Source organism: Indicator indicator, chromosome 26, assembly GCF_027791375.1.
Source record: "Indicator indicator isolate 239-I01 chromosome 26, UM_Iind_1.1, whole genome shotgun sequence".
Classification (NCBI taxonomy): Eukaryota; Metazoa; Chordata; class Aves; order Piciformes; family Indicatoridae; genus Indicator; species Indicator indicator.
This window is the reverse complement of record NC_072035.1, coordinates 14,849,112-14,987,044: the sequence shown is the minus strand read 5'-3', so window position 1 is coordinate 14,987,044 and position 137,933 is coordinate 14,849,112. Positions and strand designations below refer to the sequence as shown.

The 137,933-nt window shown below is 54.5% G+C and overlaps 3 protein-coding genes across 3 annotated transcripts in view; 2 read left to right on the top strand and 1 right to left on the bottom strand.

Annotated features, from left to right (window-relative positions):
• WSB2 (WD repeat and SOCS box containing 2) overlaps positions 1-4,127 on the top strand; it is a 5,728-nt gene extending 1,601 nt beyond the window's left edge. Inside the window, exons 3-9 of the mRNA XM_054392686.1 lie at positions 1-43; positions 239-370; positions 693-793; positions 1,760-1,932; positions 2,177-2,290; positions 2,765-2,872; positions 3,939-4,127. The exon at positions 1-43 is cut by the window's left edge and continues 187 nt beyond it. Coding sequence (XP_054248661.1) covers positions 1-43; positions 239-370; positions 693-793; positions 1,760-1,932; positions 2,177-2,290; positions 2,765-2,872; positions 3,939-4,101 — 834 coding nt within the window. The 3' untranslated portion in view covers positions 4,102-4,127. The remainder of the gene's footprint in view (positions 44-238; positions 371-692; positions 794-1,759; positions 1,933-2,176; positions 2,291-2,764; positions 2,873-3,938) is intronic.
• A 1,256-nt stretch (positions 4,128-5,383) lies between these two features.
• RFC5 (replication factor C subunit 5) lies at positions 5,384-8,859 on the bottom strand. The gene is made up of 11 exons (XM_054392580.1): positions 8,702-8,859; positions 8,575-8,639; positions 8,298-8,434; positions 8,127-8,206; positions 7,610-7,683; positions 7,357-7,516; positions 6,358-6,439; positions 6,122-6,251; positions 5,856-5,933; positions 5,706-5,760; positions 5,384-5,545 (listed from the first exon to the last, which is right to left on the bottom strand). Exons 1-11 carry the CDS (start codon positions 8,857-8,859, stop codon positions 5,449-5,451), a joined length of 1,116 nt encoding a protein of 371 aa, XP_054248555.1. The 3' UTR covers positions 5,384-5,448.
• Positions 8,860-17,942: 9,083 nt separating this feature from the next.
• KSR2 (kinase suppressor of ras 2) lies at positions 17,943-120,867 on the top strand. Its single transcript, XM_054392671.1, has 19 exons — positions 17,943-18,119; positions 26,307-26,447; positions 27,157-27,307; positions 32,929-33,436; positions 49,219-49,400; positions 58,366-58,435; positions 59,735-59,818; positions 63,010-63,077; positions 64,775-64,893; positions 68,048-68,216; positions 71,368-71,409; positions 72,672-72,738; positions 77,119-77,167; positions 78,926-79,293; positions 102,555-102,651; positions 109,745-109,878; positions 117,782-117,913; positions 119,844-119,973; positions 120,730-120,867. Exons 1-19 carry the CDS (start codon positions 17,943-17,945, stop codon positions 120,865-120,867), a joined length of 2,826 nt encoding a protein of 941 aa, XP_054248646.1.
• Positions 120,868-137,933: the final 17,066 nt, after the last annotated feature.

Genomic DNA, 137,933 nt, shown 5'->3' with positions numbered 1-137,933 from the left:
GGGCTCAATGATGGGCAGATCAAGGTCTGGGAGGTGCAGACAGGTGAGTGGTCATTGCTGACAGCAAGAGCAGTCAGGCTACTGTCTTTCCCCTCACTCCCTCTTGGAAGGAGGTCCTGTCTCCATCCTTCCCTAAACACTTCCCTGGGGTGCATGGGAGCCCCTGCTCTGTCCCTGTCCCAAGATCGCTCCTTGTTTCCCATGGCAGGATGGCATTCAGCATGTCCTCTCTCTGCAGGACACCTCCTCTTCAGCCTCTTGGGGCACCAGGATGTTGTTAGAGACCTGAGTTTCGCTCCCAATGGAAGCCTCATCCTTGTGTCAGCCTCGCGGGACAAGACCTTGCGTGTCTGGGACCTGAGCAGAGATGGTAAGGAGCACGTGGAGACATCCCAGGTGCTAGGTCACACCTGGCTGAGACTGGGCTTTGCTGTGGGCAGAAACTTGCTTCAGTAGGTGGGAGAAGATCTTTGGGGACAGTATTTGAGTCAGAAGGGGAGAGTCCTGCAACATAGAGCAGAACCATCCTCTCCCAGGTGGGGCCTGGGATGTGCGGGAAGAAGATGCAGGTAGGGAGGGAAAGCTGGAGGGAAAGCCCCAGCCCCATGTGTGTTCTTTCCTGAGAGGGGAGGGCAGGGCCAGGGCCCAGGGCTGTCTGTCATGCTTGCCTCTTACAACTCGTGTGTCCCCAGGGCGTCAGGTCCAGGTGCTGTCTGGCCATGTGCAGTGGGTCTACTGCTGCTCCATCTCCCCAGACTGCAGCATGCTCTGCTCTGTGGCTGGAGAGAAGTCGGTGAGTCTCTCTGGGTGGGAGCTGGCCTATGTCCCATTGAATCTAGGGCTCCCTTTCATTCTCCAAGTCCCCACCAAGAGAAGGGGACAGACCAGAGCCACCCTGACTTCTCTTCCATTCTGGTTCTGCACAGAATCATAGAATGTCAGGGGTTGGAAGGGGTGTCCAGAGATATCCAGTCCAAGCCGCCTGCCAAAGCAGGATCTCCTAGGGCAGGTCACACAGGAACACATCCAGGCATGTTGGAAAGAAGGAGACTCTACAACCTCTCTGGGCAGCCTGCTCCAGGGTTCCAGCACCCTCACACCAAAGAAGTTTCTTCTCATGCTGAGCTGGAACTTCCTGGGTTCCAGCTTATTCCCGTTGTTCCTCGTCCTATCATTGGGCACCTCCAAGAAGAGCCTGGCACCTTCATTCTGACACCCACCCCTCAGATATTTATAGACATTGATAAGGTCCCCTCTCAGTCTTCTCCTCTCCAGACTAAACAGCCCCAGCTCTCTTAGCCTTTCTCCATAGCAGAGATGTTGAAGTCCCTTCACCATCCTTATAGCCTCCATTTGACTCTCTCCAGCAGTTGCCTGTCTCACTTGAACTGGGGACCCCAAAACTGGACACAATATTCCAGGTGTGGTCTCAGCAGGGCAGAGTAGAGGGGCAGGAGAACCCCCCTAGATTTGCTGGCCACACTTTTCTTGATGCACCCCAGGTGGCCCTCTTGGCCACAAGGACACATTGCTGTCCCATGGATGATTTACTGTCCACTGGGACTCCCAAGGTCTTTCTCCATGAAGCTGCTTTCCAGCAGGATGACTCCTGGTCTGTACTGGTGCCTGGAGTTACTCCTCTCCAGATACAGGACTCTGTACTTGCATGGAGAAGCTGAGAGCAGACCCCATGTGCCTTAAACCCTAATTTCCCACCCTTGGGGTGTGCCCAGCCTCAGCTCCTGCCTGTGTCTCACAGGCACTGCTGTGGAGCATGAAGTCCTACACCCTCATCCGGAGGCTGGAGGGCCACCAGAGCAGCGTGGTGTCCTGTGACTTCTCACCAGACTCAGCCCTCCTTGTCACCGCTTCCTACGACGCCTGCGTCATCATGTGGGATCCCTACACTGGGGAGCAGCTGAGGACACTGCGGTACGGAGCTGGGGGGCTGGCGAGGGACCAGGAAAGGGAGACAGAGCAGTACTGTGGGGCTTTGTTGGGCCTGACTGTGGCCTTCTCTTCTAGTTGGGCAGAGCCACCACCTCCCTCCTGTCTCCAGCACTTGAAGGGGGGCTCAAACTTGCTGGGTTTAGTCCCCCTGCCAGCCCCAGAGCACTGGGGATGGGGCTGACAGAAGCCTGGGGCTGACCTTGGGCTTGCTCTCCTCCCTCCACAGCCATGTCCCTCTGCACTCAGCAGTGGACTACAGTGGTGAAGTCCACACCAGCTCCCTGCGCTCTGTCTGCTTCTCTCCTGAGGGCCTCTACCTGGCCACAGTGGCGGATGACAGGTGAGTGAACCTTCTTGGGGACCTCCAGCAGAAAGAAGGCCCCAGGAGGACATCTCTAAAACAAAGCAGGAGCTCAGGATGTGCCAATGGGGTGCAGATGTCACGTGCCAGGTCCCCACCAGTGTCCAGCATAAAGGGAAAAGCTGGATTGCCTGGGACATGGCAGCTTGGCTGTGATAAGGAGTAGCAAGGTCAGGGCACTGCCACCTCCCTCAGTGATGAACTGGGGCCCATGTCCTCCTCCATGCTGTGCCCCCCTCGCTGTGCCCCTTGGCACAGTCACAAGCTTTGCCTCCAGCTCAGCTCTCCAGGGAATTTGCTGCTGTGTTGGGACTCTCCTGGCACGCTCTGAGCTCATAGGATGAAAATCCTCCTCCAGAGTGCACACGTTCAGGTCAACCAAGAGGCTTTCTTCTAGCTGCAGGCACTGCCTGGGGGTGTGCCTGGCAGGGTGTCCTCTCCCTGTCTCCCCAGGCTGCTGAGGATCTGGGCCTTGGAGCTGCGCTCTCTGGTCGCCTTCGCACCCATGACCAATGGGTTGTGCTGCACCTACTTCCCACATGGCGGATTCATCGCCACGGGGTGCGTATGTGGGAAAGGAGAAGCATGGATCTGTTCCCTCCTCCTCCAGCTCTGGGTCTTCTCAGCACCTGCTGGGCTTCCCTGAGCTGCAGGGTGGTTTCCTGAGCTGGAGAATGTGTGGTTAGAATCCTGGAATCTGAGAATCGTTGGGTTTCGAAGAGACCTTTGAGATTGTCTAGTCCAACCCTTAAGCCAGCACTGCCAAGGCACCACTAAACCATGGCCCTCAGTGCCTCATCTCCATGGTTTTGAAACCCTTCCAGGGATGGGGACTCCACCAGTTGGTCTGGGCAGCCTGGGCCAGGCCTTGACAACTCTTTCAGTGAAGAAATTGTGCCTCATCTCCAACCTGAATGTCCCCTGGTGCAACTTGAGGCCATTTCCTCTTGTCCTATCGATTGTTCTCTGGGAGAAGAGACCAACCCCCACCTGGCTCCAGGCTTCTTTCAGGAGTTGTGGAGAGCAGTGAGGTTTCCCCTAAGCCTCCACACTAAACTCCAGTTCCCTCAGCTTCTCCTTGCCAGCCCTGTTCTCCAGACCCTTCACCAGGCTTTGTTGGCCTTCTTTGGACAGGCTTCAGCCCCTCAGTGTGTGAGTGAGGGCCCAGAAACTGAACCCAGTATTTGAGGTACAGCCTCACCAGTGCCCAGTACAGGAGGATAATCCCTGCCCCAGTCCTGCTGACCACAGTTTCTGATCCAAGCCAGGATGCTGTTGGCCTTCTTGGCTACCTGTGCACAAGTTGGCTCATCTTTAGCCAGCTCTTGACCAGGTCCTTTTCCATATGGCACAGCTATGGCTGACCCATGGTCACCCAAAGAACATCCCAAAGGACACTCACTGACCTGCTTCCTTGGACAGGGCCTGACAACCCTTTCAGGGAAGAAATTGTTCCTCATGTCCAACCTAAACCTCCCTTGTTGCAACTTGGTCCTCTTCTATTAGCTGTCCCTTTGGAGAAGAGACCAACCTTCAGGCTGCAAGCTGGGGATATGTGGGGGGGGGGACAGTGGAGCTTTCTTGCCTGTTTGCCCTGTGCTCACAGCTCGTTTGGGTCCCGTTGCAGGACCAGAGATGGCCACGTGCAGTTCTGGACTGCTCCGAGGGTCCTGTCGTCGCTGAAGCACTTGTGCCGCAAGGCTCTGCGCACCTTCCTCACCACCTACCAGGTCCTGGCACTCCCCATTCCCAAGAAGCTGAAGGAATTCCTCACTTACCGGACATTCTGAGGCCAGGTGGGAAGCAGAGGCTCAGAGGCCAGAAGGTCTCTGCGGAGCTTGGCCGGGCTCAAGAGGAGGCAGCTCAGCAACGCCGCCTCGCTGACAGCCGTGGAGCAGGAGGGTTGCTGTTGCCCTCATTTTGGGGCTGTGTTTGTCAATGTGGAGGGATTTGGGGGTGTATCATAGGAGAACCCAGCAAAAAAGCATGCAGAGGGCAAGGGGCATGGTTGTGGTGGCCTGACACAGGTCCCCCTGTCCCCACCTCTGTGATCTGCAAGCTTTGGGTCAGGTGCTTTTGCTTCCAAGTGCAATGTTGTGGGGTGACGGTTAGTGGCTGCAGTCCCAGCTGAGTTTGTGTCGTTGGGATGAACACACAGGGCTACAACTGTCCCCATAAAATCCTCCCTCAGTGGGACCAGCTCATCCTGGAGTTTAGTCCCCAGAGTTCAGGCCCAGCCACTCCTGGGCTGAGCAGGAGCTGGACAAACCCAAACTGGTCTCTGCAGACTAGATGACAGCGATGACAATAAAAAGTGATTCCTCATGTCTCTCCCTCTTGGTTGGTAGAGGTGACTAGGGACAGCTGGCAGGGCCTGCTCCAGCCCTCTTGCCATGGATGTCATGGTGGCAGTGAGCACTCACTGGGCAGCAGAGCAGTAAGTGCTCAGTGATGTGCTGGGGAGGATCAGTCTACCGTGAAGGTGGGACACAGGGCTTCACACAGATCCAGCTCCCATTCCTTCTACTCTGCCCTGGAGCTTGGCACTCCAGCAGCCCAGTGTCCAGCCTTCAGGGGTGATGTGAAGGTTGTCTCTCTCCAGCTTGGCTGGTGTCTGGAGTGACAGCATGTGCTTCAAGTGCCTTACATGCTCAAGTGCTCAGTCTGTGCTCAGCTGTGACCCCAGCTGATGGAGAAGACAGGGAAGGTCTCCTATGAAGCTGCTTTGAGAGCAGCTTGCTGTGCATGGCTGCATGAATGATGGAGTGGCCCAAGCCTCTAAGCACCTGGGGCAGCTCTGCCCTGCAAGGAAGGGGGGATTTGGTGACAGCAGCTGGACCTCAGACTGTGACACCACTGGGAGTCATATGAGGGCAGGGTGGGAGCCTCTACCACACCCCTTTGATCCTTGGTGTGCAGGACGGGAAAAAAAAAAGTGACAAGCGGAACCTGGTGGGCTTTAGAGGAGGCTTTATTTCTGGGTGAAGCTCAAACATGTTGCCCAACTTGTGTGCCCTGGGTGTGGGCTCAAAGCTTGTGAAAAGGCACCAGAGAGCTGCACGGAGCAGCTCTGGGCACAGGGCTGATGGTCCCTTCCCACCTCTGGGCATTGCAAGGAAGGATCCAGTCAGCAGGAATCAGGCTTCAGCCACGATCAGGTCCCTGGTGACTTGGAAAGCTGCGATGAGGGAGCTCAGCTGAATCTTCTCACTGGTGCCAGCAGCCAGCCGGTACCTGGAGCAGGGGACAAGAGCAATTTTGGGTGTTTCCATCAGGGGTTTGTGTTCCCAGGATGGGCACCAGCTGCCAGGACTCAGCACAGCGTGGCAGTGGGGTGGGCACCCACTGGGGGTGTTTTGGGGCAGCACTAGGGAGGGGCTGAGCAGATGCTTACTCAATGTCTGCCATCTTGATCAGCAGCTGGATGCGGATGGAGGGTGGGAAGTCCACTGTGGAGAGAAGGACATGGTGTGTGGTGGTGTGTTTGGGGAGATGTGCTTGGTGTCCTTAAGGTCAGCCAGAAGCCCTCCCCACAAGTCCTCACCTCTGTGCACGAAGAGGTGGATCTCAGTGAGGATGTCCTGCAGGGCCAGGCCCTTCAGTGTCTTCAGCTCTGTGATTTCTAAGGTGAGAGCGAGTGAAGGGCTTTCATCCAGGTCTTTCCAGGTGAGATCCCACTCCTCATCCCTACCACAATCCACAGGACCTTCCCTAATGACCACTCCCCACCCCATCCAGAGCTGGAGGTCACAGGATGGGGAAACCACAGCAAAAAGGATTTCTATCAGCAAGGGGGAAGGGAAAGGATACTGCGGTAGGCAGTGGAGAAGTCCTGGTTCAGCATCCAGTCGAGGATGTTGGCGATGTCAGACTTAAGGGGGTGTCCTGTGCAGGTGTAGACATTCTCCTCTGTCACCTTCCCGAAGGCCATGGTGGTGCTCTGAGGAAGAGGAGGGTGGAGGAAGAATGCAGAGTTCCTCTGCTGCCCCCTCCAGGGCAGCTGCTGGCCTACACGATGGGAGGGTGGCCAGCATCACGGTCCGTACTTGCAAGATATTGAGGGCTCTGCGCATGTCACCACTCGAGAGGGTCACCACGGCCTTCATCCCATCCTCTGTCACATCCACCCTGGAAAACAAGACCTGGGGGCTGCCAGGGGAGCCAGGGCTGCCAGAAGGAAATCAAACCATAGAAAACCAAGCCCACTGCTCCTTCCTGTGACAGGGAATGGGGTGGTGGAAGATGCCATGGAGCACCTCCAAGTCACAGTGCAGGGTCCTGTGTCTGGGTCAGGCCAACCCCAGGCACAAATCCAGGCAGGGTGCAGAGGGAGTTGAGAGCAGCCCTGAAGAAAAAGCCTTGGGGGTGTTGGTTGAGGAGAAACTCCCCTGGAGCCAGCAGTGTCCTCATGCAGCCCAGAAGGCAGCAGTGTGCTGGGCTGCAGCTAGAGGAGTGTGGGCAGCAGGGCAGCAGAGGGGATTCTGCCCTTGGCTCTGCTCTGCTGAGACCCCACCTCCAATCCTGCCTCCAGTTCTGGTGTCTCCAGCATGAGAAGGACACAGAGCTGTGGAGTGAGTCCAGAGGAGGCCACAAAGATGATCCAAGGGCTGGAGCACCTCTCCTATGAGGACAGGCTAAGGGAGCTGGGGGTGTTCAGCCTGGAGAAAAGATAACTCTGAGGGGGCCCTTAGAGCTGCCTTCCAATACCTGAAGGCATCCTGCAGGAAGGCTGCAGAGAGACTTTTCATGAGGGTGTCTAGAGACAGGACAAGGGGGAATGGGTTGAAGGTGAGGGAGAGCAGAGTTAGACTGGAGCTGAGGAAGAAGTTCTTCAGTATAAGGGTGGTGAGACTCTAGAATGGGTTGCCCAGAGAAGCTGTGTATGTCCCCTCCCTGGAAGTGTTCAAGGCCAAGCTGTATGAGGCTTTGAGCACCAAAGTCTAGTTGAGAGGCCTCCCTGGCCATGGCAGGGAGGTCAGAATAGATGATCTCTAAGGTCCCTTCCAACCTAAGCCACTGTATGTCCCATGCCAGCCCTGGCTCACCCCTCCTCCTGTATGACGTGCTGCAGCCGGGGCACCATCAGCTCCGGGGTGAGGGGCCCGAAGCGGAAGCGAGTGCAGCGGGACTGCAGGGCAGGGATGATCTTGGAGAGGTAGTTGCAGATGAGACAGAACCTTGTGTTTTCTGTGAACTTCTCGATGACTGCAAAGAGCAGCAGGGAAGTGAGGCTGGGCCTCAGGCAGGCTCCCACCCCATGCTGGTGGAGCAGCTGTGGGGTCTCCTGCAGCTCCTCACCTCGCCTCAGGGCGTTCTGAGCGTCCTGGGTCATGGCGTCAGCTTCGTCCAGGATGACCAGCTTGAAGCCTTTCCTTAGCAAGGGAGAACAGAGGGGGTGGCTTTGGTCCTGGATGGCTTGGTGCTTGAAAAGGGGGAGTCTGGGACACTTATTCCGAGCTTTACAGCCCTCTCCCTCTGCTGAGCACTCCCAAGGAGCCCTTCCTTCTTCTCCAGAGCAGCAACCATCTTAATCACTCATCCTTACCACCATCATCCTCCCTGCTCGCTGGGCACCCCTGGCTCCTTCCACAGAATCAGAATCAAATCACAGAATCAGCAACCAGGTTGGAAGAGACCTCCCAGATCATCCAAGTCCAACTGATCTCCCAACTGCTCTGGCTCACTGCCCATCCTGGCAGCACCCCCAAACCCAATTCCCAAGCTGAGTGCTGGGGCAGGTTGTAGTGGTGGTCGTGACAATGGGAGAAGGAGCTTTGAGGAACCACAGACAACCTTCCCTCCCCCCCCAGCTTACTTAAAGATGGTCCTGGTGCTGGCGAAGCTCAAGATGGGCCCCCGGACGACGTCAATGCCCCGGTCATCGGAGGCGTTGAGCTGCAGGGAGATGAGGTGGGTCCCGAGGATTCACCCAGAGGTGGGGGGCAACCCCCCCATCACCCTCCCATCCCATCCCATCCCAACTCACCTCCAGCACCATGGAGCCGAACTCCCGCTCCCGGTAGAGCTGCCTGGCACAGGCCAGGATGGTGGAAGTCTTACCAGTGCCGGGGGGGCCATAGAGCAGGAGGTGGGGCAGTCGGTCCTCGCTGATGAACCGCTGCACTGGGGGGCGGGGGACAATGAGCTTGGGGGGTGCCCGGTGCCCCCCCCCGGGGTGTCGCAAGGGGAAGGACTTGCTGAGGACGTGGTTACTTACTGGGAGGAGTGGGGAGTTACTTACTGGGGGTGAAGGCGGTACTTACCGGTGCTGAGGATATCCCGGTGGGACACCAGCTCAGACAGCGCCTGCGGCCGGTACTTCTCCACCCTGCACCGGAGAACATGGCAGAGGGGGTGAGGGGAGGTCAGCCTGGGGCAGGTTCCCGCGACTTCCACCCCCCCGTCCCGCCCCGGTTCCGGTGCCAGGGCGGGTTCCCACTCCCGACCCCGATCCCAGTCCCGGCCCCATTCTCGGCCGTCCTAGGGCAGGCTTCCCGGCCCCGGCCCCGGCCGTACCACGGCAGGTTCCCGCCGACCGCTCGCGCCATCCCCCGCCGCCTCGCGAGAGCAGCGGGACGGGGCGGAGCGAAACAGGGGGCGGGGCGAAACAGGGGGCGGGGGAAGCGGAGCGGCGGGGAACCGGAGCAGAGTTAGCGGGGAACCGGAGCTGGGGTAGGGGGGGGCTGGAGCTGGGATAGGGGGAGCTGAAGCAGGGTTAGGAGGAGCTAGAGCAGGGCTGGGGGAAACTCTGGGTGCTGTGAAGTGCTAAAGCCAGGGGGTTGTGGAGCTGCTCAGGTGCAGCTGTGGATGTGCTTTTGGGAGAGAGCAGCGGCGGGAAGTACTAAAGGAGGGTTTGGAATCATGGAATGATGGAATTCTTTTGGCTGGGAACGACCTTTAAGATCATAGTGTCCAAGCATTCTCTAACTGCCGAGGGTGGTGCTAACCCATGTCCCTCAGCACGACATCTCTGCCTCTTCTAAACCCCTCCAGGGCTGGGGACTCAACCACCTCCCTGGGCAACCTCTTCCAGTGTTTCAAAACCCTTTCAGTGAAGAAGTTTCTTCTAACATCCAAGCTAAACCTTCCCTGGTGCAATCCGAGACCGTTTCCTCTTGTCCTGTCCCTTGTTCCTTGGGAGGCCAACCCCCACCTGGCTCCAACTTCCTTTCAGGGAGTTGTAGACAGCCAGAAGGTCTCCCCTCAGCTTCCTTTTTTTCCAGGCTGAAGAACCTCAGTACCCTCATCTGGTCCTCAGCAGACCTCTTCTCCAGACCCTTCACCTGCTTCATTGCCCTTCTCTGAATATGCTCCAGCAGCTCAGTAGTAGTGAAGCTCCCAAAACTGGGTTGTGGGCATGTTTTTGGGGGATGCATTGGGCTGGCACTCACCAAAGCGAGGTCAGGTCTGTGCTTTTGAGGAGAACACAGCACTGGGAGATAGTAAAGTGAAGTTGGGGGCATGTTCTTGAGGGAAGTGCTCTGCTGGGAACTGCTGGAGCATGGTTGTAGGCATGGGTTTAGGGAGAGTGAGGTGCTGTTGTTCACCAAAGCAAGGTGGTCACTGTGCTCTTGGGGACAGCAAGGTTCCAGGAATTACTAAAGTGGTGCTGTGCTTTAGTTTGGTTTATTTTCTTTTGTTTGATTTTCCTTTATTTATCTTTATTTTGGTTTGTTTTATCTTATTTCACTTTGTTTTGATTTATTTTATCTTATTTCATTTTGGTTTAGTTTGCTTTATTTCACTTCATTTTGTTTTATTTTGTTTCACTTTATTTTGCTTTATTTAACATTGGGTTTATTTGGTTTTCTTTATTCTGCCCTCCTTTTTTCCTGTATTTCCCCTTCCCCTCCCTCTCCCTCCATTTTTTCTCCCTTTCCCCCTTACCCCTTCCCCCTTTCCCCCTTTCCCACCTTTTGCCCCCTTCTTGTCCCCTCCCCCACTTCTTCTCCTCCCTTTCCCTCCTTTTCCCCTTCCCTCTTTTTTCTCCCTTTTCCCCCTTCCCCCCCTTATCCCTTTCCTTGTCCCTTTTTTCCCCTTCCCCCCTCTTTTTTCCCCTTTCCCCCCTCTTTTTTCCCCTTTCCCCCCTCTTTTTTCCCCTTTCCCCCCTCTTTTTTCCCCTTTCCCCCCTCTTTTTTCCCCTTTCCCCCCTCTTTTTTCCCCTTTCCCCCCTCTTTTTTCCCCTTCCCCCCTCTTTTTTCCCCTTTCCCCCCTCTTTTTTCCCCTTTCCCCCCTCTTTTTTCCCCTTTCCCCCCTCTTTTTTCCCCTTCCCCCTCTTTTTTCCCTTCCCTCCTCTTTTTTCCCCTTCCCCCTCTTTTTTCCCTTTCCCCCCTCTTTTTCCCCTTTCCCCCCTCTTTTTTCCCCTTTCACCCCTCTTTTTTCCCCTCTCCCCACCACTTTTTTTCCCCTTCCGCCCCCCCCCCCCGTTTTTCCCCTTTCCCTCCTGCTCTTTTTTTCTCCTTTCCCCCTCTCTTTCCCCCCCCCCCCCTTTCCTCCCTCCCCTCCCTTCCTTAATTCCCCTTTACTTTATCTCCCTTTCCTGTACTTCCCTTTATGTCTGTATTTTGCAGTACTGGGCTGTGGGATACTTCATGCCCTGGGAGCAGCGGTGCTGGTGGTGAGGGGCAGCAGCAGCAGTACAGGCAGAAGATGCCAGGGGCCCCTGATCCACCTGCTCCCAGCATCCTGCTTTTTTTTTCCCCCCCTCTCCCCTTCAGGTGCCATCCCATGTGCCCCCTCCATTGTGCCCAGCACTGGGAAGAGCAGCCCCAGCAGTGGTAGGCTTGGAGCTGGGATGGTTGAGGGCCAGAACTGGTCTGTTGTGGTTGCCAGACTGAGCACAGAGTGCCCCAGCTCTTATCTCCCAGCTCCTTATCCAGAGGCTCCAGCAGCTAGGAGGGAATGTTCCCAGCATGGGAGGGGTGTGGGGGGTGGGTTTTTCCCATGCTCCAGTTAGCCACTGGGATTCATCATGTCCCCACCACAGGCCAAGTGGAATACGAGGTGATTGCCACCATCCCCCAGTGCCTGTTGGCCTTCCTGGAGGAAGAGGCAGTAGAGCAGGAAGATGCTTCTCCCCTGGGACCTCCCAGTGCTCACCAGTTCCTACCAGTGCAACCCAGCTGCTGCAGTGCTGCTTTCTCCCACCCACCCCATCCAAAACACCCAGTTTTGGAACATACAGATATCCATGGATATCAATGGCTATATCCTATGTATATGGATAAATCCTATAGATGTGCAACCAGAGAGACTCTGGGAACACAGCCTGGCTGCCACCAGCTCGCTGGGTGACGTGGTTGCAGCAGGTTCCCCACCAGCTGCTGCTGACCTGCTTGGTGGGGTTGGCACAACTTGGACCTGTGTGGTATGCAGAGTGTCCCACTGTGTCCCAGCCCCATCCACACAGAGAATTATAGAATAGTTTCCATTGGAAGAGACCTCTACGACCATCAAGTCCAACCATCAACCCAACCCCACCATGGCCATTAAACCATGTCCCAAAGTGCCATGGCCACACATTTCTCGAACACCTCCAGGGATGGGGACTGCACCACCTCCCCAGGCAGCCTGTTCCGGTCACTGACCACTCTTCCACTCTTGCAGCAAAGACATTTTTCCTGATCTGCAACCTAAACCTCCCCATGGCACCATTTCAGGCTGTTTCCTCTCCTTCTATCACCTGATCCTAGGGAGAATTCACCAATCCCCACCTGGCTCCAGCCTCCTTTCAGGGAGCTGTGAAGAGCCAGAAGATCTCCTCTCAGCCCCCTTTACTCCACACTAAACCACCCCAGTTCCCTCACCTGCTCCTCACCAGCGTTGCTGCTCTTCTATGGATCTGCTCCAGCCCCTCAATGTCCTTCTTGGAGTGAGTGGCCCAAAACTGAACCCAAATTCAAGCTGTGGCCTCACCCGTGCTCAGTACAGGGGCACCATCACTGCCATATTCCTGCTGGCCACCCTATTGCTGAATGCAGGCCAGGATACTGGTGGCCTTCTTGGCCACCTGTGTTGGGCAGAAGGGAACAGCTCTGGGCTGTTCCCTCTGACACCCCCTTTTTATTTCCATCCCATCCCAGTCTTTCCAATTCAGGTATGAGAGTCTGGCATCCTGTTTTTATGTATATCAGGTCATATCATTCTTCATCTTTTCAACCATCTTCTTCATCACCATCTTTTCTTCTTTCTCTTTATCATATTTTCTTCTTGATCATCTTCTTGATCTTCATTTTCTTGTTCATCTCCATCTTAATATTTTTTTAAAATCATCTTTGTCTTCATCATTTCTCTTCCACTTTCTCCTCCTTCATCATCATCTTTTCTTCTTCTTGTCCTTCATCTTCTTAATATTTTCTCCTTCTCATTCTCTTTCATCACCATCTTCTTTTCTTCTTCTTGTCCTTCTTTATCTACTTAATCTTTTCTACTTTCTTTCTCCTTTCTCCTTTCTCCTTTCTCCTTTCTCCCTTCTCCTTTCTCCCTTCTCCTTTCTCCCTTCTCCCTTCTCCTTTCTCCTTTCTCCTTTCTCCTTTCTCCTTTCTCCTTTCTCCTTTCTCCTTTCTCCACTTAATCTTTTCTGCTTTCTGCTTTCTGCTTTCTGCTTTCTCCTTTCTTCCTTTCTCTTCCCCCTTTACTGTGCCCTGCTGAAGCCACATCTGGAGTACTGTGTCCAGTTCTGGAGCCTCCAGTTCTGGAGCCCCCAGTTCAAGAAAGACAGGCACTTACTGGAGAGGGAACAGCAAAGGGCCACAAAGATGATTCCCTAATCATCTAGAACATCTCTCTTATGAACAGAGACTGAGACAGTTAGGGCTTTTTAGTCTGGAAAAGAGAAGACTGAGGGAGGATCTCATCAGTGCTGATCAATACTTAAAGGGTGGGTGTCAGGAGGATGGGACCAATCTTTTTTCAGTGGCACTCAGTGACAGGATGAGGGGTAAAGGGCACAAGGTTGAACATAAGAAGTTCCACCTAAATATGAGGGGGAACTTCCTTTAATTTAAGGGTGACAGAGCCCTGGAACAGGCTGCCCAGAAAGGTGGTGGAGCCTCCATCTCTGGTGACATTCCAAACCTGCCTGGATGTGTTCCTGTGTGAACCTGCCCTGGCAGAGGGGTTGGACTGAAGGTCCCTTACAACCTCTACCAGCCTGTGGTTCTGTAACTGGGGTGGGTATGTCAACTGGGAGTAAAATCAACTACCCCAAATCCAAGGAGGTGATGGGTAGGAGGAAGCTTTGCTCAGGGACAGTGGGACAGGCAGAGCTTCTTCCAGCATCATCCTGGCTCCATCACCCCTGAGTAGCTGCTGAGCTTGTTGGCCAAGCTTGGCTGTTGTTGACTGCTCATTTAAATGAATACATATAAAATTAGATAGAGTAAATGATTTGTAGTTATAAATTCTATAGAATAATCATCCCTGACCCCCAAAAATAGCTGAGAGGAGCAGGGGTCATCCCCTGCTTGTGGAGTTTGTGCTTCTATGGAGACTGAGTGCTGGGAAGTGGAGATCCAGGGATGGGGCTGTGGGGGTTTGTGGCTTCTACCTGGGGGTGAGCATGGGGCCATCACTGTGACCTCTGGGTGGGGGGGGGGGGAGGAGGGGTGTCTGGGTGCCCTTCTCCTCCCCTGCACCCTGGTGCTGCTTGCTGAACTGCAGCCTTGAAGCTTCAAACCCTTGGAGCAGCGCTCGGAGAGGGGAGGTTGGGGGGAGGGAAACTGGGAGAGGAGTAGGGGAAGAGGGGAGATGAGGAGAGAGAAGAGGTGGGGGAGAGGGGATTTGGGCAAGAGGGAAACTGGAAGGAGCAGAGGGAGGGGGAGAAAGGAGATTGGGGGAGAAGGGAAATGGAGGAGAAGGAATTTTGGGGAGCGAGGGGAGATGGAGGGAAAGAAGGGATGGGGGACAGGTGATTTGGGGGAGAGGGGAAGTGAAGGGGGAGGGGAGCTGTGGGGGATAGGGGAGCTAGGGGGCAGAGGGGCAGAGAGCAGGGACACATGCTGAGATGTGCAGCAGCTTGCATTTGATTTGCTTTTGCTCCTTCAGGGTCCCTCCTTTGCTTTCCCCAGAACGCACTGCAGATTCCACCCCCTGCCCTGCGGCTGTTCCCTGCTGCTGGTCCTCTTCTGCACGACTCCTGAAATCCCTGGGTGAGGCAGGATGTGGCCTGAGCAGCATCAGCATCCCCTCCGTGCTGCAGGAGGGGGGGACACAGCTCGGGGGAGGCAGCCCCTCCTGTCCTCCAGGGATGTCAGTTTTGCCCCATCCTGTCTGCAGTGGGGCTGCAGCACCCTTCCCTGCTGCACCCCAATACAACTTCCTCTGGGGGTGCAGGTCCCCTACCCACACCCAGCTGCACCCACAGCACAGCCTGGCCTGGATCTCTCGTTCCAGCTGCACAACAGTTGCACCAGGGACGCTCACTGCAGCTGGCCCCACAGTGCAGCAAGGTGTTCCCCCTACCATTACACCAGGGGCCCTACGTTTCTCTAGGGACTCCTTGTTCCCCCCATTGCCCCACTGCAGTAGGGGTCCCCATTGCCCCAGCCATCATTACCCCAGGCCCCACCACTGCCCTTGCCCCAGTGACCCCCATTTCCCATTGCCCTAAGGATCCCCACTGCACCAGCACCTGCTCCCCTCACCCCCCAAGCCTCAGAGACCCACATTGCACTAGGCCCCACTATTTCCCCAAGCCCCCCACCATTGCCCCAGGCCCCTCCACTTCAGCAGGGTGCCCCACTGCACCCTGCTCCCCACCATTGCCCCAGTCTCCTTGTTGCACCAGTTTCCTCCCTGCACCAGCTGCTCTCTGTTTCTTGTCCCAGGGTCCCCCATTGTACCAGAATCCCCCATTGCACCGGGCCCCCCTTATTGCAATCTCCTCCCCCCACATTGCCCCAGACCCCCCCACTGCACCTGGCCCCCCCCCAAACATTCCACTGACTCGCCCATCATTGCACCAGCCCCTCCTTCCCCTATTGACCTGCACCCCCTCCCCCCAATCCTCCCCCTCACCCTCCCCAAGGGACCCCTATTGCTTCAGGCCTCAAATTACACCTGGGACCCCTTATTGCCCCAGTTTCCCCCTCCCACCCAGGTCTACCCCCCCATCACTGCAGCAGCACCTCCCCTTCACACCAGCAGCCCCTTGTTGGATCATCTCCCCCCTGGGGGGGCCTGCAGCAGGGATGGTGGAGCAGGGCTGTCTGGCAGGTGGGGGAGGGGGGAAAGAGTGTGTTTTGGGGGGGGGGTGTGTTGAAGGGGTTGAGTGTGTTGGGGGGTGTGTGCTGAGGGGGGGTGTGTGTGTGTGTGTTGGGGGGAACGTTTTGGGGATGTGTGTTGGGGGGATGTTTTGGGGAGGGTGTGTGTGTTGGAGATGTTTTGGGGGGTGTGTTGGGGGGTGTTTTGGGGGGTGGTGTGGGGGTTGTTTGGGGGGGTGTGGGGTGTTTGGGGGGTGTGTGTTGTGGGGGTGGTTGTGGGGTGGGGTTTGGGGGTGGGTGTGTGTGTGGGGGGTGTTGGGGGGTGGGTGGTTGGTGGGGGGTGTGGGGGGTGGGTGGTTGGGGGGGGTGTGGGGGGGTGTGGGTGTTGGGGGGTGTGGGGGTGTGGGGGTGGGGGTGGGTGGTGTGGGGGGGGGTGTGTTGGGGGTGGGTGTGGTGGGGGGGTGTGGGGGGTGGGTGGTGTGGGGGTGGGTGGTGGGGGGTGTGGGGTGGTGTTGGGGTGGGGGGTGTGGGGGTGGTGGGGGGGGGGTGTGTGGGGGGGTGGTGGGTGGGGGGGTGTGGGGGGGGTGGGGTGGGGGGGGGGGGTGGGGTGTGGGTGGTGGGGTGGGGTGTTTGGGGGTGGGGTGGGGGGTGGTGGGGGTGGGTGTGTGGGTGGGGGTTGTGGTGGGGGTGGTGTGGGGGGGTGGGTTGTGGGGTGGGTGTGGGTGTGGGGGGTGTTGGGGGGGGTGTGGGTGGGGTGTGGGGTGGGGTGTGGGGGTGTGTGGTTGGGGGGTGTTGGGGGGGGGGTGTGGTGGGGGTGTTGGGGGGTGGTGGGTGTGGTGGGGGGGTGTGGTGGGGTGTGTGGGGGGGGTGTGGGTGGTGGGTGGTGGGGGGTGTGTTGGGGGTGGTGGTGGGGGGTGTGGGGTGGGGGGGGTGGTGGGGGTGTTGGGGGGGGTGGGGGGTGTGTGTTGGGGGGTGGTTGGGGGTGGGGGTGTTGGGGGGTGGTTGGGGGGTGTGGGTGTTGTGGGGGGTGGGGGGGGTGTGTTGGGTGGGGTGTGGGTGGTGTGGGGGTGGGGTGTGGGGGTGGTGGGGGGTTGTGGGGGTGGTGTGTGGGGGGGTGTTGGGGGGTGGTGGGGGGTGTGGGGTGGGGTGTGGGGGGTGGGTTGGGGGGTGTGTGGTTGTGGGGGTGGTGGTTGGGGGTGTGGTGTGGGGGTGGTTTGGTGTGGTGGTGTGGGGGTGGTTGGGGGTGGTGGTTGGGGGGGTGTTGTTGGGGGGGGGTGGTGTGGGGGTGTGTTGGGGGGTTGGGGTGGGTGTGGGGTGGGGGTGGTGTGTGTTGGGGGGGTGTTGGGGGGTTGGGGGGTGTTGGGGTTGGGGGGGTGTGTTGGGGGGGGGTGTGGTGGGGGGTGTGGGGGGTTGTGGTGGGTGGGTGGGGGTGGTGGGGGTGGTGTGGGGGTGGTGTTGGGGGGGTGTTGTGGGGTGGGTGTGGGGGGGGGTGGTGGTTTGGGGGGTGTTGTGGGGGGGTGGGGTGTGGGGGGGTTGGGGGGTGTGTGGGGGTGGGGTTGTGGGGTGGGGTTGGGGTGGGTGGGGGGGTTGTTGGGGGGTGTGTGTGGGGGGTGTGGTGGGGGGTGGGGTGTTGTGGTGGGTTGGGGGGGTGTGTTGGGGGTGTGGGGTTGGTGGGGTGGGGGGTGTGGGGGTGGTTGGGGGGGTGTTGTGGGGTGGTGGTGGGGGTGTGGTGTGGTGGGGGGTTGGGGGGGGTGGGTGGGGGGTGTGGTGGGGGGGGTGTTGGGGGGGTGTGTGGGGGGTGGGGTTGGGGGGATGTTTGGGGGTGGGGGGATGTGTTGGGGCGGATGTTTTGGGGGGTTGGGGAGGATGTTTTTGGGGGGTGTGTGTTGGGGGGATGTTTTGGGGGGTTGGGGAGGATGATTTGGGGGGGGGTGTTGGGGGGATGTTTTGGGGGGTTGGGGAGGATGTTTCTGGGGGGGTGTGTTGGGGGGATGTTTTGGGGGGTTGGGGAGGATGTTTTTGGGGGGGGATGTTTCGGGGGTGTGTGCGTTGATAGGGGTCTATGTGTTGGGGGGGGGCTGCATGTGCTGGGAAGGGGCTGCTTAACGAGCGGAGCGGCGCGCAGCGAGCGCGGCCCCGCGGTATCGGAGCGCGCCGCCCCCGCCCCCGCCGCGCCGCGCCCGGGGAAGGTTGAGGCGGGGGGGGGGGGGGGGGGGGTGGGTTGGGGGGGGGGGGGGGGGGGAGGCGGACGTTCGGTGGGCACGGCGGGCCCGCGATGCTGCGGGCCGCGGAGGAGAGGGGCTGAGCGGCGGCGGGGCGGGGGGGGGCGCGGCGGAGGGTGGAGGGGAGGAGGAGAAGAAGGAGGAGGAGGAGGAGGAGGACGAGGAGGAGGAGGAGGAGGAGGAGGGGAGGGGGGGGCGCGGCGAGCGATGGATGAGGACAACATGACGAGGAGCGAGGAGCAGGAGCTGAGTCTGCAGAAGGCGCTGCAGCAGTGCGAGCTGGTCCAGAACATGATCGACATCAGCATCTCCAACCTGGAGGGGCTCCGCACCAAGTGCGCCGCCTCCAACGACCTCACGCAGAAGGAGATCCGCACCCTGGAGGTAGGGGCCCACCGACACCCCCCACCCCCCCCCCTTTCCCCTTCTATAGCCACCCCACCTCCTTCCCCCCCCAGGCCGCGGCGGGTTCCCCCGCGGCGCTGCGGTGAGCCCGAGTGAGGCTGCGCGCTCTGCAGGTGGGTCCGGCCCCGACCAACCTTCCTGTGGGGGCTGCCCGAGAAGCCCTGCCCCCGCTTTGGTGTGTGTGTGTCTGTGTCTGTCCCCTGCCCGATAGTCCCCTGGCCCGGCCTCGGCCCCACAGCATCCTCCCAACTCGGCTGCATCACTCCCTCCAAGCGCCTATGGACCCACTGGGCTTCATCCTCCCAGCCTGCTGGCATCCTCCTGGCCCACCTGTATCCCTTCAACCCACCAGTATCCTCCTGGCCCACCCGCATCCTTTCAGCCTACCAGCATCCTCCTGGCCCACCTGCATCCCTTCAGCCTACCAGCATCCTCCTGGCCCACCTGCATCCTTCAGCCCACCAGCATCCTCCTGGCCCACTGGCATCCTCCTGGCCCACCTGCATCCTTCATCCCACCTGCATCCCTTCAGCCCACCAGCATCCTCCTGGCCCACCTGCATCCCTTCATCCCACCAGCATCCCCCTGGCCCACCTGCATCCTTCTGTCTCACCAGCATCACCCCTGGCTGCATCCCTTACCCGGGGCTGCATCCCTCTGGCTGAGCTGCATCCCTTCCATAGGGTCCTACTCCCTTATCAGGCTGCATCCCCCTGGCCTATCTGCGTCCCTCCCACTGGGCTTCATTCTTTTGGCCTGGCCTCACCTGTTCCATCAGGCTCCTACCTCCCCACCAAGCACCATCTTCCTGTCCCACCTCCATCCTCTGTCCCACCAGCATCCTTTCCCACTGGGCTGCATCCTTCAGGCCCACCTGCATCCCTCCCACTGGCCTTCGTCTCTCTAGCCTGGCCTCATCCCTTCCATCAGGCTCCTACCTCCCCACCAGGCTACATTCCCCCAGCCCACTGGATTCCTTCTGCTGGGCTCCATCACCCTGGCCTGACCACATCTTCCTGGCCTGACTGCATCCCTTCCACTGGGCTGCATCCCTGTGTCCTAACTATCTCTTCCAGTAGGAAACACCTCCTGCATCCCTCCCACCAGGCTCCTGCTTGGGCCAGACTACATCCCTTTCACCTGGCTGTATCTCTTCCATGGGCTCCTATCTCCCCATCAGGCTGCATCCCCCTGGCCCACCTGCATGCTCCCAGCCCAGTGGCATCTCTCCCATTGGGCTGCATGCCTCTGGCCTGGCTCCATCCCTTCCAACAGGATCATCCCTCCCCATTGGGCTGCATCCCCCTGGCCCACCTGCATGACCCCAGCCCAGCTGCATCCCTCTGGCCTGGCCATGTTGCTTCCACAGGCTCTCACCTCCCCACCAGGCAGCATTCCCTGGTTACATTCTTCCCCTGTATTCCTCCCTCTTGTGCCAGCTGCATCTCCCCAGGTGGGCTCCAGTCCCTCACTGGGAGGCAGCCCCAGCATCATCACCCCTGGTTCCTCCACCACATCCTCTGCTCAGACCCTCCATCCCTCCCTGGAAGCAGGGAGAGGCCCAAATTTTGGGTGCTGGTGAGGTGAAGGCAGCAGGGCTGTGCTGAGGGGAACACCGGATGGATCTGTTTATGCTTCAGAGATGGGAAAAACACCTCTGAGTGAAAGCTGCTATGTGGGGCCCTGTCTCTTGTGGCCTCATAGGAAGAGTTCCCCTATGGAATGTGCCAGGGGATGGATTTGGGGTTCAGCAGGAGGTTGATGGCCTGGGATGGGCAGGGAAGGTGCTGAGCTGCTCAGAGGTGAGCAGAGGCATGGCTGCAACAGTGCTGTGACCCCAGTGAGAGTGGCAGTGTGGAGGTGGCTGACGTCGAGCCAGGGCTGTGGGTGGGGGAATTTTGGAGCCTGGCCCCGCTCAGGGCTTTCATTTGGTGCTTCCAAACCTGAGAACTCCACCCTGGTGGCACTCTGGTCCCTGTACTCAGCTGCACAGGACCTTGCTGGTGTTTTGCAACCCCTCTGGGGGGTGGTTTTCATCTCTGGACCACAACCAAAACTTCCCATCCTGCTGCTTTTGCTCCTGCAGGTCCCAGGTCAGTGGGACATCACTGCTGGACCACTCATGAGCAGACCCCCAGGGCTGGGGTGCAGCTCCTGCCTCTGCATTCTGGGAGCTGATTTGCTCTGTGTTCCCACACCCCTCCCTCTGAGCTCTGAGCCCTGCCCCATCCCACCCCTCCATGCCAGGGGCTGTGGGCTCAGCCTCCAGGTGTTGGTCCATGAGTGACCCCAGAACAACCTCAGAGGAGGGAGAGGGAGGTGGAGATGATGGTTTGGGGGTGTGTAGAAAAGTTTTTTGGGGGCAAGCCGGCTTGAAGGCTCGCCAGAAGAGATGATGGCCAAAGGTGCAGGACCAGAGTCCATCCCAAGTGGAATGATGGCCTCGTTAGGCTCAGCACAGCTGATGAGCTGCCACTTGCCTCCCATGGATGGAAGCTGAAGAGCAGGGTGAAACCATCCTAGTGGGATGCTCCTTCCCTGCATCTCATGATGCCATGTGGGTGAAGTCCTGGTGTCAGCCAGAGGGTTTGGAGGTTGCTAAAGGGGATGCTGCTCTGCCAATCCCAGGTGCTTGCAGGGAAGCATCTCTCCAGCCCCTCTGAGTCGTGCTGTGCCTGCCGTGGGGACAGCTGGCATCAGCTTCCCTAGAACACCCCCAAACCAGATGTCTCAGCCATGGGCATCCCTGCTGAAGCTCACCCACTGCTTGGCAGCACAGCAAAGGGGCCATCCCCAGTTTGGGAGTGCCAACAGGTGAAGCCAGCACAGGGTCTCGATGCTGGTCTGTTGCTGTGGGTCTGAACTGGCTCCTGGTGGCATTGCCCTGGGCTGCTGCCAGTGCAGGCAGGAGCTGAGCTTGGCCCTGAGTCCCTGTCCCAAGGCCATGACGCAGGCACAGAGGCCTGCTCTGTGCTTCTGTCCTTCCCATCTGATGCCAGCAGAGCCAGGCTGGGCTGATGGCTGGTGATGGGCAGCCTGGGAGGTCATCTCCCCTCCTGGGGAGACCTTGTACAGCCCTTGCCTCAGAGTGAGCCTGGGAGCATCTGAGTGAATCCACATCTTTGGTTCATCCTCACAGGCTAAATCCTGATTTTGCTGGCTTTAGAGAAGTTTTTCCAATCTTTTGTGTTTTTAAACCACCTTAAGGGATGTGAGTCCCCATCCTGTGGTTGTGTGGGGCTGGGCGCAGCATCCTGCCATAGAACCATAGGACCATAGAATGGTTTGCCTTGGAAGGGACCTTCAGGGTCATCTGGTTACAGATCCTTGCCATGACAGGGACATCTCCTGCTAGAGCAGGCTGCTCAAGGCTCCATCCAGCTGGGCTCTGAACACTTCCAGGCTTGGAACCTCCACAACTTCTTGGGCAACCTGTTCCAGTCCCTTACCACCCTCATGGGGAAGAATTTCCTCTTAATGTCTAATCTAAATCCACCTCCTCCCAGTTTGAAGCCATTACCCCTGTCCTGTCACTCCCAGCCCATGTCAAAAGTCCCTCCCCAGCTCTCCTGTAGCCCACTTCAAATACTGGAAGGCTGCTCTAAGGTTTCCCTGGAGCCTTCTCTTCTCCAGGTTGAGCAACCCCAACTCTCTCAGCCTGGCCTCACAGCAGAGGTGCTCCAGCCCTCTGATCATCATTGTGGCCTCCTCTGGGCCCACTTCAACAGTTCCTTGTCCTTCCTGCTGCCATGCAGCACCCTTCCTTCTGGATGGCTCCCACTGTCTACAGCCTGGCTTTGGTGGCAGCCCTCATGGCTGTTTTAGGTGTTGCTTGCAACTGGGGACAGGCTCCAAGAGAAACTGAGGCAGGGGCTGGGGCCAAAACATGAGCCTAGGGCCAGTTTGCTTCCTAGGGGGTAGCAGCAGCCCTGGGCTCCTTTGCTGGAGCAGAAGGGTGGAAGCAGAGCTGCCATCCCATTATCCCTGCCTGGGCTCTGTTCCCTGCCTGAGTGTGGCAGCTGGGCTGTGCAGCAATACATTTGGGATTCAGGGTGCAATCAAGGAAGAGGGGTGCTGCTCCCCTGTGTTTGCTGGAGGCCAGAAGGAAAAGCTGCTCAGCACTGGGGGATTTTTCTGCCCATGCTGTTCTCTGTCTTACACCACTGGGGTTGGTTCTCCTCCCCATATCAAAGCCTGGGTCAGGGCTCCCAGAAACCAGTGAGTGGCTCTGAGGATGACTCCAGGACTGCTGTTTCCCTCTGCCTGGGCTCCTCTGTCCCCTCTGGGAAGGGGGAACCCTCCCAGGATGCCTTTGGCTGCTGCACAAACACATTGGTGAGGATGGGAAGAGGCACCTGGGGAAGAGCTGTGGCTGCTTCCAAACTGACAGAGGCTGTGGCCAAAGGAAATGCTGCCTCAGCACTGGGGTGGTCACTGCATGTGGGTTCTCTGGTGTCTTAACACCATGGCTGACCACAGCACACTCATCCTGGGGCTCTGCACCCTCTGTGAGAGCCAGGCACCTCCAGCAGGCTGGGTTGAGCCACTTTGGCCCCTGCAGTCCTGGAGGGAGCCCTGGGGACCATTTAGCAGTGCTTGAAATAAATGACGTGGAGAGCTGGAGATGGCAGATTAGCCTGGCAGGGCCTAGAAAGAGCCTGGGGAGGGCAACCAGAACCATGGTGAGGTATTCCCAGCCTGAGGGTGCTCCAGGTGACACTGGGATAACGAGCCCCTTGGTAGAAGCCAGGGAAGAGTCTTTCTTGTTGCAGCTACATGGTGTAGGAAAGCATCTGCTGTGACCTGCTGCTGTGCCAGGAATATTTAGAGGGAATATCCAGGAATATCCAACACAAGCATGTGCTGATCCTGCCATGCTGAGCAGGATGAGCATCCTGGCAGCCACAGGCTCACAGAGGCAGAGATTCACAGAATGGTTTGAGTTGGAAGGGACCTTCAAGATTATCTCTTTCCAATCCCCCTGTCATGGGCAGGGACACCTTCCACCAGCCCAGGTTCCTCATCCAGCCTGGCCTTGAACACCCCCATGGAGAGGGCATCCACAACCTCCTTGGGCAATCTGCTCCAGTGCCTCCTCACCCTCACTGGAAAGAATCTCTTTCCAACCTCCAGTCTCAATCTGCCCTCCTCAAACTTCAGTCCATTGCCCCTCACCCTAGCACCACAAGCCCTTGTCAAAAGTCCCTCCCTAGCCCTCCTGCAGCTCCCTGAGAGGCTGCTCTAAGGTCTTCCCAGAGACTTCTCTTCAGGCTGAACAGCCCCAGCTCTCAGCCTGTCCCCATAGGGGAGATTCTCCATTCCTCTGATCATCTTTGTGGCCTCCTCTGGACCCTCTCCAACAGTTCCATGTCCTTCTTGTGCTGGGGGCAGCAGAAGTGAATGCAGTGCTGCAGGTGGGGTCTCAGCAGAGCAGGGCAGAGCAGAGGGGCAGAATCCCCTCCCTGGTGCTGGCAGCTCAGGGCTGCCTTGCCTGTCTGAGGTTAATTAACTTTCCCCTCTTGCTCTCCCAGGTGGATTTTCCACCACCTCTTCCTGGTCTCCAGGCAGGGCTGGGTGCTGTCTCCAGCCCTGCTGACGTCAGGGTGCTGTGCTGGGGGGTTGCAGTCACCTTCCTGCTCCTTGGAGACAGCTGCTTTGCTCCCAGTGCTGCTTGTCACCGTGCTGGATTTTGGGGGGAGCACCTCACCAAGGGAAATGCTGTCTGGGGTGAAGGGAGGAGCCTGGAAATCCCCTCTCAGGGAGAGGACCCACCAGGGTTTGAGCAGTGGTGAAGAGGGCTTCAGTCCTGGGTGACCCCAGCTCCTCACCTTGCTGAGGGTACCCAAGGTCCTGGGGGAGTGATGTGCAGTGGGAACATCCTTCCTCTGCCTGCACTCATCCCTGCAGAGCAGCAGGAACCTGCTGGGGTCCTGGTTTTTAGGTCTTTGCCTTGGAGAGAAGCTGGAGGGGGGTGAGCCAAGTAGCCAAGGGGGAAGAGACTGCTTGTGGTGGAGCATCTCACCCTGCCTTACATCCTTGCAGTGCTGGAGTGGGCAAAGGTGATTCAAAGGGTGGGAAACCCAAGCCCCAGCTCTACAAGAAGCTCTCTGTGCCCCCCAGCATCCTCCCCAGTTGGACCAGCAGTGTACCCCCACAAACAGTGACCACCCTCTGTGCTGCTGGGACCCCAAACTATCTGCTTGCAGACACCAACACTCCCAGCACCCCAGGGTTTCCCCTGCCACTTCCCAGATGGGGAAACTGAGGCAGAGGGGGTTATGCTGTGGCAGGATCCAGACACTGCAGCATTTAGCATGTCTGCAAAATCCCCACCCCTTGCAGGGAGGGCTGAGGAGGTGTGGTGAAGGCATCTCCACAGCCATGGGATGGGGCTTTCCCTGTGGCACCAGCTCAGCTGCTTCCCTGTCCATCCCTTAGTGAAACAAGAGGTGGTTTTGGACTCTGCAGAGGTTTCCTGGGATTGTTTTCCCCCACCTCAAGCAGATCTGTGGCCCAGGGGTCCCATCAGAGAATCATTTTGGGTGGAAAAGGCCTCTGAGATCATTGACTCTGACCATCAACCACCATGTCCCACAGTGCCATGGCCACAGGTTTCTTGAACACCAGCAGGGATGGGGACTCCACCACCTCCCTGGGCAGCCTGTGCCAGTCCCTGACTACTCTTGCAGCAAAGAAAGTTTTCCTAATCTCCAACCTAACCCTCCCCTGGCACAACTTCAGGACATTTCCTCTTATTCTGTCACCTGTAACTAGGGAGAAGAGACCAATCCCCTCCTCACTGCAGCCTCCTTCCAGGGAGTTGTAGAGAACAATGAGGTCTCCCTCCATGCTGAACACCCCCAGCTCCCTCAGCTGCTCCTCACCAGCCCTGTTCTCCAGACCCTTCCCCAGCTTTGTTGCCCTCCTCTGGACCCACTCCAGCCCCTCAGTGTCCTTCCTGGAGTGAGGGGCCCAAAACAACCCAGGATTTGAGGTGTTGACCAGGATGATGGTAGTGGTGATGATGATGGTAACAGGGCACCATGGTGGGGACTGAGCCTATCCTGTGTCTGTGTTGCTTAGGCGCTCCCAAGCAGCAAGGAGAGAGCTGCTTTTGCCTCTTTTGCCCCTCTCTGGGTGCACCCAGCTGACCCCAGCCACAATGTCTGGGTGCAGGGGCACAAGTTTCCCCTTCTCTGCTCCAATGCATCTCCTCACACCAAGTCTGGTGGATTCCAGGGGTTGCTCTCCCAAAGCCCACCTGGAAGGGGGGTGACCTGTTAGAAAGCAGCAATGTGGGAAATGACCTGGGAGTGCTGGTGAAGGACAGGATGACTGTGAGCCAGTAATGTGCTCTCATAGCCAAGAAGGCCAACGGTCTCCTGGGTTGCATCAAGAAGAGTGTGGCCAGCGGGTCGAGGGAGGATCTAATTCCTCTCTACTCTGTCCTGGTGGGGCCTCATCTGGAGTACTGGTTGCAGTTCTGGGCTCCCCAGTTCAAGAGAGACAGGGAACTGCTGGAGAGGGTACAGCAAAGGGCTGCAAAGCTAATTAGGGGACAGCTGTCTGATGAAGAAAGACTGAGGGACTTGGGGCTGTTTAGTCTGGAGAAGAAAAGACTGAGGGGGATCTCATCAGTTGTTCATAAGTACCTAAAGAGTGGAGGTCAGGAGGATGGGACCAGTCTTTTTCCAGTGGCATCCACTGACAGGACAAGAGGTGATGGGAACAAGCTGGTTCCATCTGAACCTTTTTGTGTTGAGGGTGCTGGAGGCCTGGAGCAAGCTGCCCAGAGAGGTTGTGGAGTCTCCTTCTCTGCAGAGCTTCCAACCCCACCTGGCTGTTGTGATGCTGGGCAGGCTGCTGTGGGTGCCGTGCTTTAGCAGGGGGTTGGACTGGATGATCTCCAGGGGTCCCTTCCAACCCTCACCATGCTGGGATTTGTCCCCTCCTCTCTGTTCCAAACCATTCTGCTCAGCTATTTTTGGGGTTCACAAAGCAGGGGCTCAGCCAGTTCCAACCCCCTTGTCATGGGCAGGGACACTTCACCCTAGAGCAGGTTGGTGTGAGGTGTCCCTGCCTGCCCCTCCTGCCACGGGGTGAGCTCTGTGGGGGTGTGTGTTATGGCAGAAGGGTCTTACAGAGGTTTTCTGGCTTCTCTTCCAGAGCAAGCTGGTCAAATACTTCAGCCGGCAGCTGTCCTGCAAGCGGAAGGTGGCCCTGCAGGAGCGCAATGCCAAGCTGGAAGGCTTCCCCCAGCTCCTGCACTGGTTCCGCATTGTGGACATCCGTAAGGAGGTGATGGAGGTAAGGGCTGGGCAGCCAGTGGCGGGGGAAGGACCCTGAACCTCTCAGGCAGAGTTTTCCCCCTGATTTGAGGGCCTGGGGAGAGTGCTGGTGGTGGGGTCAGATTGGGACACCAGAGCAGAGGGACCTTACTGTTTTACTGCATGAAAAGCTGCTGCAAGTTGCTGGGGGGTGTGCTGGCCAAGGCCAACCTACAGCTCCGGTGAGGACACCCCCCCTCCACCAGAGGGACTTTGTGGGCACTGCCTACCCCTCCCAGGAGAGATCTTCCATATCCTCATCACAGCAAGATCACAGCATCCTTCTGCCACCTCCTGGGCTCCTGCAGGTGATGGGTGGCAGCCAGAGGTCCTCCTGGAAGACCCTCGACAGGGAAGAGGAAAGCCTCTGTGGGAGCTGCCCAAGCCCTGCCTGTGCTCAGGGCAGGTTTGCATGGTGCTCTGAGATGTCCCAGTGTTGAGCTGGGCCTTGGGTGTACCTAAGGCCTGTGAAAACTTGAGGTAAAGCTGAGGCTCAAGCTGAGCCCTCTGGTTTTCAGGTGTTTTGACGTGGGGAATGAAGGCTTTTGGGTCTGTGACCCAAACAGGGTAGCAGGAAGGGAACAGCTTCTCATCTGTGTGCCCCAAGGTGCTGGTTAGAAGCTGCTCTGGGCAGCTTTATTCTTCCTGTCTCACTCCTTTCCCTGTTTTTCTTTTTGATTTTCTGTTAGGAAATTGCTCCAGGGCAGCTGAGCTTGGAGGAGCTGCTGGACATGACTGATGACCAGGTCTGTGCCACCATAGAGAAGTTTGGGGCCAACAGTGAGGAGTGTGCTCGCCTGAACGCTTCCCTCTCCTGCCTCCGCAGCGTCCACAAGTCCGGTGAGTCTGGTGCCCTTCTACCCACCTGCCTTGGGTCCCCTGCAGCTGGGTGGGGTGAGTGGCATTGTCCCATTGTGGTGACACCAGAAGTGTGGCTTTAATACATTGGAGATGTTTGCTAGAGCTTTGGGCACTGGTGGTAGAGCTCTTGCATCACCAGGGCACAGCTGGCAACCCTCTGCCCATGGGGCACAACTTTGCATGCCTGTGGCTCAGGAGTGTGTGGAAGTGATGTGTTGTGAGATCTCTGCAGGGAGGCTTCCCTCAAGGCAGGTGCAGTGCTTCTTTTGGGGTTCCCCTCATCCCTCTTGCTGCAGGAGTGCAGCTGGCACGCTCAGGACAGGTTCCTGAGATTCACCAGGCTCCTACCACCACTGCTGGCTGCAGAACAAAGCCCATGAGTCCAAAACCTTCCCAGGGCACCCCAGCCCTTCCCACTGGAACAGGCTACCCAGGGAGGTGGTGGAGTCAGCATCCCTGGAGGTGTTCAGGAAACCTGTGGCCATGGCACTTGGGGCCGTGGCTTAGGGTCAATGGTTGGACTCGATCTTGGAGGTCTTTCCAGCCTTAACGATGCTGTGATTCCCTCGGCTTTCCCTGCCGCTGGGGATGGGGGAATGGGCACTGGGTGGGGGCGGGCGCTGGGGGGTGTGGGGAGATGTGGGTGCGGGGAGATGTGGGTGCAGGGGGTTGCGGGAGCTGGAGGGGGTGCGGGCACCGGGAGGATGCGGGTGCGGGGGTGCGGGTGCCGGGGGGTGCGGAGCTGGCAGGCGCCCGGGCGGTGGCAGCAGAGCTCCGCGCTGCAGAGCAGCTGCACGAAGCCGGAGCTGCTCCGACTCTGTGCGAGGCCAGCCTGGCGGCGGGGCTGAGGGCTGCGGCACTGGGGAAGGGGGGAGGGATGCAGCGTGGTGGCGGTGGGGGTACCGCGCAGGATCTGTCTCTTCTGACACCTTGTCCCAAGCCAGCTGAGCCTTGCTGGATGCTGCTGTCCTGGGACCTCCTCTCCTGGGGCTGGCCTTGGAGGGGTGTTCGGGGGGTTCTTCCCTACTCATGTGCCCCCTCAAGCAGAAGCCCAGCCTGGCCTCTCCGTGTGCAGCGAGGACCACGTTCCCATCTCATGGTTATTCTGCATGGATGGCACCACTAACCTGGTGCCTTGGTGCCAGCTTGGAGGAGCAGTGCCAGCACAGGGTGGGGTGCATATGGACAGTGCAAGGTGAGAAGGAGACTCCCTTTTGGAGGAGCTGGCAGGCATGGTGAAACCCCATTTCACAGCTTAAACCACTCCTCCTCTGTCCCCTTCCCCAGGGCTGGTCCTAGTCCTGGGTGATGGCAGAGTGCTGGTTTAGCTGAGGACCCTGCTGGGAGCCCCTTCTGTAGGAGCCTCCAGACCCTGAGGCTTGGGGTTCCCAGACCCTTCTGTCTGGCTCCTGTTCCCTCTCAAGTAGCTCCTCCAGCTTAGCTGCTTCCCAGGGCTGGGGGAATGGAGGATGAGCTTTGTTGGGGTGTAGCTGCTGGGGTTTGGCTTTGCAGGGTCAGAGCAGTCCTTGGGGACAGGAGGGGACAGGGCTGGTGGTGAGGAGGGTGCTGTGATTTGTTTCCACCAAGAAGCAGCTCTCAGGGACCAGCACTGTCCCCACAATACCATTGCTTGGCCTGCCATGTCCCAGGCAGGGGGTCCAAGCTCCTTCTCTGGAGGGGTCTCAGCCACATCCACCTGCTGTGGTTACTGCAACTCCTTTGGCCTTCCCATGTTGTGTGGCACAGAGTGGCAGTGTCTGTGCTGGGGGACAGTGGCACTGGGCTTGTGCAACATCCTCGTACAGCCCTACGCTGGAGCAGCAAGATGAGGGTAGCTGGACCCAGTCTGACATTTCCCTTGTCCCTGAATCCAGCTCCTGTGTGTGCTCCTGCCCTCCTTCCCTTTGGCATTTTCCCTAAGTCTCTCCACTATTTGAGGAAGGGCCTTGGTGCCTCCCTCAGGGCCCAGGGAAGGCTCTCAGCCTGCTCTTTGCTTAAACACCTCTGACTTTTAAAGCCTGTGGTAAACAAATCTTGCTTTATGCACTGTCCTGGCTCAGCCCTGCCCCTGCAACCCTGCTTCTGCCCCTCTGCTGGCTTGCCCAAAAGAAATGGGTAGATTCAGATTGGATTTCAGGAAGAAATTCTTCCCCATGAGGGTGGTGAGACACTGGAACAGGTTGCTCAGGGAGGTGGTAGAAGCTTCATCCCTGGAGGTTTTTAAGGCCAGGCTGGATGTGGCTCTGATCTAGTGTGAGGTGTCCCTGCCCATGGCAGGGGAGTTGGAACTGGATGATCCTTGAGGTCCCTTCCAACCCTACCAATTCTATGATTATATGATTAATTTCACATGCTGGTGTGATCCCTGCTCTGGAAAATCCACCTGAGCCTTTGGCTCAGCAGCTGCAGTGAAGATGTTCAAACATCTTCTGCCTCTCTGGTGGTTTCTGGCTGGCAAGGATGGGGTGTACTGGGGTAGGGGAAGAAGGAGAGGCTGTGAGATGCTTGCTGCTCCATTTGATTTTTAATGGGGCAAGTGATGGGGCTGGCAGCCCTCATGGCAGGATGCAGCTTGGTGGCCCATTGGGTCCCTGTGGGAGGGAGTTTGCTGCTCTCCAGGCTGGAAGTTGTGTTTGCCTTCCCCAGTGCTCCATTTAATCCCATCCATCATCATGCTACTCCCAGAGGGGGGGCTGCAGGCTGGGCTGTGTGCAGGGGGCTGCTGTTTCCCCCTCCCCAGCATTGCAGAGATGCTGTAGAGGCTGTTCCTGTTCTGCTGGGGCTGGGGGTTTGGGCTCTGCAGCACAATGGTCCCTTTGGTCATTGATGGTGGAGAAACCTCTGGGAACATTGTCCAATGGACAACACAAGTCTTGGGGACAGGCAGCCTGGGGCACTGCAGAGCCCCTGTGAGCTCCTGTGAGATGCAGGAGCTCCCCAGGTAGTAGAGGAGACCAAATCTCCCTGAATTTCTAGAAGATGTGGGTGCAGAAAGCTCCACCTGGGCTGGCAGATGGTCTCCTTGTGCCCTGCTCTGCATGGCTGCATGTCCCCTGCCTCTGCACTGGTGAGTCTGTTGTGGCAGAGCCTTTGCCTGGCCAGATGGACCGATCCCAGCAGTCCCCTGCTGGGAGAAGTCCTCCCTCTGGGAGAAGGGAAAACTGTCCCTGTCCCTCTTCTGCAAGTATGGAGATGGCCTCTGGCTGGGTCAGCATGAGATGTTCAGCAGGTGCCCCAGGTCGAGGTTGGATGGTGGGAGCTGATCTGCTCATGCATCTGCTCAGTGCTGGTTCTGAGATGTGGGCTGTAGGGGTGAGGAAGTGGCAGAAAGGTGTTTCCCCAAGCTTCAATTCATTCCCTCTCATTCTGTCACTCCAAGCTCTTGTCAAAAGTCCCTCCCCAGCTCTCCTGCAGCCCCCTGAGAGGCTGCTCTAGGGTTTCCCCAGAGCCTTCTCTTCTCCAGGATGTCTCTTCTCTCAGCCTGTCCCCATAGGGGAGGTTTTCCAGCCCTCTGATCATCTCCATGGCCTCCTCTGGACCCTCTCCACAGCTCCATGTTTTTCTTGTGCTGGGGGCACCAGAAGTGGAGGCAGTGCTGCAGGTGGGGTCTGAGCAGAGCAGAGCAGAGCAGAGGGGCAGAATCCCCTCCCTGTGCTGCTGCTCTCCCTGCTCTGGATGCAGCTCAGCACACAGCTGCCTGTTGGGCTGCCAGCAACCATTGCTGGCCCCTGGGGAGTTTGTCACCAACTGACAACCCCAAGTCCTGCTCCTCCAGGCTGCTCTCAAGCCACTCCTCACCCAGCCTGGATTTGTGCTTGGGATTGCCCTGACCCAGGTGTAGGACCTTGGGGTGACAATGCTGCTCCCTTGGGATGTAGTGATGGGATCAGCCTTTTATCTACATTTTGTATCTTTGTCAAGCAAACGTATTTCTGGTCCAAAAACATAATTAATGAGCAAGTTGCTGGCTCTTTAAAACATGGCATAATTAATTCCTCCTCCAGCTGCAGCAGTGGTCAATCTCTAGAAGCCCTGATCAGTGTCAATGCAGCAGGACTCAGGAGCAGCATTAACCTTTCCCATCAATCTTTATTTATTGAGTCATTGATTAGAGACATCTCATTTCCTAGGCCAGTTCTGCCCTGGCATGGGGGTTGGGGAAAACTCAAGATACTCACAGAATATGATTCTCACAGAATCAGAATGTTAGGAGTTGGAAGGGACTTCTGGGGATTGAGTCCAACCTTTCTGCCAGAGCAGGATCACATCGGGCAGGTCACACAGGAACATGTCCAGGTGGGCCTTGAAAGCCTCCAGAGATGGAGACTCCACAGCCTCTCTGGGCAGCCTGCTCCAGTGCTCTGCCACCCTCAATGCTAAGAAGTTTCTCCTCATGTTTAGATGGAAGTTCCTATGTTCAAGTTTATGCACATTACATCTTGTCCAGTCACTGGGGACCACTGAGAAGAGTCTGGCCCCATCTTCCTGACACCCAGGAAGCATTAACAAGAACCTCCCCTCCTCCCCCCCAGCCTCCTCTTCTCCAGGCTAAACAGTCCCAGCTCTCTCAGCCTCTCCTCCTGTGATAGATGTTCAACACTTCACTGGTGATGAATTCTGCCAGGATGGGGTTTAACGATGGAGAAGAAGCCTCTTCCCAAACTGAGCATCCCCAGCAGCAAGGAAAGCCCTGGAGGACCTCATAGAGCAAAAGCACATTGTGTTTCTCAGAGATGGTGGGAAGCTGGTGCTAAAGCCCAGCTGATGGTGTTTGGGAGGATTTTGGGCTGTGAAGCCTCCCTCATGCTCAGCAGCAGGATTTGATTAGCAGCTGAGGTACCAGCTTGGAGCTCGGAGGGGGATTAATTGAATATTAAGTAAGAGCTGAGCTGTGGGTTGAGGAATTGATAGTTTGTGACTGCTGAGTTCTGTGTGGAGGTTCTTAGCTGTTCTACAGCGGGAAAAAAATGATCCTGAGCTGAATATTTATGGTTTGGCCCAGCCTTGGGAGGGCTGTGGGTGGCTTGGGGAACAGTGCAGGGTCAGGCAGGGTGATGAGTGACAGAAGAGGAGCTGTGCGTGTCCTCATTTGGGGCAAAGCTGCTGGAAAGCAGCTCCTCAGAGAAGGACCTGGGAGTGCTGGGGGACAAGTTCACCTTGAGCCACTGTGCTCTCATGGCCAAGAAGGTCAATGGTCTCCTGGGGTGTCTGAAGACGAATGTGGCCAGCAGATAGCTGAGGGAGGTTCTCCTGCCCCTCCGCTCGTTCTGGTGAGACCACATCTGGAGAACTGTTTGCAGTCCTGGGCTTACCAGTTCAAAAGAGACAGGGTCCTACTGGAGAGAATCCAGAGGGGGCTCCAAAGATGCTGAGGGACCTGGAGCATCTCTGTGAGGAGGACAGGCTGAGAGCCTTCGGGCTGCTGAGCCTGAAGAAGAGCTCTTGCCCTGGGCAGAGCCCCTTTCTCACCCTGCCAAAGCTCCTGCTTGGCTCTGCAGGCGCAGAACGTGAAGAAGCTTCACGCTGGCTCCTCAGCGCTGGGGTGGGGATCACGCAGCCGCTGCCACGCCACACGGCCATGTCTCTGTCTTCTGTCCCAGGTGGGAGCCTCTCCAAGCAGGACTGGACCATCCAGTGGCCCACGACGGAGTCGGGGAAGGAGAACAGCCCCGGGTGCCCGCCGGAGCCGGGGCAGTGGGGCCGGACGCATCTCCTGCAGAGCCCCCGCGTCCCCCCCAAGTGCGGGCAGAACCACTGCCACGCGGGCTCGCCCCGCGGGCCGGCGCACGGCCCCCAGGCGGAGCGGCTGACCGTGGAGGGTCCCCCGGGGCTGTGCCCGCCCGCCGAGCCAGGACCCCGCTCGCTGCCGCCCTCCCCGCGCCAGCGCCACGCGGCCCACACCCCTCCGCGCACCCCCAACATCGTCACCACCATGACGCCGCCGGGCACGCCGCCCGTGCGCCGCCGCAACAAGCTGAAGCCCCCCGGGACCCCCCCGCCCTCCTCCCGCAAACTGATCCACCTCCTCCCCGGCTTCACCGCTCTGCACCGCAGCAAGTCCCACGAGTTCCAGCTGGGCCATCGGGTGGACGAGGCGCACACCCCCAAGTAAGTGGGTGCCCCCCCCGCAGCCGTCCCCTATCCCCCGGGGTGAAGGTGTGAGGGAGGGGGTGGTTTAGAATCGTTCATTCAGGTTGGAAAAGACCCTTGAGGTCATCAGGTCCACCCATTAACCCTACTCTACTGAGTTCCCCACTAAGCCATATTGCTAAGCCCCACGTCTAAACATCTCTGGAATGTGCTGGGAGGTGCCCAGAGCAGGGCCATGAGGACGAGCAGAGGGCTGGAGCTCCACTCCTGTGAGGACAGACTGAGAGAGTTGGGGATGTTCAGTCTGGAGGAGAGAGGGCTCTGAAGAGACCTTCTTGTGGCCTTCAAGTATGTGAAGGGTGCCTACAAGAAAGCTGGGGAGGGACCTTTTAGGGTGAGGGGTAGTGATAGGACCAGGGGGAGTGGAAAAAAATAGAAATTAGTAGATTCAGATTGGATGTTAGTAAGAAATTCTTCCCCGTAAGGGCGGTGAGACACTGGCACAGGTTGCCCAGGGAGGTGGTGGAGGCCTCATCCCTGGAGGTGTTTAAGGCTGGGCTGGATGTGGCTCTGGGCAACCTGATCTGGTGTGAGGTGTCCCTGCCCATGGCAGGGGGCTTGGAACTGGATGATCCTTGAGGTCCCTTCCAACCCTAACAATTCTATGACCTCCAGGCATGGTGATGACACCACCTCCCTGGGCAGCCTGATCAAAATGCTTGACCACTCTCTCTGTGAAACAATTAATCCTCATGTCTAGCCTAGATCTCCCCTGGTGCAGCTTGAGGCCATTCCCTCAAGTTCTGTCACTAATAACCTGTGAGAAAAGCCCAGCACCTACCTCTGTTGTCCTTTCAGGTAGTTGTAGAGGGCAGTAAGTTCTCCCCTCAGCCTCCTTTTCCTCAAACTAAACAGTCCCAGTTCTGGGAATGGCCTCAGGGTGTAGCTGGGAAGGTTTAGACTGGATATTAGGAAACATTTTTTCACAGAAAGAGTGGTGAGGCCTTGGAATGTGCTGGCCAGGGAAGTGGTTGGAGTCAGCAACCCTGGATGTGTTTCAGGGTTGTTTGGATGTGGTGCTTGGGAATATGGTTTAGGGGTGAACTTTGTAGAGTAGGGTTCTGGGTTGGGCTTGGTGATCCTGAGGGTCTTTTCCAACCTGTGATTCTGTGAAACTGCTCCCAGCTCCTTTGGAAGAGTACTTTGGTCTCTCAGTGCTGGTGTGTGGTGTCTGCTCTTTGTGTTGTGATGTAGAAAAAACTCTTTGCATCTCTAGCAGGCAGTGGGAATGGTGCTGAGACCTTGTTTGTCTTGAGTACTGGGGTCAGTTTTGGGCTCCTTGCTCCAAGAAGGACATTGAGGGGCTGGAGCAGGTCCAGAAAAGGGCAGCAAAGCTGGTGAAGGGGTCTGGAGAACAGGGCTGGTGAGGAGCAGCTGAGGGAACTGGGGTTGTTCAGCCTGGAGAAAAGGAGGGTGAGGGGAGACCTTCTGGCTGTCTACCACTCCCTGAAAGGAGGTTGGAGCCAAGTTGATTGTTTTACAGAATCAACCAGGTTGGAAGAGACCTCCAAGATCAGTGACAGGGCAAGAGGAAGTGGCCTGAAATTGCACCAGGGGAAGATTAGGTTGGACCTGATAAGAAACTTCTTCACTGAAAGGGTTCTCAAACCCTGGAACAGGCTGCTCAGGGAGGTGGTTGAATCCCCATCCCTGGAGGTGTTTAAGAGGCAGAGATGTGGTGCTGAGGGACATGGGTTAGCACCAACCTCATAGAGTTAGAGAATGGTTGGAATTTTTGATCTCAGAGGGCTTTTCCAACCAAAATGGTTCTGTGATTCTAGTTTGCTCTCTGGGAGCCACATTTTAGGAGTGTGGGGTGGATGGGGAGCACCAAGTGGCAGGTGGCTGGCAAAAGCCCTGTGTGCTGGAGCATGGCAGGGTTGGGGTGGGGTGGGTGGTGGGATTTTGCAGCTGCAATGTGGGGATGCACAACCCAGCCATAAGAGCTGCGTGGGGGTGGGAGTGGGATGGGGATATGACACTTCAGAAACCTTCCAGGTTCTTTCCTATCGCTGATGGTACTGTCAGGAGGCTGCTTAGGCTCTGGCCCGGCCATGCTGCTTCCTGCTGCTCTGCAGCTCCCATGCCGGCAGGGGCTGCTGCTGCGCAGGGAATGGGCTCCCCAGCACCACCACACTCCCTCTCCATCTCCTGCAGGCTTCATTGTTGGCTGTACTCAGGAAGCCCTTCTGCTGCCTCGGTGTAGGGTGCCAGAGGGGAACCCTTGGGTCAGAGAATGGTTTGGGTTGGAAGGAACTTTCAAGATCATCCAGTTCCAACCTCCCTGCCATGGGCAGGATACCTCCCACCAGCCCAGGCTACACAAGGCCTCATCCAGCCTGGCCTTGAATACCTCCAGGGAGGAGGCATCTGCAACCTCCCTGGGCAACCTGTTCCAGTGTCTCACCACCCTCACTGGAAAGAATTTCTTCCTAATCTTCAGTCTAAGCCTGCCCTCCTCATGCTTCAATCCATTGTCCCTTGTCCTGTCACTCCATGCCTTTACGAAAAGTCCCTCCCCAGCTCTCCTGTAGCCCCCTTCAGGTACTGGAAGGCTGCTCTAAGGGCTCCCTGGAACCTTCTCCAAGCTTTCTCAGCCTGTCCCCATAGGGGAGGTTTTCCAGCCCTCTGATCATCTTTGTGGCCTCCTCTGGACCCTCCATGACCTTCTTGTGGCTGGGGGCACCAGAAGTGGATGCAGTGCTGCCTGTGGGATCTCAGCAGAGCAGAGGGACAGAATCCCCTCCCTATGCTGCTGCTCTCTTTGCTTTGGATGCAGCCCAGCACGCAGCTGCCTGTTGGGCTGCCAGCAAACATTGCTGGTTCATGCTGAGTTTTCCATCAACTGACATCCGCTTTTTCTTCAGTCCCTGTCTGACTGTGCCCAGTTTGCCCAGCATCCTTCCTGGTGGTGCTGGGCAGACTTTAGTGCTGGTTAGTGAATCAATAGAGGAGAAAGGCAAGGTTCCACTGCCTTGGTATCCTACTGGGGTTCATCCTGTGGATGTGGAAGGATCCAGGATCCAAAAGCTGCTCCAAGAACATGGGAAGTTAATTTTCTCTAATGGCACTTAATGGTTTTTCAGGAGGCAACCACTAAGTCCTGCCTGCTAATCCCATTAGTGTTTGGGGATAGTAATTAGTGTGTTAAAGAGGCAGCTGTTGCTTTTTCCCCATTTCTCTAGCAGAGGCACTCTGAAGTTCTAGCTCTTCATTCACCTGGAGATGGTGGCTACTGTTTGGCCTGGCACATTGAAAAAGGAGCTTTTCAGGACTGTGATCAGCTAATGTGGAGGGGTGGCTGATGCCCCATCAGGCTGTGCTGCCATTCAGTGAGACCTGGCCAGGCTGGAGAGTTGGGAGGAGAGGACCCTCCTGAAGGTCAGCAAGGGCAAGTGTAGCGTCCTGCATCTGGGGAGGAACAACCCTCTGCACCAGTACAGGTGAGGGGTGACCTGCTGGGAAGCTGCTCCTCAGAGAAGGACCTGGGAGTCATGGTGGACAAGAAGGCAAATGGTCTCCTGGGGTACACTAAGAAGAGTGTAACCAGCAGGTTGAGAGAGGTTCTCCTGCCCCTCTAGTGTGCTCTAGTGGGGCTGCACCTGGAGACCTTGGTCAGGTTCTGGGCTCCCCAGTTCAAGAGAGACAGGGAACTACTGGAGAGAGTCCACTGGAGGCTATGAAGGTGCTGAGGGGCCTGGAGCATCTCTGTGAGGAGGAAAGGCTGAGAGCCCTGGGGCTTGGAGAAGAGCAGCATGGGAGAGGATCTGATCAATGCTCAACAAGAGCTAAAGGACCTGTGGAGGGCGAGAGGATGGTGCTGGGCTCAGGACAAGGGACAGTTGGCACAAACTGGAAGCCAGGAGGTTCCACTTGAACAGAAGCAGACACTTGTTTGGTGTGAGGGTGCTGGAGCCCTGGAGCAGGCTTGAGGTTGTGGAGGGAGGTTGTGGAGTCTCTTTCTCTGGAGAGCTTCCAACCCCACCTGGCCTTTGTGACGCTGGGCAAGCTGCTGTGGGTGCCCCTGCTTTAGCAGGGGGGTTGGACTGGATGATCCCCAGAGGTCCCTTGAAGCTTTAGGAGGGCAGATTTAGACTGGAGATGAGGAAGAAATTGTTTCCAGTGAGGGTGGTGAGACACTGGAACAGGTTACCCAGGGAGGTTGTGGCTGCCCCCTCCCTGGAGGTGTTCAAGGCCAGGCTGGATGAGGCCTGGAACAACCTGGGCTAGTGGGAGGTGTCCCTGCCCATGGCAGGGAGGTTGGAGCTTGGTCTCTTCCAACCATTTTATGAACCTGAAGCAGGGGTTAAGTCTTTTGAGCTCAGAGGCTCAGCTTTTCCTGCACGAAGCCTCCAGCTGTTGACTGTAACTGTGGAGTACAGAACATTACTCCTAAGAAGATTCCCCTGGCTTCCATAAATCCACAATCCATAAACATCTCCTGAGTGGTCTTGAGGTGGAAAGAAAACATTTTGAGTGGTTGATAATATAATGCCCATTTCCTACCTCCTGGATTCCATGGGCCATTGAAATCCTTCATGGATTGTTAATGATTATTCATCAGCAAGAAGTCAGAGAGGAAAAAAAAAAAAAAACAACAGCCCAGACTCTGACTGGAAGAGCTTAAAAATACATTAATTGGGGAAGAAAAGTCAAACTAGTTGAGAGCAAGCTCAAGAGCTTTCATTAACCCTTGTCAGGCTGCCTGTGAGATAGTCCTCTGGAACAAGATCTGCCCTGTAGGGTCCTGCCCCAAAGTGGAGGTTGGGTGGTCAGTCTTCATCCTTAGACCCTTGAGAAGAGGAGCTGAGCCCAAAACCTCATATGCTTCCCAGCTGTGGTTCTTTCTGCCATGCTGGTGCCTGGCCAAATTCATGACCTCCCTGAACATCACAGAATAGCCTCCGGCGAGCAGCTGGGCAGGGAGGATCCCAGAGTGTGGAACTAAAGCTGGGTGACCTGCAAGAGCTGAGCCCCAGAGGAGATGTCAGCTCTCCCCAGGACTAATGTGGAACAGCTGCTGGGGAGGATGTGCAGTTTCACGGTGTACCTAGGTCAGGTTTGGGCTGGGAGGAGGCTCCTCCAGCTGAAGGCAGCTTTATTTTGGATACATTTTCACTGAAGTGTCCTTATCCTATATGGTTGCAATCACATTTACGGTGTGGATGTGGAGGGCTTCGTGTCCTGGTGGAAAAAGATGTTTATCCAAAGCCTTGTGATGGTTGACTTCCTTGCCTTTAACCTTTTTCTGAGGTTGTACTTTAGTGCTCTCAAGAACAGAATGAGGATATCCTGGATGGATGAAGTCAGATGTGAAGTTCACATCTGATCTGGTGATAGAGCATGTGCCTATTTTCTTCTTTTCCCCTTTCCTTGTTTTATTTCCAGCTCTAGCCTGACACTTTCTCTGTTTTTCTCCATCCCATACAAGAGAGAAGCTTCTGAGAACAGGGTTAGGTCCTGTGGCATCTGGCCAAGTCTAGTGTAGGGTCCTACTTTGGGCATCTAGGGAGACCTGGAGAGGGACTTTTGACAAAGGCATGGAGTGACAGGATGAGGGTTGATGGTTTCAAACTGGGAGAAGCTGGACTGAGATTGGACATCAGGAAGAAATTCTTCCCCAGGAGGGTGATGAGGCTCTGGAACAGGTTGCCCAAGAAGTTGTGGAGGCTCCAAGCTTGGCAATTTTCAAAGCCAGGTTGGGTGTCCCTTCCCATGGCAGGGGGTTGGAACTGGATGATCTTTGAGGTCCCTCCCAACCCAAACCATTCTGAGAATCTATGAATCAGTCACGGACTTGCAGAAGCCTGGTGCCTGAAGTCTTCTCCACCATCCCCACCACACCAGGCAGCCTGTTGTGGACTTGTCCTTCAGAATTAATCATCTTCACAGGTTTTAAATGCTGCTGAGTGCCAGGGCATTCGTTCTGCTGCTCTGCAGCCTTCCAAGTGACGCCGCCTTCCCTTCTATCAATTCCCATCAACACTGCTACCTGGCAGATCCATGATTTGCTATTCTGCGTGGGCTGGGTTGGATGGAGCAGTGTTGAGATGCCTCTTGTGCCTCCCTGACCTTTCCCAGGCATGGCAAGGCAGGTGGGCTCTGCTCGTGGCATTGGGGACGAGCAAGAGAGAGATGTTTGCAGAGCAGGTGGACTCAGCAGGATGCTCCCAACGTGTACAAACAGTTCCGTGTGCAGCATCTCCTGGGGTCTGAAAGCACAGAGGTCCACCTGGACCTGGAAGGGCAACCAAGCTGGGGAGGGGTCTGGAGCACAGCCCTGTGAGGAGCTGCTGAGGGAGCTGGGGGTGTTCAGCCTGGAGGAGGCTCAGGGGAGACCTCATTGCTGTCTACAACTACCTGAGGGGAGGCTGTAGCCAGGTGGGGGTTGGGCTCTTCTCCCAGGCAAGCAGCAGCAGAACAAGAGGACACAGTCTCAAGGTGTGCAGGGGGAAGTTTAGGCTTGAGCTTAGAAAGAAGTATTTCAGAGCAAGAGAGATTGGCCATTGGAATGGGCTGCCCAGGGAGGTGGTGGGGTCAGCATCCCTGGAGGTGTTTAAAAAGAGCCTGGATGAGGCACTTAGTGCCATGGTCAGGTTGATTAGATAGGGTTGGGTGATCAGTTGGACTTGCTGATCTTGGAGGTCTCTTCCAACCTGGTTGGTTCTGTGGTTCTTCTGCAAGGGGGAGAACATTGAAGGGAGGGAATTTGGAGGGCAAAGTAGTCAGCATCTCCCTGTGTGTTTGCAGAGAGTCTTTCAGATTAATCTTTGGTGCCTTTGATTGGAGGGAGGGAGGGCTGGGGAGTTTTGCACAGGTCCTGGCTTGTCTCCAGCTTGCTCAATGTATGGTCTGCACACCATGAGCTGACAGTGATGGGTAGCCTCCATAACAGACTGGCTCTCTGCTGCAATTATCCCACTGCTCTGGGCTGCAGCTCTCCTTAGGTATGTCATTAATGTTAATTACTGCTGTGGTGTTCCATCAAGAGGAGCAGGAGCTTTCACATGCTTGGAGGAGAAACTTCTCACCGTGTCCTTTAATGAGAAGTTGAGCCTCCTTTCACCACTTTGAAAGTGGAAGAGTGTGATTGGGAATTTAGATAAGGATTTACACCTCAGGGAGGGGGAGAGGTGGCACAGCTCTCCTGCTGCTGGCACTGTCAGCTGATGTGCTGCCTCCAGGGTGTCCATGTGGGAGAGGAGGGCATGGTGAGGGCAGGTGCTGTGGGCAATGTCCTGGGGTGGTGAACAGGAGGGGGATGGATAAGAGAATCATGGCATAGTTTGGGTTGGAAGGGAGCTTTAAGGCTCATCCAGTCCAACCCACTGCAGCCAGCAGGGACAGCTGCAACTAGAGCAGGTTGCTCAGAGCCCCAAACAACCTCACCTGGAATGGTGCCAGGGATGGGGCATCTCCCACCTCTCTGGCCAGCCTGGGACAGGCTCTCAGCACCCTCGTTGCCAAACATTTCTTCCTTTTCTCCACTTTGAACCTCCCTCTTTTAGTTTCAAACCACCAGTCCTTGTCCTGGCACAACAGGTCCTGCTCAGAACTCTGTCCCCAGCTTTTTTTCTCGGCCCCTTTCAGTGCTGAAAGGCCACCAGAAGGTTTCCCTGGAGCTTTTCTCTTCTCCAGGCTGAACAAGCCCAACTCTCAACCTGGCATCACAGTAGAGGAAGAAGAGGGCTGAAGACCATAGAGCTGGCCCACCTGGGATGGAGAAATCCACTTTCCTGGGTGCAGATGAGGCTCACCCCAGGGCAAAAGGGCACTTGACCTCACCATCATTGGTTGGACACAGCTGGTGGTGCTCATCCACCACCACCTTTGTGTGTCCCTCAGACACACCTCAGGGTGGAAACACAGCAAACAGAAGAGGCTTAATGAGCAGCAGGACCTGCTTAAGGATCCTGGCAATTAGCTCCTTCCAGCTCCTTCCACACAGCAACCTACCTCTGCTCCCAGCACCATTCCTGCTGCAGCACCATCTCCTTGGCACAAGAGTCCCAGGAGTTTAAGGGGGTAGGGGGAGGAGAGGGAGGGAAAAGTCCTCTTTGGCTCAAGCGCCCTTCAAAGAATTTCCCAGCTTGATAATTTGCAGCTGTAATAAAAAGTTAGGCTTTGTGCTAGGAAAAGAGAATAATTGATCAGTGAGACGTGAACCTTGAAATTCAGCCATCCTGGGAAGCAGGGATGGGCACTTGGATGAATATTTAATTGTGGAGACTTTGATATGAAGAACCTGCTCCTGCTCTGGCTGGAGGAGGAGGGGGTTGTTGCCTCTTACATTAATGAGAAGGAGAAATGGAAGGTCTGGTGGAGAGTCTCTATTTATCTTCTTAATATCAAGCTGGTATTGCACAGAACTCATTCAGATCTGGCTGGATAATGAAGAAACTTCTGCTGCTCAGGCAGGTTCAAATGCTCCACCTTGAACCTGGTTGCCTTGAACCCTGAAAATGCTCAAGCAGCTGCTGCCAGCCATGCTGCATGGGGAGAGATGCCTGATGGCACCAGGCATGGATGCTCTGCCCTTATTCTCACACATTAGTGTGCCCAGGTGGCCAAGAAGGTCAACACCATCCTGGTCTGGATCAGCAATAGTCTGGCCAGCAGGAGCAGGGAAGGGATTCTGCCCCTGTGCTGGGCACTGGTGAGGCTGCACTTTGAGTATTTGGTTCAGATTTGGGCCCCACACTCTAAGAAGGGCAGTGAGGGGTTGGAGCCTGTCCAGAGAAGGGTAACAAACATGGGGAAGGGTCTGGAGAACAGGGCTGGTGAGGAGCAGCTGAGGGAAATGGGCTTGTTCATCCTGGAGCAAAGGAAGCTGAAGGGAGACCTTCTGGCTCTCTGCAACTCTCTGAAAGGAGGCTGGGGCCAGGTGGAGATTGCTGTCTTCTCACAAGGAACAAGTGACAGGACAAGAGGAAATGGCCTCAAGTTGCCCCAGGGCAGGTTTAGGTTGGAAATGAGGAACAACTTCTCCCCTGAAAGAGTTGCCAAGTCCTGGCCCAGGCTGCCCAGGGCAGAGGTGGAGTCCCCATGCCTGGATGGGGTTTCAGAGCCATGTGGATGTGATGCTGATGGTTTAGTGGTGGCCTGACAGTGCTGGGTTAACGTTTGGACTTGATGACCTTCAAGGTCTCTTCCAACCAAACCCATTCTGTGGGTCTCTGCAGACCCCCTCATGCCCATTCTGAGATTCCAATGTCTGCTGGTGAGCACCCACCTCTCCCAGCCCACCCTGCTCTCCCAACCTGAGTCCCTCAGGGATGTCCCAGCTCAGGGACAGCCAAGCTCCCCACATCCTCCCCAGGGACCCCTCTATCAGGGACCCCTCTATCAGGGACCCCTCTATCAGGGACCCCTCTATCAGGGACCCCTCTATCAGGGACCCTACAGCACCCAGAGCACCCCAACCCCCACCACAGCCCCTGTCAATCCCTGCCTTCCTTCTTGGATCCATGTGGAGCCTTGCTGGGGCTGAGAGGAGTGACAGGCCCTTTGTCCTGGGTGTCTCCTCCTGTTTTTCAGCACCTGGTGAAACCTGGATGTTTTTCTGCAGCTGCTGATAAGCATTTGACTGATTCCACAGAGCAGGCAGGACTGAGCCATTCAGCCTGGATTGACACCCAAAGAGATTTGCATGAAGCACTTCAAACTAGCTGGGCTTGGGTTTTTTTTTTCTTTCCCCCCTCCCTCTCCCCCTCCCTCCCACTTTATTTGAAAGCCATCACCATGTATTTAGCAAATTCTGCCATGAAATCATGAAATGATGTCCCTAAGAGCTGGCATTTACTGATGATCTGTGTGTGGAATCACTCCTGGGGAGCAGCACTGACTTCCCTGAGCATCCACAGCAGAAATCAGCCTTTGATGGTCCTGTGAGGTTGGGTTTTGGGAAGCTTAGGTGAGGGATTCCAGGTTTGGTGTCCCCACCAAGAGATGCACAGGGAAAATGAGGATGGGATTGTTGAGTTGTTTCGGGGCTATGCAGAGGGTTAGGGGACAGGGAGAGGTGGCAGAACAGGCTGAAGGACGTGGACCTGATGGAGGGGGTCCAGAGGAGAGCCACAAAAATGCTCAGGGGGTTGGAGCACTTCTGCCATGAGGACAGGCTGAGGGAGCTGGGGGTGTTCAGCCTGGAGAGGAGGAGGCTCTGGGGAGACCTGAGAGCAGCCTGGCAGTACCTGAAGGAGGCTCCAGGAAGGCTGCAGAGAGACTGTTTGCAGAGGCCTGCAGGGACAGGAGGAGGGACAATGGCTTCAGACTAGGGAAGGACAGATCTAGATTGGATGTCAGGAAGAAGTTCTTCAGTCTGAGGGTGGTGGAACACTGGCCCAGGTTGGCCAGGGAGGTGGTTGAGGTCCCTTCCCTGGAGATATTGAAGGTGAGGCTCTGTGAGGCCCTGGGCAGCCTGATCTGGTTGGGGCTGTCCCTGCTGACTGTGGGGAGGTTGGACTGGATGAGCTTTGGAGGCCCCTTCAGCCTGGACCATTCTGTGATGTTAGGGACGTTAGAGTCTGTAAGTCCAGGGGCAGCAGTGGGGCTCACAACATTGGAAGGGCTGACAATTGGTCATGGTCATCAGGGTTTGAGGAGCTGAGTGGTGGGGAACCTCCTGAAGTTCAACCAGGGCAAGTGAAGAGTCCTGCACTGAGGGGGACGACCCCTCTGCACCAGTACAGGTGAGGGGTGACCTGCTGGGGAGGAGCTTCTCAGAGAAGGACCTGGGAGTGCTGGGGGACAGGAAGTTCCCCATGAGCCAGCACTGTGTCCTCATGGCCAGTAGGGTTTGAGGAGCTGAGGGCTGTGTGGGGCAGGGTTTGTCCCATCTGGCTGGCAGAGAGCCCTGCAGGGAGGGGTGCTTGGTGCTTGCAGAGCCCCAGGACTGCCCATCTGCAGCCTCCTGCAATGGGGATGGGGCTAGGATAGGCATGGAGAGGGGACCTGGGGCTCCTCAAGTGGCAAGGAAGTAGTGAGGCCATTCAGATTTGGGGAATCTGCTCTGAATCCAGTGGGAAAGGAGGCTTTATCCCTGTGGTGACATCCCTGGGGATGGCAGAGGCATGGCATAGTCACCCTAGGGTGTCACCTGTATTTTGGGGGGCTTCAAGCCTAGAGATAGACTTGCGTGGCTCCCCCAAAGCACTTTAAAGTCAAATTAAAACATAAGTGGTATCTAACAAGCTCCCTGTTCCCCTGCCTGGCCTGGGCTGGAGTCTCATTTTAGTAGTTGTCCAGTTGTGGCTGGGGGAAAATGGTCCTTGCTGGGGGTCTGGAGGCATCACCACTATCTCAAGCCCCTTCATCAGCCCTGTGGCTTTGCAGAGCTGGGCTGAGCTTCCCCTTCTGCCACCTTTGCTGCTCCATCAATCTCTCTCTCTCTCTAGTCACCAGGATGTTTTAGGGAGGGTCTTTTCCACCCCCTGCCCAGTCAAGCAGCTGGGAACTTCCCTGCTTGTGAAGAGGTCTGAAATGGTGCTCAGTGTGGGGATTAGTGCAGCCAGCCCTCCCTGAGCATGGAAGCGAGCCCATCTGGCATCCTGAGCTGGGCTTTGCTGGTTCTTCCTGGTCTGGCTGGGGCTTGTTTGATTGAGATTCCCAGCAGCAAGTTTGAGCCTGGCCCCTGCTCTCAGGGGCTGGGTTTTGCTGCTGTCCTGGGTGGAAAAGGCAATGAAGCTGAGGTCTTTCCTTGTTTCTTAGAAAAAAGTCCCCTTTGTCACTTCTGCTGTCACAGACCTCAGCATCCCTGCTTGGTGGGGGTTGGAAGGGACCTCTGGAGATCATCCAGTCCAACCCCCTGCTAAAGCAGGGGCAGCCAGAGCAGCTTGCCCAGGAGCACAATGGCCAGGTGGGGTTGGAAGCTGGAGCAGGAGACTCCACAATCTCTCTGGGCAGCCTGCTCCAGGCCTCCAGCACCCTCACACCAAACAACTTTCTCCTCCTCTTCACATTGAACCTCCTGGCTTCCAGTTTGTGCCCTCTGCCCCTTGTCCTGTCACTGAGCACCACTGACAAGAGTCCAGCCCCAGCCTCTTGCCCCCCACAGGTCCTTCATCTCTTGCTGAGCATTGATCAGATCCCCTCTGGGGCTGCTCTTCTCCAGGCTCAACAGCCCCAGGGCTCTCAGCCTTTGCTCCTCACAGGGATGCTCCAGGCCCCTCAGCATCTTCCTAGCTTCCACTGGACTCTCTCCAGTAGTTCCTTGTCTGCCTTGAACTGGAGAGCACAGAACTGGACCAAAACCTCCAGATATGGCCTGACTAGGGCAGAGCAGAGGGGCAGGAGAACCTCCCTCAACCACCTCTGCATTGATGTCCAGCACCTCTGTAGGATCAAAGACCTCAGCCTGGCTGCTGGCTCAGGAGCAGGAATGGATTGAGAGCTGATGGATTGGTGGTTGCAGACAGGCTGCCAGGTTGTTCCTTACTGGTGTTTGGTGCTTTTCATCCCTCTGCCCAACCATCCACACAAACACCCATTCAGTTAACTAGGATCAGCATCTTTGGAGCCTCCACTGGCCTGTCTCCAGTAGTTCCCTGTATCCTTTGAACTGGAGAGGCCAGAAATGAACCCAGGACTCCAGATGTGGCCCCACCAGAGCAGAGTAGAGGGGCAGGAGAACCTCTCTTGACCTGCTGGCCACAGCTCTTCTTCATTCACTCCAGGAGACCATTTGCCTTCTTGGCCATGAGGGCACCTTGCTGGCTCACTGATGAACTTGCTGTCCCCCAACACTCCCAGGTCCTTCTCTGAGGAGCTGCTTCCCAGCAGGTCACCCCTCACCTGTACTGGTGCAGGGAGTTGTTCCTCCCCAGGTACAGGATTCTACACTTGCCCTGGCTGAACTTCATTCATTCTCCAGCCTGCCCAGGTCTGTGCTTTCTGAGTTTGGGAGTGTGGTGGGGAGGTGATGCCTGGCAGAGCCTGGCACACAGAAAGGGGCTTCTTCTGTCCCTAGAGTGTAGGGTCCAGGGACCCCAGGCTGGGGAGGTTAGGCTGGGAGGACCATGCTGCATTCCCAGCACGTGCTTGGTTTTGAAGTGACTGAGAGGAGATTGCAAGAAGCCCAAGAACCATGTTGAGATGTCTTTGGCAGCTTGTAGCTTGTGCCCTCTGCCACTTGCAGGACTTGTCTTCCTCCAGAGTTTGGGGTTATTGGCTGTCTCTACCTTCCTCCCCCTTGCTTTTGCTGGAGGATGGGGCAGAGATCTGTTCTTCCAGTGTACCTCAAGCTCCCCAAGTGCTGGGGGACCACCCCTCCCTCCACTGTTCTGGGACACCAGGGACATAACCAGGGGAACCCCAGCAAGGGGGCATCCATGTTCTCTACAACGCAGCCACCAACTTGCCCTGGCCCTGCAGCTCCTCCTGGGTGCTGTGGGCTCTGTGACCACATCCTGTCCTGGTGCTTCTCTCCTACAAGCTGCCATCTCAGCCTCTTTGAGGAGGACTCAAGGCTTGGGGAAGCACAAAGAGCTTGTGCACACTCAGGGAGGTGAAGGTACAGGTTTGCTCTCAGTTCCCAGACCAGTCCCCCAGCACCCAAGGGACACTTTGGGGTCCCTAGCAGCTGGGACACCTCTGTCCCCACTGTTGGGGTGCTTGCCCATAGGTAAGGATGCTTCAGCTGCAACATCCCAACCCCTCTAGGTTTAGGTCACTGCTCTCCTTCCTTTGGGGCAGGGAAGAGGGGTCAAGGCCATGGTGGGGCCAACCTTTGCTTGTCACCCAGTTGGATCATGGTGTTCATTTTTTTTTTCTGGTGGGGGGGAGGGTGGGGAATAAACAGGGAGAGAGAAGAATCTCTCTCTGTCCAAAATCACTCATCTTTCCTCATAATGAGAGCTGTCACCAGCCCTGCTTGGCGAGGAAATGATGCTCCTGGTAAATATTTGGTCTGGAACTGATTTATGGGCAGGGAAAAAAAAAAAGGTATTAGTGGTTAATCACCACACTGCAGGAAGTGCTTTGGGCTGTGGGGAGCTGGGACCATGCCCATGGGGAGCCAGGGACCTGCTTGCACCAGGAGCTTTGGTGGAGACCTTGTGGTGGAGTTGAGCTTAAGAGGCAACAACAGAGGATCACAGGATCAGAGGGTGTCAGGGGTTGGAAGGGACCTCTGGAGATCGAGTCCAACCCCCCTGCCAGAGCAGGACCATAGAATCTAGCACAGATTGCACAGGAATGCATTCAGAGGGGGCTGGAAAGTCTCCACAGAAGGAGACTCCACAACCTCTCTGGGCAGCCTGCTCCAGTGCTCTGGGAGCCTCCCAGGGAAGAAGTTCCTCCTCCTGTTGAGGTGGAACCTCCTGTGCTGCACTTTCTCTCCATTGCCCCTTGTCCTATCCCAGGGGACAAGTGAGCAGAGCCTGGCCCCTGCCTCTTGCCCCCCAGCCCTCAGCTCTTTAGAAACATTTCTTCAATCCCCTCTCAGTCTTCTCTTCTCCAGACTAAGCAGCCCCAGGGCTCTCAGCCTCTCCTCACAGGGCACTGCTCCAGTCCCTTCATCATCCTTGTAGCCCTCCCTGGGGGGTTGGACCTGCTCTGGGGGCCACCAGGCTTTGCCTCACTTTAGTGCTTTTCAGAGATACTTTAAGGACTGCAGGTGTAGGGGCAGGGGCAGCTCAGATCTCCTGGCAGGGCTCAGCATGGCAAGCGTCAGCCATGGGGTTGATGATGCATCAGACCTTGACCTCCTCAGGAGAGGAGGGTTGTGCTGGTGGGCCTGGTTGGAAGAAACCATCAGCTCCATCCTTGAGCCCAGCATACCCAAAGAAGCCATTAGAGCCACCCTGAAGGCAGCAGCTTTTCCTGTGTGAGGAAACAATTAGCTAATTAGAGGTGGTGGTGGGGGGAGTGTGTTCAATTTTCTTCTGCTGAAGCAGGCTGCTGAGCACAGTGCAGTCATTTCCTACTGACTGGCACAGCCAGATGCCACTGGGTATTGCTGGGACCTGGGCAGTGGGATTTGCAGGGCCCCAGGGAGGAAGGTTCACTTATGGTCAGGGGTGGGTGTTGGTTAGGTTTATCTCTGGTGGATGGCACTGGGCTGACGGCAGCAGAGCAGGGCCCAGTGCCTGCAAACAACATTTAGGTGTCTGCAGGAAAGAGCTGTTGGAGATGTTGTCCCTCAGGGGTCTATCTTGGGACCACTGCTGCTCAGTATTTTCATCGGACACACATCCAGAGTAGGATCCAGGGCACTCTCAGTGCATTTGGAAATGACATCAAGCTGAGTGGTGGGGTTGGTGTGCCTGAGGGACAGGTTGTAATCCAGGGGGACATGGGCAAGCTGGAGAAGTGAGGCTGTGTGCAGATTGTGAGGCTCAACAAGGCCAACTGCAAGGTCCTGCACCTGGGTCAAGGCAACTCCCAATATCAACACAGGCTGGGGGATGAAGGGCTGGAGAGCAGCTGAAGGGCTGGTGGGAGAGAAGCTGGGCATGAGCTGGCGCCATGTGCTCACCCTTTTCAGCCAGGTGTTGCAGGGGAATTCACTGTGTTCCATAAGGAAAAAATCAGGTTTTTTTGGATGATGAGGGAGGATTGGAAGTTCTTGGAAGTACAAGGGTCTAATCCTCTCCTAAGCTCAGGGGTAATCGAAGCATCTCCCCACCTGAGCAGCACCACTCCCCCGCTGCCTCACTTCCTCCTCCCCACCTGTGAGCAAAGCCTGCTGTCCTGCCCTTTGCTTCTCTCTCCTTTTGTTTTCTCCTTCTTTTCTCTCCCAGAGTCAAGAAGAAGAACAAGCCACTGAACCTCAAGATCCACAACAGCGTGGGGAGCTGCGAGAACATCCCCGCGCAGCGCTCCCCGCTCCTCACCGAGCGCTCCCTGCGCTCCTTCTTCGTGGGGTATCCACCCTTCCTCCCCTCCACCCCTCCTGTCCACACTGAAGCCACCTTCTCAGCAAGTAAGTCCCACTGACACCCCCCACCCCTCCTCCTCCAGGTTCCCTTTACCATGGGATGGGAGGTGGTTGACGCCATGCAGAGAACGTGGCTGTGGAAAACTTGGGCTGTCCACCTGCATGAGGATGGGCTGGGGGATGTTGGCTGAGTGTTGCTGAGTGAGCACAGCCCTCGTGTTTAGAGGTGCCTGGAGGATTCTGGGCAGAAAAGGACCTGGGGGAGGTTAGTTAGTAGCTGTCTCAAGATGATCCAGCAGCATGTGTTTGGGTAGCCATTGGTATCCTGGTCTGGATCAGCAAGAGTGTGGCCAGCAGGAGTAGGGCAGTGATCACCCCCTTGTACATGGCACTGGTGAGACCACACTTCAAATCCTGGATTCAGTTTTGGGCCCCTAGTTCCAAGAAGGAAATTGAGGGGCTGGAGAGTGTCCAGAGAAAGGCAAAAAAAGCTGGGGAAGGGTCTGGGGAGCAGGGCTGGTGAGGAAAGGCTGAGGGAACTGGGGTTGCTCAGCCTGGAGAGGAGGAGGCTGCAGTGAGACCTCATTGCTCTCTACAGTTCCCTGAAAGGAGGCTGGAGTGAGGCTGGGGTTGGTCTCTTCTCCCAAGGAGCAAGTAACAGGACAAGAGGAAACAGCCTCAAATTGCACAAGGGCAGGTTTAGGTTGGACATGAGGAATAATTTCTTTCCCCACCTCTAGCATCACTTTTCTCCTCTTTCCCTGGCTTTGGGTTCAGGGGGCCTGGCAGAAGCTCTGCAGGCAGGAGGTGTTATTTCTGGAGCTGTGTGGCCAGCAGAGCCAGCAGCTGTGCCTGGAGCAAGGGGGATTTTTACATCGCTCTTCCCCCCGTGGCACTGGCTGAGCTCAACTTGCAGCCCAGGCTGCTGAACACTGGCAGAGCAAGGCAGCAACCCTGTTCCCAGGCACCCCTGCCCTGCCTGGTTGTGCTTGGTGTCCTCATGCATCAGTGTTGGGTTACATCCTGTGGTGAGAACCTGATGCAAAGTGGCACCGTGGCCACGGGATGCGATGAAAAGCGATGGGCGAGCGAGCAGCCAGCGCTGCCACAGAGGTGTCTCCTCTCAACATCTCCCTCAGCCCACCAACCTTCCTGGCTGCTGGGACTGTTTGCTTTCTGGGCTAGATGTGAGCTGTGGGGAGAGGGGCTTGGCTGAGAGGTTTTGGCAGCAGCGGAACCGTTTGGTTCTTGCAGGATCAGTATCTGTGCACTTGGGAGCCAGTTGGGCCCCTTGCTCCAAGAAGGACATTGAGGGGCTGGAGAGTGTCCAGAGAAGGGCAAAAAAAGCTGGGGAAGGGTCTGGAGAGCAGGGCTAGTGAGGAGAGGCTGAGGGAACTGGAGTTGTTCCCAGAGTTTACTGGGAAGCAGCTCTGCAGAGGAGGACCTGGGAGTGCTGGGGAACAAGCAGCTCCCCACGATGGAGCAATGTGCCATCATGGCCAAGAAGGTCTCTTGGGGAGCACTCTGGAGTGTGTTCTTCTTTGCCCTAGTGGGGCCATATCTGGAGTCCTGGGTCCAGTTCAGGTCTCCCTAGATCCAAGAGAGACAGAGAGAGTCCAGTGAAGGCTCAAAAGCTGCTGAGGGGTCTGGAACACCTCTGTGAGGAGGAAAGTTTGAGAGCCCTGGGGCTGTTGAGCCTGGAGAATAGCAGCCTGAGAGGGGGGATCTGCTCAATGCTCAGCAAGAGCTAAAGGGTAGGGGGCAAGAGGATGGGGCTGGGCTCTTGTCAGTGGTGCCCATGACAAGGGGTAGTGGACACAAACTGGAACCCAGGAGGTTCCATCTGAACAGGAGAAACTTGTTTGTTGTGAGGGTGCTGGAGCCCTGGAGCAGGCTGCCAAGATTCCTTACCTTGCAGGAGAGAAGATGAGTTATGCAGAGGCACATTTTTTTTGGTTGGGGGGGGGGAGCAAATAGCTCTTCAGCTTTTCCTGTGCCCTGCATTGCTATTATGAGACATGGGTGGCTTCCCCCAGCTTGGGTACATGGAACTTTGTGTGTCCTCAGCTCTCCTACTCTCATTTTGCTACTCTTTCTGCTGGTCCAACCAGGACTTGTAGGTCCTGTGAGCAGCACTGCTCATGGTTTGGGGGTAACACCTCACCCCATCTCTGCTCCAAAGTACCACACAAAGTCTCCTGGCTGTTCCTTGGCTTCGTGGTGATTCCTGGGATGCTTTCCAAGTCCCTTCCATCGATTTTATCCATACCATTCATAATGTGAACATTGCCTGGCACTGTTTGCTGTAGTAGTAGGAGGAGGGTTTGTTTATTGAGCTGTCACCATGATGGATCACACATTCACACCAACTCCCTGGGCATCCAGAAAGGTGCCAGGAGAAGGGGGGGCATTGTGCCAAAACAGAGCCATAGAATCATTTAATTGTTTGAGCTGGAAAGTAGCTCTAAGATCATTGAGGCCAACCATTGACCCAACACCACCATGGCCATTAAACCATGTCCCAAGGTGCCATGGCCATACATTTCTTGAACACCTCCAGGGATGGGGACTCCCTGGGCAGCCTGTTCCAGTCCCTAACCATTCTTGCAGCAAAGAAACTTTTCCTAATCTCCATCCTAAACCTCCCCTGGCACCATTTCAGGCCATTCCTCTCCTTCTATCACCTGATCCTAGGGAGAAGAGACCAACCCCCACCTCAGTCTCACCTTTCAGGGAGTTGTCTCCCTTCAGCCTCCTCCTTCCCAGACCATGGTCCCCATCAGTGTGGTTTGGCATGGCTGCCAGCCCCTGGTGATGCTCCTGGTGTGTTTGGTGAGAGTGGAAACCCTAAATAAATGGAACAGGGGAGCTTTGGCTGCTCTTGTCCATGCAGGAGATGCCCTGGCATCAGGGAGTGACAGGAAGACATCCGCAGTGGCAGGCGAGAGGCAGCGGGGAGCCGTCGGGACGGCAGCAGGGGCAAGGAGGGCGTCACGGCCGAGGCAGCATCCCGCTCCCCGTCACCTCCAAGGTGTGTGGGTGCCACTCAGGGACCAGCAGTGGCTGTCACAGCTGCCTGTCACTGCTGGGAGCCGGGTGGCAGGGCTCTTCTCCGCGGCGGCTGTCAGAGACACGCCGGAGGCGGCTGTCACCCCGCGCCCGCCTGCTTTCCCCCCTTCCCAGCTCCCCTTCTGGCATGTCTGATCCCATCAAGCTGTTGACTCAAGGCTCAGCCCTGCCGTGCTGAGCAGGAGCCCTGACCTTTGCTGGTGTGATGCTGTGGAGGAGGACAGCACAGAGGCTTTGGGGGGCTGGGGTTCAGGGTGGCAGCCATCAGCATCGGGTGCCTGCCGGTGGGGTTGCTGCTGCTCTGGGAGGATCCATGTGCTGGGTGGCAAGGTGTTGGGGAGCAGGGTTTGCCTTTTGGGGAGATGCATGGAGGGAGGCAAAGGGATGGGTGTTTGGCCAGGATGTCCTCATTGTGCTACTCAGTGGGTACCAGTTACGTTCTTAGACTCACAGAATGGTTTGGGTTGGAAGGGACCTTAAAGATCATCCAGTTCCAACCCCTGCCACCATGGGCAGGGACACCTCCCACTAGCCCAGGTTGACCTGGCTCACATAGAGCTGAATCTCCCCTCCCCTGAGCCATAAATGCTCTCATTCTTTTTCTTAAATGTCTTGCTCATAAAGCCAGGAGGGAAGGGCACAATGGCAGGGATTCATTTGACACCAACAAGGGCCAGGGCAGCTACTTCCTTCCCCTCTGCTGCCCCAGAATTTAATTAAGAATAAAGCAGTGTTAGTGCTGGATGGTTCATAGATGGTTCATAGAATGGTTTGGGTTAGAAAGGAGTTCAAAGATCATCCAGTTCCAACCTCCCTGCCATGGGCAGGGACACCTCCCACCAGCCCAGGTTGCTTAAGGCCTCGTCCAACCTGGCCTTGAACACCTGCAGGGAGGGGACAGCCACAACCTCCCTGGGCAACCTGTTCCAGTGTCTCACCACCCTCGGTGGAAAGAATTTCTTCCTCATCTTCACTGTAAATCTGCCCTCCTCCATCTTCAACCCATTGCCCCTCATCCTATCACTACAAGCCCTTGTCAAAAGTCCCTCCCCAGCTCTCCCATAGCCCCCTTCAGGTCCTGGAAGGCTGCTCTAAGGTGTCCCCAAAGCCTTCTCTTCTCCAGCCCCAACTCTCTCAGCCTGTCCCCATAGGTGCCATCCATGGCCATTAGATACTGCTCTGGAAAGGGAGATGGGAGAGGGAGTTCTTAAACCTGCATGCAAGGGGAATTACAGCACAGAGAGCTCTGATCTCCCAGCCACAGAGGAGGTGGCTGGTGCTAAACGTTCTAAGTAGTGACTGACACCAGGGCAGGGGAGGTCAGGAGCCATCAGTCCTTGCAGGGCAGCTCAGGGTTGTTAGCGTGGGCTGGAGAGCTGCCAGCCACAGAGAGGAAGGTGGGCAGATGGCTGTCATGCTTCAGAGCTTGAGAGGGTCAACTTTATCCAGGTGCCTCAGCATACTGCAGCTGGCACTTTTCCATCACAGGCTCCCTGTGACAAAGCTTGGTGTGTCCCCTCCCTCCCTTCCCCCCCCCCCCCCAGCAGTGGTGAGACATAGCTGTGAGATTCTGGGTTTTATTCATGCAGTTACCTCTAATTGTGTGTGATGGTTTTAAGACTGTCTGTGACATTGTGGCACTTTGGGGGTTGTGACAAGAGTACATCCGTTAGTGGAGGGGTTGCTGCATTTCCCCCCCCCAACCCCTTCAGGCATCACCCCCATTTAACATGGCCCAGGCTGAAGCAGCTTTCCCCCCAGCTGAGCATCATGCAGGTTAAAGGGGAGAATCTCCAGTTAACCTCAAACCCCCCACCCTAAACCCTTGGGACTGTCCGGGGGGTGCCTCCCCCTGCCCTCTTGCCTTGCTTGGCTTGTTCCCCCCATCCCAGCTCTGCCATAGGCAGGTCTATTGTTAACTGCTGCTATCCTTCCCCGTATGGCTGCCTCTAATGAAGATAATTAGCCGTGAATCACCGAGGTCTCGTTGTGGTGAGGAGGTTAAAATCCTTGCTACACTTTAATACATTTTTGCAGCAACCACATTTAGAAGGTAATTAAAAGGCTGTGCTGCCTTTGCCTGCCTCCCCTCCCCCCAGGCTAGCAGGATTTAATTGAGGCCAGCTGAAAGTTGGTGGAAATAAATCGTGGCTGATAAAGCAGAGGTTGTAATTTAATTCTAGGAGAGGAGCTGCTCTTGCCCGGGTGTTTAGTTCATCAAGGACCCGTGTTGGAGGGAGGACTTTATTTGTGTAATGTCATTTACTGATGAGAAAAAGGTATTTAGGGAGTAGAATCAGAGAATGTGTTGGGTTGGAAGGGACCCTGCAAGGTCATCTAGTTCAAACTCCCTGCAGTGAGCAGGGACACCTCCAATTAGATCAGGTAGCTCAGAGCCTCATCAAGTTTGACCTTGAATGTCTCCAGGGATGGGACCTCCACCACCTCTCTATTCCAGTGTCTCACCGCTCTCACTGTGCAGAACTTCCTCCTGATGTCCAACCTAAATCTGCCCTGCTCCAGTTTCAAACCATTGCCCCTTGTCCTATCACTCCAAGCCCTTCTAAACAGTCCCCCCTCAGCCTTCCTGGAGGTCCCCTTCAGATATTGAACTGCAGCTATAAGGTCTCCCTGAAGCCTTCTCTTCTCCAGGGTGAAAAGCCCTGACTTCCTCAGCCAGGTGTCATAGGAGAGGTGCTCCAGTCCTCTGATCATCTCTATGGCCCTCTTGTGGCCCCACTCCAGCAGGTCCATGTCCTTCTTGTGCTGGGAACCCCAGAGCTGGACATGGTGCTTCAGTTGGGGTATCACCAGAGCACAGCAGAAAGGCAGAATCTCCTCCTGGGACCTGGTGGCCATGCTGCTTGTGATGCAGCCCAGGATGCAGATTCTGTAGGGAGGGATAGTGCACAGGCATGGGGTGGTCCTGCTCTTTAAAACATCAGCCTGGAGAAGAGAAGGCTCCAGGGAGACCGTAGAGCAGCCTTCCAGTACCTGCGGAGTGCTACAGGAGAGCTGGGGAGGGACTTTTGACAAGGGCTGGGAGTGACAGGATGAGGGACGATGGATTGAAGCTTGAGGAGGGCAGATTTGGACTGGAGATCAGGAAGAAATTCTTTAGAGTAAGGGTAGTGAGACACTGGAACAGGTCGCCCAGGAAGGTTGTGGACGCCCTCTCCCTGCAGGTGTTCAAGGCCAGGTTGGATGAGACCCTGAACAACCTGGGCTAGTAGGGGGTGTCCCTGCTCATGGCAGGAGGGCTGGAACTGGATGATCTTTGAGGCCCCTTCCAACCTAAACCATTCTGTGAATCCATGAATCTCCAGGGCTTGTGGGCATCCCTGGCAGGTTCGGATAAGGGGGTATTGGGAGGGTGTGGTGCTCCAGGAGCCTGAGGTGGGTTGTCTGAAGGGCTGGTGAGAAGCCTGGCTCACAAATCTCGGCATGCTGCTGGTCTGGTGTGGAAGAGCCGATGCAGACTTGGGGGCAGCAATTACCTTAATTGACTCTATTGTCCTTCGGCATCTTAATTGCTGGCTGTGCTGGCGAGGTAATGGGGGCTGAAGTGGTAAAGAGAAGGATCCAGAGCAGCTGCTGGTGGGAGGTTCGGGAGCCGGATGGGTTCGGGGAGGCTCCCAAGGCTTTTCCCGGGAAGCGGCAATGTAAATGTAACCTTCAGAGCGGGAGCGCAAGCGGAGCGCCGCCCGCCCGCGATATTAAACCGGGAGCTGGAGGCAAACAGAGGCTGTCCCCGAGGGCAGTGAGCAGGCAGGGAGCCTGTTTGCTGAGGGATTTTCTGGTGTGCCGAGCAAACAGCCCGGCTCTGCCGCTCGGCTCCGCACCGCTCGGCTTGCACCGAGCCAGGGCTGGTCTCTCGGTCCTGGGAAACCTCTCGAAGCCCTTATTGAACATGCAGCCTTTGAACTATAGAATCGTTAAGGTTGGAAAGGACCTCTAGGATCATCAAGTTCAACCATCTGTCTGACACCACCATGGCCATTATACCATGCCCCAAAGTGCCATGGCCACACGTTTCTTGAACACCTCCAGGGATGGGGACTCCACCACCTCCCTGAGCAGCCTGTTCCAATCCCTGACCACTCTTGCAGCAAAGAAATTTTCCCTAATCTCCAACCTAAATCTCCCCTGGTGCTTGGGGGTGAAACCAGGCTATTCATACACCTGCTTAATTCTGTGTCTCTATCTATGCACCTGATGAGTTTCCTTTGCTGCTGTGAATTTGACTTTAAAAAAAGAATAAAGAGTTGATTGGCACAACAAGAGCCAGAACCCTGCCTGGGTGCGTCACTTACCCTTCCACAGTTAATAAAATGAATGAGTTGATGAGGCTGTGTTCCACCCACAGCAGAATTAAAGCCAAACCCAGGATTTTGCTTAGATTTGTTTGTCCTAGCCTGGACTTTATGACTGTAACCTGGTTTCATGAATGCATTTGCCCCAGAGTGATCTTTGTGCAAACCTCATCCCTGTTTGCAGGGTCTGCAGCAGCTGCAGAAATGTCTGCTTGGAAACCAGAGTGCTCTGTCCAGTGCTTGAGAGGAGGCAGAGGTTCTTTGAAGTTCAGAAAGTAGGTTTTTCTACACTGAGTAACACGAGAAATTAAGGCACAAAGTGACTTACTTTAAGTTCTGTCCCCTAAGGGAGAAAGCCTTGAAAGGGTTTAAGATCAAGACTGACTGCTCTATTTCTTCCAGGAGTCCCAGATTGGAGGGGGGGGAGGGATTTACACTGATGCTGTACCCCATTCCCCAGCACTGCTGCCCTTCCTGGGGCTGAGCATCCCACAGGGCAGGACCTCTCCTATGACTTGTGCATGCCTCCAAGAGGAGGATGAAGGTCTCTGCCCTTGCTGAGGCAGGAGAGGCAGTCACAGAATCATAGAACTGCCTGGTTGGAAAAGACCTTAAGATCATCAAGTCCAGCCATAACCTGACATCTCCCTGTACACAACTGTTAGATCATGTCCCTAAGCTCCTCATCCTAATGTCTTCTTAACACCTTCAGAGATGGGGACTCTACCACTGCCTTGGGCAGCCTGTTCCAGGCCTTGACAACCCTTTCAGGGAAGAAATTTTTCCTCAAGTCCAACCTAAACCTTCCCTGGGGCAACTTGAGGCTGTTTCCTCTTGTCCTGTCACTTGTTCCCCCACCTCACTGCAACCTCCCAAAAGGGAGTTGTAGAGAGCCAGAAGGTCTCCCCTCAGCTTCCTTTTCTCCAGGCTGAACAACCCCAGTTCCCTCAGCTGCTCCTCACAGGACTTGTGTTCATGACCTCCTCACTGGCCTCATTGCCCTTCTCTGAACCTGCTCCAGGACCTCAATGTCATTCCTGTAGTGAGTCCATGACACTGACATGGCCATGTTGTTAATTTCCTGCCCTCTCCAGCCAGCACTAACGAACTTACCTCATTTTCCTTACCCAGCCAAGGTCCTGCTCCCCTTTCTCTTTCCTTTTCCCCTAGAAGGAGAACAGTGAGGCTGCTTTTCACTTTGTTTGGCTGTTTCAATCCAAGTTCAGTTGCCTTCTGAGCAGCTGGCACTTGGCTCTCTGTTCAGTTGTGGTGATGTCTCATTACTAAATGATGGAGTTGCTATTTTGCCTTCATTTTCCCCTTCTTGAGCCATCATGACATGGCTCTGACAGCTATGCAGTCTTCTTTGGTGTCCAGATGGGTGCAGCACCCATTGGGCATCACCTCCCACCTCTCTCCCTGGCCCTATCTGGGTGCTGGGTGGGGGAGCCACAAGCAGAAAGGTTCTTGCTTTCCCGAAAGGGAGCCCCAGCAAGGGTGTCTCTAAAGGGAAATATCCAACAAACCTTGCTTTCTGTGGGTGCCCTTTGCTCCCCTCTCTAGGAAGCTGAACCCCAGCTCTCACCTTGATGCCCCCCTGACGGTTTTCCCTCTCTCTCCCCCCACAGATACGCTGTCAGTGCCTCGCTGGTCCCCACAGATCCCCCGCCGAGACCTGGGAAACTCAATCAAACACAGGTATGCTGCAGCACTGAGTGAATCCCCCTCATGCTGGGGGATCAGCACCTCCTCTTTCATTTCTGGGCCAGGATGCTATCCCATGCTATCCTAGAAGCCCGTTTAAATTCCATTTCAGTTCTGATTTGCTTTAGGTAAGGCTTGAGTGTCTCTCGATAAAAGCTGTGCATTATCCCTGACCTTGCCAACCTGCAGCAAATTCCCCACCTCCAGATTATTGCCCTTCCATATCTACCTCAAGAAGGAAAAACACTTCAGATAGTCTTGGTGCTGCTATTCAATGGGGCAACCACTTCTCTGACGGGCTGGAAACTATCAGTTTTACTATTTCATTAAATGTTTTACTTCTGACCTGTGGATTTTCTCTTCTCGTCTCCCCTTCTTTGCTGAGGAGGGCCTCAACAGAGTAATTGATAGAGGTTAGGCTTAGATATGGGTTAAATATGGACAGTGGTCCAGGTGATACTTTCTATCTAACATAGAGTAGTTGATTCTGGCATAGAAAGAAAAAGTGACTGTTGTTGATATTTTAAGGACTGTAAAAATGAAGGGAAGAAAGTCATAAAAATGGCAGAAACCTCACTGATGAACAGTACAGGTAGAACACTGCTCTCATAAATGTTGTTTCATTAACTAACTTTTATTACTGGCTATATGTAAGAGAGGAGAACTCAAAATGGTCTTTAGTGCATCTCCTTTGTACTTGTGTGTGAATCAAGATGCATGATATGCCCTTCTATTTATGAGTAAATGCCTTGAATTAGGTGTACTACTATCATGTCCTTAGCTATGAGTAAGATAAAAAATGGAAACAAATTGAAAAGAGAAGGGCTAGGAGGAAAGTGGCCAGGATTTTATGTGCATATAACAAGCCGTGATATAGTCTTTACCATTAATTAACTTAGCACTTGAAACAAGAATATCGTGGTGAGTTTTAACTCGTTTAAACAACAAATTTGGAAATGACTGCTGTGTAAGTCCCCATGGCAGGGAGGTGTTTTGGGGGTTCTGGGTGGGTAAAGCTGTAGAACTGTAGAAAGCTGCTGGATAATGCTCATCTTGGCCAATTTGGAGTGGGCTGTGTCCTTCTGTATAACCATAAAAGGGTTCAGATTTGTCCTTTGGCATCCCTAGAAAGATGCCTCAACACCTGCAGCTGTGTTTGAGGGCAGCAAGGAAAGGATGAATTGGGGCTTGGAAGATAAGCATGGTTTGGGAGAGGTGTTCCTGTAAGGAGCACAGATGAGGTGGTGCAGCTTCATCTTTTCCCCTGGCCACTCTCCATGTTTCTCTCTGCAGGTTTTCCACCAAGTATTGGATGTCTCAGACCTGCACCGTCTGTGGGAAAGGAATGTTGTTTGGCTTAAAGTGCAAAAACTGCAAGTATGGAGCTCTTCACCTTGCTCCTTGATGTTACAAAGGGAAAAAAATGAAGGGTTTGCTGGTGGGAGCTGAGCAGGAGCTTGGGTACAGGGAGACCAACCAGCCTCTCACCAGCTCATCCTTGCAGGAGGCTTTAATGAGCTGTGAAACTGGGGGAAACTTGCCTCAAAACAAGGCTGAGGCTGGGTTTGCATGCTGGGGCTGGGAGCAGGGTCCTTGGGGAGGATGCTGCTCACCAGACCTTGGCTCTGCTTGCACCAGAGCTCTGAGTCAGATCCTGACAGCTTCCCTGCTCACTGCAACCCTTGGCCTGGCTTCAGATGCCCACATCATGGGGATAGATGTGGAATTATCTGTGGGAGGTGTGAGGATGGATGTGCTGGACCATGGGTGGAGAGCAGATCAGATGAGAGTGTTGCCTGCAGGCATAGGATGGGTTTTGCCCACGGTCTTGGACTGTATTCTCTGTTTTTTGCAGCAGAAAAGTGTCTTGTGGCCTCTGTTTCCTGGCCATGCTCTGGCATTAACCCACCCCAAACCACATTTAAGCTGCAATGCAACTGAGAGGGGGCTGTAAAATTGGGTAGGGCTGGAAAAAGATAGTGGGGGAAGGCTGGGGCCACTTCTGCTGCTTTCAGTCCAGTGGAGCCCAATGTCATACAGCCACCAGCACTGAGAGAAGCTGCTGCTGGAGACAGGGTTTGCCTTTTCTAGGGCTGGGTGCTGGTAACAGGCTGCTAGTCTGTGGGTAACTGAGTTAGCTGGAGCTGTGAAGTGATGGTGCTGGTGTTGATTAAATGCTGATGAGTTAGCAAATTGGGATTTAAACTTGGAGCAGAAATCCCTGGTTATCTTGCAGCTGGGGGTCCTGGAAGGGATATTCTCAAATGTTTGTGACTTTAAGGCCATGATTCCTTTTGCATTCAGTGCTCCAGCAGCTGCAGGCTTTGCTCCTACTGGGGCTACTTAGGGCTGGTCCCTGTGCAGGAGGAAGGATGCTGGGACCTGCTCTCACGATGTCCCTGCTCTGTGTGGGTCCTGCTGCCTGTAGTCACTCAGAAAAGAGTAAATAAATTCCCTGGTTGTTAAAGATTTGGGTGAATACCAAATATTAGGTTTGGTGGATTTGCTCTAACCACTCAGCCCTGGTGCTGCTTCCCCTGGAAACTGGAGGGGAACAAGCAGGTAGAACAAACAAACAGCCCCCAGGAACTGGAGGGGAATGAGCAGGAAAAACAAACAAAGCTCTCAGAAACTGATGGGGAATGAGTAGGTAAAAGAAACAAACAGCCCCCAGGAACTGGGGAAGAATGAGTAGGTAAAAAAAACAAACAAAGCTCCCAGAAACTGGGGGGGAATGAGTAGGTAAAATAAGCAAACAACCCCCAGAAACTGGGGGGAACAAGCATGTAAAAGAAACAAACAGCCCCCAGAAACTGGAGGGGAATGAGCAGGTGAAGCAAGCAACCAGCCAAACAGCTCCCAAATCCCCTCCAATCCTCAAGCACCAGGTTAATCTCTTCCTTTCCCTCTAGGAATGGCTTTGCAATAAAAGGCAACACGTGCAGCTCCTGGATTTTCATTACCCAGATCATTGGCTTGCAGCTACTGCATTTTTTTCCCCTCTTCATCTTTCCCCTTGTTTATTTTTTTAGATCCTTTCCTCATTTTTGGCCTGTTCCCCAGAGGCTCTCCCTGCTCTGCAGCAGAGCATGAGCCAGGGACTCGTTTCCATCCCTAATTAAGAAGGAACAAAAAGGTTTTGGGGCGATGGGAGCCTGCTTATGCCTATATACATGACCCATGGGTGAAGCCTCCATGGACTCCTGTACCCAGCTCTGTGAAAGCAGGCAGAGCTCTGCACAATATTCAACGTGGCCATAAATGCTCTCATTCTTTTTTGTTAAATGTCTTGCTCATAAAGCCAGGAGGGGAGGGCACAATAGCAGGGATTCATCTGGAGCCAGCAAGGGCCAGGGCAGCCACTTCCTTCCCCTCTGCTGCCCTGGAATTTAATTAAGAATAAAGCAGTGTTAGTGCTGGATGGTTCATAGATGGTTCAATGATGGTTCAATGATGGTTCATAGAATAGTTTGGGTTGGAAGGGAGTTCAGAGATCATCCAGTTTCAACCTCCCTGCCATGGGCAGGGACAACCTTCTACTAGCTCAGGGTGCTTAAGGCCTCGTCCAACCTGGCTGTGAACACCTGCAAGGAGGGGGCATCCACAACCTCCCTGGGCAACCTGTTCCAGTGTCTCCCCACCCTCAGTGGAAAGAATTTCTTCCTGATCCCCACTCTAAATCTGCCCTCTTCAAGCTTCAGTCCTTTGCCCCTCATCCTATCACTAAAAGCCCTTGTAAAAAGTCCTCCCCAGCTCTCCCATAGCCCCCTTCAGGTCCTGGAAGGCTGCTCTAAGGTCTCCCTGGAGCCCTCTCTTCTCCAGGCTGAACAGCCCCAACTCTCCCAGCCTGTACCCATAGGGTAGGTCTTCCTCTCCTATGGTGGTTTGAGGAAATGGCTTTGCCCTGAGTGTGGATCAGTGGAAATGGTAATTTTGGACATCCTCAAGCTGGCTGGTGGCTGCTTGGTGCCCTGCAACCAGCAGAGAAAGGGTTTGGGGGTTCTTCTTCCCATTTATTGGGGCAGATGTACCCAGCTAGGCTCCTGTTTGCCAAGGACACACAGCCTCCTAGCCTGTGTCCTTCTAGCCAACCCATCCTGTTGCTCTGGGATGAGCAGGACCACAGGGACTTAGGAAGGTTTGTCCTTGTCAGAGGGAGACCAGGACCACAGGGATGTGGGAGGGTTTGTCCATCCTGGGCAACGTGTTCCAGTGTTTCACCACTCTCATTGTGCAGAACTTCCTCCTGATGTCCAACCTAAATCTCCCCTGCTCCAGTTTCAAACCATTGACCAGGCCCTTCTAAGCAGGTCCCTCCCCAGCCTTCCTGTAGATCCCCTTCAGATATTGAAAGGCAGCTATAAGGTCTCCCTGGAGCCTTCTCTTCTCCAGGCTGATTTTTTTCAGTCTGTCTTTGTAGGAGAGGTGCTCCAGCCCTCTGATCATCTTTGTGGCCTCCTCTGGACCTTCTCCAGGTCTTTGATGCTCCTAGCTGCATCCCTCTGGCCATACCACACGATGCTCCCCATTCTCTTTGCTTCTCACACCTTTTGTCTCTTCCCTGCTAGGCTCAAGTGCCACAACAAATGCACCAAAGAGGCCCCTCCGTGTCACCTGCTGATCATCCACAGAGGAGGTAAGGACCTTTCTTCCCCCATCTGCCTCCAGGGGATGTTCCCAGCAGGTAAAACTTTCCGCAGCCCCCCGGGCGGTTCGGGAGCCCGACGCTCGCTGCCGGTGGGTGGGCTGAAGGCTCCCGAAGCGCTGTGGGAGCTCGGTGAAAATTTTACCCACCGTTTTTCTCCGCTTGTAGGGAGACGAGCCGTGCGGGGCGAGGCAGATTTGCATTGCAAACCACTTCCACCCACCCTTCCCCCGCCTCCTTTTCTTTTCAGATTCCCCACCGCACGGGGTAAGTCGCAACAGGTTTGAGCCTTTTGCTACAGTCGAGAGCTTAGGGCAGCCGTGCGGGACCCTCCCTCTCCCTACCCCCCCTCAAAAAAACCCCAAACAACCCAACCAAAAACCTGTCCCACGGCGATGTTGTGGGTGCATGGGGGCATCCCCCTTGCAAACGGGGCTGTGGCCGTGCCCCTGCAGATGCTCATGGTGCTTTTGGAGCTGCTTTGTCCTGCTCTGACCCAGCCTGAAATATCCACAGAGGAGGGAGAAGTCTGCAGCAGGACAACAGGCGTCGCTTGCCACCTCTTTTCTTCCAGATTTTGGCTGAGTGCTTCCTGATGGCCAGAGGACTGAGACCACCTAAGGGGAAAGGCTTCCAGGCCCCTTTGCCTTGGCTTTTAAGCTCTGAAAGCCGTTGCTCTGTGTTAAATGCCACCCAAGCCATGCTCGTGGGGGAATGTGTTGTGTTGGTGGCACCTTGTGAGACGAGTGAGGATCTGTAGCTTGGAGAGGGGCAACTCTGCAGCCTCTGCTCTGGCCCTCATACCTTTGCTTGCAGCAAATTGGGGTAGAAGTGGGCTGAAGAACCACCCCTGACATGCTCTGAGCTGCTACAGATGCTGACCAGGAGGCAGGGAAAGCAAGAGTCTCATGCTGCCAGGGGCTAGTAGGCTCCTGAGATGGGCAGAAACTGGGGGTTGTGGCTGTGATCTACAAGCTGCAAGAGCTGAAGCTGCCTGCTGTGTGTTTTAGCTCTGAGGTGGCCTCAGCATCAGTGAAATAGCCACCACCCCTTCCCCCAAGCTCTTAAATGTTTTCCTCTGCAGCAAGCCTGTTCTCAAGTACCCCAGTCTGCAGGCTGTTGTTTTGTTTTGGTTTTTTTTTTGTTTTGTTTTTTTTTTTTTTTTTTTTGGTTTTGTTTTGTTTTGTTTTGTTTTCCCCCCTGGAAAAAACTCTCCTCCAAGAGCAGGCTGCTCTGAGTCAGCTCCTTTTCCCACCTTGAAAATCTTCAAGTGAGGAAGAGGATGAGAGGATGGTGCCTCCTCCTGATGCTGGCTGACCCCTCGCCAGCTCGTGGGGTGGCCACAGTGGCTGCTGAGCCTCCCTGAACTGCAGCTGCTCAGCAGGAGGAGAAAGGTGCAGCTTTCAACCCAGCATGAGGGTCTTTAAGCCCCCCACATCCCAGGGGGGTTTGGCTGTATCCTGGGGACAGGGGATAGGCCAAACCTGCTCCTCCCATCCTGGGGCAGGAGCTGAGTGGCGTCTGGATTGCTTTGGAGAGCGATTCAAGAGCGGTTTGCAAGCTCAGGGTTGAACCTCAAGAGCTCCTTCAAAGCTTTGATGTCTCTCTTCCTTCAAAGCTTTGATGTCTCTCTATCTCTCTCCCCTTCCTCTCCACCCCTTCTGCCCCTCTCTCCCTTCTCCCTCCAGCAAGGTTAGTCCGGACAGAGTCAGTGCCCTGCGACATCAACAACCCCCTGCGGAAGCCCCCCCGCTATTCAGACCTGCACGTCAGCCAGACGCTCCCCAAGACCAACAAACTCAACAAGGTGAGCTGCTCACCAGCCCTGCAACCCCCTGCACACCCCTGAGTCACCCCACCCCCATGAAATACAGAGTCATAGAGTCACAGAATGGGTTGGGTTGGAAGAGACCTCAAAGAGCATCCAGTTCCAACCCCCCTGCCATGGACAGGGACAACTCCCACCAGCTCAGGTTACTCAAGGCCTCCTCCAGCATTGCTGTGAACATCTCCAGGGAGAGGGCATCCACAACCTCCCTGGGCAACCTGTTCCAGTATTTCACCACCCTCAGTGGAAAGAATTTCTTCCTAATCTCCAGTCTCAATCTGCCCTCCTCAAGCTTCAGTCCATTGCCCCTCATCCTGTCATTCCAAGCCCTTGTCAAAAGTCCCTCTCCAGCTCTCCTTTAGTCTCCCTAGCTCTCCTGTGCTGGAAGGCTACTCTAAGGTCTCCCTGGAGCCTCCTCTTCTCCAGGCTGAACAGCCCCAGCTCTTCCATTCTGGCCTATAGGAGAGGTTCTCCAGCCCTCTGATCGTCTTTGTGGCCTCCTCTGGACTCACTCCATCAAGTCTCAAGTCTCATTACAGTCTCAAGTTGTGCCAGGGGAGGTCTAGGGTGGATATTAGGAGGAAGTTCTTCACAGAGAGGGTGATTGCCCATCGGAATGGGCTTCCCAGGGAGGTGGTGGAGTTGCCACCACTGGAAATGTTCAAGAGAAGACTGGATGATGCACTTGGTCAGGTTGATTGCTTAGGGCTGGGTGATGGGTTGGGCTGGATGATCTTGGAGGTCTCTTCCAACCTGGTTGATTCTATGAGTCTATGATTCTATGATCAAGTCCACGTTCTTCTGCTTGAGGCACCAGTACTGGACACAGTGCTGCAGGTGGGGTCTCAGCAGAGCAGAGGGCAGAATTCCCTCCCTTGACCTAGTGGCCAGGCTTCTTTAGATGCAGCCCTGGACACAGCTGACCTTCTGGGCTGCAAGTCCACGTTGCTGGCTCATGTCTTGCAGGTGTCTCCATGGGTCTCCAGGCACATCCACCACTATGGGACTGATGTGTGTAGGGTAGGAACTGCCTGGAAACCTTCTTGGAGGCTTAAATTCAAACGACAACGCCGTGGTGTGGTGCTGGTTGAAGGAGCAGAGCGATGATGAGCTCTGTGTTGAAGCAGGAGCAGTAGAGCTGCCAGCCCCTCTTCTTTTGGGTTTCCCCACTTTCAGAACAGCCTGTGTCTCACCAGCCTTGCTCCATTGTGGCCTCTTGTCCTCCAGGTCTCAGCTGAATTTGGGGTGGTTTGATGGCCGTGCCACCACCTGAGCCTGCCATAAACGTCCCATCTATCATTACATAAAAACAAGCCCAGAATTTGATTGTGGTCAATGCTGGGCAGCCCAGACCTGACAGTGCACCTGCCTCACTCACTGCTGTCCTGCTCTGACAGCACTAAAACCAGCCTGGGGCTCTGCTTGATGAAATTTAAAGCCTGGTGCCTTCAGAAAGATGAAATTTAGAGCTCGTTGCCTTCAGAAAATTTCTCATGGGAGGTAGCACAGGGGGAGGCTTTTGCAGGCTGGAAGTGCTCAAAGTGAAGGAAGCCCTTGGTGAGATGGGGAACAAGTCATCAAAACCCTAACTTCTCATCAAAACCCTAACTTCTCATCAAAACCCTAACTTCTCATCAGAACCCTAACTTCTCAAAGCCTGGCATGACCCCCAGGTCCTCCTGGACCTCATTGTCTTCAGATTCACAGATTGCATCAGGTTGGTTGGGACCTTCAAAGGGCATCCTGTCCAACACCTCTGCAGGCAGCAGGGACCTCTCCAACTAAAGCAAGCTGCCCAGGGACACATCACAGTCTCACATTATACCAGAGGCTGGAAGGGACCTCAAGAGGTCATCAGGTCCAACCCCCCTGCCAGGGCAGGATCACTTAGGGTAGTCCACACAGGAATGCATCCAGGTGGGTTTGGAAAGTCTCCAGAGAAGGAGACTCCACAACCCCCCTGGGCAGCCTGTTCCAGGGCTCTGTCACCCTCACTGTAAAGAAGTTTCTCCTCATGTTGAGCTGAAATCTGTAGAGAGCCAGAAGGCCCTCCCTCAGCCTCCTTTTCTCCAGGCTGAGCAACTGTTTCCCTCAGCTGCTCCTCACCAGCCCTGTTCTCCAGACCCTTCACCAGCTTTGTTGCTCACCTTTGGACATGCTGATGTTTCTTTAAGTGTTGCTTTAGAGATCTCTTGTTCTCTGTGAGCACCTTTGAAACCTGATTGCCTTCAGAGCTGGTCTGAGAAATAATTTACTGAGCTGAGATTGCTGTGTGTGTCAGGATGGCCTTTGTAAAATGTGTGTGGATTTCCTGGAAAGTCCATCTTCCAAATTAATCAGTTTGGTCAAAATTACCTGATGAGGGAGGCTCTGAAGATTTGCTGACCTTGGAGGCATCTTGCCATGGGTGCAGCTGTTGTGGTGATGGGATGTATTAGTGCTGCTGAAGGTCAGACCTTGTTAAGTGTCTCCAAGTTTGGCAGCAAGGTGAGGAATTCTGGCCTTGGTTTTCCTTTTCAAATCTAAGATATCCAGGCAGATTGCCCTCCTCTTTTGCTCCCAGATGATCCTTTCTCACCTACCCCAGCATGTCCCAAAGAGTTACACCCAAAGATTCCATCCTTGCTTTGATGAGGAAGGACAGCAAAGCTCTTGGGATGTGCTGGCTGCTGGCTCATCCTTTCAACTCCACCTCAGCTCAGCCCCATGCTCTGAGCAAGGCATGGGGTTTTTGGCTCAAAGGAGGTCAGCAGAAGCTGTCAGATCTTTGGTAGCTCTGAGGACTGAGCTCCAGGCATGTGGCCCCCAACTCTGGTCTTGGTGGCTGTGGCTCTGCAGAGCCAGCTGGGTTTGGGGACCCCTCAGCCATGAGTGTGTAGCATGGAGGGACTGGCAAAGGAAGCCCCATTGCTGGTGTGAACTGGTCTTGGCACACACTGTGAGTACAAATAACTCTGGGAAAGGCCAGGTGGGGCTCTGCTTGCTTTCTAGGGCTTCTGGACACAGGGACTGGGATGACCTGTGTAGGTCCCACTTGTCCCCCAGGTTCCTCAGTACTGGAGCACCTTGGTGTGGCACTAGTCAACACTTCTCTAACCCACTCCTCTCTTCTTTCCTTCCCTGTGTCCCACAGGACCACATCCCAGTGCCCTACCAGCCAGACTCCAGCAGCAACCCTTCCTCCACCACCTCCTCCACACCCTCCTCGCCAGCCCCACCGCTGCCACCCAGTGCGACGCCACCGTCCCCCCTGCACCCTTCCCCGCAGTGCCCACGCCAGCAGAAGCAGTTCAACTTGCCAGGTACTCTCAGCTCCCTACCTCCATGCCTGCCCCACCAGGAGCAGTTCAACTTGCCAGGTACTCTCAGCTCCCTACCTCCATGCCTGCCCCACCAGGAGCAGTTCAACTTGCCAGGTACTCTCAGCTCCCTACCTCCATGCCTGCCCCACCAGGAGCAGTTCAACTTGCCAGGTACTCTCAGCTCCCTACCTCCATGCCTGCCCCACCAGGAGCAGTTCAACTTGCCAAGTACTCTCAGCTCCCTACCTCCATGCCTGCCCCACCAGGAGCAGTTCAACTTGCCAGGTACTCTCAGCTCCCTACCTCCATGCCTGCCCCACCACCCCACTGCCTGGGTTTAGGGGAGAGGGACAGGAGGTCCAGTGTTTGGTGACCCTGTCATTCACCTCTGGAGCAGAAACCTCCCTTCAGGCCTGTTGAGATGTTGTTTAAAGTAGAAACCACAGGAGTGAGCTCCAGAGCTGATAGCAGAATCTCCTTATGGGGACCTGGGTGTGATGTTGTTGCCTCCTGGACTTGTGCTTGGATTGGGAAAAGTTGGAAGCAGAAATGGGCAGCAAAGATGAGTTTAGGATATTTCAGGTCAGGAAGGAGCGTGGGAGTCTCTAGCCAAACCTCCTGCCTGAAGGAGGGTCAGAACTTGAGGCTTGATCCTGTTTGGTCTTGAAAACCTCCAAGGATGGAGCCACACAACCTCTGAGGACAACCTGCTGTGCCTGAGGCTACAAAAAGCTTTCCAGGGTTGACCTCTCCATGCCTGCTGCATCCCCTCAACAGCAAATGGGAAACAAGGTCTTACCCAGCTACAAGGATAACTTTGGTTGGCTTCATTGTGTCTTTGGGGTGATGGGCCCCCAAGAAGCTTGTTGATGGAGTGCTTGGGGTGATGGTGGGGAGTAGCTGATGCTGGCTGTGTCTGAAGTAGCTTGTCCCACTGAGGCTTGTCTGGGCACCTGGAACACATCTGCTGCTGGAGCTCCATCTCTTCAGGGATGCTGGAAGAGGCCATTTGGTCACAGTGGCTGCAAGACACAGGAGTTATATTAAGTGGCCAAAAAAGCTCCTTCTGGCCTGAGGATTTGCTGAAGCCTGTCCCAATGTGGCTGCCTTTGGTTTGGCCTTGAGGCAGTGCTGCTGCTCCAGGGAAGGTCCCTTCCTGGGGGTAAATGGCTCAGTTGAAAGTGGAGGGGATCACCTGTCCTTCATCTGCCACTCCAGCTGCTCCCTAAAAGGGCCTGGCAAGGGGAGAGGAGCAGGAGCTACAGCCTTGACCCATCTCTGAGGTGCTGAAGCACTGCAGCTGCTCTAAGGCTGGGGCCCCAGAGCAGGTCTGTGGCCTTGAGCCTCTGTTGGGACCTAGGATCCCTCCTGCATCCCCAGATCCCCAGATGGTCTGGTAGGAAGGAGGATCAGGATTGCATCTCCAGAGGAACTAGACAGCACCTTCATGCTCAGCTGATCCTGCTGCACTGTGGAGATTCCTCCCTTCCATCTTGACAAGCCTTCAGCTGGAGACACGGAGGAGGAGGAGGAGGGAGGTGAGGGGGGATTTGACTGGCAGGATTCATCAGCATGACAACAAACATTGCCAAAAGCTGGGAAAATACCCAACAAACCACCAACCAAACCACACAGGGCCTGGTGTGCCTTGACCAGGTACAAGTCTCACTTTCTGGACTGCCCAGGATGCTGAAGGGGCATGAGGAAGATGGTGGAAGAGCTGAGGAAGCACTGAGAACCCCATGGTTCCTGTCAAGGAGGGACTCAGCTCCATTTCCCAACCCCAGGCTGGGATTTCTCCAGCAGCAACCTTTGAGTCACCAAGTACTCAGCAAGCAGTGTGGCTGCCAAGCTGAGGGCACTGTGCTGCTGCAACCAAGCTGATGGTGGTCCAGCCAGAGCTGAAGCATCCTGTTGTCTCAGCAGAATTCAGCCAAGCTCACAGTGAAGGACATCCCCAAACCACTTGTTGGGCAAGCCCTGGACCCTGCCTGGCTCTGGGGGAGAAGGGACAGAGGGTTCAATGTTTGATGACCCCATCATGCACGGAAAAGAGTCCTCCCTGCAGGTCATCAGAGATGTTGTTTCATGTTATCTGAAGCAGAAATCACAAAAGTAATCTCCTGCAGTGGTCATCAGCACTGACCACTACTCCTTGTGGGGACCTGGAGGTGCTGTTGATGCCACCACAGCTGAGCCAGCACAGGGAGCCCCTGGAACCCTTGCCTGGCTGTGATGGAGCAGGGTAGGATCAGACCCTGGCAGCTCAGGAGGGTGACTGCTCCCTGCTTTCATGCCTGTGGTGGAGAGGAGCTGGTCTGACACAAAGCAGGACTTAGTGTGCTTTCATCTTCCCACCTGGGAAGTTCTTCATGGTTCACCTCATCAAGATGGTCATCTTGGGGATTAGGATTTGAGCTTGGAAAGTGCAACATGGTGACCTTTTCCTGCCAGAATTACCTCTGAGTCTCCTTTGATCTCAGCTCAGGAGTGCTCAGGGCCTGCTGCAGAGGTGAGGTTGCTCTGCAGGGTCTCAAAGCTGGAGAGGAGAAGCTGAGGGACAGTACTTGAGGTCTTGAAGCTTAAGTAGAAGCCCTGAGCCCTTCTGCAGGGTTCTCCTGGGGCTACAGACAACCACTGACTTCCTTCAGTGGGCCAGGAGGCAGGAAGAGAGCCCAAGCAGGACACTTCTCCAAAGCATGGCAGAAATGCAGAGTTAGATGTGCTGGATGGGGCAAAAATGGGCAGCAGCTCCACATCCCTCACTCAGTGTCTCCATTTCCCAAAGGCTGGTTGGGAGCCAAGCACTCAAACCCTGAGGGCTTCTGCTGGCAACAAGGTGTCCAGATCCCACCAATGAGATTGCAGATGACATCAAGACTCTCTGTGTGGTACAGAGCAGCAGCTGATGGTGGCAAAAATAATTTTATCAGTTACAGGTAGTTAGAGGGCTGTGGTCTGAGCTTTATGGCACCCTATGTGCCATTGTGGGTGGCATCCTCTGGAGAGATGGAGGTGGGAGAGGTTGGGTGATGCAGTGAGGCGTGGGTGGGGGAGGGGAAGCACCCAGATCCCCAGATCTGGCATGGGTTGGGGTCTCTCCAACATCTGGCTCTGCAGGTGAGTGTTTGACCCCTTTTCTCTTTTCCAGCTTCCCATTACTACAAGTACAAGCAGCAGTTCATTTTCCCAGGTGAGTCTTTTCCAAAATCTTCTCCGTTTGGGAGGAGATCTTGGCTGCTTCTCCTAACCCTGGAGATCCAAGGGATCTTGGCTGCTTCTCCTAACCCTGGAGATCCAAAGGATCTTGGCTGGTTCCCCTAACCCTGGAGATCCAAGGGATCTTAGCTGCCTGTCCTAACCCTGGAGATGCAAGGGATCATGGCTGCTTCTCCTAACCCTGGAGATCCAAGGGATCTTGGCTGGTTCCCCTAACCCTGGAGATCCAAAGGATCTTGGCTGGTTCCCCTAACCCTGGAGATCCAAGGGATCTTGGCTGGTTCCCCTAACCCTGGAGATCCAAAGGATCTTGGCTGGTTCCCCTAACCCTGGAGATCCAAGGGATCTTGGCTGGTTCCCCTAACCCTGGAGATCCAAGGGATCTTGGCTGGTTCCCCTAACCCTGGAGATCCAAGGGATCATGGCTGCTTCTCCTAACCCTGGAGATCCAAGGGATCATGGCTGCTTCTCCTAACCCTGGAGATCCAAGGGATCTTGGCTGGTTCCCCTAACCCTGGAGATCCAAGGGATCTTGGCTGGTTCCCCTAACCCTGGAGATCCAAGGGATCTTGGCTGGTTCCCCTAACCCTGGAGATCCAAGGGATCATGGCTGCTTCTCCTAACCCTGGAGATCCAAGGGATCTTGGCTGCCTGTCCTAACCCTGGAGATCCAAGGGATCTTGGCTGCCTTGCCTAACCCTGGAGATCCAAGGGATCTTGGCTGCTTCTCCTAATCCTGGAGATCCAAGGGATCTTGGCTGCTTCTCCTAATCCTGGAGATCCAAGGGATCTTGGCTGCTTCTCCTAACCCTGGAGATCCAAGGGATCTTGGCTGCTTCTCCTAACCCTGGAGATCCAAGGGATCTTGGCTGCTTCTCCTAACCTTGGAGATCCAAGGGATCATGGCTGCTTCTCCTAACCCTGGAGATCCAAGGGATGTTAGGTGTCTCTCCTAACCCTGGAGATCCAAGGGATGTCAGGTGTCTCTCCTAGCCCTGGATGTTGTTCTGGGCTGGGATTTGCCCCCTGGACACCTATGCTGCTGCAGGACTGTGCAGATGGTGCAGGGCTGCTGGCCCTGAGTTCTCCCCAGCTGTATAGCTAAGGGTGTAACTGGGGGGGAGCTGGGGACAAGGGGAGGGGTTTGGTGGCATTTAGTTCTTGTGGCTGTTTCCAGCACTGGAAGGGGCTCCTGGTGCCTCCCAGCTGACTCTCTCCCCACTCTTTTCTCCCCAGATGTGGTGCCTGAGACGCCAACCCGAGCCCCTCAGGTGGTCCTCCACCCTGTCAACTCCAACCCCATGTAAGTTCTTCCTCCTCTTCCTCCTCCCAACTTGCCTTCCCTTCCCCTCCTGAGCAGTGCATCCTCCACACCCCTCTGAGCACCCATGGGTGCTCCCCTGACCTTGCAGCACCAGTCTGGGGCTTAGGGCTGCCTTTTGGGTGGGTTAGGGTGGATGGTTGAGGTGCCTGTGCTACCTTAACCCAGCTCATAGCTCTGGATTGTGTCCTGGGGAGGAGAAATGTCAGAAGGAGAGGGCAAGGGATTGATTTCCAGCCACAGCAGTGCACCCACCCAGTGCTTCACCACCAGAGAAAAGAAAAAGACTTTGAATCCAAGACCAAACCCATGAGACACCAAAGCCCAAGTGATGAATCTGTGATTAAATTGTAAGCAGCAAAGCAGGGCCTTTGAGACAGTTTGAACAGAGGTGGCTCCTGCAGCTCCACTGAACTCCAAAAAAGGTTACAGTGAATTCATTCTGAAGCACAATATCTTATTGGTGTCAGGGCCTGCTGCTCTCCATGGCTGAGCCCAAGCTCAGCATTCACAGAATCACAGAACTGCCCAGATTGGAAAAAGACTTTCAAGATCCTTGAGTCCAATCATTAACCCAACCCAAACAAGTCCTTGACTAAACCAGGGGTGGGGACTCCACCAGTGCCCTGGGCAGCCTGTTCCAGTGCCTGATAAACCTTTCAGTAAAGACATTCTTCCTAATGTCGAAACTGAACCTTCCCTGGTGCAACTTGAGGTAATTTCCTCTTGTCCTATCATTTGCTCCTTGGGAGAGGAGACCAACCCTCACCTGGCTCCAGGCTCCTTTCAGGGAGTTGTAGTGAGAAGACCTCCCCTCAGCCTTCTTTTCTCCAGACTGAACAATCCCCAGGTCCCTCAGCTGCTCATCACCAGCCCTGTTCTCCAGACCCTTCACCAGCTTTGTTGCCCTTCTCTGGACCTGCTCCAGCTCCTCAGTGTCCTTCTGGGAGTGAGGGGCCCAAGACTGAACCCAGGATTTGAGGTGTGGCCACACCAGTGCCCAGCCCAGGGGCATGATCCCTGCCCTGCTCCTGCTGGCCATGCTGTTGCTGATCCAGGCCAGGATGCTGGTGGCCTTCTTGGTCACCTGGGCACACACTTGCTCATCTTCAGCCACTGTTGTCCAGCACCCCCAGGTCTTTCTCTGCTGGGAAGCTTTCCAGCCACTCTGCCCCAAGCCTGGGGCATTGCTGGGGGTTATTGTGGCCAAAGGAAAGGACCTAGCACTTGGCCTTGTTGAAACCAATACCATTGGTCTTGGCCCATTTTCCCAGGCTGTCCAGATCCCTTTGCAGAGCCTCCCTGCCCTCCAGCAGATCAGCGCTTCCACCCAGCTTGTTGGCAGCTGCAGACTTGTTGAGGGTATCCTCAATCCCCTCCTCCAGGTCATAGAATGGTCCAGGCTGAAGGGACCTTCAAAGCTCATCCAGTCCAACCTCCCCACAGTCAGCAGGGACATCCCCAACCAGATCAGGCTGCCCAGGGCCTCACAGAGCCTCACCTTGAATATGTCCAGGGAAGGGACCTCAAACACCTTCTTGGGCAACCTGTTCCAGTGTTCCACCACCCTCAGAGTGAAGAATTTCTTCCTGATATCCAACCTCAATCTGCCCTTCTCTAGTCTGAAGCCATTACCCTTGTCCTGTCCCTGCAGGCCTTTGTAAACAGTTTCTCTTCAGCCTTCTTGTAGCCCCCCTCAGGTACTGCCAGGCTGCTATTGGGTCTCCCTGGAGCCTCCTCCTCTCCAGGCTGAACACCCCCAGCTCCCTCACCCTGTCCTCATAGCAGAGCTGCTCCAACCCCCTGAGCATTTTCCTGGCCCTCCTCTGGACCCTCTCCATCAGAGGGCTGTACTGAGGGCTCCACACCTGCACACAGCACTCCAGCTGAGGTCTCCCCACACCTGCACACAGACTCCAGCTGAGGTCTCCCCACACCTGCACACATCACTCCAGCTGAGGTCTCCCCACACCTGCACACAGACTCCAGCTGAGGTCTCCCCACACCTGCACACAGACTCCAGCTGAGGTCTCCCCACACCTGCACACAGACTCCAGCTGAGGTCTCCCCACACCTGCACACATCACTCCAGCTGAGGTCTCCCCACACCTGCACACAGACTCCAGCTGAGGTCTCCCCAGAGCAGAGCCAAGTGGCAGAATCTCCTCTCTGGCTCTCTGGCAATGCTGCTTTGGATGCAGCCCAGGCTGTGATTTGCCTTCTGGGCTGCAAGCTCACACTGCCTGCTCCTGGCCAGCTTCTCATCCATCAGCACCCCCAAATCCTTTTCCACAGGGCTGCTTTCTAACACCTCATCCCCCAGTCTGTACAGATAGAGAGGATTGTTCTGGCCCAGGTTGTCCTGCCTGCACCACCCTGGCAGTGATGTCCCATTCCAGGGTTCCTGCTAAGTGCCATTTTGGAGGATCTGACAAGCTGGGAGTTTAACAAATTGAGTCTCTCTCCAGGCTCTGATTTGCTTTCTGTCCAGCTTGTCCATGCTCTCCAAACCACATTGACAACTGCTGGGGGGGTCTGGTGGATCTCACCTCTGGGGGAGACTGAGCCACTCTTCCGACCAGGAACTGGGAAATTAATGGCAAAGTGGTGAAGTCAAAGCTTTTTAGTTTGTTTGTTTGTTTTTTCCTCCCTTCCCTGCCCAAAGTGAGGTCTCTGGCCTAGGGCTGGGCAGCTTTTGGTTCACAGATTGCATCAGGCTGGAAGGGACCCTCAAAGGTCATCTTGTCCAAACCCCCTGCAGTCAGTGGGGACTCCTCCAGCCAGAGCAGGCTGCCCAGGGACACATCAAGGTCCTGGTCTTGAATGTCCCCAGGGATGGAGCTTTGACAAAATCCTTGGACAACCTGGTAGGCAAAGAAGTTTAGGTTGCCAAATCTGAGCTCCTCCTCTTGCTCAGCTCACCCAAACCAAGCCATGGCAGCTGCTGGGGTTACCCTGGGCCTGGCTGGGTGAAAGACCCACAGCCCTGGCTCCCTATGGTTGGATACTCAGGAGACAGGGATTCCTGCCTGGGCTAAAGAGCAGGCAGTAGGAGACAGTTTGGCTGCTGCAGTTTTTCTTCTGTGCAGCATGATGGACGGCAGAAGCCTGCATCCTCCTCGGTTTTCCTGCTTAAAATATCAGGATCTGCTCCTTTTGTACATGGCTCCATGTCTTCCCTGGGATTTCTAGCTCTTTAGTGGCATAGGAAGGGGACAGGAAGCACAGGGCCACTGGATGGAAAGGGGATAGGAAGCTCAGAACCACTTGTTAGGAAGGGGACAGGAAGCTCAGGACCACTGGATGGGAAGGGGATAGGAAGCACAGCACCACTGGGTGGGAAGGGGATAGGAAGCACAGGACCACTGGATGGTAAGGGGGTAGGAAGCACAGCACCACTGGGTGGGAAGAGGATAGGAAGCTCAGGACCACTGGATGGGAAGGGGATAGGAAGCACAGGACCACTGGGAGGGAAGGGGATAGGAAGCTCAGAATCACTGGTTAGGAAGAGGATATGAAGCACAGGATGTTCAAGCAGCTTGGGATCTCTCCTGTGATCCTTGCTGCCTCTAGGAAGGGATGCTGTTAATTAGGTTAATGAGAATAATAATTTAGAATGTATTTACATTCTGCTTGAAACCACTCAAGCTGCTCCAGCTGCTCTTCCCCATGGAATTTCCCTAATTCCCTGTTCCCTGTCGGGTGCAGGAAGGCCCTGATCGTGGGTGGTACTATTTAAGTGGAGAAGCTCCTGGCCCAGGGAGCTGGAGAGCAGACACATTTGGGTGCTGTCTTCAAAACCCCCACTTGTCAAGGATTTAAAATCTCCTTTTCTTACCTTCTGGTTGCTAATCAGCCTGTTCTGGTTGGTGTTCACTGGGAAGGTCATTCTGACCTTGGAAACCACTTAAAAATGCCACCAGGGTGTGCCCCAGCAATGCCTTGAGAGGCAGGTCAGAAGCTGTGGGGGTGTAAATCTGTCCCTCAGCCTAGGAGAGCCAGGGTGACACCTCCCAGGACATGGCAATGCTGCATCCTCTGCACTGTGCACTTTAGGCAGCAAGATGGAGAGCTGCTTGTGTGCTCCCACATCACCAAATCCAGCCTGGAGCTTTCACACATCCAATGTTAATTAATGCAAGAATTGATACTGCTCTTCCCTTCTCCTCTGTGAGCACCCAGGGCTATCCTTAGGGATGGATGTGGGGGGGCGGAAGGAATTGCTCTCCCACCTTAGCAGCCAGCCTGGTACTTCTCCTCCCTGATCCCTTTAGTCCTGATGCAGAGTGATGCTGTGGGAAGCAGGACTCGAGGTCCACAAGTGTTTGTAACCTGGTGGTAACTTACTAACTCTTTCAACAGCCTGGAAGGAAACCCATTGCTTCAAATTGAAGTGGAGCCCACCTCGGAGGTGAGATGTTCAGGCTGGCTCCTGTGCTTAATGGGCCTTCAGTTTACCTCCATCCTGGGGCACATTTCACAGGGCCCAGAGACATTTAACACCTGTGCAGTGTAATTACTGCTAATTGGATTAAGAGCCAACCCTGGTCCTGCCTGGGTAGCCATATCCCTACCCCATGAGGAGAGACCCTCAGGGGGTCCACGTCTACCCTGTTTAGAATTCAATGAGCTTTGCTGAGATGACTTTAAAATGTGGTGGAAGGGGGAAGATGGGGGATGCAGCTTTCCAGAGGTGTTAGAAATCCTGCAGAAAGCTTATTCAGTGCATGAAGGGAAAATTCAGACCTATCCTGGGGGGCTGGATACCCAGAAGGTAGCAGGGGGGGGGAGTGGGTGCTAGCAGAGGGCAGCTTGCCCAGGGTGGGGTGAAATGCTGCTTTCAGGCAGATGAAGTCCATGCTCTGGGGGTATCATGCTCTTATCCTCAACCCTCAGGGGTTACCCTCAGGGTAAATAAATGCCTTTCTTGCAACAGCTGGGTTGCATAAAACACAGCTGCCCACTTGGAAGGTGCCTGCCTGATTTCTTAGAATCACAGACTGGTTTGGGTGGGAAGGGGCCCTGAAAAGCCACTGAGTTCTACCTCCCTGCAGGCAGCAGGGACACAGAATCATAGAATCAGAGAATTGATTTGGTAGGAAAAGAGCTTCAAGAGCATCAAGTCCAACCATTAACCCATGAGCATCATGACCATTAAAACTGTCACCAAGTGCCATATCCACACGTTTCTTGAACACCTCCAGGCATCTGCACCAGACTTGAGTTAGTTAATAGTTGGAGTCAATGATCTTAAAGGTCTTTTCCAACTAAAACAATTCTGTGATTCTATGATTCAGCTAAAGTAGGTTGCTCAGAGCCACAAACAACCTGACCCAGAATAGTCCCAGGGATGGGGCATCTCCCACCTCTCTGGCCAGCCTGGGACAGGCTCTCACCAGCCTCAGTTTCAAACATTTCTCCCTTTTCTCCAACCTGAATCTCCCTCTCTCAGTATCAGACCATCACCCCTTGTCCTGTCACAACAGGCCCTGCTCCAAAATCCCTCCCCAGCTTTCTGATCATCCCTTTCAGCACTGAAAGGCCACCAGGAGGTCTCCCTGGAGCCTTCTCTTCTCCAGGCTGAACAAGCCCAACTCTCTCAGCCTGGCCTCACAGCAGAGAGCTTCCAGCCCTCCCAGTGTTGCTGTGGCCTCCTCTGGCCCTGCTCCAACAGGTCCCTGTCTGTGCTGTACTGAGCACTCCAGAGCAGTCCCAGCACTGCAGGTGGAGTCACAGCAGAGGGGGAGAATCCCCTCCCTGCCCCTGCCAGTCCTCCTACCTAGAGAAAGAAGAAGCTGCCCAGGGAAATAGATCCCTCCTGTGACAGTGTTACTGATTTATTATTCTAGTTAATAATTGTTACTATTCCCAAGCAGTGTTGGGTTTCTTGCACAGCAGCTGCCTCCCTTAAGAACCCTGCAGCTTCCCTCTCTTCAGAAGCAGGCTGTTTGTTGAAGGCCCTGCTCAAAAGTTTGTCCCCAGCTTTCTCCTTTAAGCGTTGCCCACGAGTGTTAAGGAGTTCCCCAGCGCTCCTTTCAGCACTGGGAGGTGGGTTGATGAGGTTTTGTCCACATTATTTTCCTTTGGCCACCCCTTTTGTTTATTTGTTTCTTTTGTTGTTGTTTTTTTTTTTACTTTCTTTTCTTTTTTCCCATTTGTCCTCTGCCAGAACGAGGAAGGCACGGAGGAGGCTCAGGAGTCTGAGGATGACTTTGAAGAGATGAACCTCTCGCTCCTGTCCGCACGCAACTTCCCACGCAAAGCCAGCCAGACCAGCATCTTCCTGCAGGAGTGGGACATCCCCTTTGAGCAGCTGGAGATGGGGGAGCTCATCGGCAAGGGCCGCTTCGGGCAGGTCTTCCACGGCCGCTGGCACGGGGAGGTCGCCATCCGCCTGATCGACATCGAGCGGGACAACGAGGACCAGCTGAAGGCCTTCAAAAGGGAGGTGATGGCCTACAGGCAGACCCGCCATGAAAATGTGGTGCTCTTCATGGGAGCCTGCATGAGCCCTCCCCACCTCGCCATCATCACCAGGTGAGCCCCAAAGCCTCCGGCCTCGCTGGAAATGGTTTTTGGTTCCCCATGCGCCTTGGCCGTGCTTCCCTCTGACAGCCAAGGGCTGCCCTCCGTCTGCTGGCATCGATGCTGTGAAGCATCAGTCCCACCCAGTGGGTCCAGGCAGATCCATCACCCATAGAAAGTCATCTTGAGACAGGAATGGTTTGGCTTAACCAGAGACAGGAATGGTTTGGCTTAACCAGAGACAGGAATGGTTTGGCTTAACCAGAGACAGGAATGGTTTGGCTTTACCAGAGACAGGAACGGTTTGTCATAACCAGAGACAGGAATGGTTTGGCTTAACCAGAGACAGGAATGGTTTGGCTTAACCAGAGACAGGAATGGTTTGGCTTTACCAGAGACAGGAATGGTTTGGCTTTACCAGAGACAGGAACGGTTTGTCATAACCAGAGACAGGAATGGTTTCCTTTAACCAGAGACAGGAATGGTTTGGCTTTACCAGAGACAGGAATGGTTTGCTTTAACCAGAGACAGGAATGGTTTGTCATAACCAGAGACAGGAATGGTTTGTCTTAACCAGAGACAGGAATGGTTTGCTTTAACCAGAGACAGGAATGGTTTGGCTTTACCAGAGACAGGAATGGTTTGCTTTAACCAGAGACAGGAATGGTTTGCTTTAACCAGAGACAGGAATGGTTTGCTTTAACCAGAGACAGGAATGGTTTGCTTTAACCAGAGACAGGAATGGTTTGCTTTAACCAGAGACAGGAATGGTTTGCTTTAACCAGAGACAGGAATGGTTTGCTTTAACCAGAGACAGGAATGGTTTGTCTTAACCAGAGACAGGAATGGTTTGTCTTAACCAGAGACAGGAATGGTTTGTCTTAACCAGAGACAGGAATGGTTTGTCTTAACCAGAGACAGGAATGGTTTGTCTTAACCAGAGACAGGAATGGTTTGTCTTAACCAGGGTCAGGAATGGTTTGTCTTAACCAGAGACAGGAATGGTTTGTCTTAACCAGAGACAGGAATGGTTTGTCTTAACCAGGGTCAGGAATGGTTTGTCTTAACCAGAGACAGGAATGGTTTGTCTTAACCAGAGACAGGAATGGTTTGCTTTAACCAGAGACAGGAATGGTTTGCTTTAACCAGAGACAGGAATGGTTTGCTTTAACCAGAGACAGGAATGGTTTGCTTTAACCAGAGACAGGAATGGTTTGCTTTAACCAGAGACAGGAATGGTTTGCTTTAACCAGAGACAGGAATGGTTTGCTTTAACCAGAGACAGGAATGGTTTGCTTTAACCAGAGACAGGAATGGTTTGCTTTAACCAGAGACAGGAATGGTTTGCTTTAACCAGAGACAGGAATGGTTTGCTTTAACCAGAGACAGGAATGGTTTGCTTTAACCAGAGACAGGAATGGTTTGTCTTAACCAGAGACAGGAATGGTTTGTCTTAACCAGAGACAGGAATGGTTTGTCTTAACCAGAGACAGGAATGGTTTGTCTTAACCAGAGACAGGAATGGTTTGTCTTAACCAGAGACAGGAATGGTTTGTCTTAACCAGGGTCAGGAATGGTTTGTCTTAACCAGAGACAGGAATGGTTTGTCTTAACCAGAGACAGGAATGGTTTGTCTTAACCAGGGTCAGGAATGGTTTGTCTTAACCAGAGACAGGAATGGTTTGTCTTAACCAGGGTCAGGAATGGTTTGTCTTAACCAGGGTCAGGAATGGTTTGTCTTAACCAGAGACAGGAATGGTTTGTCTTAACCAGGGTCAGGAATGGTTTGTCTTAACCAGAGACAGGAATGGTTTGTCTTAACCAGGGTCAGGAATGGTTTGTCTTAACCAGGGTCAGGAATGGTTTGTCTTAACCAGGAGGGATAGAACTGCTGGGATGGAATTCTGTCATGGTTGTTCTTTCTGCATGGTGCCCTGGTTGAGTCCCTGGATGGGTGCTGGAGTCTGCACCCTGCTCCTGTGTTGCCACATCATGGAAAAGCCTCTAAGAGCAGCTGGCCACATGTGAACACCGAGTTTCATGAAAACACCTGGGTGCTGTGTAAACATCTGGGGTGTCTAAGGGCTAGGCACTGTGTTAGTCCAATGGGCTGGGATAGAGCCAGAAGGGCAGCAGAGGGGAGAAGACCTGGACTTGCAAGGAAAGCTGGTGTTCCATGGGACTGGAGCCCATCCATGGGGCCTCCTTCCTCCCAAGGAGCTGGGAGACCTTTCAGGATAAGTCATGGCTTCCTGAAGCATTTAATCTCTTTCCCAAAGCTGTTTTCTCTGTTAAACCCCAAACTGGATGTGGGACTAACAGGAGTGAGCTTGGGATCATAGAATGGTTTTGGTTGGAAGAGTTCCCAGTTCTGGGTTCCCCAGTTCAAGAGAGACAGGGAACTACTGGGGAGACTCCAAAAATGCTGAGGGGCCTGAAGCATCTCTGTGAGGAAGAAAGGCTGAGAGCCCTGGGGAAGAGCAGCCTGAGAGGGATCTGATCAATGCTCAGCAAGAGCTAAAGGGTAGGGAGCAAGAAGATGAGGCCAGACTCTTGTCAGTGGTGCCCAGGGACAGGACAAGGAGCAGAGGGCACAAACTGGAACCCAGGAGGTTCCACCTGAACAGGAGGAGAAATTTGTGTGTTGTGAGGGTGCTGGAGGCCTGGAGCAGGCTGCCCAGAGAAGTCTCCTTCTCTGGAGAGCTTCCAAAATCCCCCCTGGCCATTGTGCTCCTGGGCAAGCTGCTGTGGGTGCCCTGCTTTAGCAGGGGGGCTGGACTGGATGATCTCCAGAGGTCGCTTCCAACCCTCACCATGCTGGGATTCAATGACTCTGTGACAGGGTGACTCCAACCAGGAGCTGTCTTTCTGCACCTGTTGACTGGAAAAAAACAGGCTTTTTGTTTTGGAGCACAAAAGAGCCACCTGGGAGAACTCAGCAGCATTTCAGATCTCCATCTATCAGCTCCTGTCCAAAAGCTTTATGATAAGTCTGCAAACACAGGTATTGAGCAGTGCGTCAGAGCCCCCCAGCCCTCTGTTCCACTCTGCTGCTTCTCCAGCATGCTCCACTCCATGGTCCCCTCACAGCCCCTTTTTGCTCAGCTTTTCAATCCTATTCAATATCCAAACCTGGGCGATAGATTCTGGTTTTTCTCTGTCTATGAAGTGTTGTCTGTGCTGATGCCTCTGTAGATGAAACCAGAGAGGTGACACTTTTGACAGTCTGACAAAATAAATACCTGTGCTGCAGCAGCTGGTGCATTAACACCGGGTTTGGGAAGTGTCCAGTGCTGCTTGCTCTCCTTCCCACCTGCTCTTGGTCCTTTTTTTAAGGCTAAAGTAGAACTTTATTGGTTTGCCCTGAATATAACCTGTGCTTGCCACCTATTGGAGCATCACCACCTCTTTGCCTACAATGAGCAACCTGCTCTTATGTGTATCCTTTGAAGACTGAATCCTAGCATGGTGGGGGTTGGAAAGGACTTCTAGGGTTCATCCAGTCCAACCCCCCTGCTAAAGCAGGGGCACCCACAGCAGTGGGATCACAATGGCCAAGGGGGGTTGGAAGCTCTCCAGAACAGGAGACTCCACAACCACTCTGGGCAACCTGGTCCAGGGCTCCAGCACCCTCACACCAAAGAATCTTCTCCTCCTGTTCAGCTGGAACCTCCTGGCTTCCAGTTTGTGCCTGCTGCCCCTTGTCCTGTCCCTGGGCACCACTAAAAAGAGTCTGATCCAAACAACAGCTTTTCAATTGCAGCTGGAAGCCTGTTTGGTTTTTCTCCTGCTGGGATATTTCTGGGATGTGATCGGTTCTTGGCTTGTGCTGGTGCTGGGCTGGCCATGAGGATGAGGGAAAGCCAAGGGGGATCCTGGAAGGGGACTCAGTTCAGTCTCCAGCAATTTTTAGGAGGGTCAGGAGTGCTGGAGAGCACATCCCTTACCTGAAGGTCAGCTCCAAACACAACTGATTCCCTTTTGAGGCTTCCTATAGGGCTCTGTGCTGCTGGTGCTTCTCCAGGAGCAACTTCTTGGGCTTTCAGGGCAAAAGATCCCCTAACATGTCCAAGGGATGCTCCCTTCCCTGTACCTCTGGCTTTTGAGTGGTCTATACTTGGTTGAAGAGTTCTGGAGGCTTCTTGGGACATCTGTGATTACCTCCTGTGGGGAAAAGCCTTCTTGCCATGTGGAGGTCTCCATCCCATGCAGGTTTCCCTGCTCCCTGGAACAGGCAGGTCTTTCCTGAGGGGTATGGCAGGTTTTGCTTGGAGTGAAGGAAAATCAGTCCCAGCTCTCTGATGGAGCTAATTACAGACATTGATCTGCTGGAGCCTGTCCAGAGAAGGGCAACAAAGCTGCTCTGGAGAACAGGGCTGGTGAGGAGCAGCTGAGGCAACTGGGGGTTTTCAGTCTGGAGAATAGGAGGCTGAGGGAAGACCTCATTGCTCTCCATAACTCCCTGAAAGGAAGTTACAGTGAGGTGGGGGTTGGTGTCTTCTCCCTAGTCTCAGGTGATAGAAGGAGAGGCAGTGGCCTAGAATTGTGCCAAGGGAGGTTTAGGTTGGTGAAATGAGGAAAACTTTCTTTGCTGCAAGAGTGGTCAGGGATTGGCACAGACTGCCCAGGGAGGTGGTGCAGTCCCCATCCCTGGAGGGGTTCAAGAAATGTGTGGCCGTGGCACTGTGGGACATGGTTTAGTGGCCACGTGGTGTTGGATGGTTGGACTGGATGACCTTAGAGGTCTTTTCCAACCCACACAGTTCTGTGATTCTAAATCCAGGATGTCCAAATGTGCTCAGCTCTGAGCACATCCCTGGGGCTGACCTGGCTGTGTGCTGAAGAGGTAACTCTCCTTCTGAGTGCCCAGGGGTGGTCGCTCTAGGATGACTTTTTGTTTTTTCTTTCCACCAAGAAAAGAGCAATTTCCTTGGAGCTGTTAAAGAAATCTCCATTTTGCTGCTGGCAGGCTGCAAGCAGCTGCCCATCCCTGGAAGGGGCTTTACCAGCCCTGCTGGAGGGGGATTATTTATAGCAGGGTTTATTTTTACTGATCCACATCCCTGCATTTTCCTTCCTGCTCGTTTGTGATATTCAAGGATTGCCTCATTAGCAGGAAGAAATCTCCCCCTGCAATCACCACAGTGCACAGGCAGAAGCTGGGTGGGGAAACTGAGGCAGAAGCACAGCAGTGGTGTCATGCTTTGGGTTAATGCTCTGATTCCCTCTGCATTAACCATGATGGCTGGGACCAGTACTGCTTAATCAGTGTCGTAGCTGGTGGGGTTGAGTGCTCCTCATGATGTTTGCAGATGACAACAGGTTGAGTGGGGGTGCTGACACACCTTGATGTAATTCAGGGGGACATGGACAAGCTGGAGAAGTAGGGCTGGGTGAACCTCATGGGGTTCAGCAAAGCCAAGGCAAGGTCCTGCACATGGGTCAGGGTGACCCCTGGTATCAGTCCAGGCTGGGGAATGAAGGGCAGCCCTGAGGAGAAGGTCTTGGGGGTGCTGGGGGGTGAAAAGCTGGACATGAGCTGGCACTGTGTGCTGCCAGGCCAGAGCCAGCTGTGTCCTGGGCTGATCCCCAGCAGTGTGGGCAGCAGGGGCAGGGAGGGGATTCTGCTCCTCTGTTCTGCTTTGCTGAGACCCTCCCTGCAGTGCTGGGACTGCTCTGGAGTCCTCAGCACAGCACAGACAGGGAGCAGGGCCAGAGGAGGCCACAGCAATGCTGGGAGAGCTGGAAGCCCTCTGCTGTGAGGCCAGGCTGAAAGAGTTCAGCCTGGAGAAGGTTTCAGGGAGACCTTCTGGTGGCCTTTCAGTACTGAAAGGGATGATCAGAAAGCTGGGGACAGACTTTTGAGCAGGGTCTGTTGTGACAGGACAAGGAGTGATGGTTTGAACTCAAAGAGGGAGATTGAGAGTGGTGAGAAGGAAGAAATGTTTGACACAGGGTAGTGAGAGCCTGTCCCAGGTTGCCCAGAGAGGTGGGAGATGCCCCATGCCTGAAACCATCCCAGGTGAGGTTGTTTGGGGCTGTGATCAATCTGCTCTGCTTGCAGCTGTCCCTGCTGACTGCAGGGGGGTTGGACTGGGTCACCTTGAAAGATCCCTTCCAACCCAACCCAGCCTGTGGTTCCTGTCATGTCTCTTAGAGTGTCTGTCTGAGTCAGAAAGAAAAGAAAGAAATTCAGCATCTTCACCTGGTGGTGGGAGGTGGTGGCTCCAAAGAGCTCTTCCATCAGAGCTGCTAATAGATGTTCTCTTGGGTAATGAGCAGTGGGGATGGTTAACATTCATCTTAATTAGTCTTGAGCAGGAGCAAATGTGAGCCTTGGTGCTTCCAGTGCTGCATAATGGATAGCAGGAGAGGCATCAAAGTCCTCAGATGGGTGGAAATGAAAGGAAAATGGCTTTTTTTTTTTTTTTTTTTCTGAAAACAGGTAAATGACAAGTTGCTTTTGAGAGTGTACAATGAGACAAAGCCAGGTCTGGGTAAGCTCCTGTCAGGTCCTCAGGGCTCCTGGTGCCAGCACCCAATGGGAAGGGGAGGTAATGCCTGAGCCACCCAGGAGGTCCTTCAAAAGACAAAGTCTAACAGTTTCCTGGTGCTAGGAAAATAACTCAAGTCACCCACAAAGGGAATGGATTGCAGAAACCACCAGGGTTCAGGATTCTGGGTGTTCCTTCTAGGAAAAAAAAACCAAAAAACCCCAACCAGAAAGGGATTTTAATGCTTCTTGATCCCTCCCAAGGCTCCTGGGAGCCATTGGGTCTGTAATGAAAGGTGGTGGGGGGGGAACAGCATGCATAGGTGCAGCTTTCTGGAGGGGACTGTGGTGGCTTGTGTTGGTTGTGAATGTGGATTGTAGGAGGGGGTTGAGGTTTGAGCTGGAGCTTTGCCCCTCTTTGAGCTTCACTTGTCAGGGGGGTGGGGCAGTGGTGGAGTACTTTGGTTTTTAGTTCAAAGCTCAAATGTGGCACTAGGAGCCTGAGCAGAGCCCCTGGGGTCTGCACCCTGAGGTGCTCCTGGCCAGGTTTTGGCTCCTCTCTCATCACAGTGCAGTGCTAGAGTGACTCTGGATCTAGAGGATGCAATTAGGAGTCAACCTGATGGCTGCTGGTGTTCCCACCAGGGACCACATGGCTGTGATTTATGGCCTGGCTGTGATGCATCAGGAGGACCCAGGGGAACACTGAGGAACATTAGGAATTAAGCTTGACCATGACAGGACTATATAAAGAGAGTTAATTTGTCAAAGGTGCCTTTCAGCAGAGGCACTTGGAACATTTCTGCCAGAGAGGAAGCACCTCCCAAACCCTTCCCTGGAGCTCTTGGTTAGCAAAGTGGAGCTGAGAGCTGAAGCTGAGCATAAACTCAGGTCCTCTGCTCAAGAGGAAAAGAGACCTTGCTGATTTTTCCTCCATGGCAAAGCAAACTGGTTTTAGTAAGGGGGAACATGTTGCCTGCCATGAATTAAGAGGGACAGTGTCAGAGTGAGGGGAGGACAGAACACCTGAGCTGCTAGGGCTGGATTGGGATAAGTCTGGCACCACGTGGCCTTAATGTTGGGGTTGGTTTTGACTTTAGAATTTATTTCTATGCTGGATTTTAGCAATGCCTAATGCTTGACTCTGCTGCTGGGAAAAGGAATCAGACTGGTTTGGGTTGGAAGGGAGTTCAAAGATCATCCAGTTCCAACCTCCCTGCTATGGGCAGGGACAACCTCCCACCAGCCCAGGTTGCTCAAGGCCTCATCCAGCCTGGCCTTGAACACCTGCAGGGAGGGAGCATCCACAACCTCCCTGGGCAACCTGTTCCAGTGTCTCACCACCCTCAGTGGAAAGAATTTCTTCCTAATCTCCAGTCTCAATCTGCCCTCCTCAAGCTTCAATTCATTCCCTCTCATCCTATTTTACTGCAAGCCCTTGCCAAAAGTCCTTCCCCAGCCTTCCTGTAGCCCCCTTGAGGTACTAGAAGGCTGCTCTAAGGTCTCCCCAGAGCCTTCTCTTCTCCAGGCTCAACAGCCCCAACTCTTCCATCCTGTGCCCACAGTGGAGGTTCTCCAGCCTTCTGATCATCTCCATGGCCTCCTCTGGACCCTCTCCAACAGTGATTGTCCTTGTGCTGGGGACCCCAGAACTAGAGGCAGTGCTGCAGGTGGGGTCTGAGCAGAGCAGAGCAGAGGTCAGAATCCCCTCCCTGTGCTGCTGCTCTCCCTGCTCTGGATGCAGCTCAGCACACAGCTGCCTGCTGGGCTGCCAGGGACCAGTGCTGGCTCCTGGGGAGTTTGTCACCAGCTGCTAACACTAAGTCCTTCTCCTCCAGGCTGCTTGGGGTTACCCCTACCCAGGTGCAGGACCTTGCACCCTGTTGAACTTCATGAGGTTAGCCTGGGCTCACCTCTCAATCCTTTCCAAGTCCTTCTGGATGGCTCCTCATAGGGCACCCTTTCCCATCCCCAGACACCATTCCCTGCAGGCACAGGGGAGACCTGGACAGAGCTCAGTGGTGAGCACTTGGCTTTTCCAAGGCTCTCGCCATGCCAAACCTCCTGACATTTACAGTGCAGAGGATCTGAGGCTTGGGGAGAGTGGATATTTAACATCATTAGAAGGATGGGGCAGGGCTGTAAACCATCAGCTGAAGACAAAATGGATTTGGGCTGCGTGTTTTTACCTTCATGGGGGCCAGGCCAGGCTGCACAAGGCACTGTGTGCTGCTTGCAGCTGGTCTGTGTCTCTCTCCAGGGAGCCATGGTGATTTTTAGGGGCTTTGGCTTTTCTAGAACCTGGATCACAGAATCACTTTGCTTGGAAGAGATCTTTCAGGTCATCAAGTCCAGCTGTTAACCCAGCACTGCCAGGTCACCACTAATCCATGTTCCTCAGTACCACATCTACACAGCTATTAAATCCCTCCAGGGATGGGGACTCCACCAATGCCCAGGACAGCCTGTTCCAGACCTTGACAACCCGTTTGGGGAAGAAATTGTTCCTCCCGTCCATCCTAAATCTCCCCTGGGGCAACTTGAAGCTTTCCTCTTGTCCTGCCACTTGTTCTTTGGGAAAAGAGACCAACCCCCAGCTGGGTCCAGGTTCATTTCAGGGAATTTTAGATAGCCGAAAGGTCTTCTCTAAGCCTTTTTTCCAGACTAGACAACTCAATTCCCTTGTTTGCTCCTCCTGACTTGTTCTCCAGACCCTTCATCAGCTTCACTGTCCTTCCCTGGACATGCTCCAGCACCTCAACATCTTTCTTCTAGTAAAATGCCCTCCTTGCAACCAAATGATTACATACTACATCCTATCAGCCTTCTTTCCTGCCCTGGAAAGTTCAGTAGGAGCTCTAAACCCTTCTCAAGGGGAGGGAAACTGAGTCACAGAGCTGCCATGCTGTTTTCTTCCATGCCAGGCTAGAGCCACACATTCTCCCAAGTAACCACGGATAGGATGAGAGGAAATGGACATCAGTTGTGCCAGGGGAAGGTTGGGTTGGAGGTTAGGAAACATTTCTTCCCTGCATGAGTGGTGAGGGATTGGAACAGGTTGCCCAGGGAGGTGGTGGAGTCACCATCCCTGGAGAAGCTCAGGAAGCTGTAGATGTGGTGCTTCAATTTAGTGGTCGTGGTAGCTGGGTCACAGTTGAACTCCATGATCTTAAAAGGTCTTTTCCAACCCTAATGATTCTGTGGTTCTGTCATTTTTATGATCCAAGAGCTGGGTTTTTCCAAGCTGCCTTTTGGCTCTGGCCCTTCTCTCCCCACTTGTGGGTGTATTTTGGGTGGGGAAGGCATGAGGTCCTGCCTCCCCTCACCTTCCCCTCGCTGGAGTTTGGAGCTGTAGCCTCACCTCCTACCTTGCCTCTGGGTTGTTTTCCCTCCTCTGACTTTCTGCTACATTCCTCCTTCTCCTGGCAGTTAAATAATGGAGCTTGTAGATCATATAATAAATAGATATTGATCTCCTGCCAGGGGCTGGATCAGAATGGATTGGCCCAAGGGAGTAAACTCCTTCATGATCAATAAGAGGCCATCAGGCTGGAGAAGTCTTGATAATGACTGACACCAGCAAAGTCAATATGTGTATTATTACATACATTAAGTGGGTATGGATCTTCCACCTGGAGACAGCCTGGCTTTGGGCAGCTTGGTGGAGCAGGGGAAGGTGGGGAGGAGACCAAAATATTCTGAGTGAAGAGCATGGGAGGGATGGGGCAAAGCAGCTTGATGCTCTCAGAGGGTTTAGCTTATCATAGAATCTGGGACAGCCAGATAGGTCTGGGTTGGAAGGGACCTCCAAAGGTCATCCAGTTAACTCCCCCCCTGCAGTCAGCAGGGACATCCTCCACTGGATCAGGTTACCCAGAGCCCTCTTGAGCCTCACCTTGAATATCTCCAGGGATGGGGCCCCAACCTCCTCCGTGGGCAACCTGTTGCAGTGTTCCACCACCCTCATGGTAAAGAACTTGTTCCTTACATCCAATCTAAATCTGCTCTTCTCTAGTTTGAAACCTTTGCCTCTTGTCCTTTGTAAAGTTTCTTTCCATCCTTCCTGTAGCCTCCTTCAGGTACTGGAAGGTCTCTATTAGGTCTCCCCAGACCCTCCTCTTCTCCAGGCTGAACACCCCCAGCTCCCTCATCCTGTCCTCATAGCAGAGGTGCTCCAACCCCCTAATCATTTTTGTGGCCCTCCTCTGGACCTGCTCCATCAGGTCCATGTCCTTCCTGTATTGAGGGCTCCAGACCTGGACACAGTACTCTAGGTGAGGTCTCACCAGAGCAGAGGAAAGTGGACATGGGGAAGTACTCATTGCCCAAAAGGGGATTTGGTGGAGCCATGCCTTGAATCCTGGGTTCAGTTTTGGGTGCTTACTCCAATAAGGACATTGAGGGTCTGGAGCAGGTCCAGGGAAGGGCAAGGAAGCTGGTGAAGAGTCTAGAGCACAAGTCTTATGAGGGGCAGCTGAGGGAACTGGGCTTGTTCAGCCTGGAGAGAAGGAGGCTCAGGGGAGAGCTTCTGGCTCTCTACAACTCCCTGAAAGGAGTTTGGAGTGAGGTGGGGGTTGGACTGTTCTCCCAAAGAACAAGCCATAGGACAAGAGACAATGGCTTCAAGTTGCCTCAGGGGAGGTTTAGGTTGGACATGAGGAACAATTTCTTCCCTGAAAGAGTTGTCAAGGCCTGGAACAGGTGGGGTCCCCATCCCTAGAGGGGTTTCAGAGCCATGTAGATGTGGTGCTGAGGGCCATGGTTTAGTGGTGATCTGGCACTGGTGGGTTAATGGTTGGACTCCATGCTCTTCAAGGTCTTCTCTAACCCAAACCATTCTGTGATTCCAAGAAACTCAAGCTGGCTGCTTAGGTGCCGGCTGAGCTTTACCACTGCAGCACCAAATCCTGGCTGGTGGCTGTTCCTTAGCACCACTCCTCTGGCAAAGGGGTGCTGGAGGGACAAGTTGTCCTTTGTGGTGGTGAAGTGCTTCAAAACATTTCTATTTTGGCCAAGACTTCTTGGGGAAAGCACTTCACACAGCGGGACCGGGTGCCAAGGCACTGCCCTGCAGAGCAGGGGAGGGAAGAGGCTGTTTGAGGGAAAGCCTGGGATGAAGTGCTCTGCTGAGAGATGGTCCCACCAAGGCTTTTTTGCTTCTGCCACCTCTTCCCTTCACTATTGAGTGACATCTCAGCATGAATCACAATTAATACTTGTTTTTGTTCTTGTTTTGTTTTGTTTTTTTGTCTTTGAGAATCCTCAGTTCCTCTTTGGGGCCAGGCAGGGTTGTTTGCTGGGGAAGGTCCAGGGGGACCCACAGACTGATAGAATGGGTTGGGTTGAGTTGGGTTGGGCTGGGAAGGACCTATTTAAAGCTCATCCAGTCCAACCCCCTTGCAGTCAGCAGGGACATCTGCAACTAGAGCAGGGTTGATCACAGCCACAAACAACCTGACCTGGAATGGTTCCAGGGATGGGGCATCTCCCATCTTTCTGGGCAACCTGGGACAGGCTCTCACCACCCTTAGTGGCAAACATTTCTCCCTTCTGTCCCCTCTGAATCTCCCTCTTTTAGTTTCAAACCATCACCTCTTGTCCTGTCACAACAGGCCCTGCTCAAAAGTCTGTCCCCAGCTTTCTGATCATCCCTTTCAGCACTGAAAGGCCACCAGGAGGTCTCCCTGGAGCCTTCTCTTCTCCAGGCTGAACAAGCCCAACTCTCTCAGCCTGGCCTCCCAGCAGAGAGCTTCCAGCCCTCCCAGCATTGCTGTGGCCTCCTCTGGCCCTGCTCCAACAGGTCCCTGTCTGTGCTGAGTTCCCCAGAGCAGTCCCAGCACTGCAGGTGGAGTCACAGCAGAGGGGGAGAATCCCCTCCCTGCCCCTGCCAGTCCTCCTACCTAGAGAAAGAAGAAGCTGCCCAGGGAAATAGATCCCTCCTGTGACAGAGTTATTGATTGATTATTCTAGTTAATAGTAATTGCAGCTATTCCAAAGCAGTGTTGGGTTTCTTGCACAGCAGCTGCCTTGCTTAAGAATCCTGCAGCTTCCCTCTCTTCAGAAGCAGGCTGTTGAAGTTTCTGTTCCTTCCTGTAGTTCAGAATAGCAGGAGGATGGTGCCATATAGAATACATTAAGCTCCTTCAAAGGCAAGGGGAGGTCAAAACTCCTTCACCCATCCCCATGCCCCCAGCCAAGCCTCTCAGAGGCCTTTCAGAAGGCAGCAAGAGGCTACCCCAAGAATCAAGCATTTTCCAATGACTTGTTTGCAGCCAGGGCTTTAGATAAGCCACCAGGGTCTGAGGCTGCTTTGCAGTCACCTTCCTCTTTGCTCTTTTCCCTGGAGCTGTATGAGAGCTACTCTGCTCTGTCTCTGGCTCCTTAAAATAAAAATGCAACCAGTTGACTTTTTTATTTATTTATTTATTTATCTAAATAACTTTTTTCTTTCCAAAGCCATGGTTGAATAGGAGCTACTATTTCTCCTGCCTTCCTTCTCCTGCCTTCCTTCTCCTGCCTTCCTTCTCCTGCCTTCCTTCTCCTGCCTTCCTTCTCCTGCCTTCCTTCTCCCGCCTTCCTTCTCCCGCCTTCCTTCTCCCGCCTTCCTTCTCCTGCCTTCCTTCTCCTGCCTTCCTTCTCCTGCCTTCCTTCTCCCGCCTTCCTTCTCCCGCCTTCCTTCTCCCGCCTTCCTTCTCCCGCCTTCCTTCTCCCGCCTTCCTTCCCTCTCCCGCCTTCCCTCCTGCCTTCCCTCCTGCCTTCCCTCCCTCCCTCCCTCCTTCCTTCCCTCTCCTGCCTTCTCTTTCCTTCCCTCTCCTTCCTTCTCTTTCCTTCCCTCTTCTTCCTTCTCTTTCCTGCCTTCTCCTTCCTTCTCTTTTCTGCCTTCTCATTCCTGCCTTCTCCTCTGTCCCTGTTTTTACCTTGTGTGCCAGCTGCTGGGAGAAAAATTTTGCTCTAACTAATATCCATCAAAGGGTGGAGCTTCCATTGGGCAGAGATAGTGAGTACAGGACAAGGGGACCATCCTCTTTTCTGCGGCTCTTCTTTTTCCCAGCCTAATTCTGGGCTCCCTAATTCCCTCCCTAATTCTGGGAAAAGAGAGACAGGGAATTACTGGAGGGAGTCCCGTGGAGGCTCAAAAGATGCTGAGGGGCCTGGAGCATCTCTGTGAGGAGGAAAGGCTGAGAGCCCTGGGGCTGTGGGGCCTGGAGAAGAGCAGCCCCAGAGGGGATCTGATCAATGCTCAGCAAGAGCTAAAGGACCTGTGGGGGGCAAGAGGCTGGGGCTGGACTCTTGTCAGTGGTGCTCAGTGACAGGACAAGGTGTAATGGGCACAAGCTAGAACCCATGAGGTTTCCATCTGAAGAGGAGGAGAAATTGTTTGTTGTGAGGGTGCTGGAGGCCTGGAGCAGGCTGCCCAGAGAGGTTGTGGAGTCTCCTTCTCTGGAGAGCTTCCAAAGTCAGCTGGCTGTTGTGCTCCTGGGCAAGCTGCTGTGGGTGCCCTGCTTTAGCAGGGAGGTTGGACTGGATGATCTCCAGAGGTCCCTTCCAACCCTCACCATGCTGGGATGCTGTGATTCTGTCACCCTTGCTCTGTAGGGACCTGCAGGGAAAATTTGATCCCATGCTGGGACTTTGTATAGGGCCTGACATATGCCAGCTTTTACCTTAGCCTGAGACCTGACAAACTCATTGCAGCTCATGTTGGTGTGGCCCCAGCTGTGCCTGCTGTACTTGGGGTGATGTTTAGATGCAGAGGGCTTGGGGAACTCGAGCTGAGTGATTGCCTCTGCTCTGCTTTGTTGACACCAGCACAGCTGGGAGAGCAGGCAGCAGGGCTGTGAGGCTGCTTATTGATTTGGAAGAAGACATAGCTTCAGGGATAAAAAGAATTGAAACATTTGGGTTGGAAAAGACCCTTACATGAACACAAACCTCTCTCCCTTTGCTGCACTTCCAGCCTTGTGTGATCTTCCTTTTTGTGAACTATGTTTGTGGTTGCCTGCTGCCAGAAGCTCAATTTTGGTAAAAGAGAAAAAGAAGCCAATATGTGGGAAGAGCCTGGAGACCTAGAGAGTTGTTAACCTGGGAAAGTCCTTTCATAGATGCACAGAATGGTTTGGGTTGGAAGGGACCTTAAAGGTCATCCAGTTCCAACCCCACTCCCAGGAGTAGGGACACCTCCCACCAGCCCAGGTTGTTCAGGGTCTCATCCAGCCTGGCCTTGAACACCTTCAGGGAGGGGGCAGCCACAACCTCCCTGGGCAACCTGTTCCAGTGTCTCACCACCCTCACCAGAAAGAATTTCTTCCTAATCTCCAGTCTCAATCTGCCCTCCTCAAGCTTCAATCCATTGTCCCTCGTCCTGTCGCTCCCAGCCCTTGTCAAAAGTCCCTCCCCAGCTCTCCTGTAGCCCCTTGCAGGTACTGGAAGGCTGCTCTAAAGTCTCTTGGAGCCTTCTCTTCTTCAGGCTGAACAATCCCAACTCCCTTAGCCTGTCTCCAGCCCTATGATCAACTTTGTGGCCTCTTCTGGGCCTGCTCCAGAAGTTCTATGTCCTTCTTGTGCTGTGGGCCCCAGCACTGGGAGCAGTGCACCAGAGTAGAGGGGCAGAATCCCCTCCCTTGTCCTGCTGGACAGTATTTTTTTGCTGCAGCCCAGGATAAAGTTGGCCTTTCAGATCACCAAGTCCCACCATTAACCCAGCACTGCCTGGTCAGCACTAAACCATGTCCCTCAGCACCACATAGAATCATAGAATCAGTCATGGTTGGAAGGGACCACAAGGCTCATCCAGTTCCAACCCCCCTGCCATGGGCAGGGACACCTCACACTACATCAGGCTGGCCAGAGCCTCATCCAGCCTGGCTGCAAACACCTCCAGGGATGGGACCTCAACCACCTCCCTGCACAACCCATTCCAGGCTCTCACCACTCTCATGGGGAAGAACTTCTTCCTCATGTCCAGCCTGAATCTCCCCACTTCCAGCTTTATTCCATTCCCCCCAGTCCTATCACTACCTGATAGCCTAAAAAGTCCCTCCCCAGCTTTCTTGGAGCCCCCTTCAGATATTGAAAAGCCACAAGAAGGTCACCTTGGAGCCTTCTCTTCTCCAGACTGAACAGCCCCAACTCTCTCAGTCTCTCCTCACAGGAGAGGTGCTCCAGCCCTCTGCTCATCCTGGTGGCCCTTCCCTGGACACCTTCCAGCATGTCCAGATCCCTCTTGTAATAGGGGCTCCAGAGCTGGACACAGTACTCCAGGTGGGGTCTCAGCAGAGCTGAGCAGAGGGGGAGAATCCCCTCCCTTGCCCTGCTGGCCACACTTCTCTTGATGCAGCCCAGGCTCTGCTTGGCTCTCTGGGCTGCAAGTGCACATTGACAGCTCCTGTTGAGCTTCTCATCCCCCAGCACCCCCAAGTCCCTCTCCTCAGGGCTGCTCTCCAGCCACTCCCTGCCCAACCTGGATTTGTGCTTGGGGCTGCAACATCTCCATGACTTTTCAATCCCTCCAAAGCAGCTGTGTGTGATATTCATTCCTTCCCCCAATGGCCAGTCCTGCTCAGGTGAAATCCAACAAGTCCCAGCTCTTTCTTAGTATTCCCCAGAGATTTCTGCTTTCCTGTGAAATCCTAAGAATGTGTAAATGGGTGGGGAATGTGTGAGCACTGGAGCAGCCCTTTCTTGGCTCTACCTTTCCTGGAGAGCAGATGTAAGCTGCTAGCAGAGATATTTTTATATTAAAGTACTTTATTAATTCCCCCTCTGCCTCTCCCCTGGGTGCAGAGTGCTGGCTGTCACCATGGTATCTGAGCTGGGTGCCCATAAATCAATAGACCCAGCAAGTAATGAGCTTCCTGGGCTCTGGCATTTCTCACTTTGGGGTGTTTAAATGATCCTAGTTAACTGAATGGGTGTTTGTGTGGATGGTTGGGCAGAGGGATGAAAAGCACCAAACACCAGTAAGGAACAACCTGGCAGCCTGTCTGCAACCACCAATCCATCAGCTCTCAATCCATTCCTGCTCCTGAGCCAGCAGCCAGGCTGAGGTCTTTGATCCTACAGAGGTGCTGGACATCAATGCAGAGGTGGTTGAGGGAGGTTCTCCTGCCCCTCTGCTCTGCCCTAGTCAGGCCATATCTGGAGGTTTTGGTCCAGTTCTGTGCTCTCCAGTTCAAGGCAGACAAGGAACTACTGGAAAGAGTCCAGTGGAAGCTAGGAAGATGCTGAGGGGCCTGGAGCATCCCTGTGAGGAGGAAAGGCTGAGAGCCCTGGGGCTGTTGAGCCTGGAGAAGAGCAGCCCCAGAGGGGATCTGATCAATGCTCAGCAAGAGATGAAGGACCTGTGGGGGGCAAGAGGCTGGGGCTGGACTCTTGTCAGTGGTGCTCAGTGACAGGACAAGGGGCAGAGGGCACAAACTGGAAGCCAGGAGGTTCAATGTGAAGAGGAGGAGAAAGTTGTTTGGTGTGAGGGTGCTGGAGTCCTGGAGCAGGCTGCCCAGAGAGATTGTGGAGTCTCCTTCTCTGGAAAGCTTCCAAACCCCCCTGGCCGTTGTGCTCCTGGGCAAGCTGCTGTGGGTGCCTCTGCTTTAGCAGGGGGTGGACTGGGTGATCTCCAGAGGTCCCTTCCATCCCCCAGCAGTCTGTGTTGTGGTGTGATGCCCATCAACATCTAAAAGATGGCCATCAGTATTGTGAGGGAGGGGAAAAAACCCTAATGGGAGGGGGATGGCTGAGGCTGTTTTCACATCAAATGGGAAAAATATCCAGAGGCAGTGTTCCACCTCTTCCTCACTCATCCTTCCCAAATTGTTCCTCTGCAAGTGACTTTGGCTTTACTCCCATTGCTGATGTCTTCAGCCCACGCTGGTGACATGCAGAATGTTTATAAAGCAATTTGGGATTTGGCTTGCTTGGCTGAACACTTCAGAAACTCATTTTGAATAGACACTTGCATCTGCAGCAGGGCTGGGACTGTCCTAGCACTGAGGAGGGCTTGAGCTGAGGTTGTGCCATGGCTTGAGAGGGGCTCCTGAATGCTGGGCACCTCCTAGAAGGATCTTTGCATCTCCCTGAGCTGCTTGGCTGCATTGTCCCTGCTGCCTTGCAGATCTGGCTGGGACTTAGGTGTTCAAGAGGGGATTGGATGTGGCACTTGGTGACATAGTTTAGTGGTCATGAGGTCTTGGGTGACAGGCTGGACTTTGATGATCCTTGAGGTCTTTTCCAACCTTATTGATTCTGTGTGACTAGGGGAAGGAGTCTTTAGAAGGGTGATAGGACGAGGGGAAATGGTTTGAAACTGGAGCAGGGGAGATTCAGGTTGGACATCAGGAGGAAGTTCTGCACAATGAGGATGGTGAGACACTGAAACATGTTGGCCAGGGATGTAGTTGAGGACCTGTCCCTGGAGGCATTCAATACCAGACTTGCTGTGTCCCTGTGCAGCCTGCTCTAGTTGGAGGTGTCCCTGCTGACTGCAGAGGGGTTGGACAAGATGACCTTTGAGGGTCCCTTCCAACCTGATGCAATCTGTGAAGCTGTGGCTCAGCTGGATGCTGGGGCTCATGTCACCAAAAGGGTTGTCAAGGCCTGGCCCAGGCTGCCCAGGGCAGTGGTGGATCCCCATCCCTGGAGGGGTTTGGAAGCCCTGGAGATGTGGTGCTGGGGGATGTGGCTTAGTGGTGAGCTGGCAGTGCTGGGTGAACACTTGGACTCGATGTCATCTGCAAGGTCTCCTGCAACCCAAACAGTTGTATGAGCTGATGATCCCTGCCCTGCTGCTGGGTGGGATGCAGAGGTTTAGAAGGCAAAGGTTTGTTTACAAGCCCTGCTTCAGCGGTGAATGGGCCAGGATCTGTCTGGAGAGGCAAATCATCTGCCTTTGTTCCTGCTGGCAAGCGTGGGCTGCCTTTGGCCTTGTGCTCCACAGCATCCCTCACTTGCAGCTGGCTGGTGCCTCAATGGCAGGGTTGAAGGTAGAACTCTTGAAGAGGCAAGGCAGAAGCTGCTGTGCCTGCCCCGGGAGCTCTGCTTTGTGCCTGCCCCAATGGGGAGCGATTGACGAGGCGGGCGGCGAGCGAGGGGAAGCGAGGCTGTTGAGCTCTGCCATGAAAAGGTTGTGCAGGTGGTGGTTGAATGGGCTCAGGTGCTGCATAATATGTATCAGCCAGGCTTTGTCTTGGTGTTGGCAGCTCCTTGTCTAGCAAGAAAGCGCTGACAGACAGCGGAGCGGTGCGGTGGTCGCCGGTTGAATTCATCTGGAGGAGTCATTCGTCAAAGCGGGGAGAGAGGCACCTGGGCTGCCTTGATAGCTCTGCTGAGGTCTGAGGGGCAGTGGTGGAATGGCCCATGGCCATGGTGCTGTGCCATGATGTGGTGGGTTGAAACTACTTCCTGGCATAAGGTTGCCAGACGAGCTCAGCTGGAAGTGAATCATAGAATCAACCAGGTTGGAAGAGACCTCCAAGATCATCCAGTCCAACCTATCACCCAGCCCTAAGCAATCACCTAGACCATGGCTCCAAGTGCCTCATCCAGTCTCCTCTTGAACATCTCCAGGGACAGTGACTCCACCACCTCCCTGGGCAGCACATTCCAATGTTCAATCACCCTCTCTGTGAAGAACTTCCTCCTAATCTCCAGCCTAGACCTCCCCTGGCACAACTTGAGACTGTGTCCTCTTCTTCTGCTGCTGCTTGCCTGGGAGAAGAGCCCAACCCCCACCTGGCTACAACCTCCCTTCAGGGAGTTGCAGACAGCAATGAGGTCTGCCCTGAGCCTCCTCTTCTCCAGGCTGAACACCCCCAGCTCCCTCAGCCTCTCCTCACAGGGTTTGTGTTCCAGACCCCTCCCCAGCTTTGTTGCCCTTCTCTGGACACCTTCCAGTACCTCAACAGCTCTCTTGAATTGAGCAGCCCAGAACTGGACACAGCACTCAAGGTGTGGCCTGACCAGGGCTGAGCACAGGGGAAGAACAACCTCCCTTGTCCTGCTGGCTACACTATTCCTGATATTCCTGATAGAGGACAGGATGCCACTGGTTCTCCTGGCTGCCTGGGCACACTGCTGGCTCATGTTCAGCCTTCTATCAACCAGCGTGAAGCCTACATGTGAAATGCAAGGAATAGGTGCAAAATATACAATATTTAAATATATGTATGCTTTATAAACAACACAAGAACCCCCCCTGGACAAAACCAGGGGGCTGCTAATAGCTTCCCCCTCTCTCTGCTCCCTTCCCTACCCTCCTGTACACAGGACAAGAGCAAGAGCAGAGAGTTGCTGTTAGGTACTTAACCACAACAAGAACACATTCAGGGTCAGCAAAGCCAGGAGAAGCATAGGTTAGTATCTGCTGGAACCAGGAAGCTGACAAGAAAGAAAGTTAGGATGCACAACTAGCTTATGTTTGTTGTCTGTCCAATGGGATTATTTAGAACTTGCCATTGTTTTCCCTTTTGCATCCAATAATAATTTATTTAGATTCTGCTACTTTCTGTTCAAGACCTGCAGAAAATTTTCAAGGCACAGCCTGAAACTGCCACAGGTGTGTTGGTGCCACCACCTTGGGTCTGAGGGGTGGCTGCTCCCCTTGTGCCTGGCTTCATCCACTGCCTCCTTTCAAGTGTTGCCTCTTCATAAACCAAGTGTTGAGGTGGGAATCTCATCCCTAAAGAGCTGCAGGCTCTGCTCCTGGGGTTCTCTCTGCAGTTCAGACTGGCAGAAATGGAAGGATTTGTCTCCAAACTAACCCTTTTCTGGGAAAAGAGCTGATCTGAGCTCATCTCAGGGCCCACATCAATCTCCCCTCCCTTTCCAGTGCTAATCTACTCACGGTGTTTGCAAGGTCGAGTCAGGGCTAGCACAGACCATGAGCAACTTTCTATCATGGCTTTCTCTGGGGGGAAAAGAAGTTGTTGGCAGGGGAGGGCTGGAGGAGCTTCTAAGTGCATAGGCAGGTGACAGGAGGTGGCTGCATCACAGAGCCTGCAGCCTGACCAGGTTATTTAGCACAGTAGTGCCCAAACCCTTTCATGTTGGAAAGTTGGTGGGAAGGGAATTCATTGATGTATAGAGTGGTTTGGGTTGGAAGGGACCTTCAAGATCATCCAGTTCCAATCCCCTTGCCATGGGCAGGGACACCTCCCACCAGCCCAGGTTGCTCAAGGCCTCATCCAGCCTGGCCTTGAACACCTCCAGGGAGGGGAAATCCACAACCTCCCTGGGCAACCTGTTTCAGTGTCTCACCACCCTCACTGCAAAGAATTTCTTCTTAATCTCCAGTCTAAATTGGCCCTCCGCAAGCTTCAATCCACTGCCCTTCATCTTATCACTACAATTCCATGTCAAAACTCCCTCCCCTGTAGCCCCCTTTTCGGAACTGGAAGGCTGCTCTAAGGTCTCCCTAAAGCCTTCTTTCCTCTAGGCTGAGCAGCCCCAACTCTCATGTCTGTCATTATTTTTCACCCTTTTAAGTCTGGCTGCAGAAACCCAAAGGGTTTTTTTTTTTTATCACTGATTTCCAAGTAGGAGCTGGAGTGCTTGGATCCTAATCTTCAGACAAATTCATTCTTGACTGCAGCCCAACTCTTGCAGAAGATGGGAAGCTGCTGCTGGTTGAGCTGGAGGAAACTCAGGTTTATAATTGCAGGTGTCTAGGGTTTGAAGCCCAGCTGGTGAGCTCAGGGACATGCTGAGACACCCAAGCAAAGAAAACCATCACTGAGGAGGCAGTTGCATGGGTATGAAGATGCCTTAAAGTGCCCACCATGGCTCCGTTGCATCTGGCAAGGGTATTTCCAACACACCCCGTGGCAAAGCACTTTGAAGGGTCCTGTTGTTTTTCCCAGACCTGTGAGATATGGGATTGGTCCTGTTCCTGTTTCACTGTTTCACTATTCCACTCAAAAGTTGTGCTCTCTGCCCATGGAGGGACATGGAGCTTTTGGCTGAGGAGCAGGAGGGTCCTTTGCATCTGTGAGCTTCTGAAGAAGGATAGAATTACAGAATGGTTTGAGTTGAAAGTGACCTTTAAGGGTTATCCAGTCCATCCCCCCCTGCAGTCAGCAGGGACACCTGCAAGTAGAGCAAGTTGCTCAAAGCCCCAGACAAGCTGACCTGGAATGCTTCCAGGGCTGGGATATCTACCACCTCTCTGGAATGATGTTCCCCAGCCCTTGGAATGAGGCACAGCTCAGGCTGGGTATTTCCATCCCAAAAGAGCAAACTCCATTATCTCCCATTGGACAAATCCAGACCAGTCCATGCTGCCTTCCCTGGGGCTGGAGGACATGGGCAAGGAGGAATGCAAATTGGAAGGGGTGCAGAAGCATTTTTGGAGGGCCACAAAATGATCCAAGGGCTAAAGCACCTCTCCTATGGGGATAGATTGAGGGATTTGGGGTTGTTCAGCCTGGAGAAGAGAAGGAGCCAGGGAGAGCTTTAGGTGGACTTTAAGCACTGAAAGGGGCTGAGAAATAAGCTGGGGACAGACTTTTGAGCCAGGGCCTGTTGTGACAGGACAAGGGGTGATGGTCTGAAACTAAAAGAGGGAGATTCAGTCTGGATGGAAGGGAGAAATGTTTGACACTGAAGGTGCTGAGAGCCTGTCCCAGGTTGCCCAGAGAGGTGGGAGATGCCCCATCCCTGGACCTATTCCAGGTGAGGTTGTTTAGGGCTGTGATCAACCCTATCTAGTTGCAGCTGTCCCTGCTGACTGCAGGCTGCTGGACTGGATGAGCTTTGAAGGTCCTTCCCAACCCAACCCAGTCTGTAAGTCTATGATGCTATGAGAGTGGTGAAGCCAAGTGAGGATGCTGGGGAATGAAACCCTCTGACTTCTGCTTTGTTAACTGGAAGAGGCTCAAGTTCACATCTGTGGTCACTGAAGCCTCTTTTCCAAGCTGTGCCAGGCACATGATTTCCTGGGCACAGGAATCCAGCTTCACCTTTCCAAAGTTGCCTCTGATGAGTGTGGGTGGATCTAGAAAAGCAAAAAAAAAAAAAAAAAAAAATCTCCCCTTTTTCTTATATTTTTGTGGGAGGGTGGGGTGGGGTGGGGTGGGCAGGATTTGAGGCAGCATTCACCCACATACTCCATTATGATATTCAAATGTCAATATATTTTTAATTGGTTTATATGCTTCCCCCTCCCCCCCTTCTCCCTCCTCACCCCCCTTTTCCAGCTGCCTTTGGTAATTAAGTCTCTGTAAATAGATTTTACTGTAATTGGTACGAGAAGGAAGATTGGAGGACATTGTACAGTGCTTGGGGTTGGGGTTGGGTGGTGGGTTGTTTTTTTTTCTCCCCTCTCCCCCTCCCTCTCCTTCCCCTCCCTCTCCTTCCCCTCCCTGCCTTTCCTCTTTTGACTCATTTACATCTGTGAGCTTTGTATCCTCTGGGGAAAGAGGCGGGGAGCCACGGCCCCTTCTCCACCAAAAAATTAAGTCTGAAGGAAGAGGCCCAGGTGGTTTGTTGGCACCTGGGACATGGGGAAGAGCCAGGAATAACCAGCCTGGGTCACTGCTTACAGGGCTCAGCACCCTGCTGACAACACACTGGGGAGCAGCATGAGCTCCCTCCCACTGCCAAACCAGGGAGAACCACCCCCCTCCCCCCCAGTTTCCATGTTGAACCTCCCAATCTGCCTTGAGATGGAGCCAAAGCTCTTGTGGTTATTTATAGCTGCCTGCCACAGCCACTGCCTTCATCACTTGGGGGATGTTTCTCAGCAGGGGTTTGTAGACTGTGGTTTTATCTTCTCCCTCCTCTGCTCTTGCAGCCTGTGCAAAGGAAGGACTCTCTACTCCGTGGTGAGAGATGCCAAAATCGTGCTGGATGTCAACAAGACGAGGCAGATAGCACAAGAAATCGTGAAGGTATGGTGTGCTGTGGGTGGGGAGGAGCAGCTCAGCACTGGGGAGGGGCTGCACTCACCTCAGAACCCTTCTGTGGTCCTGCTCTGGCAGGGGGGTTGGACTTGATGATCTTTGGAGGTCCCTGCCAGCCCCCTGACATCCTGTGTGTGAACCCATCTGAGCTGTACCAAGGAGTGGGAGTTGAGAAGCCAAGGACCACAGGCAGGGCAGCACCTCTTGGCTTTAACATCCATGTCTCTTAGACCTCCCTCCACTACCCTGAATGAAGTTTTGAGCAATCTGGTCTACTGGGAGGTGTCCCTGCCCATGGCAGTGGGGTTGGAACTAGATGATCTTGAAGGTCCCTTTCAGCTCAAGCCATTCTGTGATTCTACCTTGAGGTGAACTGGAGTGGCACCGAGGCTTCCCTGGGCTCCCTGTGCGGCTCAGGGCTCATCTTGGCCATGTCTCCTCTTCCCCCATGGAAGTGCAGGTGTTTAAGTCCTATCTGAGGCAGCTGAGAGCCTTTCTGCTTCATTTCTTGTTTTGATCTGTATTTGACACTTCTGAGAACACATCTGAGGCACCACATAGGTTTGCCTCTCTTTTTTTAACCCTGACTGCCATGGTGTTTGTGCTCAGGGTTTTGCAGCTCCCAGATGTTCACAGCAGGAGGGAGTGGCTCAGCTCAACCCCCTCCTCTGTGCTGGTTGCTTTGCTTTGTGTGGGTTGGGGTTTGAAGGACAAGTCTGAGACTACAGTCTTCTGCAAGGCTTCTGCAACTGCCGTGGGCAGGGACACCTTCCACTTCCAGGTTGCTCAAGGCCTCATCCAAGCTGGTCTTAAACACTTCCAGGGATGAGGTGTCCACAGCTTCTCTGGGCAACCAGTTCCAGTGTCTCACCACCTTCATAGTAAAGAACTTCTTCCTAATGTCTGATGGAAATCTGCCCTACTTCAGTTCCAATCCATTGTCCCTCATCCTATCACTACAAGCTCTTGTAGAAAGTCTCTCCCCAGCTCTCCTGTAGCCCCCTTCAGGTCCTGGAAGGCTGCTCTAAGGTCTTCTTGGAGCCTTCTCTTCTCCAGGCTGAGCAGACAAAACTCCCTCCACGTGTCCTCATAGCAGAGGTGCTCCATCCCTCTGATCGTCTTTGTGGCCTCCTCTGGATGCACTCCAGCAGGTCCAAGTCCTTCTTGTGTTGGAGGCTCCAGTGCTGGATGTAGTAGTCCCAGTGGGGTCTCACCAGATCAGAGTAGAAGGGCATGTTCACCTCCCTTGACCTGTTGGCCATGCAGCTTTGTCCACATCTCTGATGTGGAGAAGTGAAGAAAACTCAGACATCCTGGTTGGCTTGGGCTTGGGCAGCATCACCTGGAGAAGCTGTGGGCATGAAGGACCACCGTGGGGGCTTCAGCTTTGCTCCCTGGTTAGGACAGTTGTTTTACTTGATCCTTTGAGTCATAGAATCACAGAATTGTTTGGCTTGGAAGAGACCTCTAAGGTCATCCAGTCCAACCATCAACCCAACCCCACCGTGGCCATTAAACCATGTTCCAAAGTGCCATGGCCACACATTTCTTGAACACCTGCAGGGATGGGGACTGCACCACCTCCCTGGGCAGCCTGTTCCAATCCCTGACCACTCTTGCAGCAAAGACATTTTTTTTTCCTCATCTCCAAGCTAAACCTCCCCTGGCACAATTCCAGGCCATTTCCTCTCCTCCTATCACCTGATCCTAGGGAGAAGAGACCAACCCCCACCTCACTCCAACCTCCTTCCAGGGAGTCATGGAGAGCAAGAAGTTATAAAGAGTCTCTGAGTGGGACAGGAAAGCAGTTCTGGGGTGAGGGAGCTTTTATGGGGTAGCAGAGTTAATCTGCTGTGAGCAGTGGGTGCAAGGCCTCTGGCTGTGCCAGGGTCCTGGGGACACAGAAGCTCCTTCTGGGAGGGGACGCCGGCAGAGGGAGCTGGCTTTTCGCTCACGCCAGGCAGGAGTGGATGAAGGCATTGCTGGGGTGGGAGCTGTTTTCTCACAGATCATCCCTGGGGGTGAAGGCAGCAGGTCTGGGATTTGCAGTGGGATCTGAGCCATACCACGAGGGGTTTGGGTTTGCCAGGAGAAATACCTTCAGCTAAGGCTGGGCTGCATTGGATGGCATGGGAGAGGTGCTCCTGGCCATGCTGCGTGAGCGTGGGGACAGAGTCCCTGCTGCCTGCTTGGAGCACCCAGGCTGATGGGAGGGGCCTGAGGAGAACCCCTGTGGTGCTGGATATCATCTTGGCCCATGGAAGCTCAGGACCCTGCACTGCACCTTGCAGGAGGAACAGGCTCATGACATTGAGATGCTGCCCCTCACACAACCCCAGCACTTTGTGGAGGTGACAGCGACATTTAAAGCACGTTTTTAAAACCTCATCATTATTTCATGTGCTGGGACCAGGAGACACCTAATTAATCCTGGTGCCTAGAATGGTCCTGGCATCCAGCTGCAGCTGTGGCATCTCAGGGACAGGCACAGGATCATTTCCTTCCTCTCTTAGCAGAAGCTCTTCAGGATGTACTGGCCAAGAGGTGCAGTCAAATCCCTCTGACATACTGGGTCAGGGGTTTTGCTGTCCTTGGCTATCCCTAAACCTTCCTTCAGGATTTTTGTCCATATCCTGGGCATTTGAATTTCAGGATTTCTGGGATTTTCAAGCTGCTTTCCTCATTTTTTTCCAGATTGTTTCTGAATCTCCTATCTCCCAGCTTCATATCAGCTGCACATTTAGAAATAAATTCTTATTCCACTGCCCACCTGGCTACAGGATCATTGAATCCCAGCATGGTGGGGGATGGAAGGGACCTCTGGAGATCATTCAGTCCAACCCCCTGGTAAGGCACCCACAGCAGCTTGCCCAGCATCACAATGACCAGGGGGGGTTGGAATCTCTCCACAGAAGGAGACTCCACAACCTCTCTGGGCAGCCTGCTCCAGGCCTCCAGCACCCTCACAACAAACAAATTTCTCCTCCTGTTCAGGTGGAACCTCCTGGGTTCCAGTTTGTGCCCGTTGCCCCTTGGCCTGTCCTGGGCACAACTGACAAGAGCCTGGCCCCAGCCTCTTGTCCCCCACCCTTTATCTCTTGCTGAGCATTGATCAGATCCCTCTGGAGCTTCTCTTCTCCAGGCTCAACAGCCCCAGGGCTCTCAGCCTTTGCTCCTCACATTGATGCTCCAGGCCCCTCAGCATCTTTATAGCATCTACTGGACTCTCTCCAGTAGTTCCCTGTCCCTTTTGAACTGGGAAGCCCAGAATTGGACCCAGGAATCCACATGTGGCCTGACTAGGGCAGAACAGAGGGGCAGGAGAACCTCCCTCATCCACCTGCTGGCCACTCTTCTGAATGTTCCCAGGTGACCATTTGTCTTCTTGGCCATGAGGGCACCTTGCTGGCTCATGGTAAACTTGTTGTCCACCAGCACTCCCAGGTCCTTCTCTGAGGAGCTGCTTCCCAGCAGGTCACCCCTCAACTGCACTGGTGCAGGGAGTTGTTCCTCCCCAGGTGCAGGACTTTACACTTGCCCTGGTTGTTCTTCATGAGCTTTGTCACTGTCCAACTCTCCAGGCTGCAACCTGTCCAAATCAATGGTCAGTGCTAGTGTTGGTTTGTGAAAAGTTCAGAGATGAATCCTGGTGGAAGTTCAGTTAACAAATCTCCCCAGGGCAGGGGACAACAGGTAGACAACAGGTATTTGGTCTTAAGCAAAACTGGAACAGGCTCCCAAGAGAGGTGCTTGAATTCCCATCCTTGGAGGTGTTTCAAAGAGGCAGAGATGTAGTGCTGAGGGCCAGGGTTTAGCAGCAGCCTGGGTAGAGTGAGAGAATGGTTGGACAGAGAATGGTTGGACTGAGAATGGTTGGAGACCTTAATGTAGCCTTCCAGTATCTTAAGGGTGCCTACAAGACAGCTGGTGAGGGACTTTTTAGGGTGTCAGGTAATGACACGACTAGGGGGAATGGAGCAAAACTAGAAGTGGGTAGAATCAGATTAGATGTTAAGAAGAAATTCTTCCCCGTGAGGGTGGTGAGAGACTGGCACAGGAAGTCTCATCCCTGGAGGCTTTTGCAGCCAGGCTGGATGTGGCTCTGAGCAACCTGCTCTAGTGTGAGGTGTCCCTGCCCATGGCAGGGGGGTTGGAACTGAATGATCCTTGAGGTCCCTTCCAACCCTGACAGTTCTCTGATTCTATGAGTGCAGGATCTCAAAGGTCTTTTCCAAGGGAACCTTTTCTACGAATCCACGCTTTTCCTGCCTCCTGGCAATTTATCCTGCAGCAGCTTCCTCCAGACTTCAGTTTCCCTCAGTGTGATTATGAGGATGACAAGTGAGGCAGCCCTGGAAGCCCTGCTGAAGGCAGGATGGATGGCTTTTACCCCCCTCCCCCTTCCCAGAGCCGGCTGTCCCGTTGAGCTGAGCGTGGGTCGCACGGAGCTGCCGGCAGTCTGCTTGATTTGCTGCTGCTGCACAAGCCTGGTGCAGGGGAGTTTGGATTCCCCACCCATGGCCTTTTTTTTTTTTTCTGTGCCTCATTAGCACTAATTTTAATTAACCCCCAAGCAGCTTTTCCTAGGGGAGAGGAGTGGAGGCAGGAGTCCTGCAGGGTTGGTTTCCAGGCTGGTGGTGCCGGTGTGCGCTAATGGCTCAGCTGGGGTAAGCGATAGTGGTGGCGGTGGTGGTGGAGAGCTTTGACTTATTAGCCTTCTGCTCCCAGCCCTGAAAGAGAACCAAGGGGAGAACATCATCATCATCAATTTCTCAGCAGAGGATTTCAGGAGAGTGACTGCCACTTTGCTTTGCTGCTAATTTTCCTTGCACGACCAATTAATCAGGAAGATGAGTGGGGGCTGCCGCAGCCCAGGCGCCGCAGTCCCAGCGCCCTATCTGAGCACCACTGTGAGCACTGAATGCATGAGGCTGGAAAGGACCTCAGGAATCAGCTGCTCCAACCTCCCTGCCATGGCCAGAGATGTCTCTACAACTGGACTTGGCCTCATCCAGCCTGGCCTTGAACACCACCTGGGAGGGAGCATCCACAACCTCCCTGGGCAGCCTGTTCCAGAGTCTCACCACCCTCATACTGAAGAACTTCTTCCTAAGCTCCAGTCTGACCCTGCTCTCCCTCAGCTTCAACCCATTCCTCCTTGTCCTGTCTCTAGACAGCAGTGTGCCCATGCCAATGGCATCCTGGCCTAGATCAGGAATAGTGTGGCCAGCAGGAGCAGGGAAGTCATTCTGATCCTGTACTCAAGCACTGGTTAGGCTACACCTTGAGTGCTGTGTCCAGTTGTGGGCCCCTTAGTTCAAGAAAGATGTTGAGTTGCTGGAATCTGTCCAGAGAAGGGCAACAAAGCTGGGGAGGGGTCTGGAGTACAAGCCCTGGGGAGGGGTCTGGAGCACAGCCCTGTGAGGAGAGGCTGAGGGAGCTGGGGGTGTTTAGCCTGGAGAAGAGGAGGCTCAGGGCAGACCTCATTGCTGTCTGCAACTCCCTGAAGGGAGGTTGTAGCCAGGTGGGGGTTGGGCTCTTCTCCCAGGCAAGCAGCAGCAGAAGAAGAGGACACAGTCTCAAGCTGTGCAGGAGAAAGTTTAGGCTTGATCTTAGAAAGAAGTTCTTCACAGCAAGAGAGACTGGCCATTGGAATGGGCTGCCCAAGGAGGTGGTGGGGTCAGTGTCCCTGGAGGTGTTTAAGAAGAGCCTGGATGAGGCACTTAGTGCCATGGTCAGGTTGATTAGATAGGGTTGGGTGATCAGTTGGGCTTGCTGATCTTGGAGGTCTCTTCCAACCTGTTTGATTCTGTGATTCTGTGACAGACACCTTTAGGAAAAGTCCCTCTGCAGCCTTCCTGTAGGATCCCTTCAGGTACTGGAAGGCAGCTCTGAGGCCCACCTGGAGTCTTTTCCTCTCCAGGCTGAACAACCTCATCTCCCTCAGCCTGTCCTCTAGCAGAGATGCTCCAGCCCTTTGATCATCTTTGTGGCCTCCTCTGGATTTGCTCCAGCAGTTCTTATGCTGGAGACACCAGAACTGGAGGCAGGATTGGAGGTGGGGTCTCAGCAGAGCAGAGCCAAGGGCAGAATCCCCTCTCCTGCCCTGCTGCCCACACTCCTCTGGCTGCAGCCCAGCACACAGCTGCCTGCTGGGTTGCACTGCTGGCTCCTGGGGAGCTTCTCTTCAACCAGCACCCTCAAGGCTTTTTCTTCAGGGCTGCTTTCAACCCCTTCTGCACCCATTCTGGATTTGTGCCTGGGGTTGGCCTGACCCAGATGCAGGACCTGGCCCTGTGACTTGTTGAACCTCCTGCACTTTGCACTGATGCTTATCTCAAGAGACCCCTGGACCCCTGCCCTTTCTGCAGGGACATTTGGGGACATGCAGCCTTTGGCTGTGGCCCAGCCAGCTTGGTAGCATGGATCTGCACAGGGATGCTTACAGCCAGGCTCTCCCTATCTTGGCTATTGTGAGGCTGCTCCTGCTCTGGCATTATGACCAGCAGGACTAGGGCAGGGGTTGTCCCCCCTGCACTTGGCATCAGTGAGGCCACATCTGGTTCAGTTTTGGACCCCTCACTCCAAGAAGGACATGGAGGGGCTGGAGCAGGTCCAGAGAAGGACAATGAAGCTGCTTGAGGATCTGGAGAACAGGGCTGGTGAGGAGCAGCTGAGGGTACTGGGGTTGTTCAGCTTGGAGAAGAGGAGGCTGAGGAGAGACCTCATTGCCTCTACAACTCCCTAAAAGGAGGTTGCAGTGAGGTGGGGATGGTGTCTTCTCCCCAGGAACAAGTGGCAGACAAGATGAAAGTATCAGTTTCCACCAGGAGAGACTTAGGTTGTCAAAGCCTGGCCCAGGCTGCCCAGGGCAGTTGTGGAGTTCCCACCCCTGGAGGGGTTTTGAAGCTGTGGAGATGTGGTGCTGAGGGACATGGTTTAGTGGTGACCTGGAAGTGCTGGGCTAAGGGGGGACCTTGTTGATCTTCTCCCCAAAATGACTCTGTCATTCTGTGGTTCTGTCCTGTCTGTCTGTGCTGCTTTTTCCATTTTGGGTATGTTTCTCTCTCTTCCACCCTAGGGAATGGGCTACCTGCATGCCAAAGGGATCCTTCACAAGGACCTCAAGTCAAAGAATGTTTTCTATGACAATGGGAAGGTGGTGATCACAGACTTTGGCCTCTTCAGCATCTCAGGAGTCCTCCAAGCAGGCAGGTAGGACATGGTGTGGTGGAAATACTGGCCTTCCCCCCATGCCTTAGAGCAACCTTTTGTGCTGGGAACACGGGGGAGGAGCCCCAAAACCTCCTCTCCAAGAGCCTTTTTGGGTCTGTGGTCTCAGCAGCCATGAGGACAAGGTGCCTTTGAGTGTGATGGGGCTGCTCCAGGGGCTTCACTGTCTGACCTTCCAGGATTTGATTGTTGAGGAGGCATGCTTTGGGAAAAGAGCAAGCAGGGAAGCTCCTGCAGAAATCCCTCTGCCCTACAAGCTCCTACAGAACCCCTCTCTGCTCCCTCAAAATGCAGCTCCCTGCTCAACACCAGTGTTGGGTTTGCAGTCCAAAGCCCCAGAGAGACAGGCTTGGAGTTTTCACAGTGAGATGGGTCTGGGCTCAGTGTTGAGGAGTGAAAACCAACTGCTCTGCTCCTTGGGTGTAGCAGTTGTGGCTTGTTTTAATTTCTTTGGTTTCATTTCTCTTTTGAAGCCAGCATTGGAATTGCTTTTGGTGGGTAGGAAGGCATGTGAGTTTCCAGCAGTTTGCTTCAGAAAAGCAGGGCTTGGCCCATGGCAGGGTCTCCTGAACCCCACCTCTTCCCATGGGATGCATAATTTCCATGGCCAGATCACCCTGCACCCACCTGGGAGATGCTCCCCCAGCTCTGTTGCACTGTGGCCAGCAAAACTGGTTCATTCCTTGGCCTTTCCCTAATATCATGATGATAATCCTCCAGCATTTGCTTCCTCTCCTGCCTCTGGGCTGATGGATGGTGCAGCCAGAGCAGCAGCTTGGGTTGGGTAGTGCCATCCCTGTGGCTGTCCCTGGCTGCTCTGGTGACCTTTCATGTGCTGCAGACATACGGCCCTGGTGTCTGCACTGAGCAGGGCATGGAGCAAGACACAGAGAACAGGAGAGCCAACCCCAGGACCTTTGCAGTGCTGTGACATTTTTTGGTCTCCCTGGGTTTGGATCCCAGCCCATTTGGTGAATGTTCCTGATGAAATGTCTTTTCTTCACAGTGTTTTGGGAGGTTTTCCAGCTGCAGGCATCGCAGGGCAACAGGTTTCAGCAGCAGGGGAAAGGAAGAAAAGCAGAGCTGGGGGTGTGTGGAGGGGAAGGAAACAGAAGAGCAGGGGAAAAAAGAACAAAGATTTCATTTTCCTTTTCTGTTCAAACTGAAAAAATTGAACATTGCTGGCTTTACCCAGTGGGAAAGGGCTTTTCCCTCCACCCTTTGTGTCAGGAGCAGCATGGGCCAAGTGCAATGTTATCAGTGCTGGCAGCTTGGGCAGGTTTCCTCTGGCAGTGCTGAGCCTTTTTGGTCTCCATCACCCCACCTGCTGTGTCTCTGGCGAGGCTGTGGTGACAAATCAAAGCTTTCTAGTGAAGGTGCTCAGGAGATCAAGTGCACCTTGGAAATGATCACAGCATCAGAGGATGTTAGGGGTTGGAAGGGACCTCTGGAGATCATTGAGTCCAACCCCCTGCCAGAGCAGGACCATAGAATCCAGCACAGGTCACACAGGAATGCAGCCAGATGGGGCTTGAAAGTCTGCAGAGAAGGAGACTCCACATGATACACAATTTTCTAATCCCTGTGGGATGAGGTGGAAGGATTAGAGGCAAAGATGATGGTCTCATCTCCAGCTCTTGTGGCAGTAGGATGGAGAGATTGAGAAGCTGAGAGCCCTGGGGTTGTTGAGCCTGGAGAAGAGCAGCCTGAGAGAGGATCTGATCAATGCTCAGCAAGAGAGAAAGAGCAGGGGGCAAGTGGCTGGGGCCAACCTCTTGTCAGTGGTGCCCAGGGACAGCACAAAGGGCAGTGGGCACAAACTGGAGCTCAGGAGGTTCCATCTGAACAGGAGGAGAAACTTGTTTGGTGTGAGGGTGCTGGAGAGCCCTGGAGCAGGCTGCCCAGAGAGGTTGTGGAGTCTCCTTCTGTGGAGAGCTTCCAAACCCCCCTGGCCATTGATCAGCTGGGCAAGCTGGGTGTGCCCCTGGTTTATCAGGGGGATTGGAATAGATGGTCCCTAGAGGTCCCTTCCAACCCCTACCAGGCAGGGATTCTTGAATTCTCTGGAGAAGTTTTGTGGCTGGGAGGATCCAGACTGAGTCATTTTGGGATTGTGCACTTTGTGTGCACGCAGCTGCAGAGGGGAAAGGCAGCCAAGGAGTGGTGGTGCAGTTTGTCATCTCACCTCAGGGCTGGATGGAGATGCCTGCATGTGGATAGTGTCCCCTGAGCCCCACTTGGTGGTGGCTGATCCTCACTTTCTAGTGAAAAAGCTCCTTGGACACGATGTTATTTTTCTCATCCCTGTGGGATGAGGTTGGCAGCCAGGCACTAGTGGTGTCCCCCAGGGAGCAGTGCTGGGCCCCATCCTGGTCAATATCTTTATTGATGATGTAGGTGAAGGAATTGAGTCCCTCATCAGTAAGTTTGCAGATGACACCAAGTTAGGAGCAGGAGTTGATCTGTTGGAGGGTAGCAGGCCCTGCAGAGGAACCTGGCCAGGCTGGCTGGGAGGGCAGAGGCCAAGGGGATGAGATTGAACAAGGCCAAGTGCAAGGTTCTACACTTTGGCCACAACAACCCCAAGCAGTGTTACAGGCTGGGGACAGAGTGGCTGGAGAGCAGCCAGGCAGAGAGGGACCTGGGGGTGCTGAACATGAGCCAGCAGTGTGCCCAGGTGGCCAGGAGAGCCAATGGCATCCTGGCCTGGATCAGGAATAGTGTAGCCAGCAGGACAAGGGAGGTTGTTCTTCCCCTGTGCTCAGCCCTGGTCAGGCCACACCTTGAGTGCTGTGTCCAGTTCTGGGCTGCTCAATTCAAGAGAGCTGTTGAGGTACTGGAAGGTGTCCAGAGAAGGGCAACAAAGCTGGGGAGGGGTCTGGAACACAAACCCTGTGAGGAGAGGCTGAGGGAGCTGGGGGTGTTCAGCCTGGAGAAGAGGAGGCTCAGGGCAGACCTCATTGCTGTCTGCAACTCCCTGAGGGGAGGTTGTAGCCAGGTGGGGGTTGGGCTCTTCTCCCAGGCAAGCAGCAGCAGAAGAAGAGGACACAGTCTCAAGTTGTGCCAGGGGAGGTCTAGGCTGGAGATTAGGAGGAAGTTCTTCACAGAGAGGGTGATTGAACATTGGAATGTGCTGCCCAGGGAGGTGGTGGAGTCACTGTCCCTGGAGATGTTCAAGAGGAGACTGGATGAGGCACTTGGAGCCATGGTCTAGGTGATTGCTTAGGGCTGGGTGATAGGTTGGACTGGATGATCTTGGAGGTCTCTTCCAACCTGGTTGATTCTATGATTCTATGATTCTAGGTGGAAGGATTAGAGGCAAAGGTGATGGCCACGTCTCCAGCCCACACCTCTCACAGCAGCCAAGCCCTTCCTTTTCCTTCTGGATAAATATCAGCTGGGTTTAGCACAAACTTAGCCAAAAGCTCAGGAAGGCCAAGAAATCCTGCAGTGCTGCTGCTCTCCCTGCAGCTCACAAGGAGGTTTTTTGGCTCTGCTGTAGCAGCTGGGCAGGAGGTTTGGTCAGGTTTTGGTTTGGAGGTTAGGTCCTGCCAGGGTGAGGTTTTAGCTCATTGCAGCAGAGCTAAAAGGATTTAGGCAGAAAAAAAAAAAAAACAAACAAAAGAAAGAAGCCAGATTTTTTGCCAGGAATCTTTGCTGTGAAGGTCAGAGAAGTTCTGGAGATAAAAAGGGTGAAGAGATAGGGTATCTAAGGGGGTGCAACAATGGGTGTCCATCTCTGCTGATCATTGGAGTGTCACTTGAGGGGTAAACTCCAGGAGATTGCTCAGGAGGGGAATGATGGTCAGAAATCCAAGGCTGGACAGAAATGAGCAGTGATTTGCTAGAAAAATGGAGAAATGAGGAAATTTCTTCCCCAAGGAGCTTTCAGCATGGCTGCTCTGGACTGCTGGTGGTTAATATGTCTTCTGCTGGTGGAGAGCTGACAGAAGGCTTTGGGGATCCATACTCATCAGTCACTGAGTTTTGAAGCATCGAAAGTCTGCAGGTCTGATTGCCCTTCTCTGGGTAGATCTTTTGCTGGTTCTGGTTTGTCTCAGGCAGAGAAGAGCAACAAAGGTCAGTTTTGGGTCCTCAGAGGCTTGCATGGCCAAGCATTTGTGGAGAAGTGAGCAAGTTTTTGCAGGTCAGGTGAAGGATGCTGATGTTGCTTCAGATGTGAATGAGAACTCTAAACTGGCCTGGTTTTGCTAGGGTTAAAAAAAAAAAAAAGGCAGGTATTATAAATCCTCCTTGTGCTCCTAAAGCAGGAACACCTTCATGAAAGCATCTGGCAGGAGGAGTTTGCAGAGTCCATCCATGCTGTGACACTCTTGTGCTGCTGAAAAACGAGATGGTGATTGCAACCAGCACACCTTCTGCAGAGGCTTTACCATCCTGTGTCTCATCCTGGATTTCTCCTTTATTTAAAGCTTGTTGGGCTGCTCTGTAATTAGGAGGAGCCTGAAGTGGGTCTTGAGTAATGTGAAGGTCTCTTCTGCCCTTGCTCTTGCCTTGGAGCTGGTTTGGATCACAGGATCAGAGGATGTTAGGGGTTGGAAGGGACCTCAAGAGATCATTGAGTCCAACCCCCCTGCCAGAGCAGGACCATAGAATGTAGCACAGGTCACACAGGAATGCATCCAGAGGGGGCTGGAAAGTCTCCACAGAAGGAGACTCCACAACCTCTCTGGGCAGCCTGTTCCAGTGCTCTGTGCCCCTCCCAGTGCAGAAGTTCCTCCTCCTGTTGAGGTGGAACCTCCTGTGCTGCACTTTCTCTCCATTGCCCCTCGTCCTATCCCAGGGGACAAGTGAGCAGAGCCTGGCCCCTGCCTCTTGCCCCCCAGCCCTCAGCTCTTTAGAAACATTTCTTCAATCCCCTCTCAGTCTTCTCTTCTCCAGACTAAGCAGCCCCAGGGCTCTCAGCCTCTCCTCACAGGGCACTGCTCCAGTCCCTCAAGCATCCTGGGAGCCTCTCTTGGACTCTCTGCAGCAGATCCCTGTCCCTCTTGAACTGGGGAGCCCAGAACTGGATGCAATATTCCAGGTGTGGCCTCACCAGGGCAGTGTAGAGTGGGAAGAGAACCTCCTGGATCTGCTGGATGGAAGATGCTCAGTTGGTTGTGCTGCTTTCTGCTCCTGGAAATGGCCAGGTTGGGTATGAAGTCAGACAAGAAGCTTCTGTCATGAAACCCCAAACTGCTGGAAGTGAACCATGTCTGGGACTGGGTTAGAGCTGAGCCCTTGCTGCTGGAAGCTCGTAAACCCAGTTGTGTGCAGGGAGCTTTGCTGAGGGATGAGGCTGAGCTCACACAGGAGCCAAATCCAGTCCTGGAACACAGAATCATGGAGTTAGAGAATGGTTTGAGTTGAAAGGAACCTTAAAGATCATCCAGTTCCAACCCTGCTGTCGTGGGCAGGGACACCTTCCACTTGACCAGATTGCTCACAGCCTCATCTGTCCCTCTTCAAGGGCTGAGGGGTCCACATCTTCTCCTCTTCTGGTGTCCTATTCTGGTGTCTCACCACCCTCATAGAGAAGAGCTTCTTCCCAATGACCAATCTAAACCTGCCCTGCTCTACTTTCAAACCATTGCCCCTTCTCCTGTCACTACAAGGCCTTGTCAGAAGTCCCTTCCCAGCTCTCCTGCAGCCCTTTCAGGTACTGGGAGGCTGCTCTGAGGTCTCTCCAGAGTCTTCTCTTCTCCAGACATCTCCAGCATCCCAAAACAAACCTGGACACTGCTCCTGGGTCACTGGAGTCAGCAAACATACAAGCCCTGGGTACAATGCTGGTCCTGCTGAGGGTGGTGGAGCAGATCTGAGTGCTTCCTGCTGCATCCTGCTCCCTGCTGCCTGCCCAAGGATGAAGGCTGAAGACACTGGCAGGGATGTCCATGCTCATCCACCTCTTCTGTAATTGCCCTGGTGCTTATGGCCAGCTTGTAATTAAGAGCTGTGCAGGCTGGAGGATGGCAGTGGGACTGAAAGCCTCCCCGTGCACCAAAGTGCTCTCATCTGGAGCTCCTGGGGCTGCAGGGTCTGTGCCTTGTCCCAGCTGCTGATTGCATCTGTGGCTTTGACATCTGTGGCAGGTAGAAGAGGAGCTGTCAGACCTCAGAGGGGGCAAGCAGGGTTAATCAGAGATTCTCTGGACTGGCAGCCTCCAAGAAGACAAATGGTCTCCTGGGGTGCATGAAGAAGAGTGTGGCTCAGGGAGGTTCTCCTCCCACTATGCTCTACCCTAGTCAGGCTGCATCTGGAGTCCTGGGTCCATTTCTGGGCTCCCCAGAGACAGGGAACTACTGGAGAGAGTCCAGTAGTGGCTATGGAGGTGCTGAGGGGCCTGGAGCATCTCTGTGAGGAGGAAAGGCTGAGAGCCCTGGGGCTGTTGAGCCTGGAGAAGAGCAGCCCCAGAGGGGATCTGAGCAACGCTCAGCAAGAGATAAAGGGTGGGAGACAAGAGGCTGGGGCCAGGCTCTTGTCAGTGGTGCCCAGGGACAGGGCAGGGGGCAGTGGGCACAAACTGGAAGCCAGGAGATTCCATCTGCACATAAATTAAAACTTTCCTGTGAGGGTGCTGGAGGCCTGGAGCAGGCTGCCCAGAGAGGTTGTGGAGTCTCCTTTGGAGAGATTCCAAACCCACCTGGCCATTGACCCTGGGCAAGCTGCTGTGGGTGCCCTGCTTTAGCAGGGGGTTGGACTGGATGATCCCCAGAAGTTCCTTCCAACCCCCACCATGCTGGGATTCTTGGATTCCCTAGGGAGGTTTTGTGGCTGGGAGGATCCAGACTGAGTCATCTTGGGATTGTGCACATTGTGCACACAGCTGCAGGGGGAAAAGGCAGCCAAGTGGTGTTGGTGGAGCTTTTCATCTCACCTCAAGGGCTGATGGAGATGCCCACACATGGGTGGTGTCCCCTGGGACCTGGGGATTTTGGCCCTAGGCTAAAGTTCAGGAGGACAGATGACCACTCAGCCATCCCTTACCTCTGCAGCTCATCATCTTTGGGAGGGCATCAGAGCACAAAGAGGAAGAAATTCCTTGCCCTGTAGGTCTGCAGGCTCATCCTTCCCTAGCTTGATGTGACATGGGACAATGCTGCAAACCTTTGCTGCAAGATTTGGGCTTGGACACATGATTAATGCTTGATGTGATAGTCACTGTCTGGGGACCTTTTTAAGCCAGCCATGTATCCTAGGTACCTGCTGAAGGATATAAAGGATGAAGAAGCAGCCAATGTCATCCCCAACTGTTGGCCATTTATTTGTTCCAAGCAGGGGGAGCTTGAGGAGGCAGAGGTGGTTGAGGCCAGCAGAGAGGCTGCTGGTTATAATGAAGTCAGGCTGCTGCCATGGGTGATGGCATGGGAGGTTTGGGCACAAAGGGAACTGGAGGGGTTGTTTGAGGCCAGACAACTGAAAACTCTGATTTCCAGGCCATTGTTATAGGTTGGGTTTAGTTGGAAGAGGCTCTTAGAGGTCCCAAGTCCAACCTCCTTATCAAACCACTGCAGGACCAGCTCAGGCATCAGCACTGGTGGGATTTACCTCAGGTAATGCTTTGCCCCTGCTCTTTTCAGGTGTTTTGGTGCAGTGGCCACAGTGAGTGCCTTGGTAGACCCTGCATCAGCATCACCAACCCAGCAGAGCTAAAGGTCCCCCTCACCACCACCCCATGCCCAAACTGTGCCCTGGCACAAAGCCACTGCACTGGCGTTCCTCAGAGCAGAGTTAAACCCTAGCTTTGCAAGGATGCTACAGGGAAAACCAGGCTTAAACAGGCTGGGGAAAGGTTGGGAGGGGGTAGGGGGGTGCTGACTGGCAGGGGGGTGGTGAGGTGCCCCTCTGTGGTACCCATGGCTCGGGCTGGGTGTCTCGGCAGGCGGGAGAACAAGCTGCGGATCCAGAACGGTTGGTTGTGCCACCTGGCCCCAGAGATCATCCGGCAGCTCTCTCCGGACACCGAGGAGGACAAGCTGCCCTTCTCCAAGCACTCTGATGTCTTTGCACTGGGGTGAGTCCCTGTGGGCAGGCTGCAGAGAACTGGGCTAGTTGTCTCAGGTGTGGGCTGCCCTGAGCAGCTGGGAGGGGATGGGGACACCATTTGCTGCCCACGGGAATCCCCATGGCAGGACTCAGACAACTTTCACTTTGAGACAGCTTGCACTGAACCCCCTGCAAGTCCCCACATGCTCCTCTTTTGCCTCAAGCAATGGGATCCGGAGCATTCTGGGGCTGCCAGCGTGGTGCAGGTCTCTCCCCTGCACCCTCCTGGAGTGAGTGATGATGAGAAGGTGCTGAGGATGCAGAGGGTTAGGGATGCAGAGGATTGGGGATGCAGAGGATTGGGGATACAGAGGAATGGGGATGCAGAGGGTTGGGGATGCAGAGGAATAGGGATGCAAAGTGTTTGGGATGCAGAGGGTTGGGGATGTAGAGGATTAGGGATGCAAAGGATTTGGGATGCAGAGGACTGGGGATGCAAAGTGTTTGGGATACAGAAGATTAGGAATGCAAAGGATTTGGGATGCAGAGGGTTGGGGATGCAGAGGGTTGGGGATGCAGAGGGTTGGGGATGCAGAGGGCTGGGGATGCAGAGCAGGGGACACAGGGCTGGGAGTCCCCAGATCCCCAGGTTCTATCCCCAGCCAGCTGCAGAGGGTCTGGCAGAGGTGGTGGTGGAAGGAAATGCCAAATGGTCAAGAAGAGAAGAATTGCTGAGTGTCCTTCAGCAAAGTGACTTCTCCATTTAGCTGAACACAACCCCCCTGAGGGCAGGAGCCTCCATCCTGCCCCAGCAGGACCTTCCTGGAGGCGAATGCAGCCTTTTTACACAGTGGATTAATTTTCTTGTGGCTGCAGGGATTAGTGTGTGTGGGGCTGTTATCAGAGGTGATATTTCCATCAAACCTGCAGTAATTACAGCTCCAAAGGGCCTTTCCCTCTCCCTCCCCCTCCTTTCTTGAGGTATAACTTCAGCACAAAAATAAAGTAGTTAAGGGACTGTACTGAACTAAGCGAGAGGCACTGACTTAGACTTAGCTTTTCCTTTTTCTTTCAAGCCTGAGCTCTGCCCTTACATAAAGCTTGAGCTTCCTTCAAAGATTAAAAGATTTTTTTTTCCCACTTTATTCCTCTTTTTTTCTTTTTTTTTTTTTTTTTTCTTTTTGTTCCTGCTGCCCTCTGCTGAGCCTGAGAGGCTCAGGGATGATCTGGAGGGTTATTGCCACCACAGCTTCCCTGGGGGGATTTGAGGGTCAATGACAGCTGGAGAAAAAGTGTTTTTAAAGAAGACAGGAATGTGGTATTCAAGTGGTGTGTGCTTGTTGAAGCCTGAGAGATCATGGAGGAGGAGCAGGAGTAGGGAAGTGATGGTCCCCCTGTACTCTGGGCACTGGTGAGGCCACACCTCGAACACTGGGGTCACTTTTGGGTGTCTCACTCCATTGAGGGGCTGGAGCAGATCCAGAGAAGGGTAATGAAGCTGGTGAAGGGTCTGGAGAACAGGGCTGATGAGGAGCAGCTGAGGAAAATGGGGTTCTTTAGTCTGGAGAAGAGGAGGCTGAGGGGAGACCTCATTGCTCTCTACAACTCCCTAAAAGGAGATTGCAGTGAGGTGGGGGTTGGTCTCTTCTCCTTAGGATCAGGTGATAGAAGGAGAGGAAATGGCCTGGAATTGTGCCAAGGGAGGTTTAGGCTGGAGATGAGGAAAAATTTCTTGGCTGCAAGAGTGGTTAGGGATTGGAACAGGCTGCCCAGGGAGGTGGTGGAGTCCATATCTGCAGGTGTTCAAGAAACCTGTGGCCGTGGCACTTTGGGCCATGGCTTAATGGCCATGGTGGTGTTGGATGGTTGGACTGGATGATCTCAGAGGGCTTTTCCAACCCAAACAATTCTCTGATGCTGTGTTTCTTTCATCTCTAATCCTTGCTGCCTCCTAACAGCACCATCTGGTACGAGCTGCACGCACGGGAATGGCCTTTCAAGACGCAGCCAGCAGAGGCAATAATCTGGCAGGTGGGAAGAGGGATGAAGCCCAACCTCAGCCAAATAGGGATGGGCAAGGAGATCTCGGTAGGTGCTGTGGGGCAGCAGCTGCTGGAGCCCTCTGTGGGTGTGTCCATAGGGGGAGAAAGTGCTCCACTGACTCACACCTTGGGTGCAGGGTCTCTTTGAAAAGGACCCTGTGCTGCTCAGGGGCTGCCAGCAAAAACACAAAGGAGCTCTCCCTCCCCAGCTGGTGGGGCTCAGTCCTGATGCTGGGGCACAAATATCAACTCTGCTTGCATGGCCCCTCTACCCCAGCAAGGATATGCTGGGGGATATGGGGTCCTCATGGAATAGACACATCCCCACCATCCCAGCCCTTCCACAGGTGGTGGTGATGGAGGTGGTGTCCTTATGGAATGGACACATCCCCACCATCCCAGCCCTTCCACAGGTGGTGGTGATGGAGGTGGTGTCCTCATGGAATGGACACATCCCCACCATCCCAGCCCTTCCACAGGTGGTGGTGATGGAGGTGGTGTCCTTATGGAATGGGGACACATCCCCACCATCCCAGGGCCCTTCCCACAGGTGGGTGGTGTTGGATGGGTGGCATTAGGGGGTGGTGTCCTTATGGAATGGACACATCCCCACCATCCCAGCCCTTCCACAGGTGGTGGTGATGGAGGTGGTGTCCTCATGGGGACACATCTCTGCTGCAGCCCCTCTCAGGGACGCAGTGATGGCGATGGGGTCCTTGCGGGGTGGAAGCTGGGCACAGGGGTTGTTGTGGGAGAGGAGCTGGCTCTGTTTGCTCATGCACTCACCCTGTGTTGGCTACAGGACATTCTCCTCTTCTGCTGGGCCTATGAGCAGGAGGAGAGGCCCACCTTCACCAAGCTCATGGACATGCTGGAGAAACTGCCAAAGCGCAACCGTCGCCTTTCCCACCCCGGGCACTTCTGGAAGTCAGCAGAGTAAGTCCCTGTCCCTGCCTGTCCCTCCCATGCCAGCTCTGCCTGCACTCCTCACCCCCTGCCCTCACTGTTAGACAGCTCATGTTGGCACTGGGGAACAAGCTGTGGGGACATTCGATGCCACCTCAGTGGGCAAGGGTGGGTATAAAGGGTGCCCACAGAGTGGTGTGCCCCTGCCAGCTGCCACCAGAGTGACAGGACCCTTAGGACATTATGGAGGTTGGAGTAGAGGACCTTTAAAGCTCCTTTCCAACCCAAACTGTTCTATAATCACCCTTGGGGACATCAGCCAGGGCTCCTGTGCCTGTCTGTGCAGTTTTCCCTCCTGGAAAGGTGTTTTTTGCCTTCTTTTGCCCAGACTGATCTATTTGAGGGGGAGATGATCTGCCCGAGGTCTGCCCCCAGACCTGCAGCTTGTGTCACCCTTCACATCTTCCAGCAGTGAGAGAAGGGGAAGGTCTTTTCTTCTCCTGCAGACAGCTCATGGCCAAGTCCTGCTCCATTTCACTGCTTGGGCTTAGTCACATCTCTTTGCTTCAGCAACCCAAATGGGTCCCCAGTCAGGGGTTCAGGATCTGGCGTGGTGGCAGCAGCAGGCAGCACATAGCAGAATCCCTTAGAAACTCATTTTCTTCCCTGGGTTTCATCAGATTATGACAAACAGGGCCAAAAGCCCAGCCCCTGTGGGGGCTGCATGCACAAAGGGGATTTTTCTTTCTCCCTGGACCATGGAGGGTGGAAATAGGAATGGAAGGAAGGAGGCAAAGGTGAGCTAAGGGAGAGAAGTGAGGGCACTTCAGACTGCTTCAGGCATCCCTCTCGGACCCCACTGAGGGTTGAAGATGTCGATTTCTCCTCCTGCAGCTGATAACCAACCTCCTCCTTTCCTTATCTGCATGTGAAGCACAGGCAGCCCCAAGGTTGTGGGCACAGCAAGAGCTGCTGGAGTGTCCCCTGTGTCACCTCCCATCCCTGTGTGCTTGGGGCTGATGTGGGGCTCCTGGGAAGAGCACAGAGCCAGCGGTCAGGTGGCTCCCAAATCACCCGGAACGTAAGCTGCTAATCAAGAGGGAAGTTAATTAGCAGGCACCAGGGTGGCTCTGGCAGCCAGGCAAGGAAAGATGAAGGTTGATGGCCCCCAAGGCAGCAGGCTGTGTAATTGCTTGGTTTGGTTTGAGAAGGCTTTTGCAATCACCCAGCCACGCTCTACCTGCCACCAGCTTCTCCTTAATTACAGCCCCCCTCTTCACCTAAGTGTGAGGGGAGGGAGGAAGCTTCAGCTCGGTGCTTGCTTTCCATCTGAGTTGCCTTCCTCCTTAGGGACTTGGCTCCAGTCACTGCCCCCATGCAGAGGGACTTTTTGTAAGGTCCTGTGGTGATAGGATGAGGGGCAAGGGTTGGAAACTAGAGCAGGGTAGATTTAGGTTGTACATCAGGAGAAAGCTCTTTACTATGGGGCTGGTGAGGTGCTGGATCAGGTTGCCCAGAGAAGTTGTGGATGCCTCATCCCTGGAAAGGTTCAAGACTAGGCTGGATGAGGCCTTGAGCAACCTGGTCTAGTGGGAGATGTCCCTGCTCATGGCATGGGTTTGGAACTAGATGACCTTGAAGGTTCTTTCCAACTCAAGCTATTCTATGATTCTCTTAGGTCCCAGCTTCCCCACAAGGTCCTTTCTCACCCAGAAGCTCTGGTGAGCCAGCTGCAGTATCCAGGATCTGTGCCATCCCTGCATGAAGGGAACAGGGGTCAAAACCCCCTTGGGGTCCTGCTGTTGGGAGAGCCTGGGTGTGTATGGATGAATGATGTGGCTCTGAGCAACCTGCTCTAGCTGCAGATGTCCTTGCTGACTGCAGGGAGGTTGGACAAGATGAACTTTAAAGGTCCCTTCCAACCCAAACAAGTCTGAGATGTGGATGGGGTGAGGTGTGTGGTACCCAGCAAGCTCTTTCTCCTCTAGACAATGCCAAATCCAAGGGCTGCCTGCACCAGGACAACCCACTGCAGGCTAGTGGGGAGGTTCATGGCTGCACTCAGGGGCAGCTTCCTGGCAAGCCCATCCTGGGAGGCTTATTGCAATGAGCTGCCCTGCCAAACCCCATGGTCCCATGGGATGAAGCACCCAGCACTGACCCTGCCCTGTTGTGTCAGCTGAACAGGAGCCAGCAGTGTGCCCAGGGGGCACAGAAGGCCAATGGCATCTTGGCCTGGATCAGGAATAGTGTGGCCAGCAGGACTAGGGATGGAATTCTGTCCCTGTGTTGGGCACTGGTGAGGCCTCAGCTCGAGTGCTGTGTGCAGCTCTGGGCCTCTCACTTCAGGAAGGATCTTGAGGTGCTGGAGCAGGTCCAGAAGAGAGCAACCAGTCTAGGGAGGGGGCTGGAGGGAAAGTCATATGGGGAAAGGCTGAGGGAGCTGGGGGTGTTCAGTCTGGAGAAGAAGAGACTTGGAGGGGACCTTAGCACTCTCTACAACTACCTGAAAGGAAGTTGTGGTCAGGTGGGGGTCAGGCTCTGCTCCCAGGAAACTTGTGACAGGACAAGAGGGGAAGGTACAAAGCTGTGCCAGGGGAGGTTTAGGTTGGATATTAGGAAGCACTTCCTCACAGAAAGGGATTAGGCACTGGGAGGGACTGCCCAGGGAGGTGGTGGAGTCACCATCACTGGAGGTCTTTGAGAAGAGCTTGGAGGTGGCACTTGGTGGCATGGTTCAGCTGCTGTGGTGGTGTTAGGTCGCAGGCTGGAGTTGCTGATCTCAGAGGTCTCTTCCAGCCTCCCTAATTCTGTGATTCTTGTGTCCCTTCCAGGCTGTGATGGGAGGAGCTAAGGGACGGTGCCTTCCTCCCGTGGCGGTTCTCCTCTTCCTCTCCGCTTCCCAACCTGGCGCTGCAGAGGAGCGACGGGCACCAGGGGCTGCCAGCAGGATGGGTGGCAGCCTCTTCACCTGCAGTGTTTCACCTTGTGAAGCCTCTCTGCAAGGGCTGGAGGAACCAAGCTGGCAGCCAAGGCGTGGGGACCCCCCCCAGCTGCGGTGGGCCCGGGACAATGAGCAGCTCTCAGCGCACATGGGATGGGGTCTCAGGCTGCTTCCCCACCCAGTGCAGAGGCAGTTTGGTTGGAGAAGACCTTTAGGATCATCAGGTCCAACCAACCACGAGGCAGTGGCTTCAGTTTACCCCCAGGGCTCCTCTGATCCCGATCAGCATGGTCAGCACTCACGATGCTGGGTTGGGGAGGGCTTGCTCCTTGGTTCTCAGTGGGTTTGTTTCATTGCCTTTGGGTTTTTTTCTTCTTCTTTTTTTTTTCCCTATTCCTTTCTTTCTTTTTTTTTTAATTTATTTATTTTTTTTCCCTTTCTTTTTAATGAAAAAAAAGGAGGGAACATTGCTGATTCATAAGTTTAACACTGGAGCCTTCCAAGGCCGAGGGAGTGCCACTGCTATTAGCTACCCCCTGTGGGGAAATGCATCAGCAGAGCCAGAACTGGAGGGGTCCTGCTTCCCCCCAGGCCTTGTCAAGCCCCTTTGTGGGCAGTGGTGACCTTTTGCAAGTGGCTTCTTTACCTCCTGGCCGTCCTCACTTATGTTTCCCCCCAGCTCAGGTCTCCCTCTCAGCAGGACACATCTCCATGTCCCCATTAATTTAACCATTTGTCCCAGTGTGTCTCTAATCAGTCAGCCTCCCCCTCTTGCCCTCCCCCAGCCTTGCTTTGCTATTGGCTTCAATATTCACTGCCCAAGCCCTGGGTTTAGGGGTGCTCCAAGACTGGGCAGAGTGGAGCAACTGGGGTTGGGCTCCTTTCCTTCTCTTGTTGCCTTCCCCAAGCTCATCACTGGATCCAGGGATGGAGACATGCTCTGGTTGTACAGAGCATCTCCCTTTCCAGCCCCACACATGGGAGTTGTGAACATCTCTGCTGGACAAGCAGCCATGCCCAGCAGTGTTTTCCCCTGCAGATTCATCTCCCAGCAGCCAAGCCCTGGACTTCCCTGCAGAGATGCTCTTTGGGCAGTGTCTCAGAGCCCATGTTGCCATCTGAATGTTGTGTGCTGGTATTTCCCTCTCCCTGTCAGCTCAGATGGGCCCTCAAGCCCATTAGATGAGCTGTGAAGCAACCAATGATAGCAAATTGTGTTTGCAGGCTTTTATTGAGCATAATTGCTTGAACAGGAACCATCCTGAATAATTCAATCCTACTCCAAGTTAGCTTTAATTTGGTGACATAACGAAGCTCTGCAAAACTAACCAGCCCTGGTTTGTTTGCTGCTCCTCTCCCCACCTCCCCCTGCCAGTGTTTGAACCACTTTAGCATAAGTAAATGAAGATTAGGAACCTAATTGCAGCGAGGAAGAGATGGTGCTGTGATTGTGGGGGTGTGTAGGAAGGGGCTTTTATTCCTTCAGATTTGCACACATGCAGATGTACAAACTCTGAGGCAGGCAGGAGAAGCAGGGTGGGGGGAAGGAGGGGATGTTCAATCTGTGCTGGCAGAGGGTTGAGTTTCCTGCAGATGCTTTGGGGATATTTGCTGTGCCATGTGGTTGTTTCTTGCTCTCAGATGTTTTGCACGAAGCAGAGATGAGCCAGGATCACCTGCTTGTGCCTTCAGAGCTGAGGGCAAGTGAAAGAAGCAGAAGAGGGGCAGGATGTGCCTTGGTTTGTCCTACCTGCCCCTGCAGCAGGCAGCCCTGGGCTCTTCATGGTCCCCTGGGTGTGATGCTGCAAAGCTCAGCATGGTTGGCTGGGCATCACCTCATCCCACTGATAAAGCAGGATGCTCCATGGCTCTTCTGCCTCCTCCACATCCCTCCTTTTCCCTCACTAACACGTGCACCATCTTCTTCATCCCACCCTACCCTGCCTGTCCTCCCCATGGCAACCCTTCCCTGTCCTCTCCACCCTCAGTGTGTGCTCATGTGTGGAATACATGAGCCTCAGAAGCTCTCTGAGTTTTCACCAATGCCTTCACCCTTGGTGGTCTTGGGGTCCTTGGGAAGGAGAATACCCCTGTTGCTGGAGGTCATGGCTACTGGAGGGGCATGAGGAGGTCTCACCAGTCCCCAAAGCATGCTCAGATGGAGTGATCACAGTAGAAAGTTGGTGTCCTTCTCACTCAGTGATTTTAGTTTCTGAGTAGGTGTGAACCCTCCTGGGTGAGCTGTAGAGTGGAATGTGTTGGCAGGATGAAGGAGGTGATACCATGGGTGAGGCTCAGCACCAGGGCTGGCAAAGTGCTGTAGCCTGATAGATGTTGTGCAGGTTTCTGGTTATGGAAGCCTTGAAGGACTTGCTGTGGGTTTGGTCTCTGTGCCCCAAGCCCTCCACTTTGTCTGGAAAGTCTCACCTTGGCCTCTGCCCCTCTGGGGTCCCACCAGCTCTGCTGCTCTGTTTTATCAGCCGAGACTGGAGGAAACAAGTGAATGGGTGAGCATGTTGATTTGGTTACCCTGTGGTGTCAAGTCCTCAGGGATCTGTATCCAATCCCTTAGACTTTGGGAATCTGAAAATAGCTGAGCTGAGTGCTCCTCTAGCCAACGAATCTCCACAGCTCCTCCCTCAGCTCTCTCCTCTTTCTCCCCCCCCTTCCCTCACTGTAATTCAAGAGATGTAATTCCCTCACCAGTTCAAGACAGATAGGGATCTGCTGGAGAGAGTCCAGCAGAGAGTTACGAGGATGGTGAAGGGACTTGAACATCCTTCCTGTAGGGAAAGGCTGAGAGACCTGGGGCTGGTTAGTCTGGAGAGGAGAAGGCTGAGAGGGGACCTTGTCAATGTCTATAAACATCTGAGGGATGGGTGTCAAGATGAAGGTGCCAGGCTCTTCCTGGTGGTGCCCAGTGATGTGACAAGGAACCACAGGCACAAGCTAGAACCCAGGAAGTTCCACCTCAACATGAGGAGAAACTTCTTTGGTGTGAGGGTGCTGGAGAGCACTGGAGCAGACTGCCCAGGGAGGTTGTGGAGTCTCCTTCTCTGGAGAGATTCCAAACCCACCTGGATGTGTTCCTGTGTGACCTGCCCTGTGTGATCCTGCTTTGGCAGGGGGCTTGGACTGGATGATCTCTGGAGGTCCCTTCTGACCCCTACCCTTGTGGGGTTCTGGTGTTCTGTACAGTCTCAGCCTGAGCATGAGCAGAGCCATTGCACCACTGCATGCTAGTGTTGATGTGGACAACCAGCTGCCCTGTGTTTATCCCAGATCAACCCAAAAGAGCAGCTCCTTCCCTTCCACTCAGTGCAGCAACCACTGTTTGTGCAGCCCTGGTATCTCCATCATCTCATCTTGGAAAGTCTTCATTATTCAAGAAACCCAAACCAACAAATCTTTTACCTTTATTTTAGTTGTTGTTCTTTGGGGTTTTTTTTGTTTGGCTCTGGCTTTTGTGAAGGTTGAGGTTTTGTTTTTTTTTCTTTTCCTCTCAGTTTAAAAATGTGCAGCCCTTCAGCAGGGAAATAAAGGAGGAGAAGTTCACCACAATGCCCTCTAAGAGGAGATCCAAAGGAGTGAGAAGGTCCATCTGGGAGCTCAGCTGTGTGAGCCAGGGGAGGGATGGGTTTTTTCTGGGTGTGCTGGGTGAGGGGAGCTGGGTTTAGCACAGTACTGTTTTGAGCAGCAGCCTGAGATGTAGGAAGCCAGCCCCAGCCCCTGGGGACATCCCCAGGCTCTTACTGTGAAGTAGCTCCAGCAATGTTTGTAGATGATTTGGGTCGGAGGGGACCTCAAAGATCATCCAGTTCCAACCCCCTGCCATGGGCAGGGACACCTTCCTCTAGCCCAGGCTGCTCAAGGTCTCATCCAGCCTGGCCTTGAGCACCTCCAGGGAGGGAACATCCACAACCTCCCTGGGCAATCCATCCTCCAGCTCTTAGCTGCTTTATCCTTTTGGTTTCCCTCCAAGGCTCTTCCCCAAGTTCCCCAGTCCCTGACCTTGCTTTTGCCTGAGTTTTTTCTTTTTTTTTTTTTCCCCCAGCATTGTAATGCTCATGGGGAGCACCATCTTTAGGGTTGGGTAGTAAAGCCACTGCCAGTAATGGAAGTGGTGATGCTGCATGGCCCTGCAGCACTATGTCCTCCTTTGGCTGCTAAATGCTGTCCCCTGGTCCTGCTGCTGCTTCTCTCCACCTTTCTCCCCAGATTACCCCAATCCTCACCAAGCTGTGACTGGGTGGTCCTTGGTGAGCTCAGAGTCCAGCCCTGATGACTTTTATCACCCAGTACTTGACCATGAGAGGAGCTGAGCTGTTTAAGAGCTCAGACTGACAGAAATGAATGTCTTGGTGGTGGAGGAGTTGCTCGACCTTTGCTAGATGCAATGGAAGAGTCAGTGCCAACTTGGCCTCTTTGGCCATACTAAGGAGAAGAGCAATGTTCTGCTGGTGCCATATTGTCTGCACCCTCCCCTCCCCCCTCCCCCTCAAAGTGCCATGGGGGAGCCCCGGGTGAGGGGTGGGGGTGGGGGGTTGCAAGCCCACCAGCATCCAGCTCTCCACTGGGCACCTTCACTTCCCTTCCACCTTTTTTCACCCTTTATTTATTTTAATTTATTTTAATTTATTCATTTAATTTTTGGGGGGGGTGGGTTGGGGTGGGGGAGGGAGAAGTTGGTGGGGTCTTGTGGGGTGTGGGTGTGGTGGGCGGTTTGTTTTGTGGTGGAGTTTAGGGGGGATTCGGCACTTAGCGGTCGGGGGGGTGGCATGGGCCCCAGGTGTTTGGTGGCGCGGGACATGGGCCGTGGGTCTGTTTGGTGTTTGTTTGTGTGTGTACTGTGCGCGTGTGGGTGGGGAGTGTGGTGTGTACTGCTACTTGGTGCGACGGGTCTGCGGCTTCCGATGAGCTTGGGACGGCGGGGCGGGGGGGGGGGGGGGGGGAAGCTAGGGGGGTGGGGAGTTCGGGGGCTGTTGGTGAGGTAGGGGCTGGGCAACGGGGGGAGGGAGGGCGGGGACGGGCGGGAGGGCAGGGAGGGTAGGGCGGGAGGGAGGGAGGGCGAGGGCGGGAGGGGAGGGACGGGAGGGCAGGGGGAGGGAGGGAGGGAGGGAGGGAGGGAGGGAGGGAGGGAGGGAGGGCGGGGCGGGAGGGACGGGAGGGCGGGACGGGCGGGAGGGAGGGCGGGAGGGAGGGCAGGGAGGGAGGGGGGGGACGGGAGGGAGGGAGGGACGGGGGGCAGGTGGCGGGAGGGGGAAGGGCAGGAGGGACGGGACGGGAGGGACGGAGGGACAGGCGGGCGGGCAGGAGGGCGGGCGGGGGAGGGCAGGCGGGCAGGGCGGCAGGGAAGGGCAGGAAGGAGGAAGGAAGGCAGGGAGGAGCGAGGAAGGAGGCAGGAGGAAGGACGGGAAGGAAGGATGGCGGAAGGACAGGACGGCGGACGGGAAGGCAGGAAGGCCGGAAGGAAGGAAGGCGGAAGGAAGGGGAAGGAAGGAAGGAAGGCAGGCAGGACAGGACAGGAAGGACGGAAGGGAAGGAAGGAGGGGAAGGCAAGGAAGGAAGGACGGGAAGGCACGGACGGCACGGAGCAGGCAGGACGGCAGGAAGGAAGGCCGGTAAGGCCGGCAACGGACGGGCACGGACGTGCAGGCAAGGAAGGAAGGAAGGAAGGCCGGACGGACGGAAGGCAGGAAGGAAGTGGCAGGAAGGCCGGACAACGGCACGGCCGGCAGCCGTAAGGCACGGCACGGAACGGAACGGCCGGAAGGACAGGCACGGCACGCAGGACGGCCGCACAAGGACTGCCAGGCAAGGCGGACGGACGGCCGCCGGCCAGGCCGGCCAGCACCGGCCGGCCAGCCGGACACTCACCGGACTCCACCCCGTCCTCCGACACGCACCGGCCCTTCCCCTACCTTCCCTCCCCTTCCCCTCCCTTCCCCTCCCTTCCCCCCTCCCTGCCCCTTCCTTCCCCCTTACCCTGCCCTTCCCCTCCCTTCCCTCCCTTCCACCCCTTCTCCTTCCCCCTCCCTCTTCCCCTCCCTTCTCCTCCCCCTTCCCTCCCTTCTCCTCCCTTCCTCCGGTCCTCCCTTCCTGTCCTTCCTTCCCTTCCTTCCCTTCCTTTTCTTCCTTTCTTTCTTTCTATAAATATACACATAAATATATCTATCTATCTATATTTTGTTGTCTTCGTGGCAAAACTCTGGTACAATAACAACAACAACAAAGAGCAGTTGGGTCTGGTGAGAAAATAAAAAAAAACGAATAAATAAACAAGTCCCCCCACAAAGCAACAACAATCCCTCCCTCCCTCTCTCTCTCTCCAACCCCCCAAAAAGACCCCAACCCTGAGAAAGGCAGGATGGCTTCTGTAAATTTGTACAGTAACATTTCTAACGTTTTCTACACTTGAAGAAAAGTTTATTTCTAATTTCAGCTGTCTGACTGGGTGAGACTCGCTGTGACCTGCAGAAGTGGATAGCCCTTTGTTCCCGTGGTTTCTCGTGCAGTGTTTGGTGAGGTGACAGTGTATGAATTATTTATGCCAATAAAAAAAAACCAAAACAAAACCCACAAACCCAGAGCAAACCAAACCAACCAAAACCAACCCTCACCACCCCACCTTTCCAGCCCTCTGCTCCTTCTCTGTTCCTGCACCACTGGCTCCCTGCACTGCATCACCTCCCGGTCATGGGGTGGGAGGGTTTGTCTGTGCTGGGGGCTGGACCCTCAGGAGCATCTCTCAGTGCTCCAGTGATGCTCCCTGCCTTGCTCTGGCATCACCTCCCAGTCATGGGGTGGGAGGATTTGTTTGTGTTGGGGTCTGGACCCTCAGGAGCATCTCAGTGCTCCCTGCCCTTGCCTTTGGCATCCTCTCCCAGTCATGGGGTGGGAGGGTTTGTCCCTGGTAGGGCCTGCACCACTCTCCTCCACCAGACCCCAGGAGCATCTTGGTGCTCAAGTGATGCTCCCTGTCCTCGCTTTGACCCAGCATCACATACCTGTCATGGGCTGAAAGGGTTTTGTCTGTGATGGGCTCTGGGCCACTCTTCTTCAACAGACCCCTGGGAGCATCTCAGTGCTCCAGTGATGTTTCCTGCCCTCTGCTTGCTCTGGCATCACACCCCAGTCAGGGGTGGGAGGATTTGTCCATGATAGAGTCTGGACCACTCTCCTCCTTCAGCCCTCCAGGAGCATCTCAGTGCTCCAGTGATGCTCCTTGTTCTCTCCTTGATCCACCATCACATCCTGGCCTGTTGGGGTGGGAGGATTTGTCCCTGACAGGATCTGGACAGCTCTCCTCTGTCAGACCTCAGTTCCAAGATCTGGTCCCAGCACTTTTCCTCTCTCCCACCACATCACCTCCCAGCCTGGCCCTCTGTGGAGGTGAACGTTTGGATGGGAGCCACAAGGAGACGCAGCAGCTGAGAAGATGAGAGTCAAGCAGACTCCAGGGCAGGCAGCAGATAAATCTCCGCTTGGCAGAGGGGCTGGGCTGGGCTGGGTGCTGGGGGGGGATGCTGGTCCCCCTGTGGGGATGGCTGAGCCCGGTGATGGAGCGCCAGAGGCTCCTTGCATCTGCTGCTCTGTTTGTTTGCTTCTCCCATGCTGTTTGACTGGGGAGTCTCCATCAATCTGCATCCCAGCCCGGGGGAGAGCAGCAGCAGCCTTTGCTTGCAGGGCTGGCACAGGCAGCACCCAGTGGAGGGAGATGGAGAAGGAAATCATAGAGGATTTGTGGTGTTCCCCCCCCCTCTTCTCCATCCCTCCTCACTATCTCCCAAGTGCTCAAAAGGTAGACTAATGATGGCTCACCATTAATAATCCATGAACACTCAACACTGCTCCTGTTGAGGGCTTTTCATCTTTCAAAGCCTGCAGGAGCTGGTAACCAATTAAACCAAGTCACATCCTGGGCAGGGAGAGGTGGTGGGGATGGCTGGGGGGATTTTCCTTGGAAAGACGGAAAGGGGATGCTGTGATCGGGCATGAATCTCCCAGAGGAGAGAGAAATGGGATTGGGAGTAAAGTGCCACTACTTGATGCCCTCTCCCTGCCAGAGACTTTGCCACCTCCCCTCAGCTGCCTTGCAAGCAGCCACCGTGATGTCACCATCCCTTGCACACATGGCAATGAACAGGGGGTTCAACCCTACTGGTGGGTCCCCTGGTGCCAATTTGGAGGCTCCCACCAGTCTGGAGCCTGACTGGCACTGGTGTGTGTGACTGGGCAGGCAGGGCCCTGGTGGTTGCAGGTCTTTGGGGCCAGCTGCTAATTGAAAGGCTGAGCCCCTGCTGTGCCCAGCACAGGGATGCTGAGCTCGCTTCTGGCTTGTGGCTAATGAGATGGCAGCACCAGGCTGGGAATAAATGTGCCACATATCTCCACATCCACAGTGCTGGAGGATGAGAGGTGCCTCTGGAGACAGATCTGCATGGATACACAGGGGGGAGTGTGCCTGTGGAGCCACAGGAGCACACCCATGTGTCTGTCATCTCTTTCTTGCTCTTGGTGAATCACGAGCCATTAATATTTCACAGGAGATGGATAAAAGCAGGGAGAGGAAAAAAAAAAAAAAGAATTAAACCCGCAGGACACTGCCTCTAGCCCTCATGATGCCTCTCCTGGGTGAGCCACAGGACCATGGGGCAAGAATCAGGGTGGGAATGCTCCCACCTGGGTGCTGGTAGCATCAGCACAAGAGGGGTGCAGCCAGCCTGGCTGGTGCAAGAGGACACCCTCACCACATGGGGCTGTTTGCTTTGGGGGAGTAGCTCTTCTGGGTGAGCTGCTTGACAGAGAAGGAGGAGAGCAGATTCAGAGATTCACAGAGTGGTTTGGGTTGGAAGTGACATCAAAAATCAGCCAGTTCCAACCCCCTGCCATGGGCAGGGACACCTCCCACCAGCCCAGGTTTCTCAAGGCCTCATCCAGCCTGGCCTTGAACACCTGCAGGGAGAGGGCAGCCACAACCTCTCTGGGCAACCTGTTCCAGTGTCTCACCATCCTCACTGGAAAGAATTTCTTCCTCATCTTCAGTCTAATCTGCCCTCCTCAAGCTTCAAGATGGCATTCACATTTTCATAGGGAGGGTGGCTTCAGAGGTGTCCCCATGCATACTGGGTGCTGCGTGGGAACCCACCCTTCCTCCAGTCACAGACAGTCTTAGACACACTGGTCTGGCAGATTCATAGGCTTGGTCAGGTTGGAAGAGCCCTCTAAGATCATCCAGTCCAACTGTCAACCCACCACCACCATGGCAGTGCAGGAAAACCACTCTGGATGACCTCAGCACTTGCACTGAAGCCCTAACCAGGATGGGGCTAGTGGGGATCCTGCAACACCGATCCAGGCCTGGACCATCCTGTTGGTGCTGGCCCTTTCCTGGCAGGGGCTGGGGCTGTGGCAGTGCCCAACAATGGGGTATTGTTTGGCCACTGTAATTTATGTTTCCTCCCCAGGCTGGCTGGGACTTTCTCAGGAGCCTCACTGAGCCCTCACTGCTGCACAGGGGCTGGGCCCTTCTCGGGGAGGCTGTGGGAGGGTTGAGATCCCCAGAGCCACCCCAGTAAAGACTGGGGAGGACTTGCCTGGGTGATGAATGTATGGCACAGGCAGGGGGACAGAGCACAGCTCCAGCCCTTCACTGGGGCTTGATTAAGCTCAGCAAAGGCTCTCCTGCCCCGGGAGCAGGATGTGCTGGGACAGCCCAAGCCTGCTCCACTATGGGTGTCCTGGAGAACTTCCTGGGGGCTGTGGGGAGCTGGCAGCTGCTGATGCAAGGACTAATTGGCCTCTTCTGTGGTGGCCACCAGCCCTTTAACAGGATTGTTTCCCTGAGCCAGAGCACAGCTGATGCCACTTTGCAGACAGACCTGGCTCCTTAGTGGGACTGACACCAGCTGGGGCATGCAAGGGAGCTGCCCAGCTTTCCCCTGGCATTTTCACCCTCCCCTGCCCAGCTTCTGGGGAAGGGGCTGCCTTGGCCCACGTCCTCATGGCCCTGCTGTCCCATTGCTCAACAGGTTTCCTTTCCTCACTTCTATTTTTAGACTGGGACAGAAACCTGACCCCTCACTGCTTTTGCTTTGTGCTTGGGGACATGACATGAGCTCCTGCTTGGCTTCCAGCACAGGACCCTTTCCTCCAGGCAGCTCTGGGAAGGAGCAGCAATTTCCAGTTCCTGACTTTTTGTCCTAAGCTTTGCACCTGCAGCTTCCTCTGAGGGTTAAAGATCCACAGGCAGCACCAGGTAGAAAAAAAAAAAATGGCTGGAGGCTCTCCAGTGCCTCACAGCTCTTCATTTGTTCCTTGATTCATTGGGACAGGGTGGCTTGGGGGGTGTGAGGACATCCACCCACTGCTGGGGATGTTGTGAGGTCCCCATGGGGTGGAGAGGGGACTGCGGTGTTGAAGGTCCCCTTGGAAAATAGAACCCCACAGCCTGGGGGTTGTGCCTGGGCACGTGGAGGGCTGTGTGATCCAGGTGGCATTTGGGCAGGTGGCACCAAGAGAGCTGTGGCTGGAGGAGAGGTTGTCCTAGTGGGCATGGGCTGAGCTTTCCAGGCACTCTGGGGTGCCAGGCATTGCTATGGTGGCTTCTGGAGGGCAAAGGCCTCATGCCCCCTATCCTAGGGACAGCCATGGGGCAGGGATGCTCTGTGGTACCTAAGGTCCCCATGTCCTCATTTCCAAATGATGAAGAGAAACAGCCCAGCAGCCTGGCTGCTACCAGGTACCAGGGGTGAGCCTTCAGCCTCACCTCTCTTCCTTGGAACTGGGTGCTGCTCCCTCCAGCTCCATGGTGATGGGCAGGGTGAGGGCACCATCCTGAGCTTGGCTGGCTGTGGACAGCTTGACCTGGGCAGAGCCTGGCAGCACATGGTGCCTGCATGGATTTGCTTTCTGGGGTGATCCATCTGTGGGGGAACCCCACAACAGCTGCAGTCTGCTGGGGCAATGCAGCCCTTCCATGGAGCAGAGAGAGACATTTCTCCCTCTGCTCTGGCCCTAGCATGACTACCCCCAGTCATGCAGGAGCTCTAGAAGCTCTCAGGGGCACTTGTGAAGGTCTCTGGGAAACTCCTGCTCCAGGAATAGCTGTTTATCTCCAGGGCTTTTGCAGTGCTGGCTTTGCTGCCTGCTTGCTTGTTTCCAACCCCCTCCAGCATGGCTTGGGCATGCAAATCCCTCCATACTGTGGCCACAGGCGTTTGGGGATGCCCCAAGCTTGGGGATCAGCTGTCCCTCTGCATCTGCTGACACTGCACCAACAAGTTCCCATGGCCTCAGCTACTGCCCCGTGACTGAGGGGACACAGGAGGGGACAGCCACCTCCAGGCTGGTGGATGCTGAGATTTAGAGTGGTGGCAGTGTGATGGCCAAGCCCCAGGTTGAGTTTCACTTGCTGGTGGCTATTTTCAGGGCTGCAAATCCGATGGGTGATGATGCTTGTGACTCTGTGTGTGTGCTGAAGTCACCCTGGGAGCAATGTGTCCTTTCTCAGCCTGTCCATGCTGCTGCCTCTTTTATCAGGGGTAGGTTTAGGCTGGAGGTTTAAAAAGAAATTCTTTACAGTGAGGGTGGTGAGAGAGACACTGGAACAGGTTGCCCAGGGAGGTTGTGGATGAACCCTTCCTGGAGGCGGTCAAATCTGGGCTGCATCAGGCCTTGAGCAACGTGGGCTAGTGGAAGGTTGGAACCCGCATGGCAGGGGGGTTGGAACTGGATGATCTTTAAAATCCCTTCCAACCCAAACCATTCCATGATTCTGTTATGATTCTATGATTATCTGACTTGCCTCCTCTGATTTTCAGCTGCTTACTCCATGCAACTCCTTTTCCAGTATCCTGGGTGGGGATGGGTCCTTGCTTACCCCTTGCAAAGGACTTTCCTCCTCAGATTAACCCCTGGCATCCTACTGTGCTCCACATCCAGAGCCCAGCAAAAACCCAACCTGTTGGACTCCCCCTGGGTTTGTTTTACACTGACAGCAGTGCATCTGTCTCAGGGAGCAACCAAACCATGGCTTTGCCAGCTCACAGAACCACAGACTGGTGGGGGTTGGAAGGGACCTTTGGATATCATCCAGTCCAACCCCTCTCTGCTAAAGCAGGGCACCCACAGCAGCCTGCCCAGCATCACAATGGCCAGGGGGGGTTGGAAGCTCTCCACAGAAGGAGACCTCTCTGGGCAGCCTCCTCCAGGGCTCCAGCACCCTCACACCAAACAAGTTTCTCCTCCTGTTTGCATGGAACCTCCTGGGTTCCAGTGATAGTTGTCCCTTGTCCTGTCCCTGGGCACCACGGACAAGAGTCTGGCCCCAGCCTCTTGCCCCTCATCTTGCTGAGCATTGAGGAGAGCCTCATGGTGACACTGCATCGGTTTGCAGCCTGCACACCATGAATCCCATTTGCATTCAGAGGGATGTGGGGAGGCTCCAGGCAGCTGCTGCATCAGGAAGAGGATTTTGGCAGTGGGGATCACTTACTCCTTGGCTGGGCTAATCCTGGGTGCTTTCCCCCAGGTCCTGTCCCCAGGCTTGGCTCAGAGCAAACCTGCCTTGGGTGCCAGGAGGAAAATGGATTGCTCCATTATCCAGCTCTCTCCCACACTTTAAATACAATGCAGCTGGCAGGAGAGGAGCCCTTGGGTGCTGGTGTAGGTGCAGGTGAGCAACTCAACTACAACCTCCCAGGCAGCACCTGTGGGATTTTTTCTTTTCCCCAGGGGAACAATGCTGTGGCTGGACCTGGACCCAGTGGTGAGACACACCAGGGCTATGCTGGGGCTGGTGGGTTGAGACCCCTGGGTTGGGGTCTGTGTGTACCAGGACTGGCCCAGGAGCTTGGGGTGATGTTGGAAGGGGCTCTAATGTGGGGATGTGTGCTGTGAGCTGTATTTTGGGGTGCCTATCATGCTTTGGGGGGGAGGGGAAATTTGGGGCTGAGACCCTGGGAAGGTCATGCTTTACCTCTAAAGGGGCAGATGAAGGCTATTATTTAAGTCTCAAAACACTTTTTGCTGGTGGAGAGAAGGTGAGGATGATGAAGAGCTTGCCTTCAAATGCTTGAGAAGCTGACAAAATAGCAATTGCCCCAGTGAGAGCTGCTGCCTGTCTGGCTGCAGCCCTGCGGCATCCCTCCAGGGCTTCCTCCTGCACTGCTGGAGATGTCCAAGGTGTCTCTAAATGCCTTCAGCTGATTACAAAAATATACACCAGCACACAGCACCTTCTTCAGCTTTCCCCTCCTTGTTTCCATGAGGCTGGTTGATGTGCAGGGATGGATCCCAGGATCCAGGGCTGGGAAGCCACAGCTTGGGGTTTAAAGGCATAAGCACTCAACAGGCAATGCCTCTGTGGTGAGCTGGCTGCTCAAGAGTCTTTCTCATGGTGCAAAGCAGTGGGGACTGACTCTGGCTTTGGGAGAGGAAAATGCCAGGTTAAATAGATCAAAGCAGGATAAAAGTGGAGTTTTGCAGGCAAGTGGTGAGTGGTAGAGGACATGCAGGACAATATTCCTGCTCTGGAGAGGTCACCTCGGGATGGGAAGGGCTTGTGTGAAGTATAGCAGGGACCTGAGCTCTAGGTGTTGACAGCAATCAGGGCAGGATGTGACTATTGAAAACTATTTTTATGTTGCAAGGTTTGGGTCCCCTGGGGCTGAGCTGAGGCTACTGGGCAAGAGATCCACATCTGTGCTGGTGCCATGTGTGGGGCTGACACCGTGCCAGGCTGTGCTGTGCTGCCTTTCCATGAGACCTGCACAGGCTGAGGAATTGGGTGGAGGGGAACCTCATGAAGTTCAACCAGGGTCCTGCACCTGGGGAGGAACAACTCCCTGCAGCAGTACAGGTGAGGGGTGACCTGCTGGGAAGCAGCTCCATGAAGAAGGACCTGGGAGTGCTGGGGGACAACAAGCTCCCCATGAGCCAGCAATGTGCCCTGGTGGCCAAGAAACCAAATGATCCCCTGGGGTTCATGAAGAAGAGATGTGGCCAGCAGGTTGAGGGAGGTTCTCCTTCCCCTCTCTACTCTGCCTTAGTGAGACCACATGTGGATTCCTGGGTCCAGTTCTGGGCTTCCCTGCTCCAGAGAGACAGGGAACCGCTGGAGAGAGTCCAGTGGAGGCTGAGAGGATGCTGAGGGG

Bases quoted from the DNA above. Each gene is read 5' to 3' on its own strand.
- RFC5 (XM_054392580.1), bottom strand. From the start codon at position 8,859: ATGGCGCGAGCGGTCGGCGGGAACCTGCCGTGGTACGGCCGGGGCCGG. The intron at 7,684-8,126 runs GTAAGCTGGGGG...TCCCTTGCTAAG, and splicing joins AGCACCAGGACCATCTTTAA to GAAAGGCTTCAAGCTGGTCA. The intron at 6,252-6,357 runs GTACGGACCGTG...CCTCTTCCTCAG, and splicing joins GAGCCCTCAATATCTTGCAA to AGCACCACCATGGCCTTCGG.
- KSR2 (XM_054392671.1), top strand. From the start codon at position 17,943: ATGGATGAGGACAACATGACGAGGAGCGAGGAGCAGGAGCTGAGTCTG. The intron at 26,448-27,156 runs GTAAGGGCTGGG...ATTTTCTGTTAG, and splicing joins TCCGTAAGGAGGTGATGGAG to GAAATTGCTCCAGGGCAGCT. The intron at 72,739-77,118 runs GTAAGTTCTTCC...CTCTTTCAACAG, and splicing joins CCTGTCAACTCCAACCCCAT to CCTGGAAGGAAACCCATTGC.